The 144,179-nt window shown below is 39.8% G+C and overlaps 3 protein-coding genes and 1 non-coding gene across 4 annotated transcripts; 2 read left to right on the forward strand and 2 right to left on the reverse strand.

The window, feature by feature from the left end:
* The first annotated feature begins 7,852 nt into the window (after positions 1-7,852).
* On the forward strand, positions 7,853-7,959 carry LOC131238224 (small nucleolar RNA R71). The gene has a single exon (XR_009167632.1). It is a non-coding gene; the product is annotated as a small nucleolar RNA R71 (small nucleolar RNA).
* A 9,294-nt stretch (positions 7,960-17,253) lies between these two features.
* Positions 17,254-45,918, forward strand: LOC131237465 (uncharacterized). The gene is made up of 9 exons (XM_058235242.1): positions 17,254-17,743; positions 18,384-18,505; positions 23,511-23,718; positions 23,816-24,389; positions 24,457-24,708; positions 25,090-25,281; positions 25,365-25,439; positions 25,819-28,344; positions 45,285-45,918. Exons 1-9 carry the CDS (start codon positions 17,577-17,579, stop codon positions 45,585-45,587), a joined length of 4,419 nt encoding a protein of 1,472 aa, XP_058091225.1. The 5' UTR covers positions 17,254-17,576; the 3' UTR covers positions 45,588-45,918.
* A 7,747-nt stretch (positions 45,919-53,665) lies between these two features.
* LOC131237466 (probable magnesium transporter NIPA6) lies at positions 53,666-94,208 on the reverse strand. The gene is made up of 9 exons (XM_058235243.1): positions 93,805-94,208; positions 93,651-93,707; positions 93,347-93,437; positions 92,806-92,966; positions 92,580-92,707; positions 92,348-92,485; positions 54,935-55,027; positions 54,736-54,853; positions 53,666-54,262 (listed from the first exon to the last, which is right to left on the reverse strand). The coding sequence occupies exons 1-9, from the start codon at positions 93,965-93,967 to the stop codon at positions 54,132-54,134; spliced, it is 1,080 nt and encodes a 359-aa protein (XP_058091226.1). The 5' UTR covers positions 93,968-94,208; the 3' UTR covers positions 53,666-54,131.
* A 35,962-nt stretch (positions 94,209-130,170) lies between these two features.
* Positions 130,171-130,965, reverse strand: LOC131237467 (small ribosomal subunit protein uS17c). The gene is made up of 2 exons (XM_058235245.1): positions 130,238-130,965; positions 130,171-130,203 (listed from the first exon to the last, which is right to left on the reverse strand). The coding sequence occupies exon 1, from the start codon at positions 130,900-130,902 to the stop codon at positions 130,408-130,410; it is 495 nt and encodes a 164-aa protein (XP_058091228.1). The 5' UTR covers positions 130,903-130,965; the 3' UTR covers positions 130,171-130,203; positions 130,238-130,407.
* Positions 130,966-144,179: the final 13,214 nt, after the last annotated feature.

Consider the following 144,179-nt stretch of genomic DNA (forward strand, 5'->3'; position numbering starts at 1 on the left):
GATAACCGCAAAACTATACAGTTATGACCGCATTACTGGACTCAACAACTCCCTCAGAAATCAAGTCTCAATTGTGTCTAAAAATGTACAACTTGAGCCCGGAGCAAAGTATGTGAGAAACGTGAATATCTTTAGAAATAAAATCCGAATTTAAGTAATCTGAGTCGTGTCACTTGCGGGCCAAATATAAGGATTCAGACCATCAGAATCTGACCCAAATAAACCCTCGGATCAAGGAAAATGTCCCATACATGGCAATGTTCTTGTGGCCCTAATCGAGTGACCGTGACCGTTGAACTAAGGCTGGTCCGTCATGGCCGATCTATAAACCCGATTGGAGCGAAAACTCAGCCTGACCTAGATCCATAGTTAGGGAGCTTAAGTCTGACCGCACATGGAAAAGGGCCACCAGAAGTGCTCCAATGGGCTGAAACAGACGCCCTTTGGATATAACCTAAGTATACCTTGGCCCTGGGGCCATTTCCATCAGTCCTGAGCCTATATAAGGACCTTAAACCCTCTCTCTCTCACCTCATACGAATTTGAGAAACCCTAGGGGAGAGAGGAGAGAAAAGAGAAGGGAACAGAGAGAAAGTGAGAGTGAGAGTGGGAGTTAGTTGTCGGGGTCTTTCCTTGACGCTCCACGTGCTTAACCACCCTTTCTGTATCGCTATACGGGCGATTCCAATTCCGTTCTTAGGTAAGAAAACCTAACCCTAACCTGTTATAGGGTTTCAAACATTGTAAGTAATGGAATAGCTAACCTATTTCATACTGTAGGTTGTCAATCCGCCGTTGACAAAGGCTAAGTGTCTAAAACGAATCCGTTACGCGTTTACCGGCGTAAGGTGCGGACTATAAACATTTAGGTTATAGATTTCAAGGCTTTCAATGTCAGTTAATGATTTATGACTGACTTGATTGCTATCACATGTTTAAATACGACGTTTCCCACGCTTTACACATATATATGAATTATGTTGAATATAGTGTATTCCATGTGTTTGTTGATATGATTGAATGAATATGCAATTCGGGTCTGTGCTTGCCATGATTATTAACCATGAATATATGCTTGTTGTGTATGTGGCAACTCCTTTGTAAAAGGGCTTACCAGGATATATGTTATAACTAGTCTAATACATGTATGTTAAAGTATATAGTCTATGTGTTTGTTGAAATGTCTGAATGGACATGGAATTATGATTTGTGTCAATCATGTCTATGGAATGCAAATACATGAATTGTTATGTGCGTGACAACTCCTTGTTGCGAGGATTTGTCCACATATATGTTATAATCAACATATGTTGTGTATGTTGATATGTGTAGTATAAGTGTGTGACACAATGACTATATGTGAAGTAGTTAGATGAATTGTACTTAATAGGGTTGTTGGGATAGGATTCCCAACTACCGTAGTTATATGCATAAATTCCTTCAAGTTGTTGTAATCTAAATAGCGTGGTTTATGTAGAATACGTATATGTTTAATGGCATGTTATATGTGTTTCATTATACATTCAAATGCTTTCCATATTTGCATTAATTGTTAAATGTTGTATGATTGTCATGTGTACATATTTCTCATATCCGAATGTGTTTGGAACTATAGTATAGTCCAGGCAATCGGTAATAGGCCCTGTTTTGGTAGCTAAGGTTGTTTCACCACGCAGGACGTGTTCGATGAATCCGAGTCATACTTTGGTTGTCGACAGTGGTTAGGCCACACAGAGTGCTTACGCACTTCATGTCGATTAACTCAAGGTGCGCTCATACCAGTCGAGCTCGTCAAGTAACCCGATTAACCCAATGTCTGTTCACTATGTATGGACGCTACTGCTTGAATCTAAGGTACCAAACTCACTAGCGAAAACTCCTTTAACCTTGGTACCTCAATCCGCTAAGACTCATGAGCCAGGCATGGTGGTATGGGACACCGTGGTTGAGTTGTCGGCTTACGCTGGGGTGACGAGCCTCCCCGTAGTGACCAGTGAGTAACCCAGACTCGTGAGCCGAATACGATGGTATGGGACACTGTATTCGAGCTGTCGGCCTATACTGATAAGGTGACGAGCCCTTTGTAGTGACCTCAAGCGTACTCTAAGACTGCGTAGAGGCAACGAACCTTTACGTAGCAACAAGAGTACATACTAGGCCTACACTAATAAGGTGACGAGCCCTTTGCAGTGATCTAGAACCGCAACATCCTATGGGAATTGCTAGGACTAACGACCCTAGAATGGATTATTGTTTGGGAATTGATATAAGGGAGGTACCTTAGCTTCTCAATCCTGCTGTATGAAAAGGACTAATAAGAACTTGGTAATCACGCTCATGCACCGCATTACGTGTGCGTTTGGTGTAGCAGGTCAAACACTAAGGAAGTGTTTCATGCGCGATCGTGAGATGAAGTCACTGAGGGAGCGCAGGAGAGGGCATGCATCATTATTTCATATCATTCTTGCATTAATCAGAGTATTTAGGGATGTTTGATTGTATTGTTTTATCATTACTGCTTGACTGAATTGAAAACATGTTAACGTTTGCTTTATTATTCCACTGAGTTGATCACTCACTCCCACGTTACGGGACGGTGTTGTACACACCAACCAGACCCTGTTGTAGGTTCAGATGATGGCGTAGCCTGCGAGGCGGAGCCGGACTTTGAGGATGATGAGGAGGCATTCTCATATATGCAGTATTCAGGCAGGTTCTCGTAGACCGTTCTGAATCGACAGGGCTTTAGGGTTCATGCTTGTAGAGGACTACCATTCTTCTGACATTTTGTATTTTGAATCAATACTTGTAACTGTTTGACCTGACAATGCATTCATACCTTGGGGACCTATAATGATTTATATATTTTATACTCTGATTGCAGTCTTCTGCTTGCGTAAATTTAACTGTCCCTGGAGTATGATCTGTTGATTTAGCTTAATCTCATTCATGTTTTATGCACTAACATGGACAACATCAAATTATCATTATGTATATTGCATAAGTGATGCGTTGGAACTCGGGAGTTGGGTACCTACTCGACCCCCAATTTTCACGGCGTTACAGTTGGGCTAGAAGAATCCCTTTTTTCCACTTGAATTTTTTGTCTCACACCCTTGTATGGCCTTTGAAATGTCTCGAGGGTTTGCAATATACCTTGAGTGATAAGCTCTTGGTTTTGAATATGTTTTAGAACCGGATCCTCTTGAGGTTTCACTTGATTTGGAATTTGATTAAAGAAACCTTGAAGAGTAGCAGTTTGTTTATTCCTCCAACTGAAATTTGGATGATTTCTTGTAACACCCCGTACCTCTAGTACACGGGTGTTACCTCTAAGAACCACATTTATGGGAACTAAGATCGATTAACGAGGCGACTTAAACTTTACACATGTAGGTTGGGCAATCAACAATAAAGCCGACCACCAAGAGCTGAAGGAGCCAAGTCAAACCCAGCACCAGTCCGAGAGGTAAAACTTAACAAACACTTAAGTTAAAACAGCTTATAGACAAGTTAACTAAGTCACGTTGGCACAATACACCCATTAACAACCTTAGAGGAATACATTATGGTCAACCGAACGAACAATGTGCTCTAGACCCCCATTTAGCCGTTGAGACCAATTATTAGGTCAATCCAGCTGTTAGTCTAGTATACACTAGCTAGATAAGGCCTAAAACAAGTGATGCGGCCCACCTGGGCCTCACATGTACCCTAAACTGGGCCTGGGCCCATATATAGGGACCCATAGATAAATGAACGGTATAGATTTATCATAAACATCATAGTAGACCTCACACAAGGTGCGTGTGCACCTTGTGCTGTTGTACACGACGTGCACTAGACCGAGGGGAGCGGTCAAGCAGTCTTTGACCGATAAACTCCCACAAATCTCCAAAGGCTCTCTCGCCATTTCAAGATTTTGAAATTTAGAGCTTCAAGCCCCACCCTGGCCACTTTCCGGACAATCCAAATCTTCCATTTTCCTCGTGGGGTCCACCCAACCAAAACGGTATAGGGGTTTGGACCCACACATAGGAACGAAGGAGATGGGCTTGGACCGTCCATTCCTTTCATGTGTGGCTAAGATCTAAGGGAGAGGACCATCAGGTGGCTTACCTTGGAAGCCAGCACCCTCTTTACCCAGGGGATTACCAGCCTCCCACAAGCCAGCTGGAGAGGGTCTCTTCATGACCAAGGTTAGGCAAGCCTTAAGGAAGAAAAAGTGGGATTCCCATTTTTGGCAACAGGAGGCTGGCACCACTAAGACCATCCGATGGGGCCACGTGGAGCCATCCTAGCCCTCCTAGTAGGGTGGTACGAGATGAGAAGCTCACCTATCTTATCTCATGAGAAGGAGAGGAGAAAATAGAGTTTCTCATGAGATAAATCAAGGTCCACATCCGTGACCCAAAAAGTGGACCCCACACCATTTATGGACCCTATCTAGTCCGTTCAAATGGTCCAGATTGCCTTAAAAACCCCTAAGCAACATTCCACCATTAATGGATGGGCCATCTCCCTCAATGGTTCATCCAGGCTTGATCGCGAGATGGGCCCCACCAAACCCAAGGGGTGTACTTCTGGGAAGGCCATGATGTTAGTAATCCATCCCCAAGCATGGATGGGTCCCATGCATAGACATTTGTAAATCCCAACCGTTGCATGAGGTAGGCCCTCTCCTAACCGTTGCATGAGGTGGGCCCTCTCCCAACCACCTTGCGGGCTAGGCCAAGTAACGGCCTAACCACCGTCCATTTGTCCCTCCTTTTTATGTGGATTCCATCCATGTTTTCATGCCCCAAGTAGGCCACACATCCGGATCAAACTCAGGCCTTGCACCAGCCTAAAAACAACTTTTCTGTTGGGCCGTTGTATAGTCTGATGCCGGGATGAAATAAGCCATGAAGGTGGCTGGAAAACCAAGCCTGATATAGCTACAACTCTGCCTAATGACAACTAATCATCCTGCTTAGAAATAGTTGAGGATTTCAGCTCGGAAACAGCTGAAAACATGACCAGTAATCCGCAGGGCATTCCGCTTAAGAACAGCTATGGATCAGCTAGATAATCAGCCTGAAATCGGACTGGGTTGCAGCTGTTTTTTAGCATGAAAACACCCTATAAATAGTTGGATTTCAGCTTAAGAACCACCAAGAAAAGAGGAGCTGTGAAACTACCTGCAGCTTGGGCCACAAACTGGTCTAAAGTTAGGCTCTCTTCAAGCCCTGGGACGAACCAAGAACTGCCGAAAATGGACTGGAAATTCCAGCCAGAGTCAGCCCAAGTGATGGGTCTCCACGGTGGGCCGCACCTTGCACCAACGGGTGGGCCGCGCTACATCATATAAACGGGTGGGCCACTCCATTCAACCTGGGATTCAAATCTCAGTGGACCGCACCTAAGATTCAAATCTCAGTGGGCCACACCATCTCAAGCAGTGGGCCGCACCTGAGATTCAAATCTCAGTGGGCCACAACGTCTCAAATAGTGGGCCACACCTGAGATTCAAATCTCAGTGCGCCACACCATCTCAAACAAAGGGCCGCACCTAAGAGTTGAATCTCAGTGGACCACACCACCTCATTTAAGTTTCTGTAGGCTGCACCGCATTAAGATAGGTGGGCCCCACGTCGAAGCCAAACTGTGGGCCTCGCCATAGAGTGTTATGGGCTGCACTTGAGCCAACTCAGTAGGTCACAATAGCCGGACCAAATCTGGGCTAGGACGAGCCCAACTCAGCTGCTCCCATGGGGCTTTGAACATGTAGCAACTGGTGGGCCTAGATGTATCAGCCCACTCAGTTTCTGGGCTTGCTTGTATAACATAAACTAGCCCAATTCGGGCCTTGGCTTGGAACAAATTCCAGGCCCAACCTGGGCCATCAGTGGAATAGAAATCCGATGGGCCTAGTCACTCTAAAGTGAGCCCAAATGATCTTATATATGGACCCTTTCCAAACCCCTCAAATTTCCTATATGCATTAAAACCTTAAGATTTGTTATCTAGGGAACTACTTGCGTAACTTGGAGCCACTAACTACACTTGGAAATTCATATCAAGGGCAGGACTACGACAACTCAGGTGATGACTTTCCCCTTGGGCTTTCCATCTCTAAGTTAGCTAAACATATTTTGCACTAAACTGCTACATTAATTTAAGGTCCTTATATTCATTGCAAAAATCTAATTTATGATACCATGTTCACACTATATGATAGGCCCGCATGCTTGCTAATCCCTAAGAAATGATTCTACCCACATGTACTGGTAATGCATCATCCATAGTTATTATTTAAATTCCATGGTGCCTCCCTACAGGTTTTAGCATCATCATTTAAAATCATATGTTGCTACATGTTACATGGTTGCCTTATCATATAACTCATAACACTACACGTGGAGGATTCCACTATTGTATGTAAGCCACTCATAGGATGTAATTAGACTGATCATGTGGAAAAGAATAGGACCCTTGACCTGGTGTCATTTTGATCGAGGGGTCTTATTAAAATATCCCAAGGTGAAGAACCTCATGAGCCGAGGATGGTGGTCATGGGACACTATGCTTGAGTTGTCGGCTTACACTGGGTGATGAGCTCCCCATAGTGACCACTGAGTTACTCAAACTAGCTGATTGTAACTAGAATAATAATGGGTTAGCTAAACATGCATCCATAGCATATTGGCGATGATGGGTGGTTAATTCTGGATGTTGTAACACGTGCCCTTAGGATCGTCGGGGTATCGTTTCGCTGGCTCCCAGACCACCAACTATCGATTTATTGTTCCGACTGGATGATCATTCTCAGGTCGATGATTATATGGGTGGCAAGCCCAAGTCCGATTGGAAGAGTATCCCCAGGTCGATGTGCATTCATACATCCATGCATTTAATAAGACTGCATCTTGCCTTTTTTGGATTATTACCTTATTTTCTTTAAATTATGTCTGCTAAGGCGGCTGTGTGTAATCTTGAGGGGAGTTCACACTGAGCTGGCCACTCATTCATCAACTATCCAACCGTATAAAGTGTACAGGGGTAGATGTAGAGGATGTCAGCGCTGGCCTTGATGGCACGATCGTAGAGCCCGAGGAAGCGTACTATGATGACGAATCACAGCAAGAGGCAGCGACGTATTTTGGGCTAAATCAATAGTCTCATTATTTAATTTCAGCTGAGCAATGTCTTAAAAACTTATGAATTTTGTAACTAAGACCCTCAGCTGGGTGGGTCATATATTTGGGCTTACATGATTATACATGCTTTATTTTGTTATCGCACTCTAAATTTATACTTCCGTTAGTTCTCTAATTTATAAACTTTTCGGTTTCTGAAGCGAGTCTCATACTCGAGCTTTAGAAATCGGGGCGTTACATTTCTCTAACTAGGATTGTATGTATTGGATGTAGGTCCATTGAAAGGTCTTTGGTAATTGTTCACGACATTAGATTCCTTATTTAGCACCCCTCGAAAGGCAGGTATTGTTGGACAATTTTCAGTTGTGTGAATGTTGCAATCACAAATATCGTAAACAGTTTCCTTAACCTTATCCTTCTTTAGTTCCATGGCCTCGAATTTCCTTATAAGATTAGTCACTTTAGAATTGATATCATCATCCTCTTTCAAAAGGTATAATCCTCCCCTTTCCTTTGATTGAGTGGGCATAGAAGTGGTGCTTGATTTTGGGTAAGTGTCCCATGATTGTGCGTTTTCAGTAAGTCTGTCCAAGTAATCCCACACATCATCAACATTTTTATTTACGAATTCCCCATTGCACATTGTCTCAACCAATTGGCGCATGGAAGATGTCAGTCCATCATAGAAAAAGTGTGTAATGCGCTACGTTTTGAAACCGTGTTGTGGGCATGAACTGATAAGATCCTTGAACTGCTCCTAACATTAAAAGAATGTTTCATCCTCCTTTTGGGTAAAGTTCATGATTGACTTTCTAAGGGTGTTCATTTTATGATGTGAAAAAAATTTCTTTATGAACTCCCTTATCATATCATTCCATGTGCTAATAGATCTAAGACGTAGTGAATGCAACCACGTCTTAGCTTTCTCTTTCAAAGAAAAGGGAAAGAGTTTCAGCCTGACTGTGTCCTCAGATACGTTTGGAAAATATAAAGTGGCTATGATCTCATTAAACTCTTTCAAGTGCAAATATGGATTTTCTGACTCAAGCTCATAAAATTTAGGAAGGAGTTGGATCACCCCTGGCTTGATATACATGTGTCCTGTATTCTCTAGAAAAACCATGCATAAGGGCATACTCACTCCTGCCAGTTGTAAATAATCTCATAAAGTACAAGGCAGGGGTGCTTGATGCACCTTATTCTCATCCTAGACTTCTCCAACTCTAGGTTGAGGTTATCCTTCTAGTTGATTGGCCAGTTGATTTGCAGTCATATCCTCAATTAACTCTGGGGATCTCGAACGGTGTCTAATCCTGCGATGGATAATTAACCCCCCAACCAATCCTCCTTCAGTCAAGAGACGTCGAGTGTTGTCACGAACCTATTTGGGCATGAAACACTCATAGCCCTCAATCTCAGGTTCTAACCTAAACCTAAAAAGGAAAAGAAAATAGAAATATATAATTAAAGAGAAAAGAGTTGGAAAGAAGTTACCAAATTAGAAGTTCTTAGGTTAAAAATCTGCAAAACAAAATAAAATAAGTCAGTTTTTAAAAATAGAAAGTCTAAAATTAGAAAGTACATAAAAATAGAAAGTAGGCTAAGTTCTAACAAAGGAAAATTTATAAAAACAAAAAATAGAAAGTTTCGAAAAACTGATTAGGAAAGTTCTAAACCTAAAAACAGAAAGTAAGTTAGTTTCTAAAAAATAAAAGAAATCCTAGAATTAGAAATTTTCTAAAAATAGAAAAACAAAATCTAATCCTAAAAATAGAAAATTAGAAAAATTAGAAAGAGATTACCAATTTAGAAAGTCTATCTCAGAATCCTACAAAACATGAAAGTTAGTTTACTTTTTAAAAATCAAACAGAAAAACCCTATCTTAAAATTAGAAAACCATAATCTTAACTTAATTCTATAACTAGTTAATTTCAAAAAAACGCAACCGTCAATCCCTGGCAAGGGCACCAAAAACTTGTTCACCACCCCAAGTATAAGGTCAAGATGTAGTAATAATCTCGGTAAGACCAAGGTTGAATCCACAGGGACTGAACCTTGTACGTATTCTGAAAGTAACTAGAACTAAAACTAGAAGGAGATGCAACCTAACTAGAACTAGAACTAGAAGGAGATGCAATCTAAATCTGAAGAAGTTAAGAGAATAATGGTGAAATGTTAAACTAAAACTTGTAAAATTCAAAGGTGAGAAACTAGGGTTTCTAAGGATCCACTTGTAAAGATCAGGGAGATCTATGCTTGATTCAAAAACACAACTGGAATCAGAGTCCCATCTTCATCCAACTGGAAGATAATTCATTAAAACTCAAATATGAACTTCCTTTGATCTAGTTTTCAATAAATGAGAGATATAAGAACTAGAAGTGATTCCCTCACAAAACCATGCCCATGAGACAAAGCAAACAATAGAATTTAACCAATTCATAACCAATCTAAGAGATGTATGAACGTTAGGAAGCATTCCATCATCCAACCATGTCCATGAGACAACGGTGAACAATAGATTTCTTAATTTCATAATCATAATAATGAGAAGAACATGCTCAAAGACATCGCAGATCCATTGTAATTTAAGTCACAGCAAACCATTAAAAACTAAAAGCATTCCTCATAATCAAACTAGAAGCAAAGGTAGTTTAATAAACATGAATCAAAGCATAGAAAAACACCCCATCACGCTACAAGCCTCACCTCGTAGCCCTAGCTAAGAGGTTTAGCTAATCATACTCATGATCAACTAAGCTCTCCTAAAGCAAAGATATAAATAAAATCATGAAAAGGAAAGAAGAAGGAGATGGCCGACTACACATTTACGCTCTCTCTCTCTCTCTCTCTCTCTCTCTCTCTCTCTCTCTCTCTCCACGTCTCCACATCCCAAGATGATGCCCTCTCACATCTTTCTCTCTTTCCTTTTATAAAGCATGAAGGACGGTGGTTGGAAGTCGGTTAGGGTGGAGTGAAGTTGGTGGGAACATGCGTAAGTGCAGTTTACGCAGCAACAGTGAAAGAACCGTGGAGGCAACTGCGTTCAGCGCAGATTTTCGGGACGGTGAACATCCCATCCTTAATTCCGTCATCTTGGTTAGGGTCCTAGCCACACTCTAGAGCTTGTGGACGGTTCAGATTAATGGTCCAGCCGTCTCTACGATCACACAACGGCCCACAGAGGAAGTTGCGTTCAGACGTGCGTAATTGGAAAGTTCTTGCGCTGAGATGCTTGGTGGGCCCCACAATGATGTTTTTGGAGAAATCCACCCTGTCCATTAGATTCCTGGCGCGATTTCGATCGAAAATGGGTAGTTTTGGCTGAGTTTTGGTGTGGGCCACTGTATCTTTGTTCCCGCCGTTCATCTTACGTTTGACGATGATCTGTGTGTATACATGTGCATGGGAGCATTTGGACTTCATAGCAGTGGTCGTCGCCCCCTATATCGAATGGACGGTTCAGATCGTCCATCAGGACGATGGTGGTAGCCCACTACACAAACCTAGATGAAGGGAAAAAAAAAACAAATATTAGATTGATCCAAAACTTCTATTACCCCCAAGAAATTTTCAATGGTAAACGTTCAATCCCCACTGATTGAACTATGGCGTGGTCCACTTTAGTCTTGTACCGTATTAGATGTCGGTATGGTGAGTCAAGGAAAAATCTATATGTGATGAGAGTGGTTCAACATGCTTACGCATTCTACAATAGGGATAATAAACTAGGAACATTCTCATTCATAACAAACACAACTAACCTCAAATTATAAAATGACTCCTTCCCTTTGCTCTTATGGTAGTTGGTGCACTCCTTTTAGCTACTTGGATTGTTGGAGGCAAAGATTAGATTGCTTGGGTTGTATCTCCTTTGAATTTCAACTTCTATCTATTGCTTTGTTGGCTCAAAACACAAGATTTTTCTCCTTGATCTTCATGTGCATGAGTTTTATGGACTTTTTAAGTATGATGGACCCAAATTTGATGTGCAATTGGTTTTGATTTTGAGTGAGGCTTATAGGCTTCGAAATTTAGGGGCCTGTTCGAAATTGAGTGAGGCAAAGATTAGTTGGTGCACTCCTTTTAGCTCTTATGGTAGTTCTGAAAGTAACTAGAACTAAAACTAGAAGGAGATGCAATCTAACTAGAACTAGAACTAGAAGGAGATGCAATTTAAATCTGAAAAAGTTAAGAGAATAATGGTGAAATGTTAAACTAAAACTTGTAAAATTCAAAGGTGGGAAACTAGGGTTTCTAAGGATCCACTTGTAAAGATCAGGGAGATCTATACTTGATTCAAAAACACAACTGGAATCAGAGTCCCATCTTCATCCAACTGGAAGATAATTCATTAAAACTCAAATATGAACTTCCTTTGATCTAGTTTTCAATAGATGAGAGGTATAAGAACTAGAAGTGATTCCATCACAAAACCATGCCCATGAGACAAAGCAAACAACAGAATTTAACCAATTCACAACCAATCTAAGAGATGTATGAACGTTATGAAGCATTCCATCATCCAACCATGTCCATGAGACGATGGTGAACAACAGAGTTCCTAATTTCATAATCATAATAATGAGAAGAACATGCTCAAAGCTATCGCAGATCCATTGTAATTTAAGTCACAACAAACCATTAAAAACTAAAAGCATTCCTTATAATCAAACTAGAAGCAAAGGTAGTTTAATAAACATGAATCAAAGCATAGAAAAACACCCCATCACGCTACAAGCTTCACCTCTTAGCCCTAGCTAAGAGGTTTAGCTGATCATACACATGATCAAACTAAAGATCTTAAAAAGCATCAAAGGAAAGAAAAACTGCAAAGGAAGGAAGAAGGAGATGGCCGACTACACGTCCACGCTCTCTCTCTCTCTCTCTCTCTCTCTCTCTCTCTCCACGTCTCCACATCCCAAGATGATGCCCTCTCACATCTTTCTCTCTTTCCTTTTACAGAGCATGAAGGACGATGGTTGGAAGTCGGTTAGGGTGGAGTGAAGTCGGTGGGAACGTGCGTAAGTGCTATTTACACAGCAACAATGAAAGAACCGTGGAGGCAACTGCGTTCGGTGTGGATTTTTGGGATGGTGAACATCTCATCCTTAATTCCGTCATCTTGGTTAGGGTCCTGGCCACGCTCTGGAGCTTGTGGACGGTTCAGATTAATGGTCCACCCGTCTCCACGATCACACAACGGCCCACGGAGGAAGTTACGTTCAGACGTGCGTAATTGGAAAGTTCTTGCGCTGAGATGCTCGGTGGGCCCCACAATGATGTTTTCGAAGAAATCCACCCTGTCCATTAGATTCCTGGCACGATTTCGGTCGAAAATGGGTAGTTTTGGTGCGGGCCACTGTATCTTTGTTCCTGCCGTTCATCTTACGTTTGACGGTGATCTGTGTGTGTACATGTGCATGGGAGCATTTGGACTTCATAGCAGTGGTCGTCGCCCCCTAGATCGAATGGACGGTTCAGATCGTCCATCAGGACGATGGTGGTAGCCCACTACACGTCACAGCATTTGGATGTGCGGACGCTGTGCATAAGCGAAGATGGGGTCGGGTCAACAGACCTTTGACCGGTCTTCCAGTCCGGTGCACTACGCGATTACGTGCACTGTATGTGCACACACCCCAAGGTGGGGTCCACTGTGATGTTCATGAGAAATATGCTCCGTTCATCCGTCATTCCATCCAATTTAAAGGATTAAGACCAAAATTAAAGCATATCCAAAAATTAGGTGGGTCTCAGATCAGTGATTTATGGGCTAATCTGTCTGTTGGGCCACTTTCACAAAGATCTAATGGCTGATATTTTACATGTATGGTTACTTTATGATCATCAGGCCAGATATAGTTTCGAGTCAAACGTATGGTGGAAACCCTCTGATCTTGTATTTAGGACTATTTTCAGGCCCCTTTAGCATGAATCACTTGATTTTTTCAGATCTTAGGTGTATGAATTCTTCAATCTCGGTCCCCTAAGATCCATCCCTTGCCTCGGTGATTCTTGAGCATCAAATCCATGCTTTTAGCACCCTTTTTCAATACAAGCTCTTAAGTTCACCTTGCAATAAAAACATGATTAAAATGTAACGTTAAGCATTATCATGTTCGTAAAATCATGTAATAACTAGGGTCTAATATGCAATATTTGACCCTCAACATGGACCATACTACAAAAAACAATTTTCACCGTTAAAACCTTCCTAGGGCCCACCATGATGTTGATTTGCCATCCAACCTATTCATAAGGTCACACAAACCTAGATGAAGGGAAAAAAAAAACAAATATTAGATTGATCCAAAACTTCTATTACCCCCAAGAAATTTTCAATGGTAAATGTTCAATCCCCACTGATTGAACTATGCCGTGGTCCACTTTAGTCTTGTACCGTATTAGATGTCGGTATGGTGAGTCAAGGAAAAATCTATATGTGATGAGAGTGGTTCAACATGCTTACGCATTCTACAATAGGGATAATAAACTAGGAACATTCTCATTCATAACAAACACAACTAACCTCAAATTATAAAATGACTCCTTCCCTTTGCTCTTATGGTAGTTGGTGCACTCCTTTTAGCTACTTGGATTGTTGGAGGTAAAGATTAGATTGCTTGGGTTGTATCTCCTTTGAATTCAACTTCTATCTATTGCTTTGTTGGCTCAAAACACAAGATTTTTCTCCTTGATCTTCATGTGCATGAGTTTTATGGACTTTTTAAGTTAGCATGTGGTGGAAGAAATTAAATTTTCACTAGTATGATGGACCCAAATTTGATGTGCAATTGGTTTTGATTTTGAGTGAGGCTTATAGGCTTCGAAATTTAGGGGCCTGTTTGAAACATAGAATTAGGTGGGATGGAATTGCATTTGGTATCATGCAAATTTCATCCGGTGTTTGAAAAATGACAAAAATGATTGGATTAATTTAGGTATCATATCATCTAGGCCCAACAGTAGATACTACGGGATTTGTCATGGATTTCAAAATCCACTACATTTGTGGGCCCTACATTGATGCATGTGTTTTATATGTACCTTTCATCCATATGCACACCCTTTGTACATGACATTCGAGTTACATATGCCTACAGGTGCTTGGTATTAGTATTGAAATCCGTTCCATTGATTACAATTTCATGATCCACCAAACATAGGTTTCACCTAATATAGAGTTTTTCCTATAAGAAGAATTTGATCCCAAACATAGGATTGGACAGTCAAAATACTATATTATTTCTAGGCTTGCAATCATTGTGCAATAATGGTGTTAATTCCACCTAATGCAATTTCATACCATTTAATCCCGTATTCTAGGATTTTCTAGAGTTTTAGGTTCGATTTTTTGGGTTTTAGATTTTAAGGCTTACTAGGGTTTTGAGTTCGATATTTGTGTTTCAAATTCTAGGGCTTTCTAGGTTTCAGGTTCAATCTAGATCTTGTGTGGTTGACCACCCCATTTATGGCTGGGTGTCTCCAATTAACTTCTTTTTTTATTGATCTTTTGATTTTTAAGTGTATAATGATGTCTCTTTTAACATTCTGAAATTTTATTCAAAAATTCAACCAATTTCTTAATGTTTCCATATATTTTTCAAAAATAGCGATGCAACTTCCCATGCAATACTAAAAACACTCATGCCATCACTATTCCATTTTTCTTCTAAATATTATATGACTTTGTTTTATTTGACTTCAAGTTACCATCTTTAAACTATCTCAGCCTTTGGCATATAATGTTGAGCCACATGATTATGATGGTTGGGCCTTTTTTTGTTGCTTTGGATGTTAATAAGGAAAGTCCTAATGATAGATGGGACCAGATGTATGTAAATATAAGCGTTTGGTCAATTCATTTATATTATTCCATTTTTTGTAATATATCTGATTCTTATGACAGAAAATAAGGATCTATTGTGAACAAGACGGGCCACATGTATGTAGGTGTGTGTCTTTGAAGGTAGCCAAATTCATGATCTCATTGACCTACTTTTTGGGCCCCAGATGGACATGTTTAGGAACACATAGAGTAGATGGCTGAGAAAAGGAGCAAACATTTTATTCTTTATTTTTTTAATTATGTTTAATTGTAGTTTTTTTTGTATGAAATTCCTTTGCTTACATACTGTGGTTGGATCGTGGAAATTTGATTTCATATATGTGAACCTTCTCAAAATTCTTTAGGAAATGGGGCAATGAGTCACTCAGTTTTTATTTTTTAATGTGGAGTTTCTATTCCATCTTCTAATCCTTTACAAGTTTTTTTTTTATTTTTTATTTTTTATTTTTATTTTTTATTTTTACATGTATTTATGATACAATTGTTTGGCTTAAATATGTTTAACCATATTTGTACATGGTTTGAATTTTTCAGGTGAATCCTCAATTTTCTGAAATTTCAAAAGGTGTAAGGGATCCATGAACTGTAATCCGTGTGTTCCAAGCTTGGGACTGGTTGGGGCTTTGAGTGCCACCGTGATGTGTGGATTTTATCCACACCGTTCATCCAATTTTTCATATCATTTTAGGTTATGAGCCGAAAACTGAGGCAGATTATAGGCTCAAGTTGACCACAACAGTGCTAATGACACCTACCGTTGAAACCTTCTTAGGGCCCACCTTGATGTTTAGTTTCCATCCAATACGTTCATGAGGTCACACAGACATGGATGAAGGGAAAACACAAATATTAGATTAATCCAAAACTTTTAGTCTCCAAAAAGATTTCAACAGTAGGTGTTTAATCCCCACTACGTGGTCCACTTGAACCTTAGATCCGCCTCATTTTTGGGATGATGACGTAAAATGATATGGTAAAATGGATGGACATTATGGATAAAAGCCACACATCACAGTGGCCCCAAACCGCCTCCTTTTAATGGCATTCTTTAAGATTTTATTTATTTATTATTATTATTTTTTTTAATTAGCCTGTAATTTGATTGAAATCAATTGTGTAAATATTTCCTTTGTATGGTTCATACACAATTCTTCAATTCATTCAAATTTGATTTGAAGTTATTGATGGCTCTTGTAGCAACAGAAGGAACAAGTTTATCTTATTATCTTTTTTAAGTAATTCATTTAAAAAAAGATTTTTAAAAAAAAGAAAAAAAGGCCAACAATAGAAAGGGCCTTTGGTTTGGTCTAAAAGGTTCCACGTATCTTCAACCAAGTTCAAGCCTTTAGTCGGTTTTAAACGTATGGCCTAATTTGATTCATATGACTTTGATTGTCTAACCATGATTGGATAAAGGATCTTTGCTAGGATTGGGCTTGGGTTGGACTTAGCCATATATTTTACAATTTGGGCTGGCCTGGATGAAGCTTGGCACGATTTGAACCTGGCCTGTGTCCTGACAGCACTACTCTTAGTTGGCACCATGGATTTGAGGGGATTTCAAATCCCTGGGCTGTTTGGCAATAACTGGAGGTTTTATATCCCCTCAAAGAGGGGTTTCAAATCTATTGTGTAAGCTTGGATTACACCTAAAATCCTTTCTATAATTGCCTGTGTAATACATGTGTTACCATATTATTATTCTATTGGCTCATAGCCCACTAATGATATAAAAAAATAATTAGATTATCAATTGCATCACTATAATTACTCTAATATAATGATTAGCATGATCCAAATATTGCCTATGTAAATTAACGGTTAAAAATCGTTGGTTAGTCACGCGGACATGAACTTGTGCTTGTGGCCTATCTAGGACTTGTAATTTTATCATTTCGGGCAAAGCATATATTTCACTGGTCTTATTATAACCATTGTGTCAAAAATTACCTACATCACTAATTAAAGATATTAAAGTTGATTTAGTAATAAAATTCAAACTCCAGTAGAAATATCATCCATAGCTACTTTTGGATTAAAGTTGACTCACATTTCAAATTGCTAAACAAACTAGGAGGATTTCAAATCCAGGGGTTTCAAATCCACGCTCCCAAACATGCCCTTGTGGCTAAAAATTATTTTACATCATTTCATGATTTTGATGGAATTTACTGCTCAAAGCTTTGTGGAAATTAAATGATAAAACACTATACAAGTTAGACGAAGTAGAAAACTGTTTACCTCTGAATCACTTCTATTGAAGCTAAACGTAGATCTCTGAAACTCTCTAGAAATTCAGTTTATTTATTTATTTATTTATTATAGGGAGGTTTTCAAGGTAAGAAGAGACTATACAGTCTCTACCAGTCAGTCGGTTGGATGGTTTGGAGCTGCTGATAGAAACGGATTCAGGTGTGGCCCACCTGTCCGACCTGATGACTGATGACTCCACACGAACTTCTAGTCTCCCTTTCTTCTCTTCCCCACCCATTCCTGCTCGCTTCCTAGCATCTCATATCGAAGGAGGAAAACCCATCCGAAAAGATTGCGCAGCTGAAACGAAGCCCTAACCCTAATCTTGATCATGGAGAAGCCAGAGTCGGGCGAGCTCCAGTGCGTGGGAAGATTGGAGATCGTGAAGCCGAAGCCCGTTGTTGGTTTTATCTGCGGCACTCTTCCCGTTCCTACCGACGAAGCCTTCCATGCCGCTCTCGTGCCATCCTCTTCTACCTCTTCCTCTTCCTCTCAAACGTACGTGCTAGCATCTCTCCCGCCCTCCTCTTTTTTAGCTTCTGTTTGGATGCACTATTGAATTGAATTGCAATCACTAGCCGAAAAAGGTAGAAGGGGGAGACAAAAAAAAGTAATAATCCAAAATTGCCATTTCATTCGTCCACAATGAGGGAGTGATCTCGTAATTGCAGTTTGGGAACTTTCAGGTTGGGCACGTTGGAAACCTAACCACAGTTTTATGGTCGTTTGGCAGCTTGTGTTTTGGGGGATTTCGAGTTGGAATCCAAATCCGGGCCTAAATATTGTGTTTGGCAATGGGAATTTTTGGAGAGGAGTTGAAATCCTCAATAAGCCCATATTTCAGTTCCTATCTAAAAGCTAGCTTGCAAAATTCAAGAAGTAGAAATCCTTTATAATGGTCATGTTTTTCAAATTTCCTCTCCAACAGCTCTCCTACATACTGAAAATCAAGGTTGCAAAACATGACTTGTAGAATGAAAATCCCATAGATTCCAAATCCAAGCTGCCATATGATCTCTTGGGGCCACTTCATTGTTACGGCTACTTTGCAATTCAATTTGCTTTTGCATCCAAATGCAGCCTTCGGTACAAGGAAATATCAACATTAATTTGTCATTATGTCGGTTCTTTCTCACAGAGTTAAAGCTCCTCGTTATCGGATGCTGCCGACGGAGACCGATCTTAACATGCCTCCCTTGCCTTCCAACTTCCCTGACAAGGCCTTTCCCATCGCTGCCATGCCTGTCAAGACCAGTGGAGGTATGTTACTATTGCAATCTAGGATCAATCTATCAAGGGAAATTAGTTGCAGAAATTGAAATCAGCATCTACCAGAAATTTCGGCAAATAACACCCAAACAGTAAACCAGATTCATAAGGAATGTTCAAAACAATATCAGAATCCCCCCTCCCCCCCTTCCAAGTCTACCACCATTCTTTTATTCAAATTTCTTATTGTCAAGAAATACCATCCACATGCCTATCAGTTATGCCCAAATATAAAACCTACCTCTAGAGGTGTATGTTCGACCGTGTCTGTACTGGTCATATAGCCTATGCGGTTGTATAAAACAATTCAAATGATTATGGTTTCTTTTTTGTTGACAGTAGGAAACTTTAAGTTTTGTAGAGACTTATATAAAGGCCCAAAAGCCATATGTAGTTGATTAATATAATGAATAAAGAATGCATTCTATTTGGGGTGAAAGGAATGCTAGAGGTCTTGGTCGATGCTCTTCATGTGGAAGATCTCTTCTTGGCTTGGCATGGGGTTGCTCTCCGCAAATGTTCTCTAGCTGGTTGGAGGCTGTCTTCTTGCTGGCCTATGGCAGATTTGGGGTGAAAGGAATGCTAGATGTTTCCGTGACAAATGTAATGAGGTTGCGTGGGTAGCTAGAAACATTTGGCTCACAGTCGTAGAATGGGCAGTGAGCAAAGGCTGGCAGGGGCATGTGTAATCCTTTCCCTGTGTTTTGTTTCCGCTTTTTGTGTTTTCTTTTGGTGCTATCTCAAAGCCCCTTTTAATGAAGTCTGTTGTCATCTTTCAAAAAAAAAAAGAAAAAAGAATGCATTCTTTTTTGTTTTTAAATCCTGAGATGGGGTTGATCTACTCTCGGTGTGATGCCAATGTTTGGAAACCCAGATCCAATCAGGCAGTCGGACTGGCTTGGACAAGAACCTCCCACTTTCAGGACGGGTTGCGATTATATCCTTTTCAGGAATGAAACTAGGCAGGTTTTTCGTCCAACCAGCAGACAGAGTGGTTTGGTCAGGAACCGCTAGCCTTACTGGACGGATCGCTGTCATACCCGTTTTTGCAAATGAAACTGCCTGGTGAGGCAGGTTTTCTGGTCCAACCATCAAATTGTTTGACCTGGGTGGTTTTAAGCGACCTGCCCGTTCGAAAAATCTAAAGGTTGTCAAGAGTTGAAGTCAGGTCGCTACGTTGAAGGCAGTGTTTTAAACAGCTTCGCTGTATAGCATTAGCATGTAGCTTATGCTACTTAGGATAGCTTTGCCTTAATGCCACATAGCTCATGAAAATAGCTTAAGTCACATGCAACTTACACTATATGCTAATATTGCATGCGCCATGTTCTGCATAGCCTATGTTCCATGCTACGTAGCTTACGCTACAAGTTATTTTTGACTAAAGCATTAAAATCAATTAAGGTTTTCAATGGTTTGTTACATTTTTCATTTTTAATAAAAAAATAGTTAATCTTTTCAATGATTTTAGTAAAAGAATATAAATAATAGTATTAAATCAGTCTGGTGGCTCGTTCTTTACCTTTTGTACTTAATCTTTACCTATTGTGCCTATTATTTTAGGCTGGGTTTTCTTTCACCAAATGTCATTAAATTTCATTATTAATCAAATTAATTTGGTGCAAAATATCATGTAACTACATGATATTTGGCGCAACCAGGTACCACCTTAACTAAAAATATAGAAGTAGTGTGTAGATTAAGCCTCATGTTTTCGAGGGGTGAACTATGCTATTCGCTATTTGAAATGCTGGTTGAAAGTACAATGGTCTGACCAGTACACTACAAGACCACTGTGAAATTCAATACCTATGTATATATTTTCATAAAAAATTTGCTAAGCCCACATGTGCCTAAAAGTAGCATCTATACGCCACATAATGTGCCGATGTGGCAATCATTTTGAGATCCCAACCATCCATTGGGTGGGAACCACTATAGTTGCCCCTTCATAAAATAGACTCAATCTATTCATCAAACAGGCCATGAGTGCTGTAAACTGTTGCTCCACCAATCAATTTACTAGCCCAATTTTTTGTTAAGGGCATTTGCGTGGTGACAATTGTTAGATAGATAGCTTGGATCTTGTGCATGTGTGCTACTTCAACATGTGTGGCATGTAGATGGGCTACCTTGTATAGCAAAGGGGTGGCAATGATCTACCATAATAGTTCACCAACATCTTAAAAGTGGTGGTGCCTCATCCTCCTCACTTCACATGTGGGACACGTTTAGAGCTATCTGGACCATCCAAATTGTGGCACATGTTTTGGATGAATCTAATCTAATCTCTGGAATCACACTATTCACAAAATCCTAACCATCCAACTAATGCCTATCAAATGGATGGTTAGATGTAACATAGTTAGTGGTCCCATTTCCAACGGTAAGATCAGATGGTTACTATCATCTCCTCAATGTATACTTTTTTGGTTATTCTTCACCCACTAAGATCAGTGATTTGGACATGGCTCTACAACTTTACTATGGTATGGTGGAAGAGTCACCGCCATTTTTAAGATGGTGGTAAATCTCATAGAGTTGTACCATTATAATAATTTAACAATTTAACAATTTAACACTTTAAGAGAAAATGGTTGATAATTTGGGAGTGTGATGATGATATGCAACCACTAAGAAATTGTACACGTGTCATTTAAGTGGTTGAAATTAAAGCATCCAAATCAGGAGCCCTTGTTTAGACAATCATAACCCAAAGTTACAGTGGATTAACTTTCTAACTGGACAATTGGTGGATATTTAATGAATGGTTGAACTATAAAGCACTTAATGGTCCAATTTCAATGAACAAGTGTCCATTAATCAGAGTATAGTGTTCGTCAATCTATTTGATGTTGAGGTACTAACCAGTCCATGGTAGGTCCTGCATTTTGTACTGTTTAGTTTGAGTTATTCATGCCACTTTTACATTTTGTTAGTGTCGATGCATCAATATCATTGTGTCTAACCACTTACCAAAGTGTTGGTACATTGGTAGAGTGTGATGGTTAATATGCATGTGCTAGGAAATTGTACATGGGACATTTAAGTATCTCAAACTAAAGTGTCCAATCTGTGACCCCTTTTTAGATATGTCATAAGCTAGAAGTTACACTGATTATATTTTCTACCTAAATGATTGGTGGACATTTGATGGATGGTTGTAAAGTATCCAATGCTCCGAATTCATTGAACAAATGTCCATGAGTCGGAGTTTAGTAGTGCTCAATCAATATGATTTTAAGATCATGACCAATCCATGGTAATTTCTGCAATTTGGGTGGTTGATAGTTTTTTTTTCTTATGCCAGGTTTACCATTTCTGAGTGCCTGTGTACCAAATGTTTCTTCTCCCTCTTACAACTTTGAGTCCCCCCAACCTCTTCTTCTCCTGCTTCTTCTTCTCCTTATTCGTCTGCTCCTCCTCTTCCCTCCTTTTCTTTCTGCTTTGGGCATGGTATTGGTAGAGTAACTATTTATCTTCTATTTAGTGGTAGTTTTGTTTTAAAAGTCAGACTCAGATCTGAAATCCATATCTGGAGCATTGTTTGCATCAGAACGAGATCGATATTCAACCTGGCAATTTCTGCTGCTGCATCAAGTAAATACACGTTTTCTTTTTTCTTTTTTCTTTTTTCTTTTTTCTTTTTTCTTTTTTCTTTTTTTTTCTTTTTTTTTTGCGTTTGAGGAGACATCTTAGATCCTAAAAACAAATGAAAGAGAACTCGTTTTGAGTGAACTGAGTCAACATACCATTTCTGCTATTTATCCAATACCAAAAATTTCCCCTGTAATTTCCTGTTTGCAGTGCAGGAAACTCACAAGAGAAATCCCTCGGAGGCCTAAGAGGCTTGATGATCTGACCATGAATGAATTTGGAGCCATCAACTCTGACTCTGTCCTGTCTGAGTGAGCTAGAGAAGGCCTTGAATCTTCTCTAAACACTAGTCCAGGGCCAGTCTTTGTCTAAAATATGAAAAAATCATGACCAAAGAAACTCCATAATAGATTGAATGACCCTAATTCAGCTATAATTACAGACTCACACAGAATTAGGACAAAATAACTATATTAGTCCCAACATGAATATGATATCTAAAAGATAATTCTACTGTAATGACTACCTTATTTCACTAACAACAATGGATGTTGTATAACAAAGTATATCCTTCTAACACTGCCATGCAGGATTCAAAATTAGACTGCAACGCACTGGCCATGAGGACATATTTGAACATCAACAACATAATTAGGAATTTGAAACTCCCATACATCTTGATTCAGTTTGCCTATATTAAGGCATTGATACTCCTTTGAAGCAAAGGAAGGTAACTGCACCTTCAACTTTCTAAAACTGCATCCAGTGTCACTGGGTTGTGGTTTTGTGGCACATTTTTTCTTCATTCAAATGCTCCACTTCATGTAAACCACTCCAGGGATGAACAAAACATGCTGCTTGTTAGATCATCTTGTAAATGCTTTAAACATCAGCTGGAACTGAGTAGTGTTTCAGTGGAAATCAAATGAGTCCCCTCTCACCAGTTGAAACATATACATGTGCGACTGAGTCAAATGACTCAAAACAATTCCAGCTGAGTCAGAATGAGCTGCATGGTTTTAGGTTCCTAGAAGGTAGCACTCCAAACTGATTCTTAAAGCTATGCCTCCCATGCTCCCCAAAATGCCTGTAAAATCAAAAGGTCATCACATCATTGCATAAACGCTCTGCATATCTTGATAAAAGAAAAAGAAAAAAGGAAAAAAGAAAAGGAGTCCTACATACTGGCAGCCTCACTCTTTTGGCAGGACACCTTCAAATGCCGGTAGTTTCATAACCAAACTACGCCGTATTCCATGTTTCAAGGTGCCTTGTTCTCATTGCTGGCTAGAGCATTGGAACCTAATTTTGTTGATCCATGCACTCATTTTTTTGAAGCCTTTTCTCTTGAAACTAAAATCTGATTCTGAGCATGTAACTGGTTGTTGGAACTTGACAGATCTACATTGGGAAAGTGGCCCTATCGCTCAAAATCTTGCTAGAAAATGTGAGGCACTTGCTGTTTCTGGTCTGGCAGAGTATGGTGATGAGATAGATGTAGTTGCTCCTACTGACATTTTGAAGCAGATTTTTAAGATACCTTACTCCAAGGCTCGACTATCTGTTGCAGTTCAACGTATTGGACAGACTCTTGTTCTAAATACAGGGTATGCTGTCATATTTCACTAGTTGCTATGTTGTCCAGCCTCTCATAATTTGCAAAATGCAATTTCTTTTCACTGGTGAAATTTTCACAAAGCGCAGGCCTGACCTTGAAGAAGGAGAGAAACTGGTTAGAAGACAAAGCAACCAATCAAAGGGTGATCATTCTATCTTCTTGAATTTTGCAATGCATTCAGTTAGAGTGGAGGCTTGTGATTGCCCACCTACTCAATATGTTCCACCAGAAGAATCGAGCTCCACTATTTTACCTGGTCATGTTGAATCTAGAGAGGGATCTTTTGTATCTTCTGCCTGTCCAACAAAAGGTAGCAAGTCCAAGATTTTCAATGGTAGTGTTGGTGGCAGTAGAAAGGAAGGATTTAATTGCTGTGGAGAGTATTCAGAGGGTGACCAAGAAAGCTTTTTTTGGGGTGGCAAGCAGAATAGGCAGAATAACAGGCATGATGCCATCAAGAAAACTTCACAAGTAGGTGAAAAGGCCAGATGCCCAGTGCAAGAGTCAGAGAAGCACAGAAGAGTTGGCAACGATGGTTTTCTAAGGGTTCTGTTCTGGCAGTTCCACAACTTCCGCATGCTCTTAGGAAGTGACTTGCTTTTGTTCAGTAATGAGAAATATGTCGCTGTGAGTTTGCATTTGTGGGATGTTACACGACAGGTGAGAATCATTCTTGTTGATATCTTGATTCTGTGATTTCTTTTATTCATCCAGCCTTTCATGACAGGTCACTCCATTAACATGGCTTGAAGCCTGGCTTGACAATGTCATGGCAAGTGTGCCTGAGCTGGCCATCTGTTATCATGAAAATGGCGTTGTTCAAGGGTACGAGCTTCTTAAAACAGACGATATATTCCTACTCAAGGGCATTTCTGAGGATGGTACTCCTGCATTTCATCCTCAAGTTGTCAAACAAAATGGTCTTTCGGTGTTAAGATTCCTTCAGGATAACTGCAAGCTAGATCCTGGTGCTTATTGGGTATGGATTGTTGACCTTCTTGGATATCCAAATAGTTGATCTGTGATTTTGTGATTACAATTTATTTGTCCTTTTTTCTTTTCTTTTCTTTTCTTTTCTTTAACTTAGATTCTATATGGATCGTCTTTTCTTTTTCTTCTTTTTTCTTTTTTCCATAAAAATTTATGTAGATATTGACCCCGACTGATAATTTTACTCTTTGTACTTGTGTTAAGACAATGTTTCACTTTGTATGAAAGGATTTATCCATCAGGATGGGTAATTTTTTATCAGTCAAGATGCACATAAATAATGTCGCCCTTTCTTTCTTGATTAGAAACTGTCTTCTTGTTAAATTATGGCTGTGGATTCATTACTGGGCCTCTGATTTTACTATTTCAGCTTTATAAAAGTGCTGGAGAGGATGTAATTCAATTATTCGATCTTTCCGTTTTACCAAAGAACCGTTCTTCAGATGATCATGATAATGACTGCAGCTCTTTGCCGTCTTTAATGCAAAGAGCGAGAAGGGATTCCTTGTTTTCACTGGGGACTCTACTTTACCGTCTTGGTCATCGAATATCTCTTTCAAAGGTATTGAATATTTAATTTTTTCCCAATCACACTCCATTGTCTTATTCTGAGCTGTTGCCAACAAATTATGGTGCTTGCTGCAGGTGCCAAATAACATGGCCAAGTGTGCAAGGCTTTTCGAGAAATGTTTGGAGTTCCTGGACGAGCAGGACCATCTGGTATTGTAGCTTTCTAGGATAAGCTTAATGGTTACCTTGTCCTTATCTCAGTTATTGTGTTTGATTTTTGCATGGGTAAAGGCTGCATTGCTGAAGCTACTATATTGAACGGACCATAATGGCCATTGTCCGAAATGTCCAGTCAGCTCAATTTGGCTCTTTGCCGCATTGAGCTTGCTGGCCATTTTGAGCCAGTTTAATGGACCTTCTTCATTCTGCTCAATGTGGGATGGGATTTCTGTACTACCCAACAAAACCAATAACATTGTATAATTGATGTGGTTTAAATGTGGTGCATTAGCAAGTTGTGCGTTATTCCCAATGGAAGCTAAATTCATAGGCATGATGATACTTACTATGAACTTTTATTTTAAAACAGGTGGTCCGGGCATATGCTCATGAACAATTTGCGAGGCTCATTTTAAAATGTTATGAGGAGCTGGATTTAACATCCGAACCTGTTCTTCTTGAATCTGAAGTAATAGTTACTGATGTCGAAGACGAGTCTTCAGAGTTTCCTCAAGAAATGTTCGGATCAATCATCCAAGATAAGATGCCATCACAAGTTGCAGAAAATGTACCTTTGACTGAAGATGAAAGGATCCTTCTGAAATCAGTGCCAGAGAAGATGGCTGCAGGAGCAAACTCCTTCCCTCCCAGAAACATGGGAACATCTGAAGGCCCTAAATTGTGGAAAATAAGAGAAACCATGGAAGATCCTGACAACAGTGATAGCTTGGCAGTGTGCCACGTCTCTGCTGCTTCCTCACACATGGTCCAGACAGTCGCCGATCCAATCTCATCTAAGTTAGCTGCAATACACCATGTATCCCAGGCTATCAAATCTCTTGGATGGAAGTGCCAACTGCAAAACACTGAAGGAGATCTTATGGATCATGGAAACAAAACCCAGGATAAATCTTCACATATTGGTTTTTCTGTATGTGCATGTGGCGATGCTGACTGTATTGAAGTTTGCGATATTCGGGAATGGCTCGCTAGATCCAAGATGGATCAAAAGCTGTGGAAACTTGTTCTTTTGTTGGGGGAATCTTATTTGGCCCTTGGACAGGCTTATAAGGAAGATGGGCAATTGCATCAAGCTTTGAAGGTTGTAGAATTAGCTTGTTCTGTATACGGATCAATGCCTCAACACCTTGAAGATGCTCAGTTCATCTCATCTATGGTTAGTAGCTCTCCACCTCAGCTGAAGTTTAGAGATAGAAGTGGAAAGAGAAGCTCTGTTTTAGGTGGCACAACTGAACGGGATCGAAATCCTGCTGAAGAATGTCTTACCATCAATGGATTCTCTTCCAATTACTTATTCTGGGCAAAGGCGTGGGCTCTCGTTGGGGATGTTTATGTTGAGTACCACTTGATAAGGGGTAAAGAACCCTCGGTACATCTTGAAAGGAAAGCTTCTGTTGGCGACTGGAGAGTATCAAATGAAGTTGCAAGAGAGGTAAAAAGGCTGAACAAGAAATTGGGGCAGTATAAGCAAAATTGCAGTATGTGTTCCCTAATAAACTGCAGCTGCCAGAGCGATAGGGCAAACAGCGGTAACAGTGCAAGCAGCAGCAGTGGAGATGTTCGCTCTTTGGCTTATGGTAGAAAACAGGCTAAGAAACCAAATGTAAAGAGCAATCAGCACTCACTGTTTGGTATACCGGAGAGCGACCATGTTTTCTCTAAGGTGGATGATGCAAGTGTTTCTGAAAACAGATGTGTACAAACAAATTGGAATGATGACGGACATTCACATGTTTCTGAGCCAGCTGTACATAAGCGTGAAGTGACCTATTTGGATGCTAATTTTGGGGGTGATGAGGGTACATTGGAAATGCACGGTCCAGGCCTGCGGGCGTCAGTTGATTCTGAACCCCAAATTCAAGATGTGCCCAATACAAAAAGCGGAGGTATATTCAAATTTCTTGAGGGTCCTAAAATCGGGGATGTAGAGTATAATCTCTCAGCTGCAATAGGCTGCTATGATGCAGCTAGGAGAGCAATATGGGGCCTTCCCATTGGTTCAACTGAAATGCAATCTATAGTTAAAAGGAAGGGATGGGCATGTAATGAACTCGGTCGATATAGACTTGACGATGGAGACTTACGTACTGCCGAACTTGCATTTGTAGAGGCTATAAAAGCATTCAAAGAAGTCGCTGACCATACGAACATTATATTAATCAACTGTAATTTAGGTCATGGAAGAAGAGCATTAGCTGAAGCTATGATATCCAAGATGGAAAATTACAAGAAACATGGACTCTTACAAAATGCATACAAGCAAGCTTTGGAGGCTGCAAAATTGGAATACAGCGAATCACTAAGATACTATGGTGCAGCTCTGTCAGAACTGAACGCTATGGGCGAAGGGGCAGATTCAGTATCAAACAACTTGTGGAATGAAGTAAAAACACAATTTGCCCATACATATTTGAAACTTGGAATGCTTTTGGCAAGGGAAGACATTTCTGCTGAGGTTTTTGAAAACAGGAACTTGGAAGAATTGCCAATAGGTCCTACTGGTGACAGATTCAAGAAAGAACTGAGGAAGCATGAGATCTCAGCCAATGATGCTATTAGGGAGGCTTTGTGTATATATGAATCTTTGGGTGAATTGCGAAAACAGGAGTCTGCTTATGCTTATTTTCAACTTGCATGCTACCACCGGGATTGCTGCCTGAAGTTTTTGGATCTTGATGATAAAAAAATTAAATCGTCTAGATGTGAAAGTAGCCTTCTTCAGAAGGTTAAGTGGTATGCTTCTCTGGCTGAGAGGAATTGGCAGAGGTCTATTGATTTCTATGGCCCAAAGACACATCCCATAATGTACCTGACTATTCTCATGGAACGTTCAGCCCTTTTTTTAAGACTCTCAAGCTCTTTTCAGTTGAACTTGGTATGTTTCTTTGAATTTAGTCTTGTGAAAGATCAGTGGAACTTGTCTGTTATCATCTTAGCAGTTTCTAGTTCTAAGTAATCTTGTGACTGGATACATGTGAATTGGAATCATATCTAGAATGCATACTTATATTATAAGCAGGGTAAAGTATTTTGCTTCTGAAAATGCTGAAGTTTCTTTTCTTATAAACAGCAGTTAGCTTGAACTACAGAAGCTTTTCTGACATGTCACTCAGTGCTCCAGAAGATAATTGTTCTTCACACGTTTTGCTCTCTGAGCATCTTTGTTAGCTTTGACATGCATGTGTGCTTGGGAACAAGTTGTGTCACATAATGGTTCAAAGTGTTTGATATTTGAACCTTGCTTGTGCACGTGTCATGCAATATGCAGTGATATGCCCCCATAAGTTTGCTACTGCTTTGATTTCATCAAGTTATGTGCAAGTCTGTGCTTTATTTGCATTCTTTGTTTCATTTCATGCAGTGTGACATATGCCATTTGATTACTGTGCTGCTCTGTTAGAGCCACTATTATCAATAGTGAATAGCATGTAATGTAGCATTCACCCTTCTAAAGTGTGACGCATAAGCTACTAGCGTGTAGCAGAAGCTATACCCTACTTCTAAATTGTTAATTAAGGTTGTGCTTGGTTGCACCAAATATCAAGAAATTTCATGATATTTTGCACCAAATTAGACTGATTAATCATTACATTTCATTATATTTGCTTCAACCAAACACAACCTAAACTAATAGGAAATATACAACAATGATTAAGCACAAAGATTTTTTTTTTAAAAAAAAAGAAGAAAAAAAAAAGAGCAACATAACTGATTTAATACTGTTATATTATTTTGCTAAAATCATTGAAAAAAAATTAACTGTCTTTCTATTGAAAGTAGAAAAGTGTAACAATTCATTGAAAACATTAAAATCACAAAGTTTTAAAACATAACAATTCATTGAAAAAAATAATTGATTTAATATTTTAGTGAAAAATAACTTTTAGCGTAAGCTATGTAGAGTGTTCCACAGGTTCTGTAGCATGTAGCGTATGGAAATTAGCTTTTAGCCGTAGGCTAAGGCTACAAACGACTCAAGTACTTTTCATGAGCTACACGCTATGTAGCGTAAGCTATTCAAAACACTAAGAGCAAAGGTGAGATGCTTTCCTTTGTCGTACAATCACCTCGTCAACTAGGGAAAGGACCACAAATGACCCATTAACTTTCATCACCACATCTATTATCTGTGCCATTTGCTCTAACGGACTAAAACAAGAAATCCACATTTATTCTCTCTCTCTCTCTCTCTCTCTCTCACACACACACACACACACACACACACACACACACTCACTCACTCACATGACGAGCGTACAAGAGTGGGAACTGGTCCTTGTCTTTCAACATTTTGAAATCCATCCTGTTTTTTAATATATAAAAAATCCAAGAAGACGGCAACATTGAAAAGAAAGAGGGAAGGTTTAAAAAGTAGTCAGTCTAATTCTTAATTTCCTGGTCAGTTCTCTGTAACGATAATTTTCCTTATAAAAGAAATATATTACTCATGTTTTGTGTCATGAAATAGGACAACTAAGTTAATTATCCCACACTCTGCAGCTTGCTTGCAAACTATATCAGCTTCATTTTCTGTCACCAATAAGACTAGCTGCCTGTTTCTTCCTACCCAACCATTCACACATGCTTGCACAGAAGATTTGCATTTCAGCTTTCTGTAACCACGTGAAATGTATTATTGGTTAATCAGATCCCAAGATCTCCTAACCATGTTTTGAGATTTGTTGACATAGTCATTAGTTTCCAAACATGTCACACGTAGTTCACCAAGGACTTTTTTTAGGTCCCTTATGTTGCTGATGCTTTTCCTTTATCAGTTTGGCATTACTTGCAATTGGATGTCTTCTGATGTTCTCGAGCCTGGTATTTCTTTATGCTGCAAGTATTTTTAGTACGAACCTAATGAGACATGGAGGCTTCAAAAAGAACCCTTGATTGTTGGTGGATGTCAGAACACATCAATAGCAATAATTCCTCCCTTTTACTATAAGCAAGTATTCTCGACAGCACAAAATTGGCATCTAAATATTTGTTTTCTTTTGGAGAAAACTGGGCTAATGTAGGAAGAAGCAAACTTCTGTAGAAAACTTGTCTCATGGATTATCAAGAAAAAAAAAAAGAAAAAAAAAAGAAAAAAAAAAAAAAAGAAAAAGAAAAGAAAAAGGCCAGATCTAGTTCTGATGTAACTACAGTCTTGCAGCTACTGCTTTTGAAATTACTGGGTTGAGACTAATGATTCAGATATGTTGGCCAATATTATCGGTATTGCAGGTTGCCAATAGAAAATGACCATGGAATTACCTTGATATACTGATGTAGGACAATTAACCACTTGCTCTAAAAGTTCGAACTGTTAGAGTATGGCGAATTAATCCCTTCATCTCATAGCTCAGGCCCCACATCTCATGGGCTAGCACCTCGGCCGAACCCCCCTCGTGGGCTCGTGGGCCCCTAAATCACATGGACCGCCCACCCCGAGTGTGTCCCCGCATCCCATGGGCTACCCCACTCGAGCCTGGTGTGAAATGCCCCTGCATTAATCACCCCCAGTGAGGAGTTTCGAACACGAGACCTCCCCCGTGGGCCCCAATTCACATGGGTCACCCACCCCGAGTGTGTCCCCGCATCCCACGGGCTATGAAAATGCCCCTGCATTAATCGCCCCTAGTGTGAAAATGCCCCTGCATTAATCGCCCCAGTGAGGAGTCTCGAACACGAGATCTCCCGCTCTAATACCTATTTGATGTAGGACAATTAACTACTTACTCTAAAAGCTCGAACCGTTAGAGTTTGGCGAATTAATCCCTTTATCTCATAGCCCAGACCCCACATCTCATGGGTTAGGACCTCAGCCGAACCCCCCTCATGGGCTCGTGGGCCCCAAATCACATGGGCCGCCCACCTCGAGTGTGTCCCCGCATCCCACGGGCTACCCCACTCGAGCTCGATGTGAAATGCCTCTGCATTATATCCCCAATAATATTTCATTGTATTGATGACATTGTGCAGTATTCCAAAATATTGCAAGTTATCATCAAAATTCCTTTATAAAGTTCCATGATATTGTCTATACATGCGATACATGTTGACGATATTGAGCCAACGTGTGAGAGGTGTAAAAAAAAAAATTGAAAAAAAAAATGTTCAATTTTTAGTTTTTTTGAGGGAATCTCATATGTAGTTTCACTTCTTGTTTTTAAATTTTTGGATTATCGTTTGTGTTTTGTACTTGTATTGTATAATTTATTAATTATATGAACTCGGTTTTTTATATAATTGCATCACTTCTGTCAGACGGCGTGTAGTTTAGGACCTTATACAAAGGAAAGTTATTGTGCATACTTGTTTGTTATATATCTTTTTCTTTTTTTGCAAAAAATAGTTATAAGAGTGTCTTCATGTCTCTTTTAACACTTCCTAGGTTCCATTGAAAAAATCCATCATTTTCTCAAGCTTCCCTTAGACAACGATACTTTCCCCAAGAAGTGCGATATTTCCCATGCGATACTGATATGCTCCTATATCCCAAGGGTTTGATGCGACAATTTCTAATGATACATGATGCCGTTGAAAAAGTTGTTGTCGTTCAACAACTGATTTTGTCATTTGCAATGATGTAAATGTTGAGTTGGAGCCAAAGCTAGTTTCTTCATAAGATTTTTTTATTTTTTTATTTTTTTTGCGAGTTTAGAGTTGGAATATTACCCTTCTGAACATTCGTTTCATGTTTCAAGAAGTGTTGGAGTCTGTGGACTTCTTCATTATATGAGGCAGTGTGGGAGATGTGGTCGTTCTTTCTTCATCTTTTGAGATCTCACGTGTCTTTGCTATCTTATCGGTGGAGCTAGTAAAAGTATGGGCAATAAGCCATTCAAACCAATAGTTAAATTCTTCATAACTGTTGCAGGACACATGATTTAATGCGAGCATGCAACGTGGAGATTATGAAAGAGTCCATTAAGTAATTCAATTAACAAAAGATGTTAACCTACCAAGTAATTAAGAGTAAACAATAGGAAATCAAATCTGATTTAACCTAAATCACATACCCGCATGCTAAAAAATCACATAAATCAATTAAAACTATGACCAGTGGAAGGATAAAACTTCTAATTTAGCATGAGCACGTTCCACACTCAAGGGACGGATTTGTATGTTTTATGATTAGGGTTAGGAAGGGGAAATTTTGAAATTTGAAAAATTAGGTTTCATGGAAATTGGGGATTTTGGAATTAGGTTTTTTTTAGAAATTGGAAAAATTAGAAAATTGAAGATCTAGGGTTTAGAGTATTGTAATGGAAGGGAAAAGAGAAAGATAAGAGAAGAAGAAGAAGAAGAATACTTTTCGAAGAAAAGAGGAATGATGTAAGAAAAAGAATACCTTAGGGAATCCACCACCAAACAAGCTTCTACCCTTCCACTATTTACTTGGAATAGAGGTGTTTTTTTTAAAAAAAAAAAAAAAAAAAAAACACCTACAAAATAATAAGGAAAATTCCTTTACACAAGAGCTTCTCTTTTTTCTTTATTCTCAATAACACCACTAGGGTTGGAACCTCACCTCCCCTGTGCTTTTCTAATTAAAAATTCAGAATTAAAAATCCAGCATAATTACAACTATGAGTGGCTCATCATCAAAAATAAGAAAACTAAAGCATTTATTATCAATCCCAACCATCAAATAACTCCTAAAAATAACAAAAAACATAAAGAAAGCAATATCAGAATCCAAGGGGTCTAGATCTAAAAGATCTGGTGGCCTCATGGCCTAATTGACAAGATCAAATGGTCGGATCGACACGAAATAGAAATCCTATGACTAAAATGATCTCTTAAGCAACCCACATGCATCATCTCAAAGTGGGGTCTTCCTGATGCACGTCCAATGCATGTGGGGTCTTCAAAATGGCCCGGCGAACTCCATCTAGAACTCATCTCTCATCCACAAAGAAAGTTGTGCTGATGTTGGTGTTCGTCTTCGTTTCTAGTACACCCGAGTAGGTCCTCTGATGTTCCCATCAATTCCCCTCGGCTGAGGAGATTTCTCCTCTGGCGAAATAAAGCTGTAGTGATGCTCGAGGAGATCCAGGTCTCGTCACTGAAACTCTACCACTATGATCTATGTACTGTCTGACTTTGGTTTGCCCTTCCACTTGACAAGGTACTCCTGGTAACCGCCATGTCATGTAGAAATCGCTTCTTCATCTAAGATATCCTCTGTTTCTTCTCTTCTCATAAGTATGGATGGTAAAGGTTAAGAAAATGGGTTAGGTAATGGCCATGGGTCTTGGGACAGGTCAGGGGCATCATCATTGAAGTTCGTGTGAGAGTTAGAGGAAGGTCCATGAAACGGTGCAAGATCTTCCACATTAAATGTGGAACTGATACTCATGTCAGGTGGAAGATCTATCAAGTAGGCATTCGAACCCAGTCTTTTCAAGATTTTATATGGTCCAACGCTATGGGCTTGTAATTTTTTTATGATTCTCTGTGGAAACCTTTTTGGACATATTTTAATCATGACCTCATCACCCATAACAAACTCTTTAAACCTATGGTGTGAGTTAGCAATCATTTTATATGTTCCATTACTTATATTGATTCTTTTTCTAATCCCCACATGCAAGTCATGCATATGTTGTGTAGATGCATGGTCAAATTCTAAAGGCCTATGAAACACAGACATGGGTATGCAATCTATAGGGGTCCTAGGCTCATCCGCATGTCTTTTCAAATTCACTTCCTCCCCGGGACTCATTTAATCGTGATGAAGGTTTGGTAGAGTCAATGCGTGAATGTCTTGCACGGGTGTAAGCTCAGCCGGTATGTCCTTTGGAATAACAACACTGGCCTCCTCCAATACTAGACTCACCTCAAATGGTAACTCTACACTACCTTCGGGTGTAACCTCAGGTGACATCTCCATAATAACCTTAGGTGTGACCTCACTTGCCATGTGGGCATACGATGTCAATTTAGTTCATCTCTCTTTCAGAATCTTTAGCATTAACTATAGGAAGAGATTCAAGCTGGAGTTTTGTCACACCTTCCGGATCGCGTTTCTTGACGTTCTCCTTTTCCGAGGTGCTTTTGTGTGGGAGAGGCTTCAAGACAATCATTTTACCTCTATACAGAAACGAACACGTATTCGAGCGACCGAATAGTGTTGCATCCCTGTCATACAACGAAGGCCTGCCCAAAATGATGTGACCTATATCAATAGGCAAAACATCAGACCACAAAGTGTCCATATAAGAAGCAAACTGGATGGGAATGGGACAACGCTGAGAAACTAGAATCGAAGATGCGTCAACCCATGAGACTCGATAGGGCTGAGGGTGAGGAACGGCTAGCATACCTAAGCGGTCCACAGTGCGAGCAGATACTACATTGATGCAATTGCCACTATCAATGATCACCTTACAGTTTTTGCCACCACACTTGGCATGTGTGGAAAATTGAATCCATGCGCCAATCATCACTTTCTACAATTTGGCTTAAGGCGTGGCTAATAATTGCAAGTGGTACAGTCTCAACTCTTTCAATTTAATCACCGGCTTGTGATTGAACATCTTCCCTAGTGTCAAGATTCTCCTGAAGGGAGGCTTCAAGCCGATTGATATGCGCATTTTCACGGTCAATTGAGTCGCGGTGGTCTTATTGTGCGCGTCACAAGGACACTTTAAAGGAAACCCTAGGTCATAGGACAATGTGATGACAATGATAGTACTAACCTAGAGATCACGCTAGACACACTACCTAGAAAATTCAGCAAGTCGCTATTCTCAAATCTTATGTTGAAAATTTCGCAAGATAGTAATTCGAGGGTGCCAAACTGAAAATTCAGCACGGGCGTAATCCGAAAATTACAAGCTGAAAATTCAACAATGTGACAACCTGAAATTACTATGCTGAAATTTCAGCAATGGTATAAGTGGAAACGCTAGCTGAAAATTCAGCAATAGGATACTCCAACAAAAATTCAGCAATATGGTTATGATCCTATATGGAATGAATGCTCTACTAAACCTAGATGTGACTCTAACCTAGATGCAACACAAAAATCCTATACTAAACCTATGGTCTCTGATACCAAATTTGATGCAAGACACATGATTTAATGCTAGCATGCAACGTGGATATTATGAAAGAGTTCATAAAGTAATTCAATTAACAAAAGATGCTAACCTACCAAGTAATTAAGAGTAAACAATAGGAAATAAAATTTGATTTAACCTAAATCACATGCCTACATGCTAAGAAATCACATAAATCAATTAAAACTATGACCAATGGAAGAATAGAATTTCCAATTTAGCATGAGCACGTTCCACACTCAAGGGACAGATTTGCATGTTTTATTATTAGGGTTAGGAAGGGGAAAATCTGAAATTTGGAAAATTAGGGTTCATGGAAATTGAGGATTTTGGAATTAGGTTTTTTTTTTTAGAAATTGGGGAAATTAGGAAATTGAAGATCAAGGTTTAGAGTGTTGTAATGGAAGGGAAAAGAGGAAGACAAGAGAAGAAGAAGAAGAAGAATACCTTTCGAAGAAGAGAGAAGAATGATGTAAGAAGAAGAATACCTTGGGAAATCCACCACCAAACAAGCTTCTACCCTTCCACAATTTAATTGGAAGGGATAATGAGGAAAATTTCTTCACACAAGAGAACTACTTTCTTTTTTCCTTTCTCAATAACACCACTAGGGTTGGAACTCCACCTCCCCTATGCTTTTATAATTAAAAATTCGGAATTAAAAATTCAGCATAATTACAACTATGACACTCAAGTGAAGTGACCCATCATAAAAAATAAGAAAACTAAAACATTTATTATCAATCCCAATCATCATTTAACTCCTAAAAATAACAAAAAACATAAAGAAAGCAAGATCAGAATCCAAGGGGCCAGTATCTAAAAGATCTGGTGGCCTAATGGCCTGATCGACAAGATCCAACAGTCAGATCGACACAAAATAGAAATCCTATGACTAAACTAATCTCATAAGCAACCCACATGCATCATCCCAAAGTGGGGTCTTCCTAATGCACGCCCAATGCATGTGGGGTCTTCAAAATGGCCCGACGGGCTCCATCTAGAACTCTTCTCCCATCCACAGAAAGTTACGTTGATGCAATCTCCAAGAGGAGGTCGACGGATCTTTAACGGTTGCTAGACTTTGTTGATTGTGCACGAGGATGTTAATTCCTACAAATTGATCAGTATGAAAGTTAGTTTTTCCAAGGGATAAGGTTTGCAAACACTTGTCCATCGCTCCTTGAATGGGAAAAAACACAGATTATTCCCCAAATAGGAGTCGTGTTTGGAGCACAACAGAGTAGCCCAACTCTAGAGTCCGAAATCTCAACACAAGCTAAGGTCCAAGAAGGAGCAGGTTTGATACGTCGAGCTACTTGAAGTATGGGGGGCCGCGAAACAGAATAGGCAGTAGGAAGGTCCCAGGCAGCAGATACAACGATTGGGGCCTAAAGGGAAAACACTCTAGCTGTCGAATCCCATATGATTTTTTTAAAAATGATATCCTTTGGGCAATATTTATTGTTAAATATATGGTTATTTCTTTCTTTCCAAATATGCCACACCGGGGCTAGGAAAGAGAGTTTGCAAAGAGAAGAAGAGATAGGATCATTTGCATTTTCTACAAAATAAGCAACTGCTTGAAGAATTGTAGGATGGTGGATAAAGGGGATAGAAAGTTTAGATTACAGATTTCTCCAAATCCAACCAGTGAACCTACAAGTGAAAAATAAATGGTTAATAGATTCAATACCATGCTAACAAAAGACGCGGGAAGTATTATCAATGATATTAAAGGAAGCGAACAAGTCTTTTGTTTTGAGTCTCTCAAGAAAACGCATTGGACTTGCCTGGCTTTTCTGGATGTTGAGTTGAAAAGTTGGGGCCTAAACTATTCAAGTTTGAACTTGCTTGGTTAGAAGTTGAGAGTTTTACTAGTCTTGTTAAGGATTGGTGGAATTCTTTCGAAGTTGAAGGTTTTATGGGTTTCAAATTAAATGGGAGGCTCAATCTTCTAAAAAGGAAAATTTTGGATTGGAAAAAAGAAATGGAAGCCGGGAAAGAGAGATGGATGAGGTCTTAAAAAGGAATTTAGGATCTTGACTTAAAGGCCGAATGTTTGGACCTCACGACTGAAGAAAAGGCTAAAAGATCGAAGTTAGCTTAAGATTAGTTGCCTTAAGGAGGAGAAGATTAAATGTAGGCAATGGTCGAGGACTGCATGTGTAAAGGAAGGGGAGCAGAAACACTAAGTTCTTTTAGAATATTGCTAGCACAAGGGTAAGAAGTAACAGGATTGGAGGAGTGGTGGTGGAGAGTAAAAGAACAAAGGAAAAAAGAGTAGGTGTGTGATGAGGTTATTAAGTTCTACAAAGCCCTTTTTTCAGATGAAGGTTGATTGAGACCTCTTCTTGACGACTCGTCTTTCTCTCGCTTTTTAGAAGAAGAGGTCCTCTCTCTTGAGAAGCCCTTTTTAGAGTTGGAAGTCAAATCTATAGTGGAGTCTTTGGGAAGAGATAAGGCCCTAGGTCCTAATGGATTCTCAACAGCCTTCTTTCAAGCTTTTTAGGAAATGTTGTAAGGAGATTTAATGGATTTCACGGCGGAATTTTCCAAAATGGGCCGCTTGTCTTCGGACTTAGGTGCATCCTTCATTGCCATTATCCTGGAAGTGCCAGGAGCGGATAGGTTAAAGGACTTTAGGCTGATAAGCTTAAGAGGAAGTCCGTATAAGATTCTCGCTAAGATCCTAACAACCAAATTCTGCTCGGTGCTCGCTAGTGTCATATTGAAGAATCGATGGGCTTTTATCGAGGGTCGTCAAGTCTTAATGCCTTACTAGCTCATGAATGCATCGACTCGCATTTTAAAGAATGAGCTAAGGGTGTGGTTTGTAAATTGGACATCGAAAAGGCTTATGATCATGTCAATTGAGATTTTTTGGATTATCTTTTGGGGTGTATGGGATGTGGGAGGAAGTGGCAAGGTTGAATGAGGGAGCGTGTCTGATTGGCGAGGTTCTCAGTTTTGGTTGACGATTGTCCCAAAGATTTTTTTTAGACTGTTGATGGGGATTCAACAAGGCGACCCTCTATCTCCAGTTCTATTTGTCATAGTAGTGGAAGCCTTGAGTAGAATGTTCGCGAAAGACCAAGATGTGGGAATTATTAGAGGTTTCAAAGTAGGTAGGGAGAGTACCCCAATATCGCACCTTTAATTTGTCGATGATACTATTCTATTTTGCGACATAGATGATGAGATGGTTGAAAAACTGAGGATGGTGATTTTGTGCTTCGAATCAATCTTAGGGCTTAGGGTCAACATCAAGGTATCCCAAATCGGTTACGCTTCGGCCGTAACGGCCGATTCGTAACGGTAACGGCATCAACCGTTGCGCGATTCGGCCCCGAAACGGGGCACCTCTGTTTTTTGGGTTCGTAACGGCCGTTACGGTACCGTAACAAACGTTACGGTCCATAACCCTAAAGAAAAATGAAAAGAAAAAATGGTTTTAAAAAAAACGTTCTTTTCTTTTCTTTTCTTTTCTTCTTCTTCTCCTTCTTCTTTTTCCTCTTCTTCTTCTTCTCGCCCTGCTGCGACTGCGGCTACAGCCCGGGCCTCCTCCTCCTCCTCTCTCTCTCTCTCTCTCTCTCTCTCTCTCTTCTTTCCGTCTTTTTCTTTTCGGTTTCCTGTTTTTTTTTTCCTTTGAAATCAGAAGCAGATTGACTGGTGTACCACACACCAGTATAGCTGCCGTAGGTACTTGTCATGCTAAGACAAGCGCTGACACTCCTCGAGCTTCGAGTTGTACGAACGGTTCAAAGGAGATCAAAGTTACATGGGCTCCACATTGATGTATTTATTATATCTACACCGTTCATCTATTTTTAAATATCATTTTAGAGCATTAGCCAAAAAATGAATCGTATCCAAAGATCGTCTGGACCACACCAAAAATAGCAGCGGAGATGATGATTTTCACCGTTAAAAAATTCATAGGCCCACCATTACGTTTATTTTCCATCCAATCTGTTCAAAAGGTCAAAAAGACCTGAATGAAGAGGAAAAACAAATTTCATATTGATCTAAAAGTTCTGTGATCCCAAAAAGGGTTTCAATGGTAGACGTTCAATCCCCCACTGCTTTTTGCAGTGTGGTCCACTTGATAATTAGATCTATATTATTTTTCGTGTCAAGCCTTAAGACGAGCTCGTCAAATGAATGGACGGTTTAGATATAACACATACCTCATGATCAGACCAACAGGACTTGCCTACGTCAAATGAATGGACTGCGTACGAGTTACGAAGCACGTTGCACAATTTAATAAAATGTACACGTGCCACATGGGCCCCACCATGATGTATGTATTTTATCCATGCCGTCCATCCATTTTTGCCACATCATCTTAGGTTACGATTCAAAAAATTAGTAAGATCCAAATCTCAGGTGGACCACAGCATAGGAAACAGTGGTTATAGAATGCTCACCATTAAAATTTTCTTAGGGTCCACTGTAATGCTTATTCTCCATCTAACCTGTTAATAGGGTCACACTGACGTGGATGAAGGGAAAACACACATGTCAGCTTGATCTAAAACTTTTGTAGCCCCAATAAATTTTTAATGGTAGTCGTTTAATTATTGTTGTTTCTTATGGTGCTGTCCACCTGAGCTTTGAATCCGCCTCATTTTTGGGCTCATGCCCTAAAATTATTTGGCAAAATGGATGGACGGTGTGGATATAACACATTCATCACGAGTGGGATCCAAAAAACTTTGACACTCGTGTGCTACACTTCACAATCCGACTCCTACCTAATTCGGGCCCTTAAAAAATTGTACACGAGACATGTATTAACTTAAAATTTACCAATTAAATTATGGACTGTAATTGCTAACTCAAAATGCTAAAATCAAATTGTTTAAATAGTTTTAATTGTTAATTTGTGGACGCTTATTTTTTAAAATAGGGCCTTTTGATTTTTATTTTTTTCATGATTCACTATCCAATAAATGTCCACCAATTCACAAGTGGGATAATGCCAATAAATTGCATGAATTTGAGGCTGATTTGGGGCATGGATTGGTCCTCCAAGTCAGCCCCAAATTGGCAACGCGATCTACTTGAATTTAATGTCATTTTTTAAAAGAACTATTGGGAGAAATGATATCAAATTGTTAAGTATATAAATTAGATATTTAGAAATTTTAATATATGAATTTTGTAGTCAAATTCAGATTATCTGGTTGATAAATTCATCAGATAGTCCGATACAACTTCTCACCAAAGAGTGGACCGTTACACCACCATAAACATGTTCCAATTTATAAATGAATGCATATTTGGAATGCTTAGAATATTCCGGATTTAATCCATATTTTTTCATATTTTTTTTGTTTAAAAAAAAATTTTGCACCTTTACGGGCCGTTACGCCCCCGTATCGTCGTTACACCCCCGTATCCGTATCGGTATCGGAGGGCACCGTTACGCCAACCGATACCGATACGGGATACCTTCGTCAGCATTGCTAAGAACGAGATGCTAAGGGTGCACTTGTCCAAGGAAGAAGTGGAGCGGTTGGCAAGGATCTTTGTTTGCCGTGTGGGAGTATTCCATTCATCATATTCGGGGCTTTCCCTTTGTATTGGGAAACAGGCAATGCATCTATGGGATGTAATATCAAGAGATTTGAGAGGGAATTATCCAAGAAAGCCAATATCCATCGCAAGGTGGCAGGATCACTCTCATAAAAGCAGTTTTGTCGAATCTTCTATTATATTTTATATCATTATTCAGATGTCTGAAGTTAGTTTTATCTAAGTTGTAAAAGCCAAGATGTGAACTTTTTATGGCAAGGAGCAGAGGGAAGGAAACTTTTTCATCTACTTATGGGTTGGGCGGAGGTTTGTAGGTGAGGGGGTTTAAGGATTTGGAGAAGATGAATTTGACTCTTCTTGGGAAGTGTTTGAGGCATTTTGGAATGAAGGAAGGCTCCTTGTGGCGAGAAGTAATAGAAGAAAAGTATGGCTGCCAAAGAGGCGGGTGGGGTGTTAAAGACTCCTCTCTTTACAAAGGGTCATGGATTTTGAAAGGAGTATCTAGGCTCCAATCAAAGTTCAGTGAAAGTATAGGCTTCTTTATTGGTAACGGGGAGAGCATTCGATTTTGGGAAGACGTGTGCGTTGGGGACTCTCCTCTCCAATCAGCACTTCCCAATATTGCGCACCTAGCTTTGGAAAAGGAGTTTTGGGTTTCCAAGTGCTTTTCTTTTGTCGGGACAGAAGTGGTTTGGTCCCTCCTCGTTGTAGTAATTTACTAGATGAGTAAATTGAAGAGGCTTCTTGATTGTCTTCATGCCTATGTGCCAGTTTTACGAGAAGGGGATAGAATGGTGTGGTTAAAGGACAAATTGGGATACTTTTTGGTTAGGTCCTTCTATGAGTTCATTTGGAAATTTGATATGTATGACGCTCATGAGCATACGAGTTGTGTGGCAGTATGGTGCCCCTCTGAAATTGGCAGCTTTTGCATGGCTCATGGGTAGGGAACACACAAGCCCTAGGGACACAACACCTCTTAGTAAGAAAGGGCTCAACCATATCTATGTTAATATGCAATGTCCAAAGAAATTACTATGCATTCATATCATATGATCAATAGAAGGAAAAAAAAAAGCATGCAATTTGTAAGGGATAATCTGAATACAATATATGTAGCATTAAAGAAAATCTACATTCATGAATACTTGCATACAGTACGCATGTTAAAACATAGCCCTTGGATATGGAAAATCTGATTCTCAATGAAAACGGAGATTTCACCCAATCATGATATGTGAAACCCTTCTATGGTGGAGATCCTGCATACATTTTAATTGTCTTCTTCGTAAGGGCATCAAAAGGTCTCCTGTGATGGACTCTCTTCATGTACTTCAATTTTGAAGCCAGCCCCTGTGGCAGAAAGCCTCCTGATGCTTCATTTGGCCTCATTGTTGCAAATCTGGCACCATCGATCTGTACTATCCTATAGGCTTCTCCTCCCTAGAGAGCTGCTAACGACCAATCAACCATCCTTTCATGGAGTGCTCTGCCTACTAGTTGAATCCATTATGTGAGATTGGTAACTAACAAGCATCTTTGCGTGCAAACAAGAAGCTCCTTTAGTCTCATCCATACAATATCATGCAAGACATTGCTTTAGAATAAATCTAAACAAAACAAGTGTACAGTGTCAAATGATGGTGAATGGGGATGGGATCCTGGCAGAGGCTGGACTAGGAGAGGCATCGTAAATCCTTCGACAAGGGGGAGCTGGTATTAGAAAATTGGAAGCGATGAATGTAGCTTTCTTGGGAAAATGGTGGCAGCAGTTTGGGTTGGAGAGAGAAGCTTTGTGGAGAGAGATTATTGAAAGCAAATACAGGTGCATTGAAGAAGGGTGGACTAAGGACTCCTTGTTGTTCAGAGCATCAGCAATGTGGAAAGGAATTGTTAGGATGAGAGACAAATTCAACACATGGGTTTCGCCCTTAGAAATGGGAAGAGGATATGCTTTTGGGAAGATACTTGGAAGGGCGATTTACCCATAAGTATCATATTTCTGTTGATGGCTAGCCTTGCGCCGGATCGCAACTTTACGATTGCTAGATGCTACTATTGTTGTGGAGGCTTTGTGGTTTGGACCCCACTGTTTCATCGGAATCTTTAGGATGACAAAGTGTCCGAATTTGCGTATCTTCTAGAATGCTTGCATCTATGTTGTCCGTCAAGAAGTGAGTGCGATAGTTCGGTGTGGGGTCAAAGATAGCGGCTTTTGGGTCTGATCGTTCTACTCCATGCTTCAAAAGAAGGGAACGAAGACCTCTTAGACTATTCATCTGGGCATTACAGTGCTCCTCCGAAGATAGGCGGCTTTTATGGTGGTTAGTGGGAAGATGGAATTTTGACTATTGATAATCTTCAAAAGCACTCAAAGATCATCCCTAATATATGCCTTATGTGCATGTCTTCTGGTGAATCTATTGATCACCTTTTCATTCATTGCCGGTACGTAAGAGAGGTGTGGTCAGCTGTCCTCAGAAGATTTAATTTAGTGTGAACCATACCTCTTCATATTGAGGATCTTCTTATGGCCTGGCACGGCGTCATTTTCTGGAAGGAAGCCAAAGCCATATGGAGACTTGTGTTACTGGTTGGCTCGTGGACAATCTGAGGAGAGAAATGGAAGGTGCTTCCAAAATGTAAGCAGTAGGGAGGAGCAAGTTAGTAGAATTTTAGTTCTGGCAAATGAGTGGGCTGAAAGCATGGGATCCTTGATAAGTTGTAATTTGTCTTTTCCTTTTTTGCTTGGTTTGTCTTTTGGCACTGACTCAGCACCTCTTTTCTTCTGAATGAAAGTCTCAGTTACCTTTTTTTTTTATTAAAAAAAAAAAAAAAAAAAAAAAAAAGGCATCATAAGTCAAAAGGCCCCTTCAACATTTTTGTCAGAAACATCCCTTTTGTGCTGTCAGCAGAGTCTCTGGAGGAGGTTTTTGGCGAGTTCAGTGCATTGCAGATTCTTTAATTCCCATGGATAAAGTTGTGGCTCTTCGAAGGATTGTAAATTTGATGAATTGTGAGCATGAGAGGACCTTTCTGCTTTTGACTCAGATTGTAGTGATGTTCCAGTGCGTATGGAAGTAGTTGAAGCAGGATCATATAAAGGCAATTGTGTTGGTGGGTCCATCAGAGAACTATGGCTTGGATTTTGGGGAGTTTGGGGAGTTTTTAGGCCCTGTTGGGATAAGGATGCAAATCATGCGGAGGCACCTTCAGGTGATGAAAATAATGGAGTTTAACTCTCACAGTCAGCGCGTTTGTACAATCTGTACAACATAAACCATTATATATCTCCTTTTGCTTGTTGCAAGTGTTAGTAGAAAAATATTTGTGGACAAATGGGATTAGAGAGTTGGAGTTTCTCTAGAAGATTTTTCTAGAAGCTTCTTAGATGGTTTTATAGCCTATATATAAAGGCAAGAGGTCATGTATACAAGACAATTGAGAATGTTTGATTATTCAAGCAATTGAATGAAGTTATTTTCTTTTAGGTTCCTGTGATGGGATTCTAACCCAGGAGTCCATTTCTTCTGGAAGTTAGTGCAATGCCTCTAGATCCTTTTGTGTGGCTACATGGTGTTTTCCTTGTGGTTAGAATCAGCATATTTTTGCTTGCGGAATGATCAGAATCGGCATATTTGTGCTTGTGGTACAATCAGATGAAACAGTTGTGTTATAAGTTATAATATAACCATTTTTTCCCAGCCAGCATCAATGGATGATATAGTGTGCCGGATTCGATCGTCGTAATTTTCAAATCACATGTTCATCATGGTCTGGCCCACCTTTTCTATGGATAGATATTCTAAATATGTGACGTGTTGGTGGGCAAAAATGGCTGCATCACAAGTTATGTTACAACCATTGTTTCTGATAATTTCTCCTCTACATTTCCTTTTGTTTATTCTATTTTCTGCCAAAATTGTATTAATAATCAATTGTGTTGCATAATCTTGGAGGTTTTGATCTTGTTGGTAAGAAAATTTTAAGATCTCTGTTGAACGTGGGTCCCATGCAATTATTTATGTAATTGTTTTTTTTTTTTTTTGGATAACATGATGTTATATTAAAATGAAGAATTACCTTATTATGTATTCTAGCTATATCATCAATGTCTTGGGTGTGGGATTGGGATGGTACCTCAATTTTGCATCACCTGCTTCTTTTTTAATGTTTCTGTTCTTGATAAAACTGGATGCTCTTTGCTTCTGTTCAGATGTTGGAATCAGCCCTATCACAGCTGCTCGAAGGCCGTCATGTGGTTGGAGAAGGCAGTTCTGATTTATTTGCCAGTCAGCATGTCGAAATCGGGACAAAGTTTTGGGGTCAGTTACAGTCGCTGCTAAAGAAGATGTTGGGAATAGCATTATCAGGGAATTCAAACAAATCTTCTGCTGTTACTTCAGCGACTCCGACGAATAGAACAGGAGATGTTAGTAAGCTTAGGGAGCTGTACAGGTTGTCTCTGATATCAAACAGTCTGAGTCAGTTGCAGACTATGTATGAGTTATGGGCCTAGTGACTGTACCCACATATAGGATGAAACAGTTTTCACACTTTGTACTGGAAGTCCTGGACACATGATATGGATGTGCTGCCCATGGCCCGTTATGTTGCTGTATGTATGATATGGCATTTGGATTTAAGAGATCCATCTCTTTAAAGAATCCCAGCAAAGTACCATTTATTTGAACTGAATCTGTTAATAGCTGATCTCTCCAATCCAAGGGTGTTGGAATGACAGATACGTACGTATTTCAACTTATAGAGGAACCCTCCCTGTGTTTTACTTACACTGCATGCCTATGTAATTTTGAAGGTTATGGGCATCCTGGCCCTATAGTCAGTAAGTATTATTTTTTTTCATAGTATTTTATTTGTTGCCATACCATTCTCTTTTTACAGGCTATCAATTGGACTGTGTTTTCTTCCCTTGAGAACTTGGTTTGTTCAGGTTTATTGCATGAGAAATGCTGATATGTTGGATGAGGAGATTTTTATATTGGCCTATCGTCACAGTACACGTGACAAACTTGTATGGAAATCAGGACAGTTAATCTAGTCAGCTTGAAGGGTTATGACCCGCCCCCCCCTCCCTCAAATAGATGTGGACTTGGGAACCTCCCGTATTTGGCCAAGTGATTTAAGAGGACTAACACCACTCAGTTCCCTTTAGATTTAAGCACATGGCTCATCCATGAGGTGAGCGACCAAATCCATGGTCCTGAGAACCTTAACCAGGGTGCAATAGAGATGTTTTGGTGTGTGCATCATACGGTTACATATTGGCTTACATGACATTAACCTTCATGGCCTGCTCATGTTTCTATGCCAACTGCTTAGAAATTTTTTTGTGTTGTTTCAGTTCCTTTCTTGGATGGGAGCTGAAGGGGCTGCCTTGAAATTTTCAAGAGTAAAAGGTAGGGGTGACAGAAGGGTTTTGACTTGACCTGCATCTTAGGTGACCAATATAAATGGATTGCAGGTCAGGCAATGGCTAGAAATGTGGCCCATTTAATTAAATGGATTTGGGCTCAACCCCACCCAGCTATATAGACTATGAATGAGCAGGGTCAAATTACTCGTACAAAACAATAGAATATAAGTAGGTACATATATGTTTTTATGCATGTGTCTAGTTGGGTAGGGCTATTCAGCGGCTCATTGGTTCCAAGCTTACGATCCTATTCCTTGGTCGGCCATCTTCCAGGTCTATGGTTTGGATCTTATGCAGGTCTATTGATAGAGATCAATCATTTTATTCTCAAATGACTATTAGGAACGATGTAATCTTTTATTTTTATTTTTTAGTTTTAAGAATCCCCTCTCCTTGGTGAGAAGAAAGAATATATGCATGTACTTGTGTAGGGAGGAGGGCTGGGCTCACCTTGAGTCTGATATTTCATTCTTAAACTTGAGTGGAGTTGGGTTGGGTTGGTCGAGCCCAACCCGATTGTAATTAAATGGGCCACGTCCAGCTGGGATTGATGAATTTTAAGTGGGTTGGGTTCGGCCATATGGTAAATGAGTTGTGGGTTGGATTTGGGTTTAAATTCTTTATTTATTCAGTAATCGGGTTAGGGCTAACCCTGACCTGAACCCAATCCATTGCCATGCCTACTAGGTCCTAAACTTTTCACTAATGGATCACTAATAGACAATATTTAAGATATTCAAAGGAAAATGGTTAAATGATAATAGGGTTGAAATATTCCTTTGTTGAAGATTTTTTAGGTGTACACTATCCATGTGAGGCCCATCGTATAAAAGGTTTAGATCAATGAAACATATCAATAATTGCATAATTCCTCAACAAAGGTGGACTGTATTCTAAGAATGATCCTGCCCTTTGAAGAAATGGAGTTGCTCCTTTATGACAACACAATCAAAACGTGATTGATTTTCATTTCCAAGCTACCTCTTGATCATAAAACCAAATGGGAAATTGACCGTACTGACCTCGAAGTTTGGACTACTTACCTAGAAAGCTACGACATTTCATATATCCCAAGAGTGGCCTGACATGTTTTGGATATATTTTCAGACGAAAATGCTCCTGTCTTTGGTTCAGAAGTCATATGGTCCTGGAGTGAATAATAGGTTACCTTCTTTTTACAAAACCTGAGAAAGTGACGGATTGGCTACTCCCCCTACCACCAGCCAATGGCTGGTGTTCGATGGTCTGTGGGCCCCACCACCATGTATGTGTTGCATCCATACCGTACATATATTTTTGTAGATCATTTTATGGTATGAGTCCAAATTTTAGTATATACTAATCTCAAGTCAACCACATTATAGGAAACAGTATTGCATGAGCGTCGTAGACCATTAAAAACTTTTTAGGGGCCATAAAAGTTCTGGATCAAGCTAATCTTTGTTTCTTCCCTTCATCTGTGTTTATACGACCTAATCAACAGATTGGATGTCAAATAAACAGTACTGTGGGCCTTAGGAGGATTTTAATGGTGGATATCTGTGTGCACAGTCAATCAGCCTCCCTCTGTAGCATTGATGTGTTTGATTGTTCTAACATCCAGATGACACATATATCATAGTACTGTTTATATGAGATCCATTTCATCCATCTCATATGAAAAAGTGTGAAATCACTTATAAGGGTTGTGGTTGTCGTGATATATGAGTCGTGGTTGTCATGTTACATGGGTCGTGGTTGTCTTCATTTTATAGGACTTGGCCCTAAAATGAAAGCCACAACCCATATAACATGATAACCATGACCCATTTAACATGACAACCACGACCCATCTATAATCACAATCATGACCCATATAACATGACAATCACAACATATATAACATAACAACCACAACCCATGAAAACTATGACCCATTACAACCAAGACCCACATCACATGATAACCACGCCCCATATCATATGATAACTACGATCCATGACACCACGACTCATATAACATAACAAGTACTACCTATATAACATTACAACCACAACCCATGGATTATGCCGTCCATCATCCATGTCATCCATAATTCATGCCGCCCATCCTTTTTGCCATCTATAATTCATGCCACCCATCCATGCCGTCCATTCTCACAACCACGACCTATATAACATAATAACCACGACCCATATCACATGATAACCATGACCCATATCACGTGAGAACTACGATCCATGACGCTATGACCTATATAACATAACAACTACGACCCATATAATATGACAACCACGACCCATGGATTATGCTGTCCATAATTCATGCCGCCCATCCTTTTTGCTATACATAATTCATGCCGCCCATCCTTTTTGTCGTCTATAATTCATGCTACCCATCCATGCCGTCCATAATTCATGTCGTCCATAATCACAACCACGACCTATATAACATAACAACCACGACCCATATCACATAATAACTACGACCCATATCACATGAGAACTACAAACCATACACCACGACCCATATAACATAACAACTACGACTCATATAACATAACAACCACGACCCATGGATTATGCCGTCCATAATTCATGCCGCCCATCCTTTTTTACGTCCATAATTCATGTTATCCATCAATGCCGTCCATAATTCATGTTGTCCATATAACATGACAACTCATATTCAAAGAACGCCAGGCTAGCTTTGGAACGGAAGGGCACGTTACTTTTCTAACTTTGATGGACGGTAAGAATCTTATGTGCATGAATGGGGTCGTGGTTGTAATGCAATCTGTGAGCAAAAAATGAGAACCACGACCCATATAACATGATGCAATCTGGGAATAAGAAATGAGAACCACGACCCATATAACATGACAACCACGACTCATGCAACATAACAACTACGACCCATGCAAACCACGACCCATATAACATGATGCAATCTGGGAGCAGAAAATGAGAACCACGACCCATGTAACATGGCAACTACGACCCATATAACATGAAAACCACAACCCTCATAACATGACAACCACGATCCATGACAACTACAATCCATATAACATGACAGCCACTACCCATATAATACAGTCACTGCCAAAAGAGAAGCTTAAAGCTGCACAAGACTGATTCATGGGAGATTTTGATAATTTTTCAGTATTATCACACAACTCTGCAAGTTTCTTCCACTTATGTTTGCAAATGGGGATATTATCATCCTCCTCACTCTCATCATCGCTGGTTATTATTTTTGAAGAGTGTTTTCTTTTAGTTGTAAAGGATGGTGTAAAACTCTCTTCGCAATTACTATCATTTTTTAAAGCTGCACTCTCATTGCCCATTCATGCCGTCCATAATTCATGCTGTCCATACAACATGACAACTCATATTAGAAAAACGGCACGAGGGTCGTGGTTGTAATGTGGTATGGGTTGTGGTTGTCATGCAATCTGGGAGCAGGAAATGAGAACCATGCAATCTGGGAGCAGGAAATGAGAACCACAACCCATATCACATGACAACCACGAGGGTTGTGGTTGTAATGTGATATGGGTCGTGGTTTTCATGTTACACGGGTCGTGGTTGCCATTCCGTTTTTCCCTGATCCACAATCCAATGTTGGATGACAACCACGATCCAACGTGGATAAAAACCATGATCTAATGTACATATTAACCACAACCCATTGTTCGTCATATCCATGACCCTTCCCTTCGGAATCAACGTGACCCTTCGGAATTAGCGCCACACTCTTTTTCAGAAAATCGCATTAATGTCACTACTTCCCCATAATCCCTTCGGAATCAGCGTGACATTTCAAAATGTTTAACCAGCCTATAAAAGTAGTACTTGGGTTTCAAATTACTTTCACAAGCCAATCGAGTCTTTCTCGAGTTCTTCCTTTATGGGTGATCCCTTTCCTCAGGGATGTTGACGATCTTCCTGAATATCAACGGCCTCCACAGGAAATTCTGAACACACATTCCCAACATAGTTTTTCAACTCGTTGGGAGCCCGTTGAAAAGAACTGTTCTTCATATTGTACTGTAATTATGGTCGTATTTGTCAGCAGCTTTAGCTTCTCTTCTACCAGTGATAGAAGTGAGAGTGCAGCTTTAGCTTCTCTTCTGGCAGTGACTGAAGTGAGAGTGCAGCTTTAGCTTCTCTTCTGGCAATGACTGTGTTATATGGGTCGTGGTTTGCATGGGTCGTAGTTTTCATGTTATATGGGTCGTGGTTGTTACGTTTTATGGGTCATGGTTGTTACAATATATGGGTCGTGGTTGTCATGTTATATGGGTCGCAGTTGTTATATGTTCACAACGACTCATATAACATAATAACTATGACCCATGACAACTACAACTCATATAACGTAACAACCATGACCCACATAACATGACAACCACAACCATAATTACAATACAATATAAATAACAGTTCTCTTCAATGGGCACCCAGCGAGCTGAAAAACTCTGTTGAGAATGTCTTGTTTAAGCTTGACCTTCTCAACAGAGTTTTTAGTCAAACTAAAACAAAGCATTCTCAACAAAGTTTTTCAGCTCGCTGGGTGCCCGTTGAAGAGAAATGTTATTCATATTGTATTGTAATTATGGTCGTGGAGGACAACTCTGTAGCTCAATGACAAAAATGATACGCCCCTGGTCATCAATGTGAAATCTCATGAGTCGTGGTTGTCATGGATCGTAGTTGTCATGTAGGGTCATGGTTCTCATGTGATATGGGTCGTGGTTGTCATTATATATGGGTCGTGGTTGTCATGTTAAATGGGTCGTGGTTGTCATGTTAAATGAGTCGTGGATATGGCACTTTTTCCTATGATGTGATACAAATGACTATTATATTTAAATAAAATTTATGATACATGGTGAAAATATGATTCTTTATCAGATGAATGGATTGGATCTCATATAAACATGTTCCTGTTGTACTGTTTATTTGACATCCCAACTGTGCTTGGTGGCCCACAAACCATCGAGCACCGGCCACACGAGCTTTGGATCAGGCTGATATTTGGACCCTCAAATGACACGGCAAAAAAGGATGGGTGGCGTGGGCCCAAAAAGTCCTAGCCTGGAAAGTTTCAACAGTGGGTTCTATTGTCACAATTTTTTTTCTATTATGTGACCCACACGAGCTCTAGATCAGGCTGATATTTGGGCCCTGGCCCTAAAATGACACGGCAAAAAGGATGGGCGGCATGGATTATACACATACATCAATGTGGGCCCCACGAGTAGGGTCCTTGCCCACGCGCAAAAAAAGGGTTCCGTACGATCGTAACTTCTTATTCCCTAGAAAACCATATGACTACTGAAACAAGGACAAGGGCATTTTGGTCCAAGTAATTTTCAGAAGCATGTCAGAAGGCCACTCTTAGGATATATGGAATGCCTTAACTTTCTAGTTAATTTGCCCAAACTTCGAGGTCAGTACGGTCAATTTCCCAAACCAAATTTATTCCTCTACCGTTTTTGTATTATGTCCTATCTATCTTATGGTGTACGTGGGGCCCCATCTGGTAATCAGGATTACCCATCCCACCCAGTGGATTCATTCCATTGACCTACAGGGGACCTGAAAGCCACTTTGACAAGGCAATTGTAAACAATGGATTTGTAGATTTTCCAAGCAGTTGATGGGCCACTAGACGATCTCTCTTAACCTTCCAATACATTTAGATAGTGTTTAGGGCAGTAGTTCTTTACAGCCTGGGCTTGAGCTGATATACATGACACCAGATTCAAGCCAGAACCCTGAGCCTAATAAAAGACCCAAGTCCCATTAAACCTTATAGGCCTGAGCCCATTTAAAAGTAGTAGGAGGGGATGACTAGGGTTTTCTCATTGTAGAAAAATCTATGTTCACCTTTTAGTATTCTAAATCTTTTATGGCCTTATCCCCAAGCCTAGTCAAATCAAACCATATCTATAAGCCCCAATGGATTAAAATGAAAAGACCCAAGCCAGTCCTCATTAGTAACGGGGGCCAACCCATTTATTTATTTTCCCTTAACACAAAGTGGAGTTTTGAAGATATTGAGATAAACAGAAGAAGAGAATTATGGAATCTTGGATTTAGCAGAGATATTGCTTAATAAGGAATTATGGAATCAATGGGTACCCTATCATAACTAGTGTTCGAAATATTGATATTGTGTTACGTTTCGCACCCTTGAGATACGGATGTGTATCGGTTATCGCATGGGATGTACCGGTTGTATCGATGTTGTTGGAAACATGGGAAAACATTGGAAAATTAGTTGAATTTTTCAACAAAACTTCAGTGATTATTAAAAAAAAAAAAAAAAAACATTACTACACACTTATAAATCAAAATATTATAAATAACAGTGGGGTGTGCTAACAAGCTAATATATATATATATATATATAAGTACATATAATAAGTTTTCTTTGTATAGGATCCTAATCTATACATTGTCTAACTAAATTGATGCAAGTATATTAAAAGTCTATTCATATAATTTATAAATGTAAGAAAACGTGTGGAAACATAGGCGATACATTCAGAAGCAAATGAAGAATCAGTAGATCAAGTTACATACATGTTTACACCCAAATCCATAGCTCAACTGGTAGACTGAGTGGAGATACCTCGTTTCAACACTTGAGGTCTTGGTATCGATCCCCAGTGGGGGTGGCTAACATGGAGTGTGTCTACTGACATGGGTGTCTACTAACAAGCTAACCCCAAAAAGAAAAAGAAGAATAAAGTTACATACATGTTTGATTTTATGTTTGGACACATATTGCAAACGATTCGCAGGAAATTGAAAATTTATTATTATTATTATTTTTTTTTTAACTCGGCCCATCTCCTCCAAATCTCGAAATCGACGCTCCCAATCCGTGATTTTTCATGCAAAACACGAAAAACCATGAATTTATAATAATTTGACACTAATTTAATATGATTTACAGAAATAAAGAAAAAAAAAAAGGATCAAAAATTGAAAATGCTAACCAGATCGAACATGTGGGATATTTCTCATTACTTGTGTGTTTCATATCGCACAGGTGGTATACAAGATGTATCATGGGATATATCGGCCGATATCGTCAATACTTACAAGATGTATCATGGGATATATCGGCCGATATCGTCGATACTTGATACTTAAAAAACATATATCACAACTCAAGCAACTTTTCCATATCAAATATTCTCAATCCTAAAAACAAATATTCCTTTCATCACTAGCAAAAGCACATGGCATTCACAGAGAACCCCCAACACAAGTAGAATTGTACATAGAAAAGAAAGGGGGAACCAATAATAACACAAGGAAAAAAGAAAGCAATATGACTAGGACTTTAATTCTAAAGCCGCCACAGCAGAGGCTGCTGTTACAACATGGAAAAAAAAAAAACAAAAAACAAAAGAAAAATAAATAAAGATGGTAAAGGTTGAAAAGAAAATGAAAATGAAACAAAAAAAAAATAAAAATTGACAAGATGTGGGGGCTGCACAAGCATGACGGATGCTTGATCTTGTTAGACCATCTCCTAATATGTACAACACAATTGCAGCTTGTCGGCAACTCTTATGCCCCAGAGACTATTGGAAGTGCTGACAAATCAATGTGTCGCCATCATCTAAGTGAAGTAGTCGTTTCGCAGAACAGCAATGAAGTCAGCTGATAACCCATCTTCATCCTTGTGCTTCCATAGTTCTCCGTTCCCTTGAATGTGCCATGATATTTTTGGAGAAAGTGGTGTATACAATTCTGATCACAAAGAGACATGGAATGCATATTATGCTAATATGTTTAAAAGTTGGCAAATGAAACTGTGGAAACATAGGAATATGTTCTGTGTGAAATGCCAATAATCTTTCTTTGTAGTTTTCAGGAATGCTGTGGGCAGAATGCTGATTTGCCAAAATTGCCATTGAACCTACAAGATACAAGCTCAATGGAAATTATTCGACAGGAAAACCCCTTTCGTCCAATGCTGCACATTTTTTAAAGTCCATTTGGTATGATGGGCATGGTGCAGAAACACAATTCCACTGCCTTTCCAATAACCATCTAGGTAACAAAATGGCACCCTTGAACAACAACATTAGGAAAGAGCACGAGTCACTTTCACAATAGGTATCCTAGAGAATCGTCTGGAAATATAGCTCCTTGGCAGACCAAGGTTATGGAACATCAGCATCATGGAGGCTAAGAGGATATGCATGCATGCATTGACATACCTGAAATAAGAGGTGGATCTGGCTCCCGTGTAGAGTGCAATATAGTAGTCCCAGAGAGCACCGTGATCAACCCACAAACCTCAGATGCAATATTGCTAGCACTTTGACCAGATAAATCCTAAATGACAACAAAGTTGATGAGATGTCGCAATTAGGAGAGAGTGGGGGGGATGGAGGGAGGGAGGGAGGTGCCAAGTACCTTGAACATTATGGCACTTGCTAGGATCGTGAAAGTTGTGAACATGGCATAATAGATTGGAGAAACAACTGCGGTGTTGAAAGAATCCAATGCCTGGAAAATACCAAAATCAGTCATTACACACATTATCTAGGGTCCCATTTGATTACAACTAAGGCACATTGCATATGAACTAAAATAGTGTGTCCGACTGTGCGCACGTGCACGTGAAACATTACTCGCCAGTACATGTGCAAGGAGCTATCTTCTGTTGCACCTCCACAGAAATGAATTAAACAAAGAGCAGATTTCGGCAAGGAATTCAACAAATTCACATGATTTGCAGCCCAATGCACCTCAAAAGAGCAAAATGGTCAATTCTCAATTTTGGAGGCAATACAACACAGGGTTTTCAAGAAACAAAATCAATGTTGTTCACTATTACCAGCTTTTTTTTACACACACACACCACATGGGCACTCAATCCCATGATCTCAGTGTTGAAACAGAGTCAGTCTACCACTGAGCATATACCAATGTATTTTACAAGTTCCCTTTCTTACTCTTAGCACTACAGGTAGTGTTTCTCGACTTCACTTTTTAGAGCAGAATAAACAAGGCCATTTTGGTCATTTCACCCCCTAAAAAAGCACCTTCTACACATGAAACACCCAAGCTCTGTTGGGTCCACCATGTTGGATATATAAAATTCGCTCCACCTATCAAATAAGAACCATTATTTGGACAGTGCATACAGAAGATAAGCCCAACAAAAAACTCACATGGGCCCGCCTGAGTTTTGTATCACGCTGATTTTTTGCATGTTTCCTCCATCTTGGTGAGTTACACATGATTAACGGGTATGGTGAAAGACGCACCTCATGGTGGCCCCATACACAAAATTATGATTGGCATCCCTCCCCCATTCTTCCATGTGGTGTGGCCCATTTGAGTTGTTGATCTATCTGATTTTTGGCCTTAGGGCCTAACATCAAGGACGGAATGTGAAAAACCCCACATTGTGGCCCCATAGACTTTGGTGTTTATGCAATGCATAAAACATGTGCTGTAGAGGATTACAATCCTATAAGACAAGGTCTCAAATCCAACCAGTTGGACCGTAAGTCACCATCCACCCAGCGGATATCTTCATACCTGTCATGTACATCTGACATCCATAGTGTGTAATATATTGGCCTCACCATGAGGGTCACCTTTTGCGAAAATCATGCTAATACACTCATTAGGTGGACCATAATTGAATTTTGTTATTTATCAGTGGATATCGCTTATTTTCTAAGTGTGGCCTACCTGTAAAGTGTAATGATCTAATTTTGGTATAAGGTGATCCTCATGGTGGGACCAACCAATTGGACAGGTTGGGATGTCACATGTACATGATGAGTTTCAGGCTATCTTCTCGTGTACAGTAACTTAAGGCCCCAACCGGTTGGACCTGAAACCTTCTCCCTGTAAAAAGGACTATGCTAACCTAACAAGTGTAGGCACACCGAAAGTGTTACTGGCACTAACTGGGCGCTTCATGGAACAAAAGTTCATCAGATCCACCCCATCCATCAGGTGCACCATCACATTTTCACTATCGATACTAAAAATCAGTCAAATCCAGGACTTCGGTGGGCCACCACCACAGGGAACAGTGTAAAAATGATTCTAAAACCTCCAATGTGCCTTAGGTGTGGCCCACATGAGTCTTTTAATGTCCTAGTTTTTGGGTAATCCATATCTCCTGGCGTCATACTACAGAAGAGTGGATTGGATGGCATATAGACACCACGGTGGACTTCACAATAAATTTAGATAATTTTAATGGTGGAACTTCCCATCCCAACTGTGTTCCATGGTGTAGCTCACTTTAGAGTTGAATCTTCCTGGTTTTTGAGCCCCGGTACAAACACATGGCTGGACCCTGATGGACAGGCCGGATCTCATCCACATGAAGTCAGCCCGTCCATATCAGCAAATGTAAGCCCTCCCTGTGGTATGAAAGTCCAGCAAGTGTTTTCGTGGGAAAAAGGGTATGAAAGAAAGTGTTGTGACAAAGGGTATTTTCGTCATTTCAATTCATTTACTGTGACACTTTTTTTGTATAAATGTAATTAAATGATATATAGGTGGATGATAGAAATTATACAATTTTTATATGGGCTTTGACTCAACTTTCCCTCTGAAAATAGTCATTTTAGAAGAAAAACTGTGTTTTTGCTTTATTAATAAAATGTTGTTTATTTGTTTTTGGTCACGGCCACTCAATTATTCAACGGTAGACCTTCAAGTTCCACCAGGTGAGGCCCAGGCATACCTTATGGTATGGCGATGATTAAGTGGAGGTATGGACCAAGTGTATTTGCATTGGGAGAACTCCATGTGCATGAAGTCCCTAAGGAACTTTTAGAGTAGTAATGGCATTCTTTTAGTGGGATTACGGCTGTGTTGGAGACTAAGGGCCTGTTTGTTAACGCTGAATTTTTGTACTTAACACAGAATTTAGAAAATGTTCTATGTTTAGTGGTGTTTGTTAACACGGAAGAAGGAAAGCACTCCACCATCTTATGCCGAAATTTTTCCGTGATAGGAGTGTAGCTTAATGGGAAATCAAGAATGCGCTCCGTGATTATTATTTTTTTAATCCAAAATTGTCCTTTGCGACGAAGATTTTCTCCCTTGCATTATACACATCCCAACTTTTAACATGGGGCACTTCCCTGAGCCCACCATGATTTATGTGTTAGATTCACACCGTCTATCAACTTTTCTATATCATTTTAAAGCATGATCCGAAAAAAGATGTACATCCAAAGCTCAAGTCAACCACACCACATCAAGTAGTGGGACAGGAACGACTACCGTTAAAACCTTCCTGATGTCCACCGTGAAGCTTATTTGCCATCAAATCTCTTTATAAGGTCACACAGACTTGGATGAAGAAAAAACACAAAAAACAGCTTGATCAGAGCCTTATGTGGCCCCAAGAAGTTTTCAATGATAGGCACCAAATTCCCACAATTTCTTGTAGTGTGGCCCACTTAAGCCTTAGATTTGCCTTGTTTTTTGTCTTAATTTCTAAAATAATATGAAAAAAATGAATGGATGGTATGGATAAAACATATATATCATGGTAGGCCCCACAAAGCCCTTAATTGTCCATATTTAGGTAAATCTTGGTGGGGTAGTATGCAATCCCCTCCCAGATTTGGGGTGTGAATTATGTGCAAATGCCTTTTGCAGGAAGTTCCTGCACTGGAATCTTAGTTGGAGCCCACCATTATGTTCGTGATAAATCTAATCTGTCCATCCGTGTTTTGAAATCATTTTAGGACTTGAGACAAAAAATGAGGATACAGGACTTAAGTGGGCCCCACTAAAGGAAAAGGTGGGTAGGAAAATTCTTATCGTTGAAACCTCCCCGGGGTCAACAGTGATGTTTACATGCCCTCAATACCGTTCATATTGTCATTCCTAGTGAGATGAACTCAAATCACAAATATTAGCATGATTGAAAACCTATGTGGCCCCACGAATATTTTAATTATGGGCGACCAATCCTCACATTTTCGGCCCATTTGAGTATGGATACGGCTCTCACAAAACGGATGGACGGGGTGGATTTCACACAAACATCATGGTGGGCCCCACCTAGATTTCCAGCGGTGGACTTCCTAGGAAAGGCTTTCCCATGAAATTCGGCTCACACATGGGGACGTGGTTTGGCTAGCGACGGTGGCACTAGTAAGTGGCTAGTGGTCAGTGCTCTGTGGCCCACCATGATGTATGTGTTTTATCTACGCCATTCATCCATTTTTCCAGATCATTTAATAGATCATTGATATGAAAAATGAGGCATATATAAATCTCAGGTGGGACCACGGCAAAGGAAACAATGGTGATTGACCATTTAAAACTTCTTTGGGGCCACAAAAGCTTTGGATCATGTTGATATTTGTGTCATCTCTTCATCTAACTGTTTGTGACCTTTTCAATAGGTTAGATGACAAATAAACATTTCAGTGAAATTCATGGAGTTTTTAAAGGTAGGGATTCAATCACAATTGTTTCATATGGGTAAATATGTCAAATTAATATATTTCAAACATTTCAGACGTTAGTTAACAAACAAGTTATTCTAGATTCACTATTAGCTTTCCGACTTCAGATTTAGATTTCAGATTCAGACTTCGGATTTCAGATTTAACAAACAGGCCCTTAGAGTTCTATGCCCATCCCATATAGATCCCACACCTAGGATGCTTAGATTCATCTTGAAGTTTTTTAGGGTTTTAGAAGGAAAGACAGGAGACAATCATCCTCTACAAGGGGGATCTCTAGACTAGCTATTGGAGGTCATCCTCCTCATGGATTGGTGGCTCAATGCTTATAAAATTTGAGGCTTTTTTTCTTGAGAGGTATGTAGAGATTTATGTTTCTCTCGTCCTTGCATCTGAACATTTCTGTCTTTTCCTTGTTATCTGAACATTTCTGTCTTTTCCTTGTTCATGCTTAAACACGATTCGATCTTGGGAGGCTTTAACCATATCAAGCCTACAAATGTACTATCAAAACCTGGTTATTTTTGTGTTTGGACGCATGATTTAGAGGTTGCAAATGTTCAAATTTCTGGTAGATTTTTGTTGATGGATTGATGCAATGCAAAATTCTTCCAATTCATTTCTTCTCTTTTGAGGATGATTTTTGTCACTTATCTTGCGGGCCCTTTTCCAGATATCAAACAGGCTCAGGATGACGTGAGCCTATGCATGTTTGAACCTTGGAGGAAGCTTTCTTCAACTAGCCCTAGGTATGTTTGAAACCTTGGATTTGCAGTTCTGTATAATAGGGAGACCAGCTGCTGTCAGTCACATCACCTTATTTGTTTGAAGATTTGACTACATGGAGATCTTGTCATCTGGCCTCGTTCTTGGAGGTATTTCCTTCATTTTTATCATCTAGATTGTGCTTTAGTCATGATCAACAACTTTTGTGATGGGTTCTTGATTCTTTATCTTGATCGCTTCTTTTCGCAAGAATTTGATCACCATAGGGAATCAGTTAAAGGACTGATTTAAAAGGTCATTGACAGATTAGAATAGGAATCACCTTTCCCACTCATCCATTCCACACATGGAGGCAACCATTGGAGTTGGATGGTGATCATCCTCTTGCTCAATCAACAGTTGGGAAAGAGTGGAATAACCAGACATTCAATGATAGGTCAGCCTCTTTAGATGGTATATATAAGTGCTAATGGTAGAGTTATTTCATGGGTGATGGGTCATAAGCATTTTGTGAATTGTAAAAGGGAGAATAGGTGTTGTAATTTTAGGTGAGGGGAACAATAGGCTGGCCCCTGACCATTCCCTCTCTTTGTTTTTGATCAGTTTAATAGAAGTTTTGTGAACATTCATAATAAAAATCGCCCTGACCTGTTCCAATCTTTCATCTCTGGTTCACCGACAATACCCTCGTTAGGTGTGAGGTTTCAACAACACAATATTAGTCTCAAAGGGATCTTGAGACTAATAATTAATCTTGGTGGAAGTATTTTGGCGGATATAGAGACTAGAGATGACGATGATAAGTGGTTTGACAAACTTCTTGGATGCAAGAACCCTAGACCTTCCCTCCATCTAAATTTTGATAGGTGACATTCACAGTTGCTATCTATATAAGATTCGGTTGTCAAGAAGTTTGCAAAGAATAGTGGCTTGAAAGTTGAAAGAACCACTACCTATCTTTTGGCAGTTTAATCACCCATATACGTCCCTTTTAACAAATCTTACAGTTTACCCCTATTGCTGTTTTAAGATTTCAGAGAAATCCAAAGAAATTTCTCTGGAGAAACAATTCAGAAAAAAAATAAAAAATAAAAATTTTAAAAAATCCAACGATATTTTCTTGAGGAAAGTAGAATAGGAGATGCTATCACTTGATTAAGTGCAAAGATGTTAAAAATTGCAAAACTAGGGGTTGGAGATTGTCAAGAAAATATTCAAACATTGCAAATTCTCCCGGTTTCCACTCTTTCAACCATTTTGATGAAGGCCCATAACCCATCTAGGCCCACTGTAGGGCCCTGACCCACTTAGGCCCATCTAAACCCATTGTAGGGCCCAACAAGACATAGGCCCATAGCACAATGTAGGGCACAACATGTGCTGATTTACAAACTGTTTATTTATAGATTTGGGGGCCTAAATCAAAGACTGCAATTGAAAATATAAGGTGAATGTGATTGATGTGATTGAAGATATGAGGAGGATGTGATCAATGTGATTGAAGATATGGGGCTAATTTAGAGATGTAATTAGGATTTTCTATATTTGTGGCTAATTTAGATATATAATTAGGATTTTTCTATATTTTCTTTACTTATTGTTAGGCTTTTACCACCTTAGGTAGATTAGATTGATTTGAAGTCAACTATGATTGATTTGAAACAATCCTTTGATTGAGGGGGATTCTCATCAGGGATTCACTTAAAGTCTATAAAAATGGAGGTGGTGTAGGAAATCGGCATTTCAAAATTTCCTAAGTGTGAGTTCTTTTCTTAAGTATTGTAAGAAGAAGTTTGATATTAATAAAGTTATTTCTCCTCCTCTACTCAAATATTCTTGTGAGTGTAATTCTTGTCTACTTTTTGCAATTCAGTATCAATATCCCATTGATTCGATAACCGGGTTGCACCATTTTTGGGATCAAAGTGGGTTATCTTATAGGATTTTCAACTCTACATCTTTTGATGGCTTCAAAGGGGGTGACATAGGAAGAGTTTGTGTAAGTAAACAAATTGATCTGCACATTCACAAAGCATGTTAAATCAATTTACGCATACAGTAGGCAATCTCAATAATAATGTGGGAGAGCTCCAGCATGAAGGGAATCTGGAGACCAAAGTTGGAACATGTGGACATGTAAGGGGAGGTCCCCACCAAGGTCCTAACCAACAACGGGCAGCCCTAGTCTGTGAAGACACTAATGATCAAATCCTTCAATTGTTAGAACGTGACAGAGAGCCCGAAGTTAAGGTAGAAATTTTGAAATTCCATGGCTGGTTGCATGTTGACGATTTTATCGATTGGCTATGCAAAGTGGAAAAGGCGTTTGAGTACAAGGAAATCGCGAATGGACCAACACGTATTCATGTGTCATCTGAGACAAGATATGGTGCATTCGATTCGGGCCAACACCTATTCTTTTGTCAAGGATGGTGTTAATATTACATTGCATCCAATGAAACTTCTGCCAACACCCAAATCCGATAAAAGGAGAGTAAAAAATCACTCAAGTTGCTCTTATATAGGAGCTCCTTCATGAATAGGAAAGCAAAGAGACTGGCATCATTTATGTCTTGGTTGCTAAAGAAGACACAAAATAGTCAGATGTTTTGCCTCTTATATAGGAGCTCCTTCATGAATATAAAGACTTAACGCCCGAAGAATTCTCAGTCGAACTCCCTCCTAGGAGGAACATTCAACACCACATTGATTTAGTGTCACATTTAAGTCTACCGAATCTTGCGCACTACGGATGAGTCCAGCTAAACATGTTGAGTTCCGTTGATAGGCTACCAAGTTGCTTCAAAAGGGTTTAATTCAAGAAAGCATGTCACTGTGTGTTCTTCCTACATTATTAATCCCTAAGAAAGATGGATCTTGAAGATGTGTGCAGACAGTCATACAATCAACCGGATTACTATCAAGTTCAGGTTTCCCATTCCCCACTTAGACGATATGCCGAGCATGCTTCAAGGAACAAAGGTCCTTTTAAAGATCGACATGAAGAGCGGATATCATCAGATACATATTCGGCCTGGGGATAATCGGAACACTACATTTAAGACTCGAGATGGGTTGTACAAGTGGCTTGTCATGCTATTTGACCTTTCAAATGCGTCAAGCACTTTCATGAGGCTGATAACAAAGGTACTCTGCCCCATTATAGGAAAATTCTTAGTTGTCTATTTTAATGATATTCTTATTTTTAGTCTAATTAATCTGTTCATCTTGATCATTTATGGAAAATATTTGATGTAATGCGGAGAGACTCACTATTTATTAACTTGAAAAAGTGTTCCTTATCAATAGTGTTTTGTTTTTGGAGTACATTGTGTCTGCAAAAAGGGATCAAGGTTGATCAGGAGAACTCAAGGCCATTGCGAAGTGGCCCACCCTACAAACCCTTTTGGAAGTTTGCTCTTTCCATGACTTGGCGACATTTTACTTGAGATTTATCCAAATTTTCAGCACCATCGTCGCACCTTCACCAATTGAATGCGGGGAGGCAAGTTCGAATAAAGTAAAGCAACAAATCGAAGCTTTGATACCATAAAAATGAAAATGACAGGTTCTAGTTCTTGCACTTATGGGCTTTGATAAAGTCTTTGAAGTGGAAAACAACATTTCAAATTTAGGCATTGGCTCGGTGTTGAGTCGGGAAGGGAAGTTTGATCTCTTTCTTTAGCGAGAACCTTAATAATGCACAGAAAAACTACTCCACGTATGAGCTTGAGTTCTGTGCAGTGGTCCAGACGTTATGACATTGGGGACATCACTTGATTCATCAAGAATTCATTTTATACTCAAAACATGAGGCATTAAGATATCTTAACTCCCAAAAGTAGTTGAGTGCTCATCATGCGAAGTGGATGGCTTTCCTACAAGAATATACTTTCATTTTTTGTCACAAAGCTAGAAGTCAAAATAAAGCGGCATATGCTTTGAGTAGGAAGGTGGTTTTACTAAGAACTCTAGTAGTGGAGATCATCAAATTTGATGCATTAAAAGAAAATACAAAGAGGACCCCATTTTTTTGCAAAATACTCGATAGGTGTGTGGATGGCCAAGATCCAAAGAGTAAATTCATCTCATATGATGGATATCTATTCAAGGGTTCTCACCTATGCATTCCCGAAGGATTGTTGCAAGAGAAGATCCTATCTAAGCTACACAGAGAACTAGGTGGATACTTTGGACGAGATAAAACATTGGCCATGGTGAAGGAAAAATATTGTTGGTCCCGTATGTGTTGTGACGTTGAACAGTTCGTAGCACGATGTTGCCAATACCAAGCCTCCAAATGTCATATGCAGAATATTGGCCTTTATACGCCACTTCCCGTTTCAGTCATACTGTAAATGGATATTTCTATGGACTTCAATTTAGGTCTTCCTACGAGTAGATTCAATTTTTGTTCTGGTGGATCATTTTTCAAAGATGGCCCACTTCATTCCATGCAAAAGAATGATGGTCGCCAACATATTTTTCGCAAAAATTGTGCAACTTCATGGGATATTGAAAACAATAACTTTGGACCGTGATTCGAAGTTTGTAGGCTACTTCTAGTGCACTTTATGGAAGTGATTGGGGACTAAGCTTCAATTCTCTAGTGCATATAATCCTCGAACAGATGGCCAAACCGAGGTAGTTAACAAGAGCCTTAGTAACGACTTGGGGAGTATTGTAGGTGACAACGTATTTTAGTGGAACTTGGCTCTATCCCAAATCAAGTTTGCTTACAACAACTCGGTAAAAAATCATATTACTAGAAAATTCCCATCTGAGATCGTAAATGGGAGATGTCTACATCATGTATTTAACTTAGTACCATTACTGGTACAAGATCAAGTGAGCGAAGATTTTGATGCTTTCACTAAGTACGTCCAAGACTTGCAAGCTCAAATAAAGAAGAAGATTGAAGACAACAACACCAGATACCAAGAAGTTGCGAATGAACATCGGCGTGAGAAATATAAAGTAGGTGACTTAATTATTGTCTATCTCCACAAAGAACTCAATTCTAAGAATATTGGTTTGTGTCGAGTCAAGAAGAAGTTGGGTAACAATGCCTATGAAATCGAGTTGCTAAATGACTTATATATCTCACCAGCTTTCAATGTGGCAGATTTATTAGAGTACCATGGCGAGGCATTTGACGTGCAAGATGAGCCATCATCGATATGGATAAACAGCTCACAAAGAAAATAGAAGAAGTTGAACAAGTATTGCGAATGAAAACTGCTAATACTTGGCTAGGCTAATATAGGAAATACTTGGTGAAATGGAAGAACAAGCGCTATTCTAAATGCACATAGATCACAAGCGATGAATTGAAAAGATTGAATCCAAGCCTCTATTACTTATCTGAAGCATCTAACTCGTCAAAGTCGAGTTCTTTCCAACTCGGGGGAGGGGAATGATGCAAGCAGACAGCCCACTTCGCCCATCTAGACTCACTATAGGCCCCAACAAGATCTAGGCCCCCATAGTCCACTGTAGGGCCCAACATGTGTTAATTCTTGTATTGTTTATTTAAAATTTTGGGGGCCTAAATCAAGGATTGCAATTTACTATTTTTAGGAGATATGGAAGCTAATTTGAAAATGTGATTGAAAATATGAGGGGGATGTGATTGAACATATAGAGCTTATTTAGATATGTAATTAGGAATTTCTATATTTGTTTTTACTATTATTAGGCTTTTACCACCTTAGGTAGATTAAATTAATTTGAAGTCAACTATGATTGATTCCAAATCAATCTCTTGGTTGGGGGGATTCTCATTAGGGACTCACTTAGACTCGAAGTAGGCATTCAAATTTTTTCTAACTGTCAGTTCTTTTCTTAAGCATTGTAAGAAGTTTGATATTAATAAAGTTAGTTCTCCCTCTCTACTCAAATATTCTTGTGAGAATTCTTATCCACGTCTTTGCGATTCGCTGTCGTTATCTCACTGATTTGATAACCGGGCTACACCACATTTGGAAAGAGAAAAATAGAGTATTTCACAAAATAAGAGTAAAGAAGGCTAACTTGTGAATCGGGCCTTCTTATGCAAGGAATTTGAAGTTGTTCCTCTCAAGGGTTTTCCAAGGACCGGAGAGTGTGGCATTCAAACATTGCAAATTCTCCTAGTTCAGCTGGGCGGATGATTATCTTAAAGTGGAGGCAAAGGCGCTCATAGTAAGCTTATATACACCTCTTGATTTTTTCACTTGGCCACATCATTCTAGAAGAGAGTTCTAAACTTATTCATGATTGAATCACAGAAATTTTAAATGTTGGAGAATGGCTTTTGAATTTGATGAGTTGGAGGAAGCATTTCAGTGATAAACATTTTATTTTCCGGTCACTGGTAGTTAATGTTGATGCCTTGGCACTTGCCAAAAGGGTATTCTACAAGAAACCATTTGTATTGGGACTCCTAGCACCCTTTCGTCATTTTTTCTTCTTGATTAAAGTTTCTGTATCCATAAAAACAAACGGATGTCTCTGAAATATCATTGCCAGAATCTCTATGTTAAGGGATGACATGAACTATGCGAGTATTCTTGTCATTTTTGTGTACCAATAGGGTATTCTTATCATATGTAATTATAGAAGCTTGTCAACCCCAATTAGTTGGGAGTATTTAAATATGTGGATTGGCTTGCTTTTACTTGAAAAATAAAGCATTTGTAGGCATTTCTCATTTTTATTTTTATTTTTACATTTTTTTGATATTTATTCTTACTATTTATTATATTTTTTCTTATTTTTTAATTAAAAAATAGAAGTATCGTGTAGCTTATGCTACACGTCATAAGGGGTTGAACGCTAAGCGCTATTTAAAACACTGGTTGGGACTAGAGGCTTCCTACTTAAAAAATATTTTAGATAGACTATGAAAGATTTCTAGGATCACTCTAGATAAGCTTGAGAAGATTTCTAAACACTTCATAGGTAGAATTGGGAAGTTTGTTACTACTACAACTTCATATTGATTTTATTCAATCTAAAATAAAATAAAATAAAAATTCAAACCTAAGGTTTTTACATGGTACCATGGCAAGTCTGTTGAACCTACTTTCTTCTTCATTAATGTGGCTTGCCAATTTGATTCCCTCCATCCTCTAACATCCGATATTTATCAATCTCCAACCAAAAGCCTAATAATCTTGTGCCCAGGTTCATTGTCTTCCTCTTCTTCTAAATTTCTTCTTCTATACATTATCTCTGTCATCAACTCCAAGTACACCCAAACCCTAGTCCCCTACTCCAAACCCAAACACTATTTACTTGTTATCCCTAAAAATCTCATCTTTTTTCTTTTCGTTCTTTCTTACTCCCTCTTTTTTTTTCTTTTTTTTTTCTTTTTTTTTGAGATTTTATAATGTTTTCTCAAAACAATATTCTTTTTTCTCTTTCATCAAATCTTTCTTCCTTCCCCAACCTTTTTTCTTCTCTCTCTTGAAGAGTGCCCAAGTTGTCACTAAAGACGTTACGGGACAATGCTTCCATCACTAAAGACACTGACTTAGGTGATTAGCTTCGACACCTAACCTATCCATGCTTTAAAAATTTGTCTGATATGACTCAAACATTGTTTCAATCCACAACAAAACAAATCATCCGACTGAAACGGGACCCAAATGAATGAGTTAGGATGAGTTGTAGTGGTTTCCATCCACAAGCGAGTCGCACTCTAAAGCCATTATCTAAACCATGATCCTGAGCAAAAATTAAAAAATTGGTATCGCATTGGCCGGTACGGCCATATCGTATCTATATCAGCTGGATACGATACGTGGTCCGGTACTGTATCGGGCCGTTATGAAAAAAGGTGTCATATCGGCATCGATATTTCATTGTCGTATTGGTTCAACCGATATGGCTATAAAAGGCTCAAGTGGGTCTTTTTTTGTTTGCATTTTCTCCTCCTTTTTTTTTCATTTTCTCCTTCTCATTTTGATTTGTTTGAAAAGAGGGATTGTTTCAAAGGCATTCTGACCAGATTTAGGTCAAATTTGAAGATCATAACATTTTTTTTGCATCAAATCGAAGATCGAAGCTCTTGAACCCAATTTTACAAAAATTGAAAAAAAAAAAAATCCTTATTTTGATCTGGAATCTTGTCAAAACAATTATATAATCTAATAAACCATTTCAATCAGATCGTGGCTGACTTGATCTCTATTGGAGTTTTTTTCCTTCATTATTTTTTTATGTAGAAATTTTGTGAAAATTTTAGAAAATAAAAAAATTAATTAGTTTGTTTTTCTTATTATGATGCTTGGAGAGTATTATAAGAATATGGATCTACTGATTTTGTCTCAATTTGGGGGTTTTCTTTTTTCTTTTTTTATTTACCTAGGATTTTTTTGAAATTTTCAAAAAAAAAAAAAAAAAAGTTTTTTTTTAATGTTTCTTATTATGATGCTTAAAGAGTATTAGAAGACTATGGATCTAATGGTTTCACACATGCATTGATTAAAACAATATTTCTACACTTTTTTGGGCCTATTTTCAAGTTACGTTTTGAGCATTTTCTTAATTTTATTTTTTGAAATTAATTTTAGGAAAATTACATGATTATGAATGATAGATCTAAGTTAATAAATGTTTGTTTTGAACATACATCTACCATTCACAATTAAATTTAAATTAGTTGCTTATATTCAAGCCATTTTAATCCATTTTTCACGTATTTTGTTTATATAAAAAAATTCTTCCCTAGGCTAATGTCAATCGTGTGCATGCTAGATAGATTTCTTTCTTACAAGAATTCACGTTCGTGTTGAAGCATAAAGCAGGGAAGCAGAACAAATTGTTGATGCACTCAGTAGAGGGGCAACCTTACTGGCTACCATGAGTAACGAAGTCATGGGGTTCAAGTGCCTTGAAGAATTATACGCATGGGCCAGATGTCGGTTGTGTTAGTCGAGTGATCTGCATATCCAGGGCGGTTTTCTCTTCAAAGGAAACCAGTTGTGCATTCCGCGAAGTTCACTGCGAGAGCATTTCATTCAGGAATTACATGGCAGTGGCCTCGGCGGTCACTTAAGGTGAGACAAGACGATAACCCTTTTGGAGGAGCAATAATTCTTGCCACTGTTGAAAAGGAATGTCAAGAAAGCAGTGCAGAGGTGTCATACATGTCAAACATCTAACGGGCAATCATAAAACACAAGCATTTACACCCCTTTACCTGTACCTGATGGCCCCTAGGAGGACTTGTCCATGGATTTCATGCTAGATCTTCCACGGACCCAGTGAGGTATGGCTTCGGTATTTGCGGTGGTTGACAAGTTCTCCGAGATGGCCCATTTCATCCCACGCAAGAAGACTCTCGATGCAATCCATGCTACTAATATGTTCTTTAGAGAGGTCATGCAACTACACGGTGTCCCCAAGACTATTACCTCATATTGCGATACAAACTTCCCAAGTCACATTTGGAGGACTTTGTACCGGCGATTTGACACCACATTGCAATTTAGTAGTGCTTACCACCCCTAAACGGATGGACAAACATAAGTGGTGAATCGTACGCTCGGGAACCTTGTACATTGTATCTCTGGTGATAAGCCTAAGCAGTGGGATCTTGCTCTAACTCAGGCGGAGTTTGCCTTCAACGACATGGAGAATCGGTCCATCGGTAAGTCTCCATTTGAGGTTGTGTATGGTCGAGTTCCTAAGCATACACTCGACCTGATCCTGTTGCCTAAGTTACCAAGAATGAGTGTTGTTGCGGAAAATATGGCAGACCAGATCATTATTATGCATGCCAATGTTCAAAAAAAATTTACGGGAGTTTAACATCAAGTACAAGGAAGAAGTTGATAAACATCGACGCCAGAAGGTGTTTAAAGTCGGTGATAATGTGTCAGTTCACCTATGCAAGGAGCGATTTCCAACTAGGACATAACAAGCTAAGAAATAAGAAGATAAGGCCCAGTCTCGATACTTAGGAAAATCAAAGATAACGCCTATGTCATTGATCTTCCCAAGGACATGGAGATCTCGCGGACGTTCAATGTGGCAGATTTGTACGAGTATCATGAACCGATTTTGATTGATAACTCAGGGACGAATTCTTTTCAAGTGAAGGGGATTGACGTAGCGTAGGCTGCATACCTATTCTTGGCACAGCTGGACCGAAAGAAGCCCGAATGAAAGCGGACGTGGTCCGTCGGATTCAGGCCCAGGCCCTAGGCGCATCCGAATCAAAGAAATTCATTCTGGATAAGGAGAAATTGTCGTTCGAGGAGTGAATCATAAATCGACCATAACTTTTGATATGGGTATCATTACAGGACACGAGTCACGACCTATGAATTTTTACCGCAACAAGCCATCCAAGGTCAACCAAGAAATAAGTTTTACGTAAGCGGGTCGTGTCAGTCCTTTTCACAAGAAAATGCTTCCTTTTAATTCAAAATCGCAGTTTTAGGAAACTTACTATTTTTAGTAAGTTTTAATTTGGACACATCTCTTTAGTTTTAGAGTTTTAGTATATGCAGTCTTTTTAGGAATTTCTTCTAATCATGTTAGGAATCATCTGGCATGATGAAATTAGGACTCGCTTCCTTCAATTCAAAATTGCAATTTCAGGAAACTTACTATTTTTAGTAAGTTTTAGTTTGGATGTATCTCCTTCGTTTTAGATTTTTAGTATATGCAATTTTTTTTATGAATTGCTTTTAATCATGTTAGGAACCATCCAGCATGATTAAAAGTAAATTTTACTATTTCGGGTAAATTCTAGTTTAGTTGAATTAGGACTCCTAATTAGGGTTTTTTGCTTTTCTTTATAAGTGATGTAATCGGGAAGCCTAAGCATTATTGATTAATACAATTTCGATATTCCCTTTGTATCTTGTGGATTCAAGAATAACCTTATGGATTCAAGGTTTTGCATACTTGAGGTAGACAGTGATCTTCCTCCTCAGACCCTTCCCTGCGTCACTTACAACTGCAAATTTCAACTTATGCTCAAACCACAAACTGTGAGAGTGATTTCTCCTCCATCTCCAAATATTTAGGCAAACTTAAGTCTGTATGTGATGCCTTGGAAAGCATTCAACAGCTAGTTCCCAAGAAGGACAATTTTCTTTGCTTTCAATGGTTTCTGACGGGAATATGACTATTACATTCATTAACATTTACATCATGTTTTCCACCTTCGAAGAATTACGACTTCTCATTGGGCAAGAAACACATTCTTTTAAAACTTATTTCTTGGTTGCAATGGGGAATTAGCACAGAATGGCATTAAGCATGTTTCTGCAACAACCTAAATCTGCATATTGGGGAGCTCAGTATTATAAATGAGTTTTCATTAGCCATTATATAAAAAGCAGTTTAATATTAGTGTGGCGTAATGCATGGCAATAATAATTGTATGTTAGATAAGAACCTAAGTAGCATACAATTAATAACTGAAGTACGTTATAAAAATTTTAAAAAAAAAAAAGAAAAAAAAAACACTATACATATTGCCACATGAGTTCTTTTTTCTTTTCTTGTTGTCTCGCCTCTAGAAGCAGGGAATGCCAAATCGGTTACGTATCGGCCGATACATAACGGTAACGGTACGCACCGTTACCCGATTCGGGGCCGAAACGGCCGATTCCAATTTTTGTACCCGTATCGGCCGATACGGGGCCGATACGCCCGTAACGGCCGATACGGGCGTAACGGTCACCCGTAACGGTCAGCGCCGTAACGGTCACCCGTAACGGTCAGCGCCGTAACGGTCGAAAAACGGCCATTTTTTTTTTGCATTTTAAGCTCCGTTTTTTATGTTTTTTCGAAACTTCTTGCTTCCAAATTCCTTCTCACTCCTTCTACTACTAATTTCGACCAACCTTGGCTGGATATTTGTGGAAAAAACACATTATATTGGCGGATTTTGTTGAATCAAAGCTTGGTGGGCCATTTTTCATAAATTTGTCAAAAATAGGTATTTATACTTTTTTTAATATGTTTTGCTGTTTTAATTATCTCATATGATTTGTTAATCATAGTAGAACATGTTAATATGCAATTTACAGATTTGGGGTGCCATTTAATATTTTTTTAATATTTTTTTCTATTTACGCATGAATTTTGCCCCTTTTTTTTAAAATTCAAAAAATCAATTTTTAATGATTGTTTTGCTGTTTTAATCACTCCATATGATATGTTAATCATAGTAGAACATGTTAATGTGCATTTTACAGATTTGGGGTCCCATTTAATATTTTTTAAATATTTTTTCCTATTTACGCATGAATTTTGCCCCTTTTTTTTAAAATTCAAAAAATCAATTTTTAATGATTGTTTTGCTGTTTTAATCACTCCATATGATGTGTTAATCATAGTAGAACATGTTAATGTGCATTTTACAGATTTGGAGTCCCATTTTATATTTTTTAAATATTTTTTTCTATTTACGCATGAATTTTGCCCCTTTTTTTTAAAATTCAAAAAATCAATTTTTAATGATTGTTTTGCTGTTTTAATCACTCCATATGATGTGTTAATCATAGTAGAACATGTTAATGTGCATTTTACAGATTTGGGGTCCCATTTTATATTTTTTAAATATTTTTTTCTATTTACGCATGAATTTTGCCCCTTTTTTTTAAAATTCGAAAAATCAATTTTTAATGATTGTTTTGCTGTTTTAATCACTCCATATGATGTGTTAATCATAGTAGAACATGTTAATGTGCATTTTACAGATTTTGGGTGCCATTTTATATTTTTTAAATATTTTTTTCTATTTACGCATGAATTTTGCCCCTTTTTTTTTAAATTCGAAAAATCAATTTTTAATGGTTGTATTACTGTTTTAATCATGCCATATGATGTGTTAATCATAGTAGAATATGTTAATGTGCATTTTACAGATTTGGGGTGCCATTTTATAATTTTTTAATATTTTTTTCTATTTACGCATTAATTATGGCCCTTCTTTTTTAAATTTAAAAAATAATTTTTTAATGATTGTTTTACTGTTTTAATCATGCCATGTGATGTGTTAATCATAGTAGAACATGTTAATGTGTATTTTACAGATTTGGGGTGTCATTTTATAATTTTTTTTCTATTTTCGAATTAGTAACTTTATGTTTTTATTTGCTTATATTGGACAGGTTTTGCCTTGGAGCTTCTTAGGGTTTAGTTAGAATATAAAATCATCTTTATTAACATAGGTCATACACTCATACTCAAATCTAATTATCTAGTGTCTACCTAAGCCTAAAGAAATGTCTGGATCTGGCCAACAACAAGTGATGATATTGGATGGCAACATTGTGAGAGGGTTGGTGGTACTAGGCACCAAATGAAGTGCAAGTATTGTGATAGACTAGTGACTGGTGGAATTACCCGTCTCAAACAACATTTGGCACATCGAAAGAGTCAAGTTGCGCCATGTAGTAGAGTACCGAAAGAGATAATGCTTTTAATGCAAGCTAGTCTGGATGAGTCGAAGGGTAAACGTGCTGCTGTACAAAAGAAGAAAGATGATATTTTGGATGCAGCTCAACAGGAAGTGTTTGGTCCTGAATATATGGGCATTCGTGATGAAGATATTATTGATTCTGACGAAGATTCAGATCGAGAACTTACTATAGCTAGGAGAGAGAGCTTGCGTCTAGCTCGTGAAGAGGAAGAACGTCGCCGCATGTTTGGCACGCATGGGTCAGTGCGTGATATAGGTGGGGGCAATGGGATTGCGACGTATGTTTGGGAGCCGATGACAGACATCTTCACATGATGCCCTATACGTTTGGATGAAGAAGTAAATGAGCCTAGGAGACCCTCTATTGATCCAATCCTATTTAGGAAAGAATCAACTAAACAAAAGAAGATAAAACAAATGTGGAGTAGAACTTCCGTTGAGAAATTAGGTAGAGCAAAGAAAGTTATTTATACATGCCAACATACCTCTTAACGCAGCCAATTCTCCATATTGGCGGGTGGTAATTGATGCAGCAAGCAGGTGAAGGAATAAAAGCTCCTACGGCTAAGGAGATTAGGGGGAAATGGACAGATGCAGAGTATGCGGATGTGAAAGCATACGTGGCTACCTTTAAACCTGTATGGCAAGCCAGAGGATGCACAATCATGTGTGATGGTTGGACTGGCCCAACCAGACGCAGCATGATCAACTTCATAGTATACTGCCACTTAGGAACTATATACCACAAGTCAATTGATGCCTCAGAGGCAACAAAAAATGCTACTTATATTAATGGACTAATAGATAAAGTTGTGGACGAGATTGGAGAGGAGAATATAGTGCAGATTGTGACAGATAATGAAGCAACATATAAGCTTGCAGGACATATGTTGATGGATAAGAGAAAACATCTTTTTTGGTCACCATGTACTGCCCATTGTATTGATCTTATATTGGAAGATATTGGGAAGAAGAAGAATGTTAAGGAAATGGTCGAAAGGGCAAGGGAAGTGACGACGTTTATTTACAACCATAATCAAGTAGTTGCAATAATGAGAAAGTTCACGAAAGGACGAGAGTTGTTGAAGCCTGCGGCGACTAGATTCGCAACAAACTTTATAGCATTAGAGAGTTTATTCCAGCATAGAGAAGAGTTGAGTGAGATGTTCGCTTCCCGAGATGGCTCAACACAAACATGGGAAGAAGACATCAGGAATACCGGTCGAAGTTGTGAACACCATACGGGACAACAAATATTGGAAGAAGGTCAAGGCGATCCTAAAGGTGATGGAGCCACTAATGAGGGTACTCTGTCTTGTTGAATCCGATGAAGCACCTACCATGGGCTTCCTATATGATGCCATGGATAAGGTAAAGCTTGCAATTCAACGTGATTGTAGAAGTTGGCAGACTTATTGGAAGATGATCGACAAGAGATGGACAAACCAACTCCATCACGATCTTCATGCAGTAGGTTACTACCTAAATCCTAGGTATAGATATGCCCAATCATTTGTTGCGGATGATGAAGTTCGTGTTGGGCTAAAAAATGTGATAAAGAGATTAGAGCCTGACTTAGATCTGCAAATAAAGGCATTAAATGAATTAGATACATTTGGAAATCGCCTTGGTAGCTTTGGAGATGCTCTTGCACAGCATGCAGTATCTAGATTGCAACCGGCCGAATGGTGGATTAATTTCGGAGAGAGTACGAAGGCTCTCCAAAAAATTGCAGTAAAAGTTTTGAGCCAGACAACATCTTCCTCTAGCTGCGAAAGGAATTGGAGTTGTTTTGCGCTCATTCATTCAAAGAATAGGAATAGATTGCAGACTAGAACATTAGATAGACTTGTCTTCATGCACTACAATATAAAACTAAGAATGCGACGACATCATAGGAGCATTACAGCTGCTGATGACGGAGACTACTGTCCAATAAACTTGGATAATATTTATGATGAGGATGACCCACTTCTACCTTGGTTGGAAACAAGGGAAAAACAAATTGAAGAGGATAGTGAAGAATTGAAAATTGATGACCCAGAAATACGCAGAGCGCAACAAGAGAGTCGTGCAGATGTGTTGGACCCAGTAAGAGGGACAGCGTTTATGCCACGTATGGATACGGCTCAAGATCAACAAAAGAGTACGAGCAATGGTAGCATGACCGTGTCGGATGAAGACGATGACCCCCCTGCCCCTGGTGCTGGCACTTCTGGTGTTGCTCAGTGCCCTATACAGCCGTCTACAGATCACGATGTCGATGAACAGCGACGAGGTGGTACACGAGGTCGGACTTATGAGTGTACCGAGTCACGATACAGCCAGCAGGAGGTGGGTACATCTAGTGGTGCACCGGGTCCGGGAGGTTCGGAACATCAGCAGGCTCATGGTCTTGGTTATTATGATGGATATTCTTATGGTGAATTGAATTATGATGGTTATACTGAGCCTGTTCCATCACATTCATGTTGGAGTAGCCCTCCCGATCAATATCCATATGATTATAGATATCCAGATCCAAATCCAAGTTACTCATCACAGCAGACGCACTCTCAATCTCAAGATTCTCAACAGCCTGAGTATGGGCACCAGTATGGCTATTCGACGGGCACTGGTGGATATTCTTATTCCGGGTCAGAGTCGTTGCCTAGTCAGGATTAGTCATCCTCTAGTTTCGTTGATCTAGTATTTCCTTCTGGCACTGGATATTATGGATATGTAGCACCTACACCTATTGGACAGCCTCAGCCTGATGGTGACGATGACGATGATGTGGAGGTCGAGCAACCACAAAAAAGCAGATTTTCATTTTGGTGGTGACTTGTGATTGTGACTTGTGAGTATATATTTGTGTTAAGGTAAGTATTTGTTGCAGCAGACAGCTCACAACAGTATTATTGCAAGAAGTCATGCACACACTTGACACTGCCGAACTTGTATTTAAAATAGCTCCCCTGACAACCAATCAAGTAATCCTTAATCAAGTTGCAGGAGAGTATATCAGACACTACTAATTATTTTTTTTTAATATTCTTGACTTGAGGATGACAGGTCATTGACAAGAATCATCACAGTCACGTGCATGGTGCACCACACTGCACAGGACCACAGGTATGTTCGAGAAATTCCTCAAAAATAATTGCAAACACCTGATGTAAGATATTTTCATTTTACATTCATTCTAATATATCTATCATTGATAGTAGATAGTTAGAAAATTAAATATAGGAATTTTGTAGTCAAATTCAGGTTATCTGGTTCATAAATTCATCAGACAGTCCGATACAACTTCTCACCAAAGAGTGGACCGTTACACCACCATAAACATGTTCCAATTTATAAATGAATGCATATTTGGAATGCTTAGAATATTCTGGATTTAATCCATATTTTTTCATATTTTTTTAGCAAAAAAAAAATTTTGCGCCGTTACAGGCTGTTACGCCCCCGTATCCGTATCGGTTTTGGAGGACACCGTTACGCCAACCGATACCGATACGGGACACCTTGTCTAAAAGAGTTACGAAGGAATTAGAGGAAAATCAGGAGATATGTAGGTTCTAAGATGAGTTTGTTACATTATGCACTTGGGCTTTTGGCATGGTGAGCTAGAACTAAAGTAAACATAGGCTGGGCCACTTGAAAAGGATCAATCTTTCATCAATGCATGGTCAGAAGAACCATGAAGTGTATTTTCCAAGAAATTGTATGAATACCAAAGAATAAACTGATGTGGACTGCTTAGGGAGCCCGGGTAACGGAAGCCAACTTCGGTAGCTCTTCATTAGTAAGAAAAACTTATTCATTGATGAAAGTAAAGGATATTTCAATCTTTATATATATATATATATATATATATATATATATATATATTGATGAAAGTAGAGGATATGTCTATCTTTATATATATATATATATATATATATATATATATATATATATATATATATATATATATATATATATATATATATATGCGCTAAAGAAGTGATAAAACCCTAAAATGTAACATCCCTGATTTTCGTGCATTAAGTAGGCACAAAAAACATAAAATAAAAAGGGTTAACAATTTAATTTTGTAGTTAATAAACAAAACAAACCACTTAGCCGCTTGGCAAGGACTCTCTGGATGGGAGAGATCAAAGGATCGATTCCTGCCACCGTGACTCTTGGTTGTGGGAGAGGGCTTCTCCCATAGAAAACCCTAAGAAAAAGAGAAATTGTAGAGAGAGAGAGAGAGAGAGAGAGAGAGAGAGAAGATTGTGGAGAAAAGCCCTCAATCGGTAGATCTTGGGCGAAATCTCTTGTCGTAGAGATTAATGTGTTGTCGTCTGGATGTGTTAGATCCTATCTGTACAGATCATATGATTCCTAAGTCCAAAACACGCCATGGCCCTAAATGGATGTGTTAGATCAGATCTGATCTATGTCATCTATGTGAATTTTGGGATAAACCCACGACGTTGACCTTGACTTGCTGGACAACCGAATTGTGCTAAACAGGACCAATCTGGTTGACCCTAGACAAGTCCAGTTGACCTGGATCTTGCTGGGTGGTTTCCGATCCACCGTGAATCATTTTTAAAATTTGTTTTTAAAAAATGGGAAAAAAAAAATTGAAATCCAATGCATTAATCAACCCTAGATCATTCTAATGACGCTGGAATACTTAGACCACCTTGATTTATTCAAGTGGGCCCCACGATGAGGAATAACAATTCCCTAACCTTGTGTTAAGGATGGAATCTAAAGGATTTCAAATCAAATAGTTGAATCCTCCATGCGGACCCTAAATCAGGACTTGATTGATCAAAGGTGGGTCAATTATGCAAATTTACTTAGATGGAAGTATGATTTGATTATACCATGTAATTAGGGGTTTCATAAGTTGATTAAATCGGATAACATCTCGGAATCATCGTCACCGATTACAGGTGAGTGATGCCAACATGTTTCCTCACCATTATGATTAAAGTACATTTGATGTGATTGTTATGTTGGTTGTGTTCTTGGGCTAAATTGATTTAGTGTTGAATGAATGATTATATTCAATTGTTGTTACTATGAGTTGCTTTGTACTATGATGTTATATCACTAAAATCATGAAATATGAGTTTCCTCTCATATGAAGAGATGCATGTGACAACTTATGTATGTTGATGCATTGATGATTGAACATTCATCATTTGCAATGCATATCACTCCTGCACTGATTCCTAAAGGCCCGCTCTAAATGATATTGCATGCACGCTTTGTGCTGAGTTCCTAGGAGACCCCTAGATGCCTACTATATGTAGAAGCCTATTGAAGGGGCTGATGTGGGCCTTGCCCATGCCTACCCACTATGGTAGAAGCCTACCAAGTACATATGCGGGTTGACAGATATCCAACCCAAGCAAGTGGACGATTTTCCCACTTGATGCATCATATACATCGTTCATGATTGCATTGCACGTCATTCTTGCATTCATATACATGTCTGCACTTTATTAGTTATTAATTATTGTGTTGTACTATTTTAATTGTATCGTGAACGAACCATGATGGGTTCACTCACTAGGCTTGGTCAGCTGACGTTTGTTGAATGAAAAACCCTACAAAGGTTCTCGAAGTTGAACCTTTAGTGCAAGCACAGGAGAACAAGGCCGACCCAATGGATGATCCACGAGATATGTGGCCATACCTGACTAAAGATGAACTTGCTACGATGGACTAATTGGACTGATCACTTGAAATAAGCTATTGCTTAGGAAATTCTAGTTTCGTTATTTTTTATGATTTACACATTGTTATGTTCTATGCTACTGGATATTCTGTGCTGAATGATTTTGATATTTATGGTTAAATAAAGTCCCAAATGGATGGACTATGTTGAGTTATTAGTTAGTGTGACCAGAAGAATGGAACGATTGAAATGATGAAAATGGAAAATCAAGGTGAGCTAGCTCACACCATGGATGCAACGTAAACAAAGAGGAGATGAGATCGAGCGCCTACCGACATGAAAAACGCTTGTAGATTCCCAGGTCATCATTGACTCTCTCAAAATACAGTGGTGCTAGAATGTAGGGACTTTAGTGATGGTTGCATCACATGAAGGTGGCCTTTTGGACGGATTGGATACTCATACTGCAGTAATTGAACATGTGACACATTGGCACGTCTGCAAATTGGTGGTAAGATGTCACTTTCTCAACTCATTTCTATGTAAAAGAGCCTTAAGCTATTTTTCAGTTAGTGGATGGCAGAAATTATATAAAAAAAAAAGGATAGAAGTGTGTCATCCAAATAGGCCCTTTTATCATTCCCCACAAAATGGAAAAAAGAAAATCATACCGGATAAAATCTTTCCAAGAGGCTTCAATGGGCCCAAAAGGCCATCCTCCAATCAAATCAATAATTGACTAGATAATTTGAGAATTCCTCTTTCGAATATGATTGGAAACTAGGATTCATGAAGCTTGGACAAATGGGATTAGTAAAGCTAATTCCAAATAGCCGGGACAAGGCTATGATGATGCGACGTGGGGTGGATAAGAAAGAAGAAAAGAAGAGGAACGGATTTTTGCAAAACCACATGCTTCTGGCAATCGTTCCTCCTTGCATTATTCCTCTCAGCTTCGAAAGCGATCCAGCAATAACATTCGTCTTTATCTCACTCCACACACTTTGACAGGAGTTGATTATGGAGGCCAACGTGCCTACAAACTACTTCGCAGAGCATGCCACTCCCTCTTCGACTCTTCATAGTTCCTTCAAGATGGTTTGCATCTCTCCTTCAATGGTAGAATTGCTTGTATCAAATGATGGAATGGCAAATGTGTTATCCTCCATCATACTCATTTAGTTGCATGATTTCGCTGCAACGACTGTCATAAAGTTCTTATTTGCATCCTCTATCACTAGGATGGAACTTGTTGGTGCACACAGATTTTGTGTACACCTGAGGTGTACACTGCACAACTACAGTATATACAGAGTTGTATGCACCTACAGTGTACCATATAGAGGAATAGGTCTAGTAGGATTAGGTTTTAAGTCTACCAATTCATTTTAATCTGTAAACCCTTTTATTTTCTTCTCTCTTTTAGACTCCAATTGTAATTAGAATTGATTTAATGATCTATAAATAAAGGATTAAGAGAGAGTAAAGGATTAAGAGAGAGCGAGATTGTGCAAAACTCACTCTCTTTTCTCTCTTATTCCATCTAAGTTTTCATGGTATCAGAGCTTCTCTAATACAACTTTTTTTTTACAGTCCCAAATCATTCTTCTTTCATCTTCCCATTCCTTGCAGCAAGTCTCTGATTTGAAAGTTGATCGGATCTTGTTTTCTCTCCCTGTAAGATGGTGAAAGTGAGATAAACTTCATCTCCATCCTATAGATGCGATTATACCAGTCCATTGTCTAAACCGGAAGGAATTTTTCAACTGAAAGTTATCCTTGGAAGCAGCACTCACCAGAGAAGCCTCCTACAACAACAGATCTATACAAGAAATAGCCCTGCAGCACCAAAACTTGCCGGAAATCCTTTTAGATCTGGGTTTCGATGCCGATTCTGCACAGGAAACATCTAGCACCTCCAAAACTCGGTGAAATCCACCCCAGCAACTCTCAGCTCATCGAAAATCAGTTTAGGTCTATTTTCAGTGTTGGAACTCGATCGTGTGCAGCCCAGCGTCATTAGAAGTCACCAGAATCTTCTCTAGACTCCTATTCTATTGTCGAAACTGCACCCGAACCTCTCCCGAGCTGTCGGACCTTGCCGAAAACGTCTTTAGTGTGCCAGATCTCATTGTAACCCCTCTACGGGTGCCGCAACTCACCAAAAACCTATCCAAGGATGCCAGAAGTCCTCGGAAATCAATTCACGGCCTTTTTCCGACACCGAAACCACATCCTGACCTGTCCAAGGCTATCAGATCTTGTCAAAAGTGCCCTATGAGCCACCTACTGGGGTCTGATTCAAAGCTCGGACATCATCTAGACCCCTGGGCCATTCATTACTTCCAGACTTGTCAAGTAGGACTCCTTGCGCTGATTCTGCTCTTTAGACCTCCGACAGACACTGACACGTTATTTTGAATTATTGTTATTCCTCATCTTCCATTTCTTCTACTTTTTTTTTAAGGGAGAAAATAAATAAGCCCTGATTCCATCTAGACATATGAATAGCCCCTGTCGTGTTACAACTACAGTAAAACTAGATGGCACAAATTATTTGGAGTGGTTCCAAGCAACCTGAATGTATATTAGAACACAGAAAAGGTTAGGATACATTAGAGGAACCAAGAAACAATCCATTCAAGATGATCCCACCTATGATGAATGGGAGAGTGAAAACTGGCTTGTGATGTCTTGGTTGCTAAATTCAATGCAACCTAATATTAGGTCTTGGCTTTTATCTGTTGAAAACGGCAAAAGATGTATGGGATAAAGTAGCCAAAATGTACTCCCACCAGGAAGACCTAGCCCACCTTTACCAACTCCACACAAAAATTAACAACCTCGAACAGAGAGATGGAACCATAAAAGAATATTTTGCCAGCCTGAACTAAAAATGATGATTTGGATAACTGTCAAACAATTGTTCTAGAATTAAAAGATCTGAAAAATTAGATATGACTGCGTATTTTCAAATTTCTTTCTAGTTTACATTCAGATTTGGAACCTCAACATATACAGATTCTTGGAAGAGAATCTCTTCCTTGATGGGGACATAAGTGCACACGCGCATGCGCGCCGCCCCCTACGCACGTACGCACGAAGGAGGGCCCCACCGTCGATCTGGATTGATGACGACGTCCAGAGAGGGCCCCCTACCTAGAAGACGGAGTTTTGGTTCCTTGGAGTGGGCCCGATAATCAAGTAAAGCCCATCATGGGATCTCATGATCGGGGCCCACTAGTCAGATTGATTTCATATTTTAAGTTTTGCTTATTAATGTTATTTAGAACATCATGGACGCTTTAGATTTCTTTGATTAGTTTTTATTTTGGTTTACGTCATCGCCAAGTAATAGGTTGCGCACATGGCGCGATTTTGGGATATAGGGTTTTCTTATAAATAGGCACCCCTTGTAGCTTTTTTTTTATTTTGAAGATTAATAAAAATTTTGCGTTTTCCTACTCTCTGAGTTGTGAAGCCTAATTGGGTGTGAAGCCCTCCCTTCGTCGAAGGGTTAACTACCGTGGTGCGAAGCCACATATATCCCGATTCGCCCCCAACCATCGCCATCTCTACTACCCATCTTCTATCATCCCTTCTTCTCATCCCATCCCATCATCTACACTTCGAATCAATCATCTATTGCAGCAATTCTCTTCCCCACAGCAGAATTTCAGAATCTCGCCCTACAAGATGGTTGAAACTTCGACAAAGCACCACGCACAAACCGTACATCGGATCGAGCTAAGATTTGGGGGTTTTGGAGTCCATCCCTGGCCGACCAGGGCCAAGGTGGCCTTTTTCTGAATAGTGGGCCCCACACACGTGCGGCCGAGATCACACGCATGTGCGTCTGGGCCATTGTTGCGGTACTTCTCTGGTTCGTCTCTCTCCTCTCTTTCACTCCGCTTTCACCCAAAATCCCTAAACCTAACCCTAAATTATTCAAATATCCAATTTCATGCCCCTTTTCTTATCCTAGGGTTCCCCGAATTGAAATTTCTGAATCCCTTGGATTAGGGACTGATTATTATGCATGTGTGGATGATTATTTCTTATCTTTGAGTATCGTTTGGTTCATAATTTTTATTGATCCAGCCCTATCGTGTGTAGGCCCGGACCCGCATAGATTCCCCTTAATTAAATGTTTGGACTTTCATGTGGGATATAGAATTTGTGTAATTGTTTCTGAACTAACGTGATCTTAAGCCTGAAATCTCGCATATCATATTTAATTTTCATGTCCTGCATCAAATTTTTAAGAAACTTTTTAATTTGTCTTTTCTTTAGAAACTTTCCTAATTTGTTTTTTTTTTTGAAACTTTCCTAATTTATTTTTTATAGAAACTTTCCTAATTTGTTTTTCTTAGAAACTTTCCTTTTTCGTTTTTAGAAACTAGGTTGCTTTTTTTTAGAAACTTTCCTAACTTGTTTTAAAAACTTTCTTTTTTCGTTTTTAGAAACTAGGTTGTTTCTTTTTAAAAAAATTTAAAAAAAAAAAAAAAAGAATCTTATATTTTGACAACTATATTGTTGAATTTTGGTTGGCACCCTACACTAAACATGGAACAATTGCAAGAGTCACTAAACAAGCTGTCCCAAAAGTTGAAATGGACCAATACCTAGAACAACTTGATGTGCGCATTACCCGACTAAAGACCATCGCCAGGACAAACCCCACCATTGGGGTAAATGTCCCATCTTAGGCAGGTGGCCTAGTGGATAGACTAATGAATGGAGTTGGTGAAGGAACCAATTATGGGTGTGCACCCGTGCACCCACCCCATGAGAGACATCAAGACCACTATTTTGAGGGGTACGACATGTGCAGCCTTATGGTTGGAGAGAGTGCACCAGACACTAGTGTAGAGTTACCCACTGAGGCCATTCCGATAATGGATGAGTTACGTGATGTCTTTCCTAATGATATACCGGATGAGTCTCCCCCTAGGAGGGATATAGAGCATACCAGAACATGGGACACCGTAATACCTACAGCCGAGTTTGCATTTAATAGTTCTATCGATAGGTCCACAGGTCTCAGTCCTTATGAAGTCGTTACTGTTTATAAACCTGGAAAACCTATTGAACTTGTCCCTATGTCACTGTCCCATAGGGTGTCAGAGCCTACGGAGTCTTTTGCGCATCACATTCATTCATAGCATCAAGAAATCAGGCAAAAGATCACTACTAGTAATGAACATTACAAATTTTCTGCAAACCAACATAAATGTTTCAAAGATTTCAATATTAGGGACTCTGTGATAGTCCGCATCTGGCCCGAACGGTACCCCTCCGCGGGCCGTTCGTAAGTTACACACACGTAGCGCTAGACCCTTCAAAATTATAAAACGAAACGGTCTAAATGCGTATGAGGTAGATCTTCCACCTTTTATGGGAATTAGTTCCACATTCAACGTGGAGGATCTATTTACTTTTTAGGGGACCACTAATACTTTGTCCGGCCCTTCGCTTACCCATCCTCATTCCCCATATTTATCCCTTGAACCATGGCCCCTTCCCGACCCATTTTCCCAGTCTCTACCTCTCATACCCACTCTTCCTAACCTTTCTTCCCAGCCTCTACGTCCCATACCTACCCTTCCCGACCCATTTTCCCAGCCTCTACGTCTCATACCTACCCGTCCAGACCCATTTTCTCTGCCTCTACCTCCCATACCTACCCGTCTCGACCCATTTTCTCAGCCCCTACGTCTCATACCTACCCTTCCCAACCCATTTTTTCAGCCTCTACCTCCCATACCTACCGTCCCGACCCATCTTCCTAGCCTCTACCTCTCATACCTATCCTTTCTAACCCATTTTCTCAGCCTCTACCTCCCATACCTAACCTTCACACACCCAAAGAGGAAGTAGAGGATATCCTGAACCATCAGATAGTTTCAACGTCGGACGGCGGGTTTCAGAAGTACCTGGTTAAATGGAAGTCACGCTCAGCTTCAGACCGTACGTGGCTCACTGAGGAGCTTCAGAGACTTGATCCTAACATCCTGGAGCAGTTCAGGAGTTTTATTTCGCCAGTGGCGAAATCTTCCCGGCCGGGAAGAATTGATGGGGACATCTCACGCACACGCGCATGCGCGCCGCCCCCTACGCACGTACGCACGAAGGAGGACCCCACCGTCGATCTAGATCGATGACGACGTCCAGAGAGGGCCCCCTACCTAGAAGACGAAGTTTTGGTTCCTTGGATTGGAGTGGGCCCGATAATCAAGTAAAGCCCATCATGGGATCTCATGATCGGGGCCTACTAGTCAGATTGATTTCATATTTTAGGTTTTGCTTATTATTGTTATTTAGAACATCATGGACGCTTTAGTTTTCCTTGATTAGTTTTTATTTTGGTTTACTGCATCGCCAAGTAATAGGTTATGCACATGGCGCGAGTTTTGGGGTATAGGGTTTTCTTATAAATAGGCACCCCTTGTAGCTTTTTTATTTTTTTGAAGATTAATAAAAATTATGCATTTTCCTACTCTCTGAGTTGTGAAGCCTAATTGGGTGCAAAGCCCTCCCTTCATCGAAGGGTTAACTACCGTGGTGCGAAGCCACATCTATCCCGATTCGCCCCCAACCATTGTCATCTCTACTACTCATCTTCTACCATCCCTTCTTCTCATCTCACCCCATCATCTATACTTCGAATCAATCATCTATTACAGCAATTCTCCTCCCCACAGAGAATTTCAGAATCTCGCCCTACAGGAGGGCTGAAACTTCAGCGGACCACCACGCACAAACCGTACATCGGATCGAGCTGAAATTTGGGGGTTTTGGAGTCCATCCCTGGCCGACCAAGGCCAAGGTGGCCTTTTTCTGGATAGTGGGCCCCACACACGTGCAGCCGAGATCACACGCATGTGCGTCTGGGCCATTTTTGCGATACTTCTTTGGTTCGTCTCTCTCCTCTCTTTCACTCCGCTTTCACCCAAAATCCCTAAACCTAACCCTAAATTACTCAAATCTCCAATTTTATGCCCCTTTTCTTATCCTAGGGTTCCCCGAATTGGAATTTCTGAATCCGTTGGATTATGGACTAATTATTATGAATTTGTGGATGATTATTTCTTATCTTTGAGTATCGTTTGGTTCATAATTTTTATTGATCCAGCACTATCGTGTGTAGGCCTGGACCCGCATAGATTCCCCTTAATTGAATGTTTGGACTTTCATGTGGGATATGGAATTTGTGTAATTGTTTCTGAACTAACGTGATCTTAAGCTTGAAATCTCGCATATCATATTTAATTTTCATGTCCTGCATCATTCCTACCCTTGAATTTGTATATAACTATATATGCACAAAAGCCCGAGGATAAATTGTTTCCCACACCGTCCTACCAAAACAGTCCGCCTTAACTACATATTCTAAAAATAGTAAGAGTCAAGGAACTAGACAAGGATAAGCTCTAATGCACTCACTATGGCAAAAGACGACATTTAAAAGAACATTGTTGGGTTCTTCATCATCGTCTTTTAACTAACGAACATCAAAACAAAGTCTTCTGCTCATGTGAGCATGATTGAGGAAACTTCCGCCCAAAGTGAACCAGACCTAAGGGACAAAACAATTAGTGAGCTACAACAAGTGGCAGTTCTCCAAGCCTCCGTCCTTGCTACCAACCAACTAGGGAAGTTAAGTACTTATGCAACTGCAAATCGCGACTCTCAGACATCTTGGATTATTGATTTAGAGCCTTTGAAGTCTGATCACATGACAAGTACGACCGATGGATATACTTCCTACTCTCCTATCTCAAGTAATATTAGATTGGCTAATGGTTCCTTCTTTGAAGCTCTAGGAAAGGGAACTTTCCATCTTTCTAATACTCTTTTCATCTCTTTTGAAGTCATTACTGATAAGCATGTTAGTTCCAAAAGCATATTAGGATGAAGCCATTCTGCTTGCAGCATTTATAATCAATCGGACTTTGACTAATGTTCTCAAGGGTAAATGCCCATCACAAGTCTTACAACCTCATGCATCTCTATTTACCCTGTCACCAAAAGTGTTTGGTGCACCTACTTTGTCCATATTCTTGGACCATCTCACACCAAGTTGGGACCACAATCAATAAAATGTGTTATTAGGGTCCTCAAATTCTATAAATATATATATATAATGATAATAATATTATTATTATTATTATTTTAAATAAAAAGATACAAATGTTACTATCATGTAAATAAAATTTTTTTTTAAAGGTATGTTTCTAAGGATGTTACGTCCTTTGAAAATGAGCCTTATTTCAATACACAGGACAATACACATCTTGCACCTCTTCCTCTGCCTGTCATTGAGGAGTCTTGGATTGAAGATGAACCACGGTCCAACCCAACCACAGAACTCAAGGGCTACTCTCGGAGGAAGAAAACCTACACTATTCCTAACCACCACCACTCCTCAACAATTGAACCAAAACAAGTGGATCTCCCAATCGCCCTCCGCAAAGAACCAAGTCATGTACTCATCATCCATTAATAATTATGTCTCATACAAAAATCTCTCTCCCTCTTATCACCCATACCTTTCCTCTATACCATTTGTCTCGATGACATCCAAGATTGCGGATACCCTTGGCTACCCTAAAAGGAAATAACCATGGAATAAGAGAAGATTGCCCTTGAAAGACAAAATACTCGGGAATTAATCACTCTTCCACCAGGCAGATATATCATCGGATGTAAATGGGTATTTAAAATTAAATACAAGGTAGATGGATCGATAGAAAGATACAAAGCTCACCTAGTTACCTAGGGCTTCACCCAAAGCATGGTGAAGATTACGATGATATCTGTGCTCAAGTAGAAAAATTAAACTCTATCCACATCTTATGTATGTTGCAATAAATCATAATTGGCCTTTCCATCAACTAGATGTCAAAATTGTGTTTCTCCATGGCAATCTTCATGAAGAAATATATATGGACATTCCTCACAATTTTCAACGTAAAGGGGTGACTGGCAAAGTTTGTCGTCTTTGGAAAGCTTTCTACAGCCTCAAACAGTCTCATCGAGCCTAGTTTGAAAAGTTTGATAATATGATTTCCAACCTTGGATTTAAAACAAGCACTTTGGATCACTTTGTGCTTGTAGAACACATGGATGGAAACACAACAATTCTTGTTGTCTAAGTTGAGCATAACTGATATAGACAATATCAAGCACTTCATGGCCTCATCATTCAAGATGAAGGATTTAGATATAATGAAGTACTTCCTAGGAATTAAAGTGGCCCGCTCAAAATGTGGAATATTCTTATCCCAACATAAGTATGTGCTTGATCTTCTGATGGAAGCGGGTTTACTTGGTGCTTGCCCTGTTAACATACCAATTGAAGTAAATCATAAGTTACATGAGAAACGGACAAATGAAATTGATAATTCGAGCATGTATCGTCAACTAATAGGTCATCTAATTTATCTTAGCTTTACTCGTACAGACATCTCTTATGTCGTTGGAATTGTAAGTCAGTTTATGCAAAGACTTTGTTAGCACCATCTGGAAGCAGTCTATTGAATCCTTTGTTACTTGAAAGCTCCACCAGGTCATGGTCTTCTCTACTCAAACCATGGCCATTTAAACATAAACGATTTTTGTGATACTGATTAGGCTGGCTCCTCCTCTAATCAACACTCAACTACAGGGTATGGCACATTCGTAAGAGGAAAGTAGTTACTTGGAAAAGTAAGAAGCAATCTGTTGTCGCTACTCCTCTGCCAAAGCTGAGCACCATGCAATGGCCCATGCAACTTGTGACTACTATGGGTGAAAGCCATTCTCCAAGATATGGGATTTACAACATCTTCCCCAATTCCAATTCATTGTGATAATCAAGTGGCCATATATTGCATCCAACTCAGTCTTCCACGAATGCACAAAGCATATTGAAGTTGAATGCCACTTCATTCAGGAAAAATTAGCTGCCAAGCTTCTATATACGTCGTTTATTCATTCAGAAGATCAATTAGTACATGTCTTCACTAAAGCTATGTCAACAATGCACCTCAAGACCATCAGTATCAAGCTCGACATGAATGATATCCATGCGCCAGCTCGAGGGGGAGTGTTAGCGCGCACAGATTTGTGTACACTTGAGGTGACACTGCACGCTTGAGTGTTAGTGCACACAGTGTATGCACATGTAGTGTACTATATAGAGGAATAGGTTTAGTAGGATTAGATTTTAGGTCTCCTAATTTGTTTGTCTCTAATCCCTTTTATTTTCTTATCTCTTTTAGACTTCAATTGTAATTAGAATTAGTTTAATTATCAATAAATAAAGGATTAAGAAAGAGAGGGCGAGATTGTGCAGCACCCTTCTCTCTTCCGCTTCTCTATCCTCTCTTATTTCACCTAAGTTTTCAGAACTAATGCACCTATCTCAACTTTAAGAATCTCCACCCTTTTTGTTAATCTAACCAATGATCATTTGTCTATTCCATCAAGTAATCCATCAGTTGATTGACTTGATTCATTAATTGATCCAGCTTTGAATCCACCAAAAAACTTATCTTGGATTGAGACACTTTCACCAGGCAAATCATCCGTTGGATATTCAGACACTTTTTCTAATGAATAGTAGATTTATTCTTTGAAATTCTCAAGTTCTTTGTAGAACTTGGCCATCTCAAATTTTATATCGTGTAGTCAAAATCCTTTGATCAGTCATCTCTTACACCACGAGGATCATCAAAAGAAACAACATTGGAATGGCAAAATCCGATTCCAGGGCAGTGGCATCTTCTTGCACATGAGACACTCCTCGATGTTGTGTCAACAATCTCATGGGATACTCCCTACATATGATCATATCCCCTTACTAATTCCTCCAAGACATTCCTCATGTTTGCTCACCATTAATCTCATACAAGACCATGATTGAACTTGCTTTGGTACCAATACGAATTTAACATAGGGTGGATTTGAAAGGAAAGAGAGAGAAGAACAAATTTATGAACAAATCACACAATTCAAAGAGGTCAATTTTGTAGGGTTTTCTCCTCTATTAAGAGTATTTTCTCCCAAAACTCAAGCCTTTTTTTTTTTTTTTGACAAATGGATCAATTTTATGCAAAGTGTTTCCTCGAGCCTGACGGAAATTGGCCCTCGAGTGCAAAAGCATAAGGGAGTTTGAGTGTAAGATCCACCCATCAAGCAAGGACGAAAGTCAGCCTTTGTGATCCAATGGTGCTAAGTGGAAGGGCCATCGCTCAACATTCTATACAAAAAGGAAACAAAGGAGAACCAGAGAAAAGATGGAACAAACCTACGTTTATGGCGTAGAAAAAGGTTGCATAAACGGCCGTAACAATGATTACATAACGATAACGGTGGAAATTGTTACGTGCTATGGGGCCATAACAGTTGTTATGAGAAAATGGCCCGTTATAGCATGGGCCAATTTATTTATTTTTTTAAACGACCGTTACACCCCATATCATAGCGGTAAAAATGATGGCAGTTACGGCCATCATTACCATTATTGAATACCTTGCTCCTGTTGATTCTCAAGATATCAAAAGCTCAAAAACACAAAAGAAACAGGAGCTCAAGCAAAAGAAAACTAAATTAACCTAAAACAGAGACAATTAAGATCTTTGCGGAGAAGGAGAAAAAGAGCTCCCTTAGATGGACCCTGTCCTCAGCAAAGAATGTCATCTATAGAATTTGTTAAACGATGCACATGCAAAAATGGGACTTAATATTCATCAACCCACACTTATTTCCTATCTATGTTCATCAACTCTCCTCGTACATATGGCCTCAGAGGACTCGTGTAAACCAAAATACAAAGATAAAGATCCAAAAACATCAACAAAAATGGACTCTAATAATTTAGATCTAAATCATATCCTAGAGATTGTCTTTCTTTCTTTTCTTTTCTTTTCTTTTTTCCTTTTTTCATTTTTGTTTTGAAAGATAAATTCCAAATCCATAAAGGGAAAAACAACAACCCAAAAGATTCTAAATCTTTATATAAAAAAATTTAAAAAAAAAAAAATCTTCACAAAGTATAATGACCTAATAACACATAGATCTTACTAAAAAACCCCCACCATCTTTACCAAATAAAAACTCAAAAGGAATCTAGCCACAACCACAAACGAGCAGTATTTTGAATATTTTCCGCAGCGTAGCGTAGCTACGACGCCATGTAGAGTTAGCAAATAGCATAAATCCCCTGTCACATATGCCACGGGGGTCACAGTGCATGCGTAGCGTATGTAGCGTACGCTACGTTTTTTTATAAATGATAATTGTATTTTGTTTTGTACTTAATACTCTCAACCTGCGGGATTTTCATTTCTTTTCTTACTTGTGACTTGTGGTTTCAATTAGACATTATTAATTAAGGATTTTAATTTCTTTTCATACTTGTGACTTGTGGTTTCAATTAGACATTATTAATTAAAGTCGTTTGCTTAGAAAGTTGTTGATGTGATAATGATTTGATTTGGTTTATATATGTGGATTGGCTTTTGATAAATGATAATTAATAACTTGTTTGAACATGCTTATACTTGAAAAAATGAATCTTTTTTAGGCATGATATATATATATATATATATATAGAGAGAGAGAGAGAGAGAGAGAGAGAGTTTTCTTTCTTACTATTTATTACATTTTCTTAATTTTAAATAGAAGTATCATGTACCTTACACTACATGCTACAGAGGGCTGAACACTACGCAACATGTTGCCGCTATTTAAAGCACTACGGGATCTATATCGCCTTTAAGGCCCTTAACACTACACAAAACTCAATGTGTGGGGCCCACCGAATAGGTCATATGACCAGCAATTTGGGATTTTGGGACCCACATCTTAATCACAGGCTTCTTGCAATCACTTCCACATGCATAATGATGATGATAATTTTAAAGCCTAAGCGAATAGTCAGTACATATTCTATCGTATGTGCACTGGTGGGGCACTAATTCCGCACCAAAGGCCTACCGGGAGTCTTAGTTGCATGATCCTTCTAACTAGGTGCCACTTCCGCTTTGAATCGCACTTCCCACTTGCATTCCCACTCCCGCTTCTTGCCAGTTTATACTTGAAACCATTTTAAGACAGACATTTCCGCGCTCTGCACCCAAATTTATTGACGCTTCACTTCACGCTTGGTGCAAGCATAACTAGGACAAACCAACACATTTTTTACCTAACACATGGGTGCCCCTAATAGTTCCAGGAAACTTTGCTCCCTTCTAGCTGCTACATATCTACATCCCAACGAAAAAAAAAAAAAAAAAAAGCCTTCACAGGCATATGTTTTCACAACCCGGACCCTTGGGGTATTTACACAGTTGGGTACAAACATATGGCTGTAACTAGAAAAGTATATGTTTGCACAACTCATTGAATTCCAAACCACAAATCAAAACATTGCAAATGAGATATTCTATTGGCTATCCAATGCCCATCCTATACAGCAAAATGATTAATGCAGAATTCCAATCAACAATGCAAAAAAGATTCCGAATCTTGCAGCAAATGCATTTGGCACTGACCTTGTTTAGATAATTCAACTGAGTGACGATACAGCTTATTGCAACCATTGCAAATATCCATGTCTGGAAACAACCAGCCTGGTTCACACCCTCTATCGTCAGCTTTATTGCAATACCTACAGCTTTTATACTCATAACCTGTAAAAAAAAAAAAATAATAATAATAATAATAATAATCAATCACCCAGATCATGAAGATATTCAAACAGTACTGCCAAAGTGCAATAATTACCGTTATCGATCCGATTATAGAGCATATTCCCAGGTAAACCATTATGTTTGTCTGCCCATAGCGTGGCGCACAATGCAACATCAGTACCAGCACCACAGCTACTGCTGACGCCGTATATAAAAGAAATGCTGTAATGAACACTCCAACCAATCACGACAAAAGCTATAAACAAGAGATGGCATGGTTAAAAGATCAAGAGCTCCACCGGAGAAATCCGCCATAATACCTGGTTGGATTGCTAAATCCCATATTTCCGATACTGATGACGGAGTACGTTCCTCAGGCGCATGAAGCACGATCACGGTAGAACCCACTATACAGAGAACACAGCCCAACACCCCCATCCTCTGGAGTCTCTCCTTCAATATGAAGTGTGCTAAAACAGCACTGCAATTTCCATAAATTGCATCCCATCCCGTGTTAGTCACTTTAAATGAGGCACACATGTACAAGGATCCACATCATTCATTTTGTGGGCCCCACCATAGCTGGGTTGAAAGTCAAAAATCACACCAGTCCAATGGTAACCACCATGAAGTGAAAGCCAGACTCACTAACCATTCATTTGTAAGCTTCATCATTGATTGGTGGTTGTGACAATCCAATTGCAGTTTTTCAGGTCACAAGCCATCCACATTACAGCCCACCACATGAATGGTCCAGATCTCATACACGTACATTGACATAATGACAAATATTACTTCACTTAGTGAATTCAGCATCAAGGAATCTACTTCTTTCCAGTCATCCCCAAAATGCAATCTTACCTAACAATAATGCTCAAAGCGCCAAGCGGTGTTACAAGAACAGCTGGGGCGAAAATGTACGCCACAAAGTTGGCGATTTCTCCGACGATCACTAAAAACAATTTCAAGGATTCCAACTCAAAAAAACTTCTATAGAAATTCCATTAACTCAAAAAAAAAAAAAAAAACAAAAAAAAAAAAAACAATTTTAAGAACAAACTCAAGAAACAGACACATACAAAAATCAATTCCAGTAACTCAAAAAAAAAAAAAAAAAATCAATTTAAGAAAAAAATTCAAGAAGCGGACGCATACAAACACTTACTCGCAATCATACCGACCCACCAGAGCGGCTCCAACAAATACTTGTAGCCTCCGACCCCTTGAAATTCAATTCCACAAAAAACGAATTCTCATCACTTACCTTAGAAAAGAAAATTAAAAAAGAGAATTTGGGGGTGTAGAGAATCAAAGAGTACCTGCGCGGGGCCCGGATGCACCGGCCCGCTTAAGGCCCTTCTTCTTGATGATGAAGCTGGCGCCGATGAAGGCGCTGGAGACTACCGCAAGCACGAAGCCTTTGAGGTTATCGGTGTAGAGCAGCGAAGCCGATGGTGACGATCGTACGATGGTGGTAGCCATCGATTGGTGGGGCAGTCGTCGATGCTCATCTACGGCCGTCGATCAGTGGAAGAGGATTAGCAGGAAGAAGAAGTCATTATCTAAATTTCTCCATCTGTTTTTTTTTTCCTTTTTTGTGGGGGAAGAAAAAAAGAACAAAAAAAACCAAAAAAGGGTGAAATATGAAGTGTTTTCTTTCTGTCTTCTGTTCTCTCGATTTGTTTTCGCTTTGTTACTCTTACCTGCCAGTCCAAAGTCTGGTAGGAGCGTCGCGACCGTGTATTTATTATTTTTATAAGAGCCGAATCTTCTGCAGCACCTGTTGGCTCAACGCGGGAGCGGATTAGGACGCGGCCCTTAACGTGGGACCCACTTGATTCATTTGTTTCATATCTACCCCATCCATCCGTTTTTTCCACATCGTTTTATGACATGAACCCATAATTTTTTAAGAAGATCCAAATCTCAAGTGGACCATATTATAGGAAACATTGGCAATTGAATACTCTACCGTTAAAAACTAACCGGGCCCACCTTAATGTTTCCGTAATGTTGATTTGTCATCCAACCTTTGGACAAGGTCACAAGAAGCTGGATGAAGGGTCAAAAATAAATATTAGCTTGATTCAAAACTTTTCTGGCCCATGAGAAGTTTTTAATTGCCAACCACCTCCGTTTCTTATGATACGGTCCAATGCAAAACAGATGTACAGCATGGATATAGGATGCATACGTCAATATGGCCTCATGTAAGGGCCGGGAGTGCGGGTAAGATACTACCCCGCGCCTAGTCAGAAAATGACGGTCTGGTCATGGATTTTTTTTGGAGTCCATGGCTCCGCGGTGACCTATGCGTTTTATCCACACTGTCGGTTCATTTTTATAGATTATTTTAAGGCATGAGCCTAAAAAGTAGCTACATCTATAGCTTAAGTGAACCTTACCATACGAATACTATTGAAAATATCCCAGGGGCACATAAGTTCCAGATGAAGCTGATATTTATGTTTTACCTTAATCCTTACAAACCGGTTGGATGGCAAATAAACATTGATGTAGGCAGTAGGAATGTTTCAATATTAGGCATCACTCCACCTGTCTATGATGTGGTCTACTTGAGTGATGTGGTCTACTTGAGTAGTAGATGTGACTGCCTTCTAGTCTCATGCTCTAAAATTACTCATAAAAATGAAAGGACTGTGTGGATAAAACATATACATCATGGTAAATCCTACTGTCATTTTAATTAGACCATCCGTCTATAGCTAGGTACTCACGGGGGTAGTACCCAATCTCTGCCACCACAATGGTGAGGCCTCACTCCCCTCAGCATGTGGTATATGTGAAATCCACTCCATCCATCAGATAGAAGCCCTTATTTTTACGTACATAAATGATAAAATGCTCATACGGGCCGCACCAAAGGAAACAATGTAAAATAGCCCAAACCTCTACAGTTCGTGTGCAGCATACCTGAATTTTAGATCATGAGGATTTTTGTATGTTACTCTCGTCTCTATGAGTCGCACATGATGACTAGGCCTGATAAAAGCTACATGCTGTGGTGGCGCCTTGGCATGTTATTTCCTTTGTTCCTATGGTATGGCCCACCTGAGTTGGATGAATTTTTTTTCAAAAATAGTATCAAAGAAAGTACCAGAGAAAGAGCACCAATGTGGTAGTGTGTTGTTGGCTGTTGGTCCCACCATCTTTCTGTTTATCCATATGGTCCATCCATTTTTCCAGCACATTTTTTGGTAGGAACACAAAACTAGGCAGTCCAATCTCAGCAGCACCACAACATAGGAAACTGTAATGATTCAACACATACTGTTAAAAACTTCTCAAGGCTACAAAACTTTTGGATCAAGCTAATATTTGTATTTAGCTTTCCCTAAATCTAGAATTGTGTAACGTAATTAATTGGTTGGGTGACAAATAAATATTTCACTGGGCATAATGAATTTTTAATGGCGGGCATTCAATTACCGCTATTTCCTATGATCTACCTAAGAGTTGGATCTCTCTCAATTTTGAGCTCATGCCATAAAATGAGGTAACAAGATAGAAGAACAGCATGGATAAAAACACATACATCATGATATATAGCACTTACAAAGCTTTTCAAGCAGCCCCTAGCGTTTATGTCAGTGTTGTATCATGTGTTACACCATGCGATGGAGGGAATCCGCATACTAATTTGATAACTTGTAACGCCCCGAATTTCGAGGGTTGAGTAAAGTTCAACTCCTGAGATCCAGCACATCACTTATGTAATATGGATAATGATGTTTAAATGCTGTCCATATTAATGTATTAAACATGAGTAAGATTATACTAAAACAGTATATCATACTCTACAGATGATGTAATTAAGCAAGCGAAAGACTGAAATATATGTATTGAAATAAGTAAGCGGTTCACAGCCTCCAGAGTATGATGATGTATCAGGGTTTAATTTATACAAGGTTTGTTTCAAAATATACAAAATGTCAAAATGTAAGTGTCCAGCTAATCCATATATTCTTATAATCCCGTCGGATTAGAACGAGATCAACATAGACCCGCCTGATAGCTAAACATAAGAGAATTCTTCCTCCTCTTTATGAAGTCCAACTCAGCTGCATAGACTCCATCCTCACCTGCATCCACAACAGAGTCTGATTGGTGTTTTAAAACACCGTCCCAGAGTAGGAGTGAGTGATTAACTCAGTGGTACTATAAGGCAAAGGTTAACATGTTATCAAGTCAATCAAGCAGTAATGATAAAGCAATACAACAATCACTTCGTAGCTACTCTTGTTAATGCAGGAATGGTGTATACTCTCGCACAAAACTCCCTCAAAAGTGACTCTGACTACCAAGTTCGCGCATGACAAACTCCCTAAAGTGCAACTTCTTCGCCAAAGCACATGCAATATGGTGCATGGTCGTGTTAGCAGAGTTCTTAATTAAGCTTATTCATACAGCAGGTTCAGAAAGCTAAGGTACTTCTCTTTATATCATTTACTCAACCAAAGGATCCATATAGGGTTGTCAATCCTAGTTATTTACATACGATAGGCAAGTTGTAGGGCATCACCCCTAAAGAAAAGCAGTGGATAGGCAAATTCAAGAGTTTATACTCGCAGTCACTACGGGGAGGCTCATCACCTCAGAGTAAGCCGACAGCTCGAACACGGTGTCCCATACCAACATGTCCAGCTCACGAGTTTAGGTTACTCACTGGTCATTGTGGGGAAGCTCGTCACCCCAGCGTAAGCCAATAACTCGACCACGGTGTCCCATACCACCATGTCTGGCTCATGAGTCTTAGCAGATCGTGGTACCATGGTTGAAACGGGCTTTTACATTGGTAAGTGGTACTTTAGATTCAAGCAATGATGTCCACACATGGTAAACACATAATAGGCCAATCGGTTTGTTTGGTAAGTTCGATTAGTACGAGCACACATTGACTTAATCGACATAGAGTGCATAAGCACCCCTTGTGGCCTAACTACTGTCGACAATCGCCATGCGACACGGATTCGTTGAGTTACCCAATATGGCAAGACTAATTCAGCCACCAGTACAAGGATTGTTATCGATTGCCTGGGCCACTTTGTAGCCACAATCTTACTTAGATGCAATATATAGATATGTGCGATAATCATATCAGCATTTAACAAATAATCCAAATAAATACCTCATTTGAGCATTTCATCAAACACATTGGACATGTCACCTAACACGTGTATTTCATCCATAAATTACATAGCAGTAAATATGATTACATGAAAGAGACTATACATATGATTAAGGTAATTGAGAATCTTATCTTAATACACTTAATAAATACAATTCATCAGCAATTTCTCATTCAAACATTTAATCAAACACTTAGACTACACATCACCAAATACATAGACTAGATTAGTTACGACAAATATTATGGCAATTTCTTATACGAAGAGATCATCATGCATACATCAACACATGTATCCTAGGTTTACAATCATGACAAGCATAAATCACAATTTCATGTTCATTCAAACATTTAAACAAACACATGGAATGCATCTTGTATTCAACATAATTCATACATGCATAATATATCGAAAACGTCATAACTAAGATCATATAGTAGCAATCAAGTCAGACATAAATCATTAGCTGACATTGAAAGCATTGAAAACCATAACCTAAACGTTTTATAGTACACACCTTTCGTCGGAATACTCGATTCAGACGCGGTTCGAATTCTACGTTCCCGAAAATGTAACGTCTGACACATAAGCAATGAAATAGGTTAGCTATTTCGTCGATTACTTTATTTGGATCTCTATATCAAGATTAGGATTAGGTTTTCTTACCCAAATCGAAACTAAAAACGATTGTGTAGTGAAGTGGAAGGGTGATTCAGTGCGTGGAGTAATGGGGAAGAATCACAGCATTGATCTCCCAAACCTTCCCTTCTCTCCTCACTCTTTTCTCTCTTCTTTCTCCTAGGGTTAGAGAAATTCGTATGGAATGGGAATGGGGTGGTTTAAGGGCTTTATATAGGCCCGGAACTCATGCAAATGGCCCCATGGCCATGGTATACTTAGTTCATAACCAAATGGTGTCTGTTTTCGACAAACAGGGCTCATCTGGAGGCTCATTATTCACTTACGTCGAAGGAGAAGTCCCCTGATAATGGATATATGCCAGGATTGTGATTTCGGCGTGATTGGATAGGTCGATCGGCCGTAGAGGACCCGTGTCAGATTAACGGTCGAACTTGCTTGATCGGGGTCGCAAGTATACAGATATGAGCAGGGAAATTTTCTTTTTCCCTGGGTGAAGTTTGGTAAAAAACTAATGGTCCGAAATCTCCAATTTTGCGCGCAAGCGAACAACCCAATTTACTTAAATTTCAATACATTTTCTAAAGATATTCGCGTTTCTTACACACTTTACTCAAGGCTCAAGTTATGCATTTCTGGATACTATCTAGGCTCGATTCCTGATGGTTGTCAAGCCTAATAGGACGGACATAACCTTATAGTTTCGCGGTCATCGGACTTTCAACGTGTGGTTTAGGTCCAATACGGAGTTTTAATGTATTCCTGAGGGCGACAGGCTCGTGAGATTTCTCCTAGGTTCTCAAGTAGTGTTGAGTTGGCGATTTTGATAGCTTTGGGTCTCGCCATTTGTGTAAATGGTGGTCTAAGCTAATTCCACCGATTAATTTAGTTCAGTACTTAATTAATTTTCGCCTAAATTTCTACAAAATACGGTCCTTAGGGATTTCTGCCTGAGGTGGTATTTGACCTTTGTACGGATTTTTCCGAGACGTTACATAACTTTCAAATACACTTTGTGTGGGAACCAATGTATTCAAAACCAGTCACGTTTGCAGCTGTTATGTAATGGTAACAGTCATAACCATTACATGTTATGAGATTGAAACGATCATAGCAATTATTACAGAAAAAAAAAGGTTATAAAGGCTTTACGATGGTCCCGTAATGGTATGTAACGGCCGATAACATCCCATAACAAATTTTTTCAAAAATATAAAAATGATCATAATGATTGATGCGAGACTTCTAACAACCGCTATGGCTCATATCATAACAATAACATTATGACCGTTACGGTCATTGTTACCATTTTGGAACACTTCGGTGGGAGCGATTAAGTATCACCAAGATAACCTGTCAATATTGTCCAACCTTAGGGCCTATTTGGGTAGTTTATTAGGTGGGATTAAGGTGGATGGAATTGTAAAAGTTGCAATAAATGTAAATGTAAGGTATTGTCGGTGGATTTAGTTTATCCCATGTTTTCGAATCCGGACGCGGATTGCGTCCTACCCCCGCTCGGACAGTAATCCGTCCGGGCAAGGCTCTGTGGGATCCACCGTGATGAAATTATTTTATCCACACTGTTCATCGTTTTTATTAGATCATTTTAATGAGTGAGCCGAAAAATGAGGAAGTTACATTGCTTAAGTGGACCACAAACTTGGGATTGAAATTCCACCATTAAAAACTTCTTGGGAGCTGGAGAAGTTTCAGATCAAGCTGATATTTGTTTTTTCACTTCATCCACGTCTACATGACCTTGTGAATAGGTTGTATGGTAAAAAACCATCACGGTGGCCCTTAGAAAGGTTTCAACAGTGGGTGTCATTATCATTGCAGCTTCTTTTGGTGTGGTCCACTAGAGCTGTGTACCTTCTTCATTTTAATGATTATACCTTAAAATGATCTGAGAAAAGTGATTAACGGCGTGGATAGAATAATTTCATCACGGTGGGCCCCACAGAGCCCTGCCGGACGGATTACCGTCCGGGCGGGGGTAGGCTGCAATCCACATCCTTCTAATCCCATCTTTGGCATATAAGTATAAAAAAACTAAATCCTAGGATTTAAATTCAAATGACGTTTGGATTGGATGTGGATGCAGCAAAATCCACCGTCCGTGGATACGTTGTTTGGAACAATCACAAGCCATCGACGTGACCTTTTTACTGCGTTGACGTCAACAAATTTTGTGGTCCCCACCGTGATGTATGTGTTATATCTTTGCCGCCCATCCTTTATGCGAGATCATTTTATGGCATTGCCCAAAAAATGAGGAAGATCCAGAGCTTATGTGGACCACACTAGTAAGCAATAGGGATAGTGACGCCCACTGTTGAAACCTTCCTAGGGCCCATCGTGATGTTTATTTGCTATCCAACTTGTTCATGAGGTCACAAAGAACTGGATGAAGGGAAAACACAAATATTATATTGATCTAAAACTTCTGTGGCCCCTAAGAAGTTTTCAATGGTATGCGTTCAATCCCCATTGCTTTCTATGGTGTGGTCCATTTGAGCTTTGGATCTTCCTAAATTTTGGGTCCATGCTCTAAGATGATATTGGAAAATGGATGGATGGTTTGGATAAATCCCATATATCATGGTGGGATCCACATAACTTGCTAATGTGGATCCTACACATATTCGCTGGATTCGCATAGTGCAGAGCATAATATGTTTTGAATTTCAGATGAATTTGGAAAATAATGTCTTAATTTTGAGAGGCATTCTCATAATCCTTTCTAATACAAGGCTCATATTCCAAAGCATATAAAGCTAATTTTGATCCCATCTCACGCACCTTCCAAACATGACATTCTGAATTTCAAAGTGGGATTAGTTAGGGGTCATTTGACACCGTGGATTGGAGGGGATTGGAGGGGGTTTCAAATCCCCTTGGTTGTTTGACAGTATAAAGCAATTGGGGATTGCCAATCCAAGGGGTTTCCAATCCCCTCTTTGAGGGGGTTTGTAATCCATAGTGAGAGCTTGGATTACACCTAAAATCATTCCAATAGTTGCAGGTGTAAATGTATGTCATTGTACACTATCATTCTATTGGGCACGTGGCCCACTAATGATGATCGGCACCGTCCAAACATTGTCCATGTAGATCAGCGCCGTCCAAACATTGTCCATATTAATCAACAATTAAAAATTGTTGGTTAGTCACTCAGACATGATCTTGTGCTTGCAATCCATCCCAAACTTGGAATTTCATCATTTTCAAGCAAAGCATATATTTCGGTGGGCTTATCACAACCAGAGTGTCAAAAATTATATATCTCACTAATTAGGAATATTAAAGTTGATTTAGTAATTAAATTCAAACCGTTATAAATATACCATGTATAGGTATTTTTGAATTAAAGTTGATTCACACTCTAGGTTGCCAAACACACCGGGAGGATTGCCAATCCAGGGGGTTGTGAATCCAGGGGGTTCCAAATCCATGCTCCCAAACAAGCCTATACAATCCCATCTAATCCGGCCTAATACCACTCCCCAAACAGGCCCTTAATGTATGTGTTGAATATCCATGCTCTGCACTTGATATTTGGATATGTTTTATTTTTGTGACCATGCCCAAAAATGGACAGGAAAAACTAAATGACCACATGGATACGCAACACATGCATCAAGGTGGGCCCCACATAATTAGGGGCCATTTGGCGCAAGGTATTAGATGAGATTAGGTGGGATAGAATTGCATTTGGTCCTGTGCAATTCCATCCCGAAGAGGATAGGAAAGGTTAGGATTAGGTGGGATAGAATTGCATTTAGTCCCATGGAATTGGGATTGGTCCATGCCGGATTTCCATGGATTTTAAAATTCACTACACATGTGGGCCTCATATTGATGCATGCATTTATCCATGTCGTCCATCCATATACACTGTTTACATGTGACATTTTGGTTATATATGTGTATAAGTGAACGATATCTGTTGTGAATTTAGTTCGTTGATTACGATTTCATGATCCACCAAATATGATTTTGCTTAATCCGGTGTTTTTTCAGAGCAAAAATTTCATCCTAGGATTGGATGGCTACAATACCATAATATTTCTAGACATGCAATTGTCACACAATAATAATGCTAAACCCATCCAATACAATTCAATAGCATTTAATTCCAATACCATCCAATGCAATAATGATGTTAATCCCATCTAATGCATCTAATACAATTCGATACCATTCAAATCCCAACGTGTTATCCCGGTAATACTTAATCCAGTCCTCTGTCTACTGGCCATTCTCTGACAGTGCTACATGGATAAGTTAAAATCCCACCACGTCGGGTCACCACGGAGGTCCGTGTAACCATGGTTTTTTTTTTACGCGTGAAGGAGGATTTCCGTATAAGAAGAACCGCGCCCATTCGACGTTTGATGGAGGATTCCGGTACAAGAAGAACCGCGTACGTGTGGTGAGCCGCGCAGGCACGCGGGGAACGCGAATCTCCTGCATCATGTTCACACGGGAGTCCGTGCAACAAAAATCATCAGTGGGCCCCACTGCGTGCCAGCTACTCTGTCCACCAGGGACCCATGTTGTAACATGATTAAAAAATCAGGCATGAGCTGAGAATGCTACAATGCCCCTCATCTCCACGATTTCACGTGGCGTGAACCACTTGATTTTTACATCTTCTCCTAACACGAGCTTGCGCAGCTGATGGACGGAGTAGATATCTTATAGACATCACGGTGGTGCCACGTGCTGGATGAAATTTGCGTCGCTAACAGAGTGCCTTTTAGGAGCGAACGTGCTGGATATCCAGTCCGTCTATCAGGTATCTCTCATGGATCAAAAACAGATGTAGGGTCCACCATAGTTGTGTGACCCAAAATAGTGTTCACATGCCATCTTATCCGTTCATTTGCAGCACATCACGATGATGCAAGTAAGCTCCAAAAATCACGCTAGACTAAGTTGGGCAACAGGATGCCAAATGACCGTTTATTCTTACTGGCCCACCTGACCGTTGGATCGGCCTTACTTTTGGCTTAAACTCTAGAGACTGGATGAATTACGTGATGAACGGCGTGGATCTTATGCACATAAAGTCTTGTGCTAGTTAGACACTTGTGTATCTTATCCACATAAAGTCTTGTGATAGTTGCACACCTCTTGTACCACGTGAGTCGCATTTTCATTATTTTAATTCATTTATTTATTTTCATTAGAGAAGGGTGTCAGAGTTTGGTAACCCGTCCACGTGCGCACCTTTGCGAGTCCTGACCATATTTGCTAACGTGCGCAGACATGACCAATGAATGCAGCGGCTGTATCTGAAATTCATTAACATACATATATGATATCCCATCCATTCAAAAGGTGGGACACACCAAGGCAGGTCATATCATCGGCTTTGATTTTCACATTATAATCATGGTGTGACCGTTTGAAGGACAGAAATGTCTGTACGTGATGGGATATCGTTAATACATGCACGTTTGAAGGACAGAAATGTCTGTACGTGAAATTCACGTGCAAGGGACGTGTATTGCATCCTAAGATCATATCATCGACCGCTGAAACCTTCCTACGACCGTTGAAGTCGTACGGATATGTATGAAGGTAAATATCAGCTTAATCCAAAACTGCTGTAGCCCTCAAGAAATTTTCAACAGTAGGCATTTAATTCCCACTGTTTTCTCTGGTGTGGTCCACTTTGGCTTAGGATATATTTCAATTCCGAGATAATGCAGTAAAATAAGTTGAAAAAACGGATAGATGGCGTGGATAAGTTACATACATCATAGTGGACTCCACAGAATTTACTCATTACGCAATCGCCATCCAACCTCTGTTGCTCAATATGGTAATTTCTGTCTATTAACAGACGGTTGAAATGAAATGTGGTCATTGGTCCACAATCAACAACAAAAATGGCCATGAATCAAAGGTTAGAATCGTTCTATCAGTCTTAATTTTCGATTAAATCGAGTCAATTTATGCCACGTATGCACTTACTAGTGCCTGCGTATCAGACACCGTACTATGCCAGAGTATGCCAAGCAGTCGAAACGCGTCTAATAGGCCGGCCCATCCACACGCGACAGACTGATGTGGTATGGACCACGATCGACCAATACAAAACCATCCATCATCAGGTGTTCAAGATGGTCTGGGCCCGGCGCCCTTGTGGGATATAATATTTAGAAATAGGCCAGACGGATTAGATAAAATAAGCCAACTATTTTCACCCGTTCATTTGTTTTGTGGAGTGCACCCCACCTGATGAGGGGAATGGCTTGATTTTTGGAACCCACATAATGCAAAGCTTAGATTTCATACACGTGTGCAATGTTGGCACATGTGGTGGAGTGAACATGCTGAGCAAGGTCGTGCTCAGGCTACGCGCGGGAGGAGAGATTGAAAAAGACGCAAGGGATTGATCATTGTTTTCTTCTTAATATATTTTGCACCTGTTAAATGGTGGTGACTCGTCCCTGTACATGGCATACATATACATCATTTCAACCGCCCAGATCGTGCGGCCGAATGTTAGTTGAGCATATCCTAAAAGTCCCACTAATCGGCTAATGTTAACCATCTGAGATCAATCATTGAATTTGGAACCATGCCACTTTCTTTTTAACCGTCCATTTCATGAACATCAATTCAATGGTTGGATCATCATGTCACTCTGATTTTTGGAGCATCCTCCATCCATGGCGGGGCCCACGATTTGACGATCTGGATCGGTGTACATTTACGCCACACCATGAGTCACCATCATTTAAATGGATGTGAAAGACGCACATAGTAGCGTTCGTCAGGCAAAAGAGACGGGGATAACATACGCGCTTGTCGGGAAGCGCTTGGAACGTGGAGCTTTGCAATTGCAATAGCTGCCGCCTGCGGTAGCGGATTAGGTGCGGGCCCGACAGGAACTAACACGGTGCGGCCCTGACTGTGGGGCCCACAATGATGTATTTTTAGTATATCCATGCCGTCCATACGTTTATATATATGTATATATATATATAATTTTAGTGTATGATTCAAAAAATAAAGAAGATAAAAATCTCAGTTGGACCATACTACAAGAAAGATTGGTGGTTGAATTGCCTAACATTAAAAACTTCCTAAGTCTCACCATAATCTTTATTTTACATCCAAGCTGTTGATAACGGAAAAAAGATCTGGATGAAGTGAAAGAACAAATATCAGTTTGATCCAAAACTTTTGTTATCCACAAAAAGTCTTTAATGGTCAACTACTACTGCTTCCCGTAATGTGGTCCACCTGAGATTTGTATCTCATTCATCTTTGGTCTCGTACCTTAAAATGATCTGGAAAAACGGATGGACGTACCGAATATACTACGCATACATCAAGGTGGGCCCCACGGTCAGGGTCGCACCTAATCCCCTCCCGCCGTCTGCGGTCGATTTATATGATACTCGACCGGATTGTTCAATAGTATACCCGGGTTTCACAAACCTAATTAGTCGGGTCCATGGATCCGTAATCCATGCCATTTGTCTGTTTGTTACCACCGTTTATGTGGACGCCGGTTTCCTGCGAAAGCCTTTCGCAGGAAGTTCCTGCGCAAGGATGCTGCGTGGGACCCACCGAGATGTTTGTGTAAAATCCACCCCGTCCATTCGTTTTGAGAGATCATTTTAGGTTGTGATACGCAAAAATAGATTTATATAACACTCATATGGGCCACACGAGAGTAAAGAGTGGGTATTCAGTGAGAACCGTTGAATCATTATTTTGGCCATAAAAGTTCTATATCAAGCTATATTTTTGGTGTTTTCACTTCATCACATTCGGAATGACATTATAAATGGTTTGGATAGCGTATAAACATTAAGATGGAGTCCAGGAAGGTTTCAACGGTGAGAATTTCTTTTCCCAATTTTCCCTCTGGTGTGACCCACTTGAGTTTTTTATCTACCTAATTTTTGGTCCCACGTCTTAAAATGAGCTCTCAAAACCGATGGACGGAATGAATTTCTATCATACATTGCAGTGGGCCCCACCCAATATACTTGCGCAGGAACTTCCTGCGAAAGCCTTTCGCAGGAAATCCGCGTCCCGTTTATGTATTGTGAACCAAAAATCACTTCGGCGAAACAAAACCTTCCCGATGGATAGACGGTTACGACGTGAATACGACAATGGATTGGACTGAAAAGATTAAAATGATCTGTAGCTGAGATATTAAAAATTTTCGGCATTTAATTCATCTACGATAATATTCAACAGATCAATGGTGTAGATCACCTAAAAGTGGGCCCTAGTCATCATATTAGGAAGCTGTACGTGGCTCGTCATATAAATACGCCTCTGCGATGCAACTTTCCGCGCGACACGCGTACATATAAAAGTTATCATCTTGAAAAGGGAAATTTCCGGCTGTGAATCCATCTTTTACCCACCGTCTTTTCCAAACGCTCCCAAACTTTGCTTTTCCAAATTCAACCATTCCGTAGGGACACACTATTTTCAGACGAAAATACCCTTACATTCATCACTGTTGCACCGTCCATACTTTAGACCTATAGCTACGGATTATACCCGTAGCTATTGGTAGCGAAAGCCATCCAGGCACGAGCCTTTGCACAGTAATTTTCAGACCCACGTTATAGATAGCTACGGGTATAATTCGTAGCTATAGGTCTCTGTTTGAATGCATAGGTGTTTTCGTCTGAAAATAGTGTGTCCGTACGTAATGATTAGTTTGGGAAAGTAAAGTTTGGGATTACCTAGAAAAGACGGTGGGTAAAAGGTGGAGTTAACAGTTGGAAATTTCTCATCCCCTCTACAGTAAGGCCAGACTCGTAGAATCTGGTACAAAACGAGAGTAGATTGAAGTATGCACCACTCGTCGCAAAAGTGCCATGTTGATACATTTATGCAATGATCCTGACCGTTCATCATGTGAGATTAAAATTTTTAATACTTTATATAATAAATCAATACATATCGGAAAAATAATGTATTTTGGACATAGACTGTTGGTCAATATTCATCAACCGTCCATTTTTACCTTACGCATATGAACTAGCAGACGTCTGGACCTGCAATACATTTGGACCAGATCACATTCACAGTGGCCCCCAGAAGATGAATGGCCCAGATTTCAAACCTTTTGTTGATTTTTCACTTAGTCACGTGCTCTCCAAATTGCATCTTCTATCGAACTGCATTTTCTCTCTCCTCAGAGGAATATCCCACGCTCTTCTCGCTTCTCGTTGATACGTAAGAATCCAGCGTGAGTTCTACGCCATTTAAAAAAATGGCGGAGACTCTTCGAACGTACGCATGGCTTTTTTGTAAGGCAATCCAGACCGTCCAAATCGATGAACCAACTGTCGATAGAGCATAATCGAAATTTTCACTTGGAGATGATATTAATCATCTGAGTTTTCTTTTGAATTTGGACCACTAACTGTTTACTTTTAAACATCCATGTGATAGCAATTAATTTGATAGTTATGGTTGCTCAATCAGTGCGATTTTATATGAAGCCGATTGCGTGCTGTGCCGGCCTGTATAATAATCCTTCCAGGCAGGGGCTCTGTGGGGCCTACCGAGATGTATGGGTTTTATCCACTCCGTCCATCCATTTTTACAGATCATTTCAGGTTATGAACTGAAAAATGAGTCAGATCTCAGCTCAAGTGGATCACACCATAGGAAGCAGGAGTGATAATTACATCCACCGTTGAAACCTTCGTAGGGGCCACCGTGATGTGTATTTTCCATCCAACCTATTCATAACATCATATAGACCTTGATGAAGGGAAAACACAAATATCAACTTGATTCAAAACTTCTGCGGCTCCAAGAAGTTTTTAATGGTGGGAGTTCATTCCTCCATACTGTGGTCCACTTGATATTTGTATCTACTTCATTTTTCGGATCCTACCCTAAAATGACTTGAAAAAAATGGATAGACGGCTTGGATAAAACCATACGTCACAGTGGGACCCACAGAACCCTGCCTGAACGGATTATGGTCCATGAGGGGCAGGACGCAATTGGCTTCCATTTTTCAAATGAGTCAGATCTGGCTGGCTGTATTAGAGGAATGCTCCGTGGACAATGGGGGCACACAATCTGGATGGTCTGAATGGCTCTAAATCAGTGGCCCACCTGAGGAGTATGGGTCATGACCATTTTTCAAATGGTGCTAAACTATAATACAGTCTAGTACCTAGGATTGGTTGCCTACTATGATGACAGTTCCTACCATTTGAAAGTACATGGCCATGGCTTGAAATATAGGCTCATAAATGTCCGAATATATGTTGAATTAAATAAATTATATATAGAAAAAATTGAAAATAAAAAAGAAAATAAAATCTAAGACAAAAAACTTATTGAACTGAGTCGAAGCATAATGTGAGTTACTCAGCTTGAAATCGAATTTGCTCCCCTTGGACAGCGTCTCAAGTGCAATAGGTTTCCAGAGCAATCGACCTCCAGGAAACAACGACTATGACCTAGTCCCAATGGTGCAATCATTGTACGCGGGGTCGAACCATTTGCAGTTTAAGTGCTGAGTTAACTCAGCGATGAACTCAGCAACAACAAAAACTTATAAACCAGTAGACCAGAACAGAGTGAGTTTTATAAGATAAGAAATGATTTTTCGTACTTTAGAAACTAGAACGAAAGTCCTTATATAGACTCCGAAGTGGTGTATTAAACACCATTTAGAAAGAGTTAGGTCCGTTGGGTTTAAACCTAACATGTGTGACCAACCGGAACGGATACATCTCTCTGGTTTAAAATGAAAAAGCGCAAGTGCAAGTACACTCTTGCAAATAAAATCTCGCGAGTGTACTCGCACTTGTAACTGTGCACGCGCACACGGACTTGGACTAGGACTCGACTCCGCGCACGCGCGCGCGTGTGGTCAATGGCATACATTAGAGCTATTGACATAGCCCCCTACAGGACCAAATTCATATGGCCCCTGAATGGGGCTCAAGCCCCGAGGCAAAAACCCTATCTTATATACAAGAAGATTCTCTTTGGGAAATTCGATGTGGGACAAAACCCACGACCCAAAAGTACCAAAATTTCAAATGTGGAGGGAAACCAGAAAATTTGAAAATCAAATTTTAATATTTATTTTGTAACAAAATACAACAAGAAAGGCCTGGTCTCTTGGCCAGCTTGGTGTTGGCCAGTGACCAATGGTCTAGCTTAACCTCTCAGTCGGTCTAACCACCAAGTCTATCAACATTGTACACAAAAGAGTGGACAATTTAAAGATACTAATGAGATATTTGCATATGACATAAATCTTTAGTTTAAAAGCAATCTTAAATTTGGATTATGTTTCAATGATCAAAGCCATGGTACTCCACCTGGAAGGAGGGAATAACCCAAAAGACATTCTAGATTGGATTATTTTGAGCCTTTGATCATCTCGCTCCTTTTTCTTATAAGGTTGGCTTGGCTTGGTGGGACAAGGGAAAGAGTCAAGGCGGTTTTACCTCAATTCCCATTGCCACACTTAGATTCATCATCATCTATACTTCTAACTAGGGTTTTAAAGAGTTAGGCTTAAATTAAGCATAGCGAATTCCACTCCTTTTCTTACACAATTGGCTTGGCTTTGTAGGGTTAAGGTTAGGTCCAAGGCTTTTTTAGCCTAATTAGAGCTAGGGCCACCCCAGCTCGGTTATTGCCACTCTTACTCTTAGTATCTGAAGCAAAATAAGGTGAAGAAAATCAATGTCTTTCTCAAATAGACAAATTTTGAATCCACAAGATAAAAAATGGGAATTCAAAATTGTATTATTTAATAATAATTCTAGAACATTTGATTACATCACTTATATAAATGACTCAAACTTTAGTAAAAGTCTTTATTCGAGTAGAATAGAACTTGAAATAGTAAATTTTGTCAAAATAGAAAGTCCTGAATTCATCCTACTGGAGGATTCCCAGCATGATTACAATCAATTTCTAAAAAAGATGAAAATCTAAAATTTTAAAATGAATAAAATACGATAAAATTAAAAATTACTAAAAACAATAAACTTTTTCTAAAATTGTAATTTTAAATTGGAAGAGTGTGTTTTCTTGTGAAATGGACGGATGCTACCCACTATAGGGTTCGCTGACTCCAAATGGCCTGCTGCATAAAGATCGATAGGTTGTGCTTCCTTAATGATACCCAAATCAAAAGTTGTGGTTGATTTATGAAAATATTTGATGTGTTTGAGAAATGGAAAGCTTTAGAATATGTGTAAAGTTGAAGTTTCTTAGATCAGAAATTGGAGGAGAGTATTGTGATAATAAGTTTGAGGAATATTGTGTGGTTAATGGAATTAATAGACAGAAAATGACTCCAAAAACGTCACAGTAGAATCGCAAAGTGCATGAACATAATCATTCTAGAGCATCCAAGGAGCATGAGAGTATATGTTGGATTGCCTAAACAATTTTAAATAGTGCCAAAAATATTGTAGCTCACTTGATTAACAAAGTATCCTCAATTGCTTTAAATGGTGGATTGTCAGAGGAAGCATGGAATAAAAAAGAGGTAAACTTATTTAAATGTATTTGGTTGTATCTCTTATGTCCACATCGATTCTAGAAATAAGACTAAGCTTGATCCTAAGTCTAAAAGATGTACATTCATTGAATATGACCTTAATGGTTTTGGTTATTGATTTTGGAATATTAAAAATAAAATCTTTATTAAGAGCAATGAAGTGGTATTTAATGAAACCGTCATGCGTAAGCACAAGTTACAATAATGAGAAAAAAAATGAGCAATACTAAGTTTGTAAAACCTTTATTCCTGTCAAGTATCATATAGGGTTAACAAACACACAGTTCGTTTTTCTTATTCTTTACATTATTTGTTGTTAACTGATAATGATGAACTAGAATATTATGAAGGAGCCTTCCAGGTTAAGGCTAGAAACAAGTGGGAGCAGGCCATGGATGATGAGATGGATTCTCTGATATTAGACATGGAACTCAAGGAAAAGACAACTTTACATAATAAGTGGGTTTACATATTGAAAGGAGCATGACGGTACTAAGTGATTTAAAGTTACGTTGGTTATAAAATATTTTCAATAGAAGACATATATTAACTAAAATTGCGTGGAATAGTCTACCCCGGCACACGGAAGCCTGGTGGAGCTAAGGAATAAATGGTTATATTAGAGAGAGAGAGAGAAGGGGGGGGGGGGGGGGGGGTAATTAAGCCCAATTGAAATTATGCTAATTAAAACGCAATTTCTTATCTAAACTAATATGCCACTATAAACTAAGTAAAGTAATTAATTTTAAGGCTTCTAAACTAATAAAAAGTCAAATCACATACACTACACAAGATATACAAATTAGGAAACTAGTCTATTATTAATAATTTATACGTGTGTGTGGGATGCCTAACTATTCTATACCTAACATACATCTAATCATGTATATATAATTAAGTAATTTAAGTTCACAAGCATAATTAGAAATGTGCTCAAATGACGATCCCAAACGCAAGCATGTATGGTGGTTCGATTTCCCTGTTCCACTCCCAACGGACACACTCTCTCCTAAAGTGTACTGGATTTCACTATCGGAGGTTTTAAATTAGGTTTACCTCTAACCTTTACAACTATACATAAGGATCGTAGTCCTACACAAAAAAACATAGTGTACACTCCTGCCAGAGGCTCTCGCAAGATTCTTGGTTTTCTATCGGCTAACCAACAACCTTGGTCCTAGTTCAAGGACATATGTTAACAAAAGCAATATAAAGATAGAAAACTGAAAAAGAAAGCTATATGTTGATTTTATTATTCTAGATTTAGATGAAGTACAATCGACAAATAAAATAAAATAAAGAAAGCAGAATAAATTATTGACAACAATTTAAGCTGGCGAAATAGCCTTTGTGCTGACGGTTTTCAAAACTTGGATGGTCGTAAGGTGTTCGTGGTATTTAATCAACTAGTCATGACCATGAAATCACCAAGGAAGGAGTTAGGGATTTGAAGGATCTGACGACAAGGTCATGGATATTTAACCTATAACTAAGTTGGCTTATTATAGCAATGCGCTCGATAAAAGTGGAAACTATACTAAAATTATGTTAAACATTCCAGACTTGCTATAACATGTTGTTGGATAGAAGCAAAGATGTTTGAACTAAGCTAATTAAGGTAGATGTCCCTCAAGGACAAAAGATTAACACCGTTGAGTTGAAAGAGTTGTGTTGATTGCATTAACGTGAAGCCCCAAGCCTTTCTTTTTGTTATACTTTTATAAGCTTAGGTGAGGGGGTCGCCTTGTGTGAAAAATTCTGACGTGTTTTATTAGGATTCGAAATCCTTTAGGAATCATGCTACCGTAAGTGACGATGTATCTACTTTCGGATGACTTATTGCTCTTAAAGTTCGATTGTATAGTATTTGGGGATGTTTGTTATGCTCTCCAGACGCTCAAAGTAAGAGTCTAACAATAACAACTCTCTAGTAAGATTTCCTCTACATGTTGCAAATCGAGAGTACCTTGCATTTGTTGGTCATATGTCGTAAGGCAGACAACCATATTTACGGTTTTAGTCATGTATACGTTTTTGAGTGCTTGACCTTTTTGGTAGGATATATATCCTCTGCAAATAGGTATCTGCAATATATATATATATAACATCATTTCTCCAATTGCGACTTTCTTCTTTCGATTTATTACGAGTGTGCCAACATATGGTGGCATCTCACTCAATGGTTCTAGTGTCAAGCCCGGTGTAAACGCTTTGAAAGTATTTAGAATTCTCTAGTGGGCTGATGTAGCCAACGTTCCCATAGAATTCTAGAGCGTTTCCAACAATTGGATGAATGACACCTGGCTTCATCTTAATCACTGATGTAAAGTAGCTAGAATGTTCTTAGGTTTGTATAAGAAAGATGGCTCTGCATTTGTTAAAAACCTCAACACCTTGCATATGGCCAGTGTGACCCAATAAAACTAAAGAATTGGTTACATTTTTCATATACTCTCCTCTTAATAGGAATAACGAAATCAAACAAAGTTCCTTTCGTATTCCTTTGTCCCTTTCTTATTATTGATTTTTTTTAAAAAAACTTGTAGCAGACTTGTCTATTTATGAAGTTGGTAAGTAAGCTTGAGTAATTGGTTGACTCATCCATTAAGGGGTTGTGAATACGAGTGTTAGACGGTTTGCAGATGAGCAAGCGATTTATCAGAATCGGGGTACTGACGTATACCATGATCATATTAACAAACCATGGGCCCGACTTATCAAAATAAAAAATCGAAAGAAACTTTGATCATATAATTCCTCTCACACCATAAGGTTTACCTTGTCCAAAAATTAGCATAATCCGCTTATCATGTGGACCATACTTGAATTTTTTATCATTTATCAATGCTTATACTTTTATTTTATATGATGCATATCATCCTTGAATTTTGATATTTATTAATACCTGTACTTTATTTTTTATGGTGTAGACTACCTTATATGTATTGGCCTAATTTTCGTACAAGGTGATCCTCATGGTGGGACCAATCAATGGGACAAGTTGGATATCACATGTACATGATGGGTCCAGGTTATCTACTGGGTAGATGGTAACTTACGGTCCACCCAGATGGGCTTGAGACCTCTCAAAGAAATCTCACATAAATGTGTATATTTCTTTTCTTTTATCCGCTAGGTGGATGATAACTTTTGAAATATGTATATTTTAAAAGTTTAAATGATGTATTGCTTTATATTAAAAATATTTTCAAATATTTACTTTTGGTAAGATTTTCTTTATACCATAACTATAAAAACCTCAAAATGTGAAAAGCCTCATGGAAATTTATTGGCGAAGAAATATCCAAAAGCCAATTTTATCATTATGATATCATGCGCACCATGTTGTTGATGTCTTAAAATATGAAAATCAACAGGTCTGTTAATGACAGCTCAATGCCATTGAGCAGACTTCGAAGCTATTGAAGATTGCTCGATGCCATCGGAAAAATTCAAAAAATCCATGTTTTATCGTTGGAATGTTTTGGTGTTTAGTTCGATAACATCGAAGATGTTCGATGTCATCGACAGTCTGTCGATGTCATTGAAGTATCATTGAACGATCATGCAAAGTTGCGTAAGTGCAGGATTTGTTTCCTATTGCGATTGTGATTCTCATAGAGGCTATATATATATATAGGGAAAAGGTACTATGCGCTCGACCTCACGATAAACTCCCGTGAGGTCGAGCTGTGTGGGCCCCGCGGTGATGCGTGTCAACCATCAACAACGTGCATTTGATGGGTCCCCTCTAAATTATGGGATATCCCAAAAATCAGCCGTATACGGAACTCAGGTGGGCCGTACCATCTAAAATCATGTGAAGACATCGTTAAAACATATAAAAACACTTTGTGGGGCCCACATGAGTTTTGAATGCTGCTGAAACTTGGTCTGAACCCTCATCCAAGTGGGACACACATAATGGATGGGCTGGATTTTCAAACCACATCTCGGTGGGCCCAAAAAATGATTATGAATGTTTTAATGATGCACGACCCCTCCCCACTTCTGTATGTGGTGTGGCCCACACAAGTCACGGATTGACTTGATTTTTGAGACCTAGGCCCACAATGGAATGGTGCATCTGACTGATGGGGTAGATGTTCGAAACGCATCACGGTGGGGCCCACACAGCTCGACCTCATGTGACGGACTCGTGAGGTCGAGCGCATAGTACCTTTTCCCATATATATATATATATATATATATATATATATATATATATATATATGTGGGTGTAATCGGGAATATAGTGTATCTGAGGGCATTCTAATTCACTACAAAGGGTTTCAAGGGCTTGTAAGGGTGATTCGAGGTTTATTCAAATTAGGTAATCTTTATATCTTATAATTTTATGCTTTTATAGTGCATTATTGTCACTTTGTGCCATGGTTTTTTCCCGTAAGGATTTTTCCATGTTAAATTCGGAGTGTTTATGATTGGACTTGATCGTGCGATTGGAATACTTGACTTGATTCATCTTTGTGTGCTTCCACTGTCCCTCAACAAGTGGTATTAGAGCTTAACGTTGGGATGTAGATTGAATATGAAAGCATAGTACCAATGGCTTATAATCTAAAGTTTGATACTGAGAAATAATTTGGGAAAAATAATTTGAACTATGGAAGGTCAAGATGACCGGTCTCCTAGTTCAACAAGGATTGAATGATGCACTCATTGAGAAACGACTATAATCTATGACAGATGATTAATGGAATAAGATGGATAAGAAAGCACGAACCTCTATCCAATTGTGCCTAATAGATGATGTCATTTACAAATCGTGAGAGAGAACTGCAGCAAGTACATGGGCGAAATTAAAGGACATTTACGCGAAGAAATCTCCTAAGAATCACTTGTATTTGAAGCTTTAATTGTTTAATTTGAAGATGGTAGAGGGGGCTGATGTTGAGGCCCATATTAGTAACTTTAACAAGATAATTTGCAAATTACTGGATGTGAAGGAAACGATGAAAGATGAGGATCGGGCACGCATCCTGTTGAACTCTCTCCCAATTTCGTATCTCGTTGTGCATCGGTAGATTGACTATTAGCATTGATATCGTTATCACAACCGTTTAAGGAAATTTAATGAGAAAGAAAAATGGTGACGTTAGCACCTCTGCTGATGTATTATTTATGAGGGGATAAAATTTTGAGCGGGATAATGGGTCTTCTCAATCGAGATCCAAATTTAAAGGCAATGGTAAGCTAAAGTTGAAGTGCTTGAATTGTGGGATGTCAGAGCACATGAAGAAGGATTGCACAATTCTTAAAGCAAGAAAAAAGAACTTAGAAGCTCCTTCCAAGGAGGCCAACATTGTCGAATCTGATGAAGGTACGAGTGGTTATGATGTGTTGTTAGTGTCCATGGTTAGACACTTATACGATGATCGTAAGAATGAGTGGATTTTGGATACTGTGGCATAATATCACATGACTCCTCATCGAAGTTGGTTCACCAGTTACAGAGAGTGCGATGGTGGCCAGTATTTATGGGCAATAACAATGCTTATAATATGGTGGGTGTTAGATTGGTGCACATTAAGATGTTTGATGGTATGGAGCGTACCTTACCTGAGGTGAGATACGTTCCTGATATGAGAAAGAGCTTGATATCTCTTGGAGCACTCGAGGCACTTGGGTGCAAATTCACCGGTTTTGATTGTATCCTTAAAGTTTCAAAGGAGGCACTCATAGTCATGAAGGCACAATGGAATGAAAATCTTAATAGGGATAACTTTATCATGTGGAGCTATGGCGTTTGTAGTGGATTCCACGTCTGTACCTATGTGGCATGCACTCTTGGGCCACATGAGCGAGTAGGGTATGAAGGTATTTTCTAACTGTTGTTTAATTTCAAAATTTACAAGTTTTGATTTAAGTATATGTGAAAATTGTATATATGGTAAACATTCAAAGTTACCTTTTAAATATGGAAAACATGTAAGAGTGTTTTTTATTATGTGCATTTTGATGTATACGGACCATCGCTCGTGATTTCTGGCGGAGGGTCATTATAGTTCGTCACGTTCATTGATGACTATTATAGGAATGTATGGTATATTTTATGAAAAAATAAATTCGATGTTTTCACCAACTTCAAACCGTGAAAGATGATAATGAAAAAATAGACAGGGTGAAAGGTGAAGGTATTAAGGACAAATAATGGTGGGGAATTTACTTCTGGAAAATTCGCTCAATACTGAAAGGATGAAGGGACCGGAGCAGAACGGTGTGACTGAACAGATGAATTAGATTATCTTGGAGAGGGCCCGATGCATGATTAGTAATGTTGAGTTGGGCAAGGACTTATGGACTGAGGCCGTTAACATAACTTATTACTTGATGAATTGGTCCCCTTCTATGGCCATTGAATGTAAGATTTTAGAAGAAGTGTGGAGTGGTTAGCAAGTAGATTACTCGGGACTGCGAGTATTTGGCTGCAATGCTTACTCTTATTTACCGTCAGTTAAGAGAGATGAGCTAAACCAAAGGGCTAAGAAATACATCTTTGTTGACTATGGTGGTGGTGTGAAGGGGTACAGGTTGTATGATAGGGTCACATGAAAAATCATCCTTAGTCATGACGTCAAATTTGATGAAGGATCTTTGTTTTGTAAGGAAGAGCACGATGAATCGAAAAAGTTGGTAGTGGACGTTCAGTTAGACAGAGATGAGACACAGGTTGAAACAGAGACATAGACAGATGTATAAGAGCATGTGGAACAATCACTTGCAAGAATGAATCTACCGTGGGATCACAGGTTACCGATGAGATGCAAAGACGACTTTAATGTCACATATGCCCTCATTACAAATGAGGGAGATCCGTCTACTCTTCAGGAGGCTCTTTATGAGCTGGATGCAGAAAAGTAAAAAGTTGCGATGAATAATGAGATGAATTCCTGATACAAGAACGAGACGTGGGAGTTTGTTAAGCTTCCCGCCGGCCAAAAAGTGATCGAGTGTAAGTGGATCTTCAAGAAGAAACATGATGGGTACGAGGTAAGGTTGGTAGTGAAGGGATATGATCAGAGAGAAGTTGCCAACTTCACAGAGATATTCACACTGGTTGTAAAGCAAGTATCGATCAGATTCGTGTTGGCATTGGTTGCTCAATATGATCTTGAGCTGAAGCAGATAGATGTTAAGACTACCTTCCTGCATAGGAAATTAGAATAACAGATCTATACGAAGTAACCAGAAGGCTTTAAAATAAAATAGACAGAACAAGATTTGTAGGTTGAAGATGTCGTTGTACGGTATGAAACAGTCGCGTAGGAAGTAGTATAAAAAGTTTATTCTTTCATGGTGAGTCAAATCTTTACCTAGAGTGAACATGATCATTGTGTCTATTTCAAGATACCGAGTGATGGAAAGTTCATTATCTTGATTTTGTATGTTGATCGCCAGTCATAGCATGTTTGAGATCGACATATTAAAGACTCAAGTATCAGGGACATTCAATATGAAAGATCTATGGGCTGCAAAAAGGGTTCTCGATATTGATATACATAGAGACGTGAAAAGGAGCAGACTTTTGTTATTTTAGGCTGAATACCTTGAGAATATATTGATGAAGTATGAGATGGACAAGGCAAAGCCGATTAACATTCTCCACGCGGCGTACTTCAAGTTATCTTAAAAACAATGTCTTAAAATAGATGAAGAAAAGTAGAATATGTCTCGTTTGCCTTATTTGAACGCAATTGGCAGCTTGATGCATACAATGGTTTGTACTAGACTGGATATTTCACATTCGACGGGTATTGTTAGCAAATAAATGTCTACCCTTGACAAGCAACATTGGAAAGTAGTGAAATGACTATTTCGATACATTCGAGATACGTAGGACTACGTCTTGACATTTGATAAATCAAGGGCGAAGTTAGTAGGCTATGCGAATTTTGATTACGCGGGCAATATGAACAATAAAAGGTCGACTTTCGGTTACTCATTTGTGCTAGCGGGTGGAGCAATCAGTTAGATGTTGAAGCTTCAATTTATGATGGCTTTTTCTACAACTGAAGTTGAGTATTTGGCAGCGACAAAGGCATTTAAGGAATGCGTTTGGTTGAAGGGATGATAAATTAGCTGGGGCTTCAGCAGAAGGTCGTACCGGTTAATCGTGATAGTGAAAGCGCGATCAATTTACCTAAAAACATTTTTAATAACTCACATGCTAAATACATTGATGCTCGTCACCATTTTATCCGACAGGTGCTTAAGGAAGGTAGTGTGACTATGGAAAAGATTCACATGAGTGTGAATCCAGTGGACATGCTCACTAAGGCGGTTCTTATAGAAAAATTCAAGTTATGTGCAACTTCTCTGAGTTAGTGAAGGTGTAAATGGAAGATGGAGTGTGCATGAGAAACGATGATGTAGCTATAATATAAGGCAAAATTAAAGATGAGGAAAAAAGAGCTATGAAGATTATAGATAGAAGACATGGTGGAGATTGTTGTTAGTGTCTTAAAATTTAAAAATCAACAGGTCTGTGGATGACAACTCGATGCCATCGAAAAAATCTGAAAAATCCATATTTTATTGTTTGAACCTTTTATTTTAGTGTTTAGTTTGATGGCATCGAAGATGATCCATGCCATCAACAGTTTGTCGATGACATCAAAGCGTCATCAAACGATCGCACATAATTATGCAGAGTTGCATAAGCGCGGAATTTGTTTCCTATTTCGATTGTGATTAACATAGAGGCCATATTTATGGGTGTAATTGAGAATAGAGTGTATCCCAGGGCTTTCTAATTTGTTACAAAAGGTTTTAAGGGCTTGTAAAGGTGATTTGAGACTTGTTCGAATTGGGTAATCTCTATCTCTTGTAATTTTTTATTTTTATAGTGCATTATTTTCATTTTGTGCTATGGTTTTTTCTCGTAAGGGTTTTTCCACATTAATTTCGAAGTGTTTGTGATTGGACTTGATTGTGCGATTGGAATATTTGGCTTAATTCATCTCTGTATGCTTCCATGGTTCCCCAACACACCAAAGTTGGGATATATATATATATATATATATATATATATATATAGAGAGAGAGAGAGAGAGAGAGAGAGAGAGAGAGAGAGGAATGCTCACCTGCGCACATTCTTACGTGAGCACCCGTGTACACCTTTGCACATGTGTTACGGGCACATAATTTGAATGGTCCACGTGATGTGGCACTCCTTACAACCTCACTAGCCCAACTTTCAGCACGATACAAAACTCTAGTGGGCCATAACAAAGAGAAATGAAAAAATCAAGGGAGGAAACTCTAGTGGGCCATACATATATAGAGTAATGCTCAACTGTGCACCATTTCTCACCAGAAATCGTGAGAACTTTTTGAGAACTCATCTCCCATGATATGAGCTCAAAATCTGAACCGTCCATATGATGCAGCACCCCATGAAACACCCGAGACTTGACTTTTACCCTGATTCAAAACTTTGGTGGGCCATGAAAAAAGAGAGGCAAATCAATGGAGGAAACTGTTTCGTTTTTCCATGGCCTACCAATGTTTTGGATTAGGGTAAAGGTTTAGTCACGAGGGTTTCATGGGGTGTTACATCACATGGATGGTTCAAAGTTTGAGCTCATATCACGGGACATAAGTTCTCAAAAAGTTCTTACGAGTTCTTTTGAGAACTGGTGCACGGGTGAGCATTCCTCTCTCTCTCTCTCTCTCTCTCTCTCTCTCTCTCTCTCTCTCTATATATATATATATATATATTCTTTATTTTAACATCTGGACCTAAATCTCTAAGCTTCTATAAAGACAATCACTAAGTAAATCAAGAAGATTTGAAGGAATTCCCAACACAAAATTCTCAATCTTACTTGGCATGGTGTGCTGAAAAGTTATTAATACAATAGATTTCGGTTTGAAGGCAAAAGCCTGAAAGAGATCACCATAGAACCAAGAAGCAATATCCAATGTTGAGATTTGCTAGAATACATCCCAACGTATCCCAATATATTGGGACTTTGGCATTTGGATTTGGGTTCCATTCAATGTCCCAAATCATTATGGGATACGACTTCCCTTCGATGGATAATACCCGAAAAAACTGAGAATACGTGTTTGAACCTTTTGACTAGGCAAAGCTAGCAAACGAGCCAAATTATCAAAGGTATAATTCAATGTAAGAGATTATGTTTTTCATCCATCCATCATTCAAAGTGAAACCCATCACACAAACAGTTTGGGATCATTAGATGATGTCCCACATACAAAGGCTAAAGTCCCAACACATTATATCGCAATCCATTACAATGTGTTCTAGCAAACCTCGGTGATGTTTGGCCGCATCAAAACAACATTCTTTAAAAATTTTGCTCGTTCTGGTAACCGGAGGGGCCCACCTTTCCTTGATCCATACTGCATCTAGTGGGCTTTATCAAGCACGGTGTCGCCCTGAAAAAAGTCTCCCACCATCGTAAAATCTTACCGTATTATAGGGTGGTTAATTTCCATCTAATGCGGACAAGTGGACAGTTTAATTTGATTAATCAAAAGAAGATTAAAACAAACATGCATTTAAGATTGCCTGATGGAGTAGAGTTTTAGCATCATGTGTCAACATCAAAGGCCCAACCTAACAAATATTCCCAATCTCATTAAGGTGGGTGATGCCTATAAAGCTTTCTGAATCGAGCACCATACAATAACTATACAACGAAAGAACCAAACGCATGTAGAAATTCCATAACCGGGATGCAAGACACTACCCATTCTAAATTGGCCACAAGTCAGAGAAATTTTAAATTTTATCTTAAAGATGAAATGGTAAAAAGATTGCTGGAAGCAGCCCACAGATTGTTAACAATCGCAAATTGGAGTTAAAAGTAAGAGCAAACATTTCAAAGAGGCTATTCCACGGACTTCGCCAATTTTGGCTATATAGAGAGGCTTCTATATAGTAGAAGAATGCCTGATATGGTCGACATAAAGCCAAATCACATTATAGTGTATAGTGTAGAGATCTTTAAAAGTTTATAAAATTCTCTACAAAGTAGAAAAGTGGACCATATTCCCATAAGATTTTAGACCATTTCCACCCGTTGGATGAATGACACATGGTTTCATCTTAACCGTTGATGTAAAGTGGATAGAATGTTTTTTCGTCTACATGAGTCTCATTTAGGAGACAATACTAGCTACCTATTGATGGCCAATGTGACCCAAGGAAACTAAAGAATCTTTATATTTTTCATATGTTCTCTTCTTATAGATAGGACTAATAAATCGAACAAAGATCATTTTATATCACTTCATCCTATTTTAGTTTATTAATTTCTTTTTATTTTAACTGACTTGCCTATTTATGAAGTTAGTAAGCAAGTGAGATCTTGAGTCAAGCTTCTTTCACTTGTGTGCTATCTTTACGTCCAAGGAAGCTCAATGAACACTTGGATGGTTGGCTGACTCACCCATTAAGAGATTGTGAGTACAAGTGTTGGATGGTTTACACTTGCGAAAGCAATCGAGCCATGACATTAGACTCTCAATGTTGGTGAATAGAGGGGAAGGGGAATTACAATTTGGTAATTTCTGCTTATTTAGATTGATGGGGTTGTTTGGATGCCTCTATAATCCTCTAGTATAATCTTCTAGTTGTTGAACTTGATTGCAGAATTGAAAACCTTTTCTCTTGCCATCTGGTTATACATACTATTTATGAAAAGTTTTAATAATTAATATATTTATTTATTAAAAATAATTTTTTATTTTTGAAATTTATTTATTTTATTATAAAAACACAATATTTACAGCTTTCAGCTGCAATTTGAAACCTTGCATAATGTCATGTTTCAGATTGCAGGCTAATGGCTAATTGGCTATATATTTTTTAAAATTGTATTGAGGGAGCATTGCAAGGTTGCCTCCAGGAAGAGAAGGAAAGGGTACAGTGTCATCAGCTGTTGTTAAAAAACATGTTGCATGCCACTGTTTGAAGGGCCAACCGTGATTTGTGTAGGCCATCCAATCTGTCTATTTTTATATCCTCGTTTTCTATCTTTCGGTCCCCAAAATCAGGCCCATCTCAAAATCAAGTGGACCACACCACACCAACAATCTGGACAATTTTCATGGTGAGTGTACCAGTCACAATTATTCCTTGCGGTTTGGTCCACCTGACTATTGAAACGCCTGATTTTCTGCATCCAGCTAATTGTGGTTAGTTGAACCATTTGACTCGATTAGATGGCACATATAGTTCAAGGTGGGCCCCAAAAATAATCATACCTTTTTAATGGTAAGCGTCCCCATCCCAACCATTACTTGTGGTGTCGCCACAATCCTTGGAATGACTTGTTCATTGAAACATTATGTTTAACATTTTATTATTATTAATTAGCAAGTATTTTATGTCCCATTGTTTATATTTAGTAGTTTTTCTATTAGAAAGAACATTTGAAATACACTCCCGATGCTTGATTTAGCCTAACGATGGACCCAAAACTTTGTCAAGATGAGTTCAACACAATGGCCAATCTCATATCACACTCCTTCATGTGATTTGAAGAATTTAAAAAGCTTACCATGCCAAACTTTATTTGATGTGAATATATACTCTCTAACTTGTTACACTTTACAGGAAGCGGATTGGCTGGTGTACCACACATTAGCTATATAGCTGGTGTAGATATGTGTCATGCAAAGACGAGCGCCATGCTCCTTGAGCTCCTAGTTGTATGAACGGTTCAAAGGAGATCAAAGTTACATGGGCATCACAATGATGCATTTATTATATCCACACCGTCTTCCATTTTTTGAGATCATTTTAGAGCATTCCACAAAAACTAAATCATATCTAAAGCTCAAATGTACCACACCAAAAATAGCAGCAAGGATAATGATTTTCACCGTTAAAAAATTCATAGGGCCCACCATAACATTTATTTTCCATCCAATCTGTTAATAAGGTCACAAATACATGGACAACGAGGAAAAACAAATTTCATATTAATCCGAAACTTTTGTGACCCCCAAAAGGGTTTCAATCTGTAAGACCCGTATCCTAGTCCGTACTGTTTCGTCGAATCCCGCGATCCTTCTTGTCGAATTTCGGCAACCTGTGACGTATAATCGACGTTGCGATCGACCCTAAGCCTTATGCTGTACATTTGAGTCGGCTTAAATCAAGACTTGTACCTTTGCGACTGCACCGTCGTCGCGGTTCTAACGCCGCGTCTCTTGTACCGATCCGATACCCTGTCAGGAAGATGTGAGCCGGCGTTTATTTCGAAGAAAACGCCGCGCGTTTGCAATCCCAAGAGAATCTCTACAATGTGTCAAATCAATCCCATCCATCACCTCATGTCAAGTACAAGCAACCCATGCTTTCTCTCTCCAAAGTCAACCCTTTCTCACCCTCTCTCTTACACACCCATGCTAGTCAAGTACACATCACCTCACATCCATCACTCTCTCTCTCTTTACATCCCATCTCCCTCTCTCTCATTTCTCAACTCAATTCCAAGCAACCAAGTGAGCTCACGTCCAAGCTTCTCCATGTGAGAGAAATGTGATTTTGGTGGCCCACTTTCCCACCCCTAAATCCCTCATCCTAGCCTTTCATTTCCCATCTTTCACCGTTGAAGTGAAGTTTAAGGAGACCGGCATTCCAACGGACCGAGAAGATCAACCGGTGGGTGCTTATTAGACTAGATTTTTCATGTTTTATGATGGATAAAGTGAGGCCTACCGAATCAATGGCATGGATCTCATTTTGGACCACTAGGTGTGGCCGATGGCCCACCTTGATGCTCATGATCATTCTATAATGGGGCCATTATCCATGGACCCCATCATGATGTTTATCTTCCTTGCATGCATAGGGTCATCTAGACCGTCTATTTTGGTGGAGAAAGGATCTCCACCGTTGATTTTCAATTTAATGGGCCCACATACAATGAGACCCACTTGATGTACGATTGGATGCTTGAAACGGAGGGCCCATAGTGCCGGGGTCCCTCCATCACACGTGTCCCTCTCTCTTTCTCTCTCTCTCCCTCTCTTGTTATGTATGCGTTTTATGTATGATGGAATGGCCATATGGCCCACCCGAATGGGCCCCATCATGAAGTATGGTTGGGACCCAATCCATTTGTGGGTAAGGCCCATCTTGCATGTGTATGTGATCCTCACCACCCCATCATGTGAGGGCCCGCCTAAGCATGGCCCACCCCAATTCACGTTTTATGTCCGGACGTCCAGGACGTTATTTGAGAACACAAATATTAGCTTTTCCAAAGCTTATTGGGTGTGCCATTCATGTAGGCCCCACCTTGATGTAAACGTTCAATCCACGCCGTTCATTCTATTCTCGAGATCATTCTAGGCATTGAGCCAAAAGATTAAACTGATCCAAGTTTCTGGCGGGCCATACCTTTCAAAATAGTGATCTCACCGTTTAAATTCTCTTTAATTTTTGCTACACCCCGAAATATATTCGATGTTGGACTTGTTTGGCTTGTCCTGAGCCATGGAATGCAATGAATGGAATGGATTCACTTGATATGGGCCCTATGTATGAAAAACCTCAAAAAAAAGAGATTTCAAAAAAAAAGTAAAATACATTAAAATAGGCAGCTGCTGCTGTTGCTGCTGACGCCAGGACGCACGGCGTCCTGCATTTGACGCTGAAGGCAAAGAAGTGGGTCCATACGTGGGCCCCACCGTGATATGTTTTGTACATCCACACCGTGCATCTGTTGTGTCCCCTGTGGGACAGTAGGCCACCCAAAAATCAGACCTATATATGACTCAGGTGGCCCACACCATATGAAACAGTGTGGATGAACGTCTGCCATTGAAACCGTTTCTGGGTCCACGGAAGTTTTTGGATCAAGCTGAAATTTGTTTTTACTCTTCATCTAGGTCTGAGTGACCTTATGGACGGATTGGATGCCATATAAGCATTATGGTGGGCCCCACATGGGACCCACAGTGATGTATGTGTTCTAGGCCCACCGTCCACGGCTGTGGACGGTGGATTCCACCCAGATGTTTGTGTCTTACCAAGGTCGTCCAGTGACTGGACGGCCAGTGAGCCGCACCATGATTTATGTGTTTATCCACACCGTCCACACCTGGACGGTGGGACCCACCATGATGCCTGTGTTGCATCCAAACCATCAATCCATTTTGCAAACTCATTTTTGAGCGTGAGCTAAAGAATGAATCAGATCCATGTTCCATGATGCATGTGTTGCATCCAAGTCATCCAACCACTTGAAAGCTCGTTTTAAAGCCTGAGTAAAAAAATAAATAAAAATAAAAATAAAAATGAGACAGATCTAGGAATAGGTGGACCATATTATAGAAAGTAGTGGGTTTGAAGGCCCACCATTAAGACCCTTGGTCTACTAAGTTTGGGACCAAATATGATATTGGTCTTTCCTTTTTAATTCAGGTCTGTGAGGCCTTATAATCAGATTGGATGAGGAATAAATATTAGGGTGGGCCTTAGAAATTTAGTGGTGGAAATCATTACCATCACTTGTATTTGGGTGTGGCCCATTGGATATGCATATGGCCCATGCGATGTGGCCCACCTGTCATATTTAAGGCCCATTTGAGGAGGCCCACCTTGATATTTATAAGGCCCATTTGAGGAGGCCCACCTTGATGTATTCGTGGCCTATTGTTGAGGCCCATCCTGATATATGCGAGGCCCACTGTGATGTATTCAAAGGCCTATGGGATATGGCCCATTGCAACGTACATAAGGCCCGTTGGTGGGGGCCCATTAATGCGGCCCATTTGATGAATGTAAGGCCCATGTGATACGGCCCATTTGATGTATCCAAGGCCCATGGGTCGAGGCCCAACGGGATGTCCTTAGGGGTCCATTGCAATGTGTGATTCCCCCTTGGTTTATGAAATAATGTTTTATGGCGGGCCATGCCTAGGGAACAATGTTGGTTTGATGTCCACATTGTAAGAATAATGTTGGTTAAATGTCCGCATTATGACTCTCCTTAGGGCCCATTAATAGGCCCATACTTGTTGATAGTTCATTACTTTATAACATGCTTAGTGCACTTCCATGATTTATGCCCATACGCATCATATGTATGCTTGATATGAGGAATGTTTGATCATAGCATAAGCCGTTGGGCTGAGACATTTACGAGACTCCTTATGAGACAGAGTGCCCCTCATGAGTGCATGATATGCGCAAGATTGTTGCATAACTGGACAGTGTGATTCATGCATCTTGCATTTGTGTGTCATGATCATTGTACGCCCTAGTGAAATCAGGGTAGTGGCTCCACAGGCACATCGTGGATGTTTGTATCGGATACCAGAAATGCTTAGTTCTAGCACTATGGGCACTTAGGATGTCCTTGGGTGAAAGTCCCAGAACCTTTTTGGTACCAGGAGATGCTCCAACGTCTAGACCGAGTGGATACACGAGCGCCCGAGTGCCGAATACCAGTAGGCCGCGTCTCCCACTGTTTCGTGGTCGGTTGGAAGGGGGTGTGGCCTTATCCGCCCGAGTGAGGGGGCTATAAGCTAGGCTGAGTTTGACCAGCTCGCAAATGAGTCCGCTATCGACGAGCCGGGTAGATATTGGCGGACTGGTCGGGCGAATAGTGTGGTCTCTTCCACTTGCTTGATGTGCAGCTAGGAGGCAATCAGTGTGAGGTGTATTAGACCCTGGTGATATCCAGAGAGGAACTGTATTGATATGGGTACTTGATGAGTACTCGCACGCTTGTTTTGCATCTCGCATATGACATTTGGCTACATAGGCCTTGCATCGCATGGCCTTGGTATGGCCGATAGCATTCATGGACTTACCGCATATTCCCGCATTACTCTGATATTATACACTTGGCACTCGCCTTACACACACTTTCACCACCCTCTAAGCTTTCTATAAGCTTATGCACGATAGATGCGTGCAGGTGGCGTTAGGTTGCAGCAGCGTTGAGCTTGGAGCGTGCAGCCGAGCTTTTGGAGTTTCTTTTACTTTCATTATATTGTATTTCCCTTTCTTATGCATTGTACTTAAAGTTTTTGATATAGTGGATATGTGGTGTTGTTGTTTTGTGACTTGGTTATGCTTGTGGTTATGCTCCATTACAAAAAAAAATTCATACTGAAAATCCTCCTTGTAGGATCCCAGGATCGGAATCTGGCGTATGGGCGTTGGGAGCCGAGAATGGGGTGCTACGGAGGCTGTCGGCACCGGATTCGGCGATCGGGAATTTTGTGAGCCCGTTTTCCGAGTTTGGGGCGTGACACAATCTGTCTTATTTTTCGGACCAAGCCTTAAGATGAGGTCACCAAATGGATGGACGGTTTGGATATAACACATACCTTATGATGCGACCCACAGAACTTGCTCACAGAACTTGCTGACTCAATAACTCAGCTATATAGCTGGTGTGCGGTACACCAACCAGTCCTCTTTGCACTTCACAGTTCATTATAGCTTAAAGTCAAACAGGATAATTGTAAACACTTTACATCCGAAAAGACTATCAGGTTTAAAGTGATTACAACTGAAACTTTACGGGCATCCAAACAACCCATATACATGGCTTACAGGCTTCCAATTCTTGCAAAAGGGGCCAATGGATCAGAAATCCAGCTATCAATGGACCACAATAGGGCCTGTTTGAAACGCAGGATTAAATGGTATTGAATTGCATTTGGTGGAATCAATATCATTATTGCATGTCCAGAAATACCATGATATTTTGAACGTCAAATCTCATGTTTGGGATCTAAATCTTCCTTTGAGAAAAACATTGTATTAAGTGAAAACTGCTTTCAGTGGACCATAGAATTGTAATCAATAGACCAGATTTTATAAATGATGCTAGTCACTTGTATGCATATGCAACTCGATTGTTACATGTAAGGGGCACATGTGGATGGACAGCATGGATAAAATGATATGGGGCGTATAGACGTAGTGGATTTCGAAATCCACAGGCAATCTTGCCATATCTGCTGCTGGTAGGGGTGTTAATGGGCTGGAGTATCAGGCCCGAAGGCAGGGCTCAGGCTTAAAATTCCAACCTGATTCAAATTCGGTCCAGGCTTGGACGTAGATGGCCAAAAGCCCATACACCCAGCCCGGCACGTCAAGCTTTGATTTTATTTATTTTTTTAAATATAATTCTCCCTCTCTCTCACGCCTCCCCATCTCTCTCTCTCTCTTCTCCAACCCACGCAAATCCTCTCTTCTTCTTCTTCCATTGGAAGAAAAAACCCTGATCGGTCCATTGACACCGCTGCAGGCAAGGAAGTGTGATGTTGAGAAGAATTCGGGGTATGCAACCGTTCGATTTGCCATTGGAATCCCTCCTTAAAAACAGATCCTTCCAACATTTCTTGCTCCCAACCCTTCTCATTTCCATTGCTGGATTTCCCCAAAACCTACCCAAAAATCTCTCCCATGTCTGGAACCCATCTACCATATCTAAAGAAACCCTAGAACTTGGGCTTGGAGAGAAGAAATGGACGATGGATTTTTATCAAAATGACTGGCTTAAGATTGGTTCTTTTGTGAACAACCATAGAAAAACTCAGCTCTGAAGGAGAGGAAGGTCAGGCATGGTGAGTTTATCTTTCCCCATGTTTTAAGGGCTGGGGCTGGGGCTGTGGCGCAGCTGGCTGTTGGGAAGGATCCGCCCAAGCGTAGACACCTTCAATCCAAACACGATAACCACACAAAGTAGAAAGAAACAATCTAGAAATTTTTATTCAATTCAAAAATACCTTGATACTACTCATCCTGGGCCCTTATATAAGCTTTAAAACATACATATAAGTAAAACTCATAATGTCATTGACAATCAATGATTTATTACAAATATAAATTATTTATAACTAGTTGATTGATTTCGCTAGCTAACTATCTAAATATGAGACTTGGACTTAATGGGCCTATCCCTAGCCCATGAATCGTAGCTCAAATCAACATGCATCAGGCTGGACTATTTTGAACTCGGGCTGGGTTTGGGCTCCCGTTGAACAATGCGGGCTGGGCTTAGACATAACTTGGCCTCGCCCGCTGACACCCTTAGCTGCTGCGACTAGATTATATGATTCCTGGATTCATCCAATCCTCCCCATTGTTTCCAAACGGCCAGATGGAATTTGCACTGGATCAAATGCAATTCCATAACACCTAATCCCACCTTCCAAACAGGTCCTAAGCTTTCAATTCGTGGCATGCATATAGATGGCTAGAAAAAAAAAGAAGAAAAAACAACAACAATGGTCTACATTCAACTCTAACAAGATCCTAACATTAGCCACAGGGAAATTCACCAACCTATGAAATTATCACGGCATTCTCCATCCTCTGCAGGACACAAAAAACCAATGGTCTAGATTACCTAACCATTATCCCAACTTATCAGAATCGAAAACCGACATATACCATGATCATACAATTCCTCTCAAACCATAATTCAAATCCATCTCAAAACAAAAACCCAGAATTCAAATCAAAGCAGTACCCAAAATGATCATCAGTCAAAGAAAATGAATCATCTACAACTGAGACTGACCGGTGACAGTAGCGCTCGAGACGCGTTCTCCTATGCGGACTGCTGCTGCTGGGACTGGAGAGGGATAGAGAGCTCCTGAGGGACGGGCTCAGGTGCCTTGGGGGCGTTTCTGGCGGCGACGGGGATGGCGACGAAGGTCTTGGTCTTGCTGATTGGACGGCTCTTCTCAAGCTGAACGAAATCACCGACCTTGAACTGATTGTCGGGGTCGTGGGCCTGGTATTTCTTCTTCTTGCGGACGCGGCGCTTGTATTTGGGGTGAGGAGCGAGACGGACGACCTCGACGGCAACGGTCTTGTCGTTGGTGGCGCAGACGACCCGGCCCTGCAACTTTTTCATGGCTTGGATGGAGAGGAGTTGGGCGGAGAGAAATGAGGGTTTTGGGGTTTTGGTTGGGAGAGTGAGGGAGAGAGAGCCATTGAGGAATGGAGAGGAAGATGAGATTAGGGTTTTTGAGGGTTTTGATGGAGGAGACGAAGGAAGGGTTTGGAGGAGAAGGGATTTGGGAAGAGATGAGAAGAACATTTTTCGTTTTTTCTTCTGGATTGGGGGAAATGAGGAGAGAATGTTCTTCTGCTACTCTTATCTTTGTGGATGAGGTATCTGTGAGGGATGGGAAATGGATTGCGTACTGAGTAAACTCTGTGGGCCCCACCGTGATGTATGCATCTTATCCACGCCGTTCATCTATTTTACCAGCTCAGTTTAGTGTACAATACCAAAATTGAAGGATATTCAATGCTCAAGTGGATCACATCACTGGAAACAGTAGGGATGTTTATTTATCATCCAACCGTTGAAGCCTTTGTAGGGAGTAGAGTGATGTTTATTTGTCATCCAAACTGTTTATAAACTGTTTATAAGGTTACACAGACATGGATGAAGGTAAAACACAAATATCAGATCAATCCAAAACTTTTGTGGTGCCCGATAAGTTTTCAACGGTAGGCATTTAATTCAAAATTTTTCCTGTGGTGTGGTCCATTGAAGTTTTGGATATGCTTTAATTTTGGTATGGTGGCCTAACATGAGTTTTAAAAACGGATGGACAGAATGGATACATATAAATAATGGTTTTAACCGCAGAGCTTACTCAGTAGGCTCAGCTTGCTGAGTTAGTACGCAATCGGCTTCTCGAGGAAGCGAGTTTCCTGCAACATAGAGCCTGTGGAGCCCACCATGATGTCCACATGAAATCTACTCCGTCCATCCGTTTCCCCATCTCACTCTACGATGGAAACCCGAAAACTAACCAGATCCAAGACTCACTTGGGCCATACTATATGAAACAGTTGAGACTGGTCGTCCATCACCGTAACATTATTAGGGCCCTCAGAACTTTTGAATCAGGCTGATATTTTAATTTTCTCTTCATCCTGGTGGGAATCACCTTGTGAACGGATTGGATGGCTTATGAACATCACGATGAGCCCCAGGAACATTTCAATGATTGGTGTTTCCATTGTCACTTTTTTATGGTGTGGCCCACCTGAGCTTTGAATCTAGTTCTATTTTAGTTTTTCATTGTAACATGAAATGGAAAAACGGATGGACGGAGTGGATTTTACAAGGGGCTTGTGGTGGGCCCCACAGGACTTTGTGTTTCCGGAACTCCCTGCCCGTGACAGGTTGCTGGAAACTGGAAACTGGAGTCTGGACGAGAGTGACACACGTGCTCTTCGATGCTTGTTCTTCATCACACGCTCTTAGTTTGTGAGATCTGGATCATTCATTAGGTGGGCCTTTGTGTCGGGCTATCAAACATCTCACGCTGGTCAGAATACAGAAATTAGAGATCGACTTCGTTGTTTGTAACAGCGATTTCCCTCGTTCTGCACATATTTGTAGGTGTGGACACCATGAATTATCCAAGCTATTGTATTGATTGCACCAATCACGGATGGACATCCTAAAAAATGATACTAGCCATCCAGGCCATTTCTCCATCAATGGAAAGTGAATCGTTGATGCATTTTCTTTTAACCATTGGGTGTGGCAATGGTCCAGACAGCCCAGCCCAGGTTCAAAATCTAGGCTGAACCAGGCCCAATGATGAATGGCCCAGTGCAGCACGCTGGGAAAATCCAATCATCAGTTGCACTGCCTATGATTTTAGAGTTCGGATTTGATTGGGCCACATCATCAATAACAGAAATAGAATTTCTCTGTTTGTTACTATCAGATGATCGGGGCTCATTATTTTTGGATTCAGTGAGTTTGATGTGGCTTGTCTAAGTCAACTTGGGTGAGTTCGATATGATTTATTTAAGTCAACTTGGATTGACTTGATCTCAAGGAGAGCTGTGGCATATGTTACACATGTGGCACATTGGCATGGGGCTCTTGTAAATGGGTGGGGCCACACATCGCACATGTGGCACATTATCATGTGTGTAACACTTTAGAATGAATGATGGTACATTTTGAATGCTTGGAGAAGAAACGTGGAACATGTGAGGCACTTGCAGATGGATAATTATAAGATTGGTAGGTTATTCCAACCTGTGGGTCAATTAGCTCTATCCACAATAGTTGATATTTAAGTTAATGGGTTAGGCCTCAGGTAAACCCCACCAACCTGACTAGCTTATGTAAGTCATCGACGGGTTGGGCTGAATGACTTAGACTTAAACCTGACCCAAAACTCCGAAACAAAAATCATAAGAAGATTTATTTTTATGTATGTACAAATCTACCATCTGGGTTAGGTCAATAGCCTTAGTGTAAAATCTCATGTTAACTGCAGTCGAATGGTGGCAAGTTGGGTTAGACTAGTTGAGCCCAGCCCATTTTAAAATTAATGCGGGCTTCATAAATTTTAGTTGGTTGGGTTGGAGTCCAAGGGCAATGGGTTATGGGTAAGGCTTGGCCATGAATTCTTGACCCATTTAGTAAATGGGTTCGGATTGGGTTGAACCTGACCTTAACCGGGTCCAAACTTGACCAATTATCATCGCTAACTTTAGTGCATGTGGCTGACATGTGGTGTGACATTTTTTTTTTTTGGGGCGACACTTGAGTGTGGATATGGTGGTCCATGAATTACTGTATATTTTCTATGGAAAGGAAGCTATTTTTCTTTAACCATTAACCGTGAATACCACCCATGTTGAGATGGTCCACATTCAAAGGAATAAAGACTAACAATTAAATTTTAGTGTGAGAATTTTTAATTTAATTTTTTCTTTTTATTTATGACTATCCCTCATCTGATTAGGCTCACCATATAAATGGCTTGAAAGGAAACATGAGCTAGTTCCATTGGGTAGAGACCAGGCATAGAAAAGCAGTACCCATGTATTATAGCAAGTTGATATTCTATCCAAGGTTTGATGCCCGAAATGCAGGCACTCAGCACATCAACTCAAATTATATGGAGCCTATGCCACTGAGTCATGGTCCCAAAAATCTGTTTGGCTAAGAAATCCATACCTCTCACTCAAGGACAAATGCTGTTGAGTTTTTTGTCATGTGTAAGAACTCTATCTAGTGGGCCTTACTGATCAACGGTTTGGATTGTCATTCAGTTGGACTGGATGATTGAGTAGACCAGTGGGCCCCACTTCAGGTGATTTGCTGCGCAACTCTGATTGCGCAGCAATGCGTATTAGGGCTGAAATGCTATAGTTGTTTACGCAGACAACAATTTGAGTCGAACTAGAACACAATAATGTGGAGCGTGGGAGACGGAGTTTTGATGGGTTTCAAACTCCTCCTCCACAATCTCTATATAAGAGAGCTGGGTCTCCAATCCTACACCACGACAAAATTCGAGTCTCATCTTTTGAGTTGCAGAAGGGGTGTGAAGGAGAGGAAAATCCTAAGCTCTATCGGTATTCTGGTATTATTATCCGGCTTCTATGGCGGTGTCACAGCTAGGTACGCTATCTGAACCCTTGATCCACATGTCCCATGCACAGATAGATCCGTGGGCCTATTCCGCATATAGATTAAGTCCCACATTTGGTATCAGAGCAATCTGTGCATAGGTATGGATGATCACATCTAGCTATATCAGATCAAACCAGAGATTTTTGAATTCCTGATACAGATCAGCATTAGGGATTTTCAAATTCCTGATACGGATCAGGATCAGGAATTTGGGAGTATTCGAAATCCTAATTCAGTAATTAGGGATTTTATTCCCACATCTAGCATTAGGGATTTTCAAATTCCTGATACAGATCAGCATCAGGGATTTTCAAATTCCTGATATGGATCAGGATCAGGAACTAGGGAGTATTCGAAATCCTAATTCAGTAATTAGGGATTTTATTCCCACATCCAGCATTAGGGATTTCAATTCGGAAACCCTAAATATAGTTAATTAGGGTTTTCTGAATCACTGAAATCAGAAATTAGGCCAATCAGGGATTTTGGATTCGAATCCCCAAATCGGGTAATTAGGGTTTCCAATCGAAACCTACAACCAGTTAGGGATTTTGGATTCGGATAACCCAAATCTAGATATTAATGGGGTTTTCGAACCCTAAGTTATTTTGGGATTTTCGAAAATTTTGAAACACCAATTCCAGTTAACAATTAGGGATTTTTGAATCCCATTGGGGATTTATAATCTAGATGGCTAGTGGGGTTTTCCAAATCCCAAATTCAATATTAGGGGTTTCGAATCCTGAATTTAGAATCCAGTCTATTATGGATTTGCATGCCCATACCTGTGCATTGGTGGAGGAAGCCATGACCGGATGATTTTTGCACTGACGTTGTATGAGAATTTCGATTTCTCTGGATCCATCTCTATTCATGGCCGATGCAACCTTGAGGATGCCACATCGTCTGACGACTCCATTGTAAGACATGTGTCCTAGCCTGTACTGTTCCGTAGGCTTCCGTGGCCCTTCCGGTCGAATTCCGGCAACCCTCGACCTGTATCCGACATTTGCGCGCGATCTTAAGTTGAGTCCTGAATATTAGAGTCGGCTCGACCCAAAACCTATACCCCTGCGACCGCGCCATCGCTGCGACTCGCGCATCGATCCAATACCCAGGCCAGGAGATGTGGGCCCGCGTTTATTTCGAAGAAACGCCGCGCGTTACGAATTCTGAGAGAATCTCTACGACATGTCCTATCAATCACATCAATCATAGGTCAAGTACATCCCATCACAAGCCATCACTCACCTTTACCTTTCCTTACCCAAAGTCAAAGCAACCCATGCTTTGCCTTCCCTTTTTACCAACAAGTCAAGAGAGCCCATACTTTCCATCCTATCTCCCTTACATATCCTCTCTCTCTCTCTCTCTCTCTCTCTCTCTCTCTCTCTCATTTCTCATTTCATTCTAAGTAAATCCCATGGGAGGTGGACGTCCAAGCTCTCCATGAGAAGAGCTAGTGTGGCCCACCTTCCAACCACCCAATCCCGCCTTCCAAGCTTCATCTCGACCGTTGAAATGCATCCTATGGAGCTCTAAATCGCATCGGTGGAAGGAGGAGTCTAAGATCTAAAGGTGGGTGCTTTTCTAGGATTAGATTTGTATCATTTTGCTTGGATTTGATGATTGAGGGTCCACATATGGTGGGACCCATCTTGATGTATGATTTGTATGAGGGGCCCATAGTGGCGGGGTCCCTCCGCTACTCCGATCTCTTTCCCCTTTTCTCTTTCTCTCCCTCTCTCTCTCTTTCTCTCTCTCTTACTATTTTGTGGACCCCACTATGATGTGTGCATGATGCATCCCCACTACCCATTTGTGTGGCCCACCTTGCTACTGACCGGCGTGGGTGAAGGGGAAGCCACAAATATCAGATTGATCAAATCAGGTGGGCCACGTCCATGTGGGACCCACCGTGACGTGTGTCATCCACACCATCTGTCCGTCCAGCGTCCAAGGACGCTCGATGTGGACTATCAATGAAGCGTGAACTTACAGTGGGGTGTACTCACCATCCTTTTAAAAAAAATAATAATTAAATAATATAATAATATAATAATATAAATATATAATATAATAAATAAATATTATATGGTGGGCCCCACGTGCGACCCACCTCTGAGGAAGCTAATTGGCCGGTGTACCTCACACGGCTACACGATTGTTGTGGGGCCCACCTCGAGGTATTTCCCCACCATCCATCTGTTTGATGACGGGCTAGCAGCCGCTGTCAGCTGCTACACGTGCAGCTGCACGTGCAGCAGCAGCACCTGGACTCCCCTGCGATGTATGTCCACCCACACCGTCCATGTGCATGGGATGGTGGGCCAGCCCGCCATGGTATATGTATTACATCCACGCCACCCAGCCGATGAACGTGGGGTCCACCGTGATGTAAGTGTTTTATCCCCTATGTACAGTCTGTGAAGGTGGACCCTACACATGATGTATGAGTTTCATTTCCACACTGTGCAACCGGGGGACCCCACGTGATGTATAGGCTTTATCCTAGCCGTCCATCCCGGGACGTTGGGCGGAGGGACCCACTGGATATAGCTCATTCTCACCGTCCAGTCCAATGGATGGTGGGCCTGCCATGATATATGTATTGTAAACCGCATTGTCCATCTATGGGGACCACCGTTCTTAGCTGTTGTTCTGACATCAGCAAGTTTTGTGGGTCCCACCTGCTATCCACACAATCCAGACCTTAGATGGTGGGACCCACCATGATGCATGGGTTGTATCCATGCTGTCCCACCATTTTAAGAGATCGTTTTATGGCATGAGAGAGAATGAGTCAGATCTATGGTTCAAGTAGACCCCACCATTGAAAATAGTAGGGACAATGATATCCACCATTCAAAACTTATAAGGGCCACAGTAGTTTTCGATCAAGCTGATGTTTTTGTTTTCACTTCATCTATCACTATGTTAATCTATGATCAGGCTGGATCTCAAAATACATCACGGTGGGCCACACCGTGATTTAGTTGTTGATTAGGTGGACCACACCCCAAAAACAGTGGGGATTGAACACCTGCCATTAAACCCCCCCCTTTGGGAGTACAAAAGTTTTGGATACGTATGAAATTTGTTTTCCTCTTAATCTAGGTCTTTGAGACCTTATGTACAGATTGGATGGAAAATAAACGTTATGGTAGGGTCCACCTTGATGTATGAGCTGTACATTCATGTTGTTCATCTAGTGGCCCCATTTGGGAGGTGCAGGCCCACCTGCTGTATGGCTTATTGTGATGTATTTGAGGCCCATGGGATAAGGCCCATTATGATGGAATTGCGGCCCAGATAGAGAGGCCCATTGTGATGTATATTGAGCCCGTGAGTGAGGCATGATGTGATGTATGCAAGGCCCATATGATGGGGCCCACCTACTTAAATCTGAGGCCCATGGGCAAGGCCCATTATGATGTATTTGTGGCATATGGGTAAGGCCCGTTGTGATATGTATTAGGCCCATTAGTGCTACCCATTGATGCAGCCCAATTGATATATATATGAAGCCCATTGGAGCGGCCCGTGGATGCGATCCACTTGATGTATTTGATGGCCCATGGGTTGAGGCCTAATGTGATGTATATAAGAGCTACAAGTGAGGCCCAATGAGGCCCGTGGACACAGTCCACTTGATGAATATAAGGCTCATTGGTGCGGCCCGTGGACGCTGTCTACTTGATGTGTATGAGGCCCATTGGTGTGGCCCATGTTATATGGCCGACTCGATATATATGAGGCCCCTTAGTGTAGCCCGTGGATGCGATCCACTTGATAAATATGTAGCCCTTGTATGAGGCCCATGTGATGTAGATTAGGCCTTTGTGTGAGGCCATGGGCCTACTTGATGTTTGGCTCTATGGGGGCCATTGCTTGGGAGCAATGTTGGTTGAATGTCCACATTGATGAGAAACGATGGTTAAATGTCCACATTGTGACCTCCCCTTAGGCCCTTCGTTAGGACGATTCTGATTGTCGAGGCCAATTGTCGAGGCCGATTCCGATTGTCGAGGTCGAGACAGATTGTCGAGGCCGATTTTGATTCCGATTATCGAGGCCGACTCCGATTCTGATTATTGAGGCCGATTGTCGAGGCTGAGTCAGATTATCGAGGTTGATTCCGATTCCGATTGTCGAGCCTGATTCTAATTGTCGAGGCCGATTCTGATTATCGAGGCCGATTCTGTTTGTCAAGGCCGATTTCGATTGTCGAGACCGATTCTAATTGATGAGACTGATTCTGATTATCGAGGCCGATTCCATTTATTAAGGCCGATTCCGATTGACGAGGTTGATTCCGATTGTCGAGGCCGATTTCGTTTGTCGAGGCCGATTTCTATTGCTGAGGGCGTTTGTCAAGACCCATATGATGTATATGCGGCCCGTAGTTGAGACCCATTGTGATGTGTATTTGTCCTGTGTTTGAGGGCCAATGTAATGCATATGCGGCTAGTGTTTGAGGCCCAATGTGATGTATATGTGACCCGTATTTGAGGCCCGTTGGGATGTGTATTCAGCCCATGTTTAAGGCCCAATGTAATGAATATGAGATCTATGTGATGAGGCCCATTATGATACATTTGAGGGTCAAGCGATGAAGCCCATTGTGATGTATATTAGGCCCATGTAAGAGGCCTATCGTGATGTGTATTAAGCTATTGAGTAAGGCTCATGGTGTTGTATATTAGGCCCTTGTGCGAAGCCATGGGTCCACTATATGTTAAGCTCTATGTGGGCCATTCCTTAGAGGCAATGTTAGTTAAATGTCCACATTGTCGAGGTCGATTGTTGATGCCGGTTATTAATACCTATTATGAGTATGTAACAGCATAACATCATGATACATGCCCATACGCATCGTTTGCATGTTTGTTATGAGATGTAGTTGACCATTACATATGTCATTGGGCAAGTTGTTATGAGACTCCCTGATAGGTGAAGGTTATCTCACATGAGCGCACGGTATGCGTAGAATTGATGTAGATTGTATGACTCATGCTTCTTGCATTATGTGTTGTGACTACTTTATGCCCTAGTGATATCAGGGCCATAGCCCTTACAGGCATATCGTAGCTGGTCAGATGGGACACCGAAATTGTTTGGTTCTAGCATACGGGCGCCATGGATGTCTCTAGGTGAAAATTCCTAAACCTCTATGGCCAAGAGACGTCCTAACGTCGAGACCGAGTGGATATATATGAGCGCATGAGGGCCGAATACCAGGAGGCCGTGTCTCCCACAGTATCGTGGTCGGTTGAGAGGGGGTGTGGCCTTACCCGCCCGAGAGTAGGGGGCATTGCTAGGCTGAGTTTGACCAGCTCGTGAATGGGTCCGCTATCGACGTGCCGGGTAGATATTGGCTGACTACTGGCCAGGCGAATGGTGAGGTCTCTTCCACTTGGATGGTCGCGCATCAGTGGGCGGCGATTTGCATGTAGATTGTACTAGATCTCGGTGATGATCCCAGAGAGAAATCATACTGAATGTGGACTTATCGAGTAGGAGTTACATATTCATTCACTATCCACTCGGGTTGGTGGTGCGCAACTAATTGTTGTGTACCTTCGTAATGGCAAGGATTTTGGTTGGGCGTGCGACTAACCTGAGATCAGGAGTCTACTACATTGAGTCTGGCTATCCAAATTTAGGTATGGGACTGGTTTGGATAGAAGTCCCTTGTGATGGACCCCATAGCTTGCGATATTACGTACTATTATCTCAACTTCACTCCAGCTTGGTCATTTCATTTGCACCGCATATTGCATTGCGTCATCAGCATCTGATATTTGGCTTACTGTCCCCGCATTGTATAGCTGATCTACATTGCTTCATCAGTATATGATATTATTTTTATTATATTTTTGCATCGCATAGCTTGAATAAGGCTGATGGTATTTATGGGCTTATCAGCATGTTTTTGCATTACTCTGATATCATATGATTTATGATCTTACTAGTATTTCTGATATTATATGATTTATTGGCTTATCAGTATTTTCCTTACTCTGATTACTCTGATATGACTTGCTTAGCACTTACCTTGTGCACACACTTTCACCACCCACTAAGCTTTATATAAACTTATGCATGGTAGATACATGTAGGTGGCGTTAGGTTGCAACAGCGTTGAGCTTGGAGCATGCGGCGGACCTCTGGAGTTTTGAATTTGTCATATGTATTTCCCTTTCAGCACCGTATTCAAATGTTTATATTAGTAGATATATAATGATGATGTTGCCTTTGTGATTTGGGTAAACTTATAGTTATGCTTATTATGAGTTAAATGTATGTTGAAAAATCCTCCTTATAGGATCCCAGGATCGGAATCTGGCATATGGACGCTGGGAATCGAGAATGGGGTACTACGGAGGCTGTCCGTACCGAATTCGGCGATCGGGAATTTTATGAGCCCAGTTTCTGATTTTGGGGCGTGACAACCATCATCCTCATATTGACATACTCCTCATCCAGATTCGAGGAGAATTTCATGTTCGTCGTTCTCGAATCGGTGTCGAGGATGATGGAGGCGAGGAGATTTTCGTCTGATTGCAGATATTGTCGTGCTTGGAGTCGCGCCTGGGAGAACTCCATTTGATTTTGAGATGGATGGAGGTCGTCCGGACTTTAGGAAGGTGACGAGAATTCCAGAATGGGAATCCTTTACAGAGGCTAGGGCATGCAGCCCGTTTTGTTTTAGTTATCGGGTCAGCAGACTCGACTGATGTTTCTCGGGTCCGTATTTAGGACCTGACTTTCTGCTTCTTGTTGATAAACCTTATTTCCACACTTGATCGATGATCTGGTCAGCCTATTTGTTCCATTATGGGCTCATATGCTAGCTCATTCTCTAGGTAGATGATAGGTATGGGCCTGACACTTGTTCTAGACCCATATCCAGCCCATATCCACAACACATAATTTTGGGCCTTTCTTGTTTTGGTTGTAGGCCCTCTCTACTGGACTTCCATGTGGGCCTGATCCAACTCTAGATTAAGGATTGGGCCATGTCCATGGGCTATGAACGCTAGTGGCCCCATATCCATGGCCCATGTTTGGGTCTATGCCCACTTAAAGATTTGTTTTGGATATATTTTGACCTCTTGGGCTTATACTTAATTTAGACTTGTTTTTCAATTAGGCCTCCCTTTAGGGCCAAGTTTGATATCCGCTTTCTAGATGTGAGCCGTCTGTTTAGTTTAAAATGGGTGTATAATCTGGCGCATTCACTAGATGGGACAATAAAGAATATGAACCTTTCACACGTGGATCTTAAGCACTGGATTTGATCTGTCCATCTTATGGACACTCATGTAAAGATCTAACCATCCATCTGAATCGTTCCATACCAACGACTTATCCTGTGAATGTTAAAGGCTAGACTTGTCACACTCATTAATAAAGATCAGACCATAAAGAGTCCTGATTCGGTCCTATTATTAGCCCATCATTCATCCTTAAGAGTTGATATGGACCATTCAAATATATGGTGTGAAAACTATCTATATGTTTCACCTTAAGGTTCCTTTATTTTCCAAGAGGTTAGTACCAATTAACTTATGGGCCGTATCAGACTAATTAAGATATAATCCATTGAGAGGCAGGATTATAATTGCGATCCTAAGTCTATATTTGTAATATTAGATTCGGTTGTGTTAACCACCATAGTGACCTCAATCGATGAAAATTTTACAAGTACAGACTTGTAACATTAGGATAAAGAGAATTGCATATAGTTGCATTCACGTTTTCATGCGTATGGTAATGAAAACACAGACGATTACCGTTTGGCAGTCATGTAAACGAATGAAGTAAATAGTGCTAGTAATGTAAAGCTAAAAGGCTCATCTCACCTACAGGTATTGAATGTCTCATATTTACATGACTGACACCACTTAGCTTCATGTTTAGGAGGATCATTGACATATTATTATTACCACCCACAGGAGGAATAATGATGATGTAACAGATCCTCACCAGGATGTAATGGTTGGGCCCATTTTCATCTTGGATGATTCAGTTGATGCCTCCCTTAGCGACTGAATTGATTAATTTTGCCTGATATTTAGTTTTATTCATGAATTGTTCTATGTAAAATAATTTGCTAATGTGAGTATATTTTGCACTTGGTTAAAATTCCAACTCAAATGCATTTAGTTCCCATCTTAACCAGATTCGATTATGTTTAATAAATAAAGTCCATAGAGACAGTTCTGGGATGGTTACATTTGGATATTACTCTAGAAAATTCTGAACCAATAGTCAGAATATTGATCTTGTAACCTCAGGACATGTACCTGTACATAATGGAAACAGAAAAGAAAACGTGGTTCTAACGAGGGAACCTCAGGACCTCATAATCCTCCAGGTTCTCCAGTTAAAAACTGACCTGGGAATGGATCGAGTCGCAAGCGGGCTAAAGGGGATAATTGCTTCTTTTACAAGAAGCCGAGCCATCAAAAGGAAGACTGCGTAAAGTATAAGGAATGACTCATAAAGAAGGGTAATAATTCTGTTCCAGTCTGTTTTAAATCTAATCTAATTAATATGTCGGTGAATTCTCGGTGGATAAATTCGGAAACTACTATTCACATATATACTTCTATAAAGGACTTACTACGGACCAGGCCACCAACTGATGCAGAACACTCAGTATACGTAGGCAATGGTGTTAAAGTCAACATAGAGGCAATAAGAGTCTATAAGCTTAGGTTAGAGTTTGTTTATTTATAGAATTTGGTAGATACATTTTGTGAGCCTTCTATAAGGCGCAATATAGTCTTTATTTCTCGTTTAGATAAATTGGGATATTCATTCCAATTTGAGAATAAATGATTTAGTATTTACCTTAATTCGAATAAAGTTAGCACGGACTCTATGGTGAACAACCTATACCAGCTAGACTTAATTGTCTCACACATTTATAATGTTAATGAATTGTATGGAAATAAAGTAGGATCCAAGCGAAGGTTGGACTATGAGAGTTCCTCCATGTTGTGGCACAGGTGACTATGTCATATATCTTGTGAGAGATTGGACAGACTTGTGCGAGAAGGAATTCTACATATTCTAGACTTCTTCGAGTATAAAGTGTGCGTTGATTGCATAAAAGGAAAACATACCAAAATTAGAAAGAAAGGTACTACTAGGAGTGTAGGTTTATTAGAGGTGATACATACAGACATTTGTGGACCATTCTCTACAGCTTCATGGAGTGGACACAAATATTTTATTACCTTTATATATAACTACTCTCGTTTCGGGTACTTCTACCTTATTAATGAGAAATTAGATGCCCTTGATGCTTTTAAAATCTATAAAGCTGAAGTTGAAAATCAACTCGATAAGAGGATTAAAGTTGTCAGATCTGACCGTGGTGGTGGATACTATGACAAATATGACGAATTAGGACGCAATCCAGGGTCGTTCGCTAAATACTTATAGGATTGTGGCATCGTCGCTTAGTACACTATGCCTGGTACTCTAGAGCAGAATGGAGTGGCTGAGAGACGTAATCACACCCTTATGAATATGGTGCGAAGCATGGTCAGCAATTCGACATTGTCAGAATCTCTGTGAGGTGATGCGATCAAAACCGCAGTTCATATACTAAATAGGGTTCCCAGCAAAGCAGTAAACAAAACTCTTTTTGAGTTGTGGAATGAGAGAAAACCAAGTCTCCGATATCTACATGTTTGGGGTTGTCCTGCTGAAGCTAAAATTTATAACCCGCATAAAAAGAAGCTTGATCCTAAAACTATAAGTTATTTTTTCATTGGATATCCAGAAAGATTAAAAGGCTATCGATTCTACTATCCTTCCCACTTTATTAGAATTGTTGAGACTGAGAATGCTAGATTTATTGAGGGCACTGAAAACAGTGGGAGCATGAACAC

This window comes from Magnolia sinica, chromosome 2, assembly GCF_029962835.1.
Source record: "Magnolia sinica isolate HGM2019 chromosome 2, MsV1, whole genome shotgun sequence".
Lineage (NCBI taxonomy): Eukaryota > Viridiplantae > Streptophyta > Magnoliopsida > Magnoliales > Magnoliaceae > Magnolia > Magnolia sinica.

Bases quoted from the DNA above. Each gene is read 5' to 3' on its own strand.
- LOC131237465 (XM_058235242.1), top strand. From the start codon at position 17,577: ATGGAGAAGCCAGAGTCGGGCGAGCTCCAGTGCGTGGGAAGATTGGAG. The intron at 18,506-23,510 runs GTATGTTACTAT...GGAACTTGACAG, and splicing joins GCCTGTCAAGACCAGTGGAG to ATCTACATTGGGAAAGTGGC. The intron at 23,719-23,815 runs GTATGCTGTCAT...CACAAAGCGCAG, and splicing joins ACTCTTGTTCTAAATACAGG to GCCTGACCTTGAAGAAGGAG.
- LOC131237466 (XM_058235243.1), bottom strand. From the start codon at position 93,967: ATGGCTACCACCATCGTACGATCGTCACCATCGGCTTCGCTGCTCTAC. The intron at 92,708-92,805 runs GTATTATGGCGG...TGTTCATTACAG, and splicing joins GGATTTAGCAATCCAACCAG to CATTTCTTTTATATACGGCG. The intron at 54,263-54,735 runs GTATGTCAATGC...CTTTGTGATCAG, and splicing joins AGATCCACCTCTTATTTCAG to AATTGTATACACCACTTTCT.
- LOC131237467 (XM_058235245.1), bottom strand. From the start codon at position 130,902: ATGTTCTTCTCATCTCTTCCCAAATCCCTTCTCCTCCAAACCCTTCCT.